The sequence below is a fragment of the Oryctolagus cuniculus genome, chromosome 5, assembly GCF_964237555.1.
Source record: "Oryctolagus cuniculus chromosome 5, mOryCun1.1, whole genome shotgun sequence".
Classification (NCBI taxonomy): Eukaryota; Metazoa; Chordata; class Mammalia; order Lagomorpha; family Leporidae; genus Oryctolagus; species Oryctolagus cuniculus.
In genome coordinates, this window is record NC_091436.1 from 23,534,397 (window position 1) to 23,678,575 (window position 144,179).

The 144,179-nt window shown below is 39.5% G+C and overlaps 1 long non-coding RNA gene and 1 pseudogene across 1 annotated transcript; one reads left to right on the forward strand and one right to left on the reverse strand.

The window, feature by feature from the left end:
• Window positions 1-9,770: 9,770 nt before the first annotated feature.
• Window positions 9,771-69,091, forward strand: LOC103349902 (uncharacterized). Its single transcript, XR_007923178.2, has 3 exons — window positions 9,771-10,352; window positions 31,328-31,412; window positions 65,158-69,091. It is a non-coding gene; the product is annotated as an uncharacterized lncRNA (long non-coding RNA).
• Window positions 69,092-75,722: 6,631 nt separating this feature from the next.
• On the reverse strand, window positions 75,723-77,376 carry LOC138849784 (12S rRNA N4-methylcytidine methyltransferase-like; annotated as a pseudogene).
• Between the last annotated feature and the right edge of the window lie 66,803 nt (window positions 77,377-144,179).

The following is a 144,179-nucleotide window of genomic DNA, read 5'->3' on the forward strand; positions in this document are numbered from 1 at the left end:
CTCTAAGATATGTAATGAAGAACCAAGAGATGTAGTAAAGAATTAATCAGTAGTATTCAGGAGCTGATGATATGGCCATGGTTTAAAAATTGAGCCACATAAAGCAATCAGAGAAGCATTCATTAAACTGTGTGGTGGTATCTCTAGGTTCCAGGGGTATGTAAAGAAGGGAGCAATCCGTTTTTGTCAAAGCATGGGGGCTCAGAGTCAGCTTCAAAGACCAACTCTCCCCTCTTTCTTCTTGTCCTGTTTCTCTCCCCTTCATTGGCACGCTTAAGCATGTGAGTTGCCTGAGCTAAACACAGAGGAAGAAGTAGACTTCACCATTCCTTTCTAGTGTGACTCCAGCCACCATCACACTTCTGTGTTGTGACATTGTGTCGTTTCCCAAACTAACAAAGCTATACCTCCTATCAAATTTTTGTTTCTTGTATCTCAACTTAATATTCCAGAATCTTAGCAGTGTCCCCACCATCCTAACATATTCCCATAAGTCTTTCAAAAGGTGTGATTTGAGATTGGACTTAGCTGAGTGTGTTGTATAGGGGACATAGTGGAGAGCTTGGCCACAGGGAAAGAAAAGGTGCCCCATCCCCTTTCTCAACTGCGCCCTGCTAGAAAGAACAGCTGCCCCTGACTGCAAGAGTCCAGACCAGCCATGGGAAGGACACAAACCCTTTGTCTTGCTAACCCTAGGACAGAAGTATAAAAACTAGGAAGCTCTTCTAATTGATCACACTTGCTAGTATACTGAGTGTTTAAAAACCCTTTAATGTTTACCCTCTCTGTGTTGAGTAGTTTCTAGCAAATGAGAGATGGAAACACAAAAGGGTCAGTGGTTTGCCTGATTTCTGCATGGCTGATAATTAGGGTGACCAGATCCTGTACCATCTAACCCAGGACAAGTTTGAAGATAAAAGTGGCTTCTCCAGTGTATAACTACACTGGAGAGCAAATATAAAGTGGACAAGTAAAGGAAAACTGGAATGTATTGTCCCCAGTATGGAGGACAGAGTGAGCACTAGCTCTCCTGTTCACAAGTTTAATGTTCTTTCTTTTTTACTGGATCTGTATCTGGCCTTCCAGTCTAGTTGAAACTAGGAAATGCATGTGGAAAACTACTTAGTTCATCCAGGAGCATGATTAAAATGAGCCTTTAAGGATTGCAAATATGTTTGCAAAATTTAAACCAATGCCAGAAAAATGTTTAGTAAAACTCTCAGGTTTGATCCACACAAAGGAAGCAAAGTAGACTTTAATTGAAAGTAATTTAGTCTCACAGTTAAAACTAAAAAGAATACAGATTTAATCAATTCTGCTTTACACGTGATGGACGAAACTAGACACAGGACTCCAGCTGTGGCCAGTGATTTGTGTGAACAAAGAGAACCTGCTACCAAGGGTATATGTGCAGTAGAGAGCTTTTCCCTGGGCTTGTGAATAGAATGATCACATGACTTATCATCCAAACAGAAACACATCTGAGAATGAACAGAGGTTCTACCAATAATTAAGCCAAGAGAGTGCAGGGATAAATCCATACTGCCTAGGGCAAACTGGAATGTTTGCTGATCCCTTACAGGGGGCTGCTTTACCTGTAGTCCCATCATACAGGATTTACCATAAGTCCTAAGATCTTCTTCATCAAATCAGGACTGGAAGAAATACAGGGAAAAATCAAGATCTGTGTTTAGTTCCCTGACTCACCTTTCATTTCAATAGGAAGTTTCAATTAACAAGGTTTTCACCAAGGATGCAATGCTCCCTTTTCCTTAAACTAATATTTTGTCCAGAAACTTCTCCAATTGCTGTCATAGTAGGAAGAACTGTAGCTGGTAAAGCAATAAGTTCCAGGAACTGTTTTTGACTATAGATAATCCAAGTATTCCATTTATATATTATTAAATGTTTGCTTACTTGTATTATTAACAATATGTCTACACTAGGCTATAACAATGTTACTTAAATCAGTTATTTCCTACAATAACACTGCTGAATAATTCTTTAAAAATAAGTATAAAAATGTTGAGGGAAATGACCAATTGTTGGATTGAATAAGAACACCAGAAGGTTAATCTCAAAAACTTGCATGTAATCAAGCCCAAATTAGTATCTGCTTACTTATATAGTCTTTCAATTCTTAAAAAAAGTAAGATTGCTTCTTTTTATTTATTTTTTAAAAATTTTCTTGAAAGTCAGAGTTACACAGAGAGAGAAGGAGAGGTCTTCCATCCGCTGGTTCATTCCCCAATTGGCTGCAACAGCCGGAGCTGTACCAATCCGATGCCAGGAGCTAGGAGCCACGAGCTTCTCCCTTGTCTCCCACATAGGTGCAGGGGCTCAAGGACCCAGGGCCATCCTCCACTGCTTTCCCAGGCCATAGCAGAGAGCTGGATCAGAACTGGTACAGCCGGGATTCAAACCAATACCCACATGAGATGCCTGCACCGCAAGTGGCAGCTTTACCCACCGCACCACAGCACCAGCCCCAAGATTGCTTCTTAAAACAAGAAGCCATTCAATAAAATATCAACAGGCAATTGCATTTAGAAAAGGCAATTGATTTGGTTATTGATAATTGCAAAATATGGGCATGCTTTGCACATTTTTCTCAATACTTTTGTTAGATCATCTTGCAAGTCTGAACATAGAACACCTGTACCCCCAGAGCAATTCACATGAGCAGCTGCTCTGACACACTTGCCTGGGTCTGACTATCCCAGGCACAGGAACAAGGGTCTTTTGGGATTCACCAGTTACATTCCTAGTAGTCTCTGGTGAGTGGTGAGACTCCGCATTGATTTAGGTTGTGATTTGGCCATTGCCTGTGCTTCATTTTGCACTGGGCACACACAAATGCTCCTCTGAATGCTTGCTGTCATTATGCACTCCAAACACTCAAAGACTCAAATGCAAATAGAATACAATGATACAGGAAGATCCTACAAACATGGGAGTCAAGTGCACATAAAATAATAAGATCTCAAATCAGCACTACACTGAAATTGGTGCCTACCGTTATAATAGCAATCAGGACCGGTCTTGGGTCTTGGTTTTGCTGATATTTCTTCTATTAACTTCAACTCATAATGTTAGGCTGTTGCTGGTTTTCTTACAGGCTGACATGGAGACTCTTCCTCATGGTCCTCCACTTCTCCAGAAGCCAAGAACCCTTGTAGAGGGCAATGATGTGATGTGATTTTGCATACACCTTGTGCTTTGTTTATGTTTGCAGAGCTGCTTCTTTGGTATGTGTTCCTGTTATCTTTGTGCTGAAACAACCATCATTGATTTAGTTACATAAAACAATGACCGTTTTATTGTCCCCATGCATCTTGTGCATTAGAACTTAGGAAAGGGGAAAGTGGGGACAGCTTTTTCCTTCCCTACAATGGCAGGAGGCTGGCCCAGAATGATTTTGCACAGCTGAGAAGTAGAACATCTCAGGCAAGCAGAGTCTCTTCCCAGATAGCACCTGGAGTCTGGGCTGTGATGATTTGAAGACTAGCTCACCAAGGGATTTAAACAGGATACTCTCATACCATTTTCTCTTTGTGACAAGAGATTCTCACATTGTAGAGACTTCGTTCTGGATGGAAGGGTCTAAAAACACAGTCCATGCACATTCGAAGGAGTGGTACAGAATTTTTGGAGCCATGTTTTGAAATCGTCGTGTATGATAATTAGCAAGCATGTTCCTTTTCCATTCACCTTCTTTATCAGAATTTAGGGCTAGCTATTATTCCATAGAAATCATAGCTATCTTTTTTTAAAAGATTTACTTATTTATTTGAAAGACAGGGTTATAAAGGGAAAGGAAAAAGACACAAAGGGAGATTTTTCATTTGCAGGCTGACTCCCCAAATGGCCACTGCAACTAGGACTGAGCCAGGCTAAGGCAGGGCCCTGGAACTCCATCCAGGTCTCTAACACAGGTAACAGGGGCCCAAGCACTTGGGCCAGCTTCCACTGCTTTCACAGGACCAGTAACATGGAATTGGATTGAAGTGCAGCAGCCAAGACATGAACCAACCCTCCCTCATACGGGATGTCAGTGTCACAGAGGATGTCTTAACCCACTGTGCCACAATGCTGGCCCCTTTTATTTATATCTTTTTAAGATTTATTTGTTTGAAACACAGTGTTGCAGAGACAGAATGAGAGACAGAGAGAGCCAAAATGTCTTATTTTTAAACTATTACATGAGTTAAGGAATGATTTGTGAAATAAAAAGTATTTTATCACTAGTAGTCTTGCTACCTGAAATGTGCAAGACAGCATATCAGCAAAGAGAACCAAAAATACAGAATCCAAATCACTGAGCTTGCCATGGGTCATTGTTTGTCAGATGTCTTATCCCCTTTCTCTTAGGCACTCCTGCTGTTAGGGAAGCTCCAGCAGTGGCAGCTCAGCCTGCTGAGACATTACTCCCTATTGAGGGACAGGCACCCCACAGCTTCTTAATATAGTCCAATCTTCAGTCTTATGGTCAGTAGGCATGTGACTGTCTTCTGTTCTGACTAGTTTTGGGGTGAAAATAGGTTTTGCAGACAAATAGTTAAGTACTTCCCAGGCTTGAATTGAGAAAACTGTTATGACGGTGGTCAATCTTGGTGCCTGGGCCCTGGAGTTTGACAATCTTGTGCCATTCACGGGACTTTGTTATTTCTGGTGGTGGCTGTCTTCGTCAGTTCCCAATGCTGTAACAAGTGGCTGTAGACTGGGTGGCTTCAGCAACAGTGTTCATTGTTCACCTTTCTGGAGGTTTGGAAAATCAAGACCAAGGCACCAGAGTGTGTCTGCTTGGGCACACTCCCAGATTTGTTGACAAGCATCATTTCCTTGTAGCCTCACGTGGAGAGCAGCGAGAATCCCATGTCTTCTCTTCACAGAGGACCCCATCCTCACAATCAAGTTAAACTTTATTTCCCTCCCACAAGTCTTGTTTCCAATTGTCATCACATTAAATATATAATTTCAACTTCTGAATTCAAGGGAGACACAATCATATAAACCATAAGAGTGGTGATGTGGTGTTTGACCCAGAGTTTTTTTTTTATTTTATTTAATGAATATAAATTTCCAAAGTACAGAATATTGATTACAATGGCTTCCCCCCATAATGTCCCTCCAACCCGCAACCCTCCCCTTATCCACTCCCTCTCCCCTTCCATTCATATCAAGATTCATTTTCGATTCTCTTTATATACAGAAGATCAGTTTAGCATACATTAAGTAAAGATTTCAACAGTTTGCTCCCACACAGAAACATAAAGTGAAAAATACTGTTTGAGTACTAGTTATAGCATTAAATCTCAATGTACAGCACACTAAGGACAAAGATCCTACATGAGGAGTAAGTGCACAGTGACTCCTGTTGTTGACTTAACAAATTGACACTCTTGTTTATGGCCTCAGTAATCACCCTAGGCTCTTGTCATGAGCTACCAAGGCTATGGAAGCCCCCTGAGTTCACTGACTATGATCATTTTTAGACAAGGCCATGGTCAAAGTGGAAGTTCTCTCCTCCCTTCAGAGAAAGGTACCTCCTTCTTTGATGACCCGTTCTTTCCACTGGGATCTCACTCGTGGAGATCTTTCATTTAGGTTTTTTTTTCCCCCAGAGTGTCTTGGCTTTCCATGCCTGAAATACTCTCATGGGCTTTTCAGCCGGATCCGCATGCCTTAAGGGCTGATTATGAGGCCAGAGTGCTGTTAGGACATTTGCCATTCTATGGGTCTGCTGTGTATCTCACTTCCCATGTTGGATCGTTCTCTCCCTTTTTGATTCTATCAGCTAGTATTTGCAGACACTAGTCTTGTTTATATGACCCCTTTGGTTCTTAGTCCTATCATTATGATCAATTGTGAACATAAATTGATCACTGGGACTAGAGAGATGGCATTGGTACATGCCACCTCAATGGGATTGAATTCGAATCCCCTGGTATGTTTCTAACTCTACTGTTTGAGGTAAGTCAACTTGAGCATATCCCGAATTGCACATCTCTTCCCTCTCTTATTCCCACTCTTATATTTAACAGCGATCACTTTTCAGTTAAGTTTCAGCACTTAAGAAGAATTGTGTATTGATTACAGTATTCAACCAAAAGTATTAAGTAGAACAAACAAAAAAATACTAAGAGGGATAACATATTAAGCTGCTCATCAACAGTCAGGTTGAAGGCTGATCAAGTCACCGTTTCTCATAGTGTTCATTTCACTTTAACAGGTTTCCTTTTTGGTGCTCAGTTAGTTGTCACCTATCAAGGAGAACAAGTGGTATTTGTCCCTTTGGGATTGGCTTATTTCACTCAACATAATGTTTTCCAAATTCCTAAGAGGGATCATTTTTCAGTTAAAATTTAAACACCTAAGAATAATTGTGTGTTAATTACAGAGTTCAACCAATGGTACTAGAACAAAAAAAAATTACTAAAATGGATAAAGTATTACATTGTACATCAAATGTCAGGACAAGAGCTGATCAAGTCACTGTTTCTCATAGTGTCCATTTCATTTCAACAAGTTTCCCCTTTGGTGCTCAGTTAGTTGTCGCCGATCAGGGAGAACATATGATATTTGTCCCTTTGGGACTGGCTTAATTCACTCAGCATGATGTTTTCCATATTCCTCCATCTTGTTGCAAATGACCAGATTTCGTTGTTTTTGACTGCTGTATGGTATTCTATAGAGTACATGTCCCCTAATTTCTTTATCCATTCTACCGTTGATGGGCATTTGGGTTGGTTCCAGGTCTTAGCTATTGTGAATTGAGCTGAAATAAACATTAATGTGCAGACGGCTTTTTTGTTTGCCAATTTCATTTCCTTTGGGTAAATTCCAAGGAGTGGGATGGCTGGGTTGAATGGTAGGGTTATATTCAGGTTTCTGAGGAATCTCCAGACTGACTTCCATAGTGGCTTAACCAGTTTGTATTCCCACCAACAATGGGTTAGTTTCCCTTTTTCCCCACATCCTCTCCAGCATCTATTGTAGGTAGATTTCTGAATGTGAGCCATTCTAACTGGGGTGAGGTGGAACCTCCTTGTTTTGGTTTTGAATTGCATTTCCCTGATTGCTAGTGATCTTGAACATTTTTTCATGTGTCTGTTGGCCATTTGGATTTCCTCTTTTGAAAAATGTCTATTGAGGTCCTTGGCCCATCTCTTAAGTGGGTTGTTTGTTTTGATCTTGTGGACCCAGAGTTTTAATGGTGATAGAGAAGATTGGGATGGTCTTTTTTTCATGCTGGTTATAGACAAATATTCCACCCTTCCTTGACTTTCTGCCCTAACTCGCTAGTAAAACCCAACTCTCCTCTTCTTGATCCCAATCCATGGACAGCTGATGGAGAAAATTATGCAAGTTTGCAGGTTCATGATATCTGTGAATTCCAGCTCTGCCCTTTTCTATCTGTATTACCATGTGCAATAATCTCAACCAGTTTCCCTATCTGAAAAGCCATGAGAAATTCTCTATTTTATACAGTGCTTGTGAAGTCTAAGTGAAATTATGCACGTAAAGCGCTTAGCATATTATAAATATGTAGTAAATCAGTAAATGTTAACTGTTATGATTCTAGTCCCAGCTGGAGTTGATGATTTTAACTTTTCCCTCTCCCATTCTGCATAATCACAATTTTGAACTTCATTCTCCCCTAAAGCTTTATCACTTCCAGGCATACTGTCAACTGATTGCTTCAGAATTTACACAGAAAATCTTTCTCTGAGGAGTACGAGACAACACGAAGTTCCAGAATTGCCTTAAGTTTTTAGAGTTCTGTGTTGTAGGATGCAACCTCTCTCTATTCTTCTGTCCCAAATGCTCCTTCCACTCCTGCCCTCACCACACACACATATACATACGATGTGGAGTTGGGCTATGGTATATGGGAGTAGAACTTGGCCCAGTATTCAAAAACTCACCATCCTCATCAAGAGCTGCAGCTCCCAAGTCCCATTAAGTAGGCCTATGTGAGTTAAGGATACTTTATCAGTGATTCATACCCTGGATCAGGTGCTCTGCTGATCCAGTCTCTGATTTAACCTGCAGTACATCAAAATCCTCACTTACCAGGGACAAGTAATGAATGAGATGACACTTCGGAGTCATTCCAGCTCTAATTTCTCATTATTATAATGTTTTAACATTTATGAGCTGCAGCCAATGGTGTTCTGGAGCCTGCTTGCCCTCCTCACAGAGTTGATTAATTTTTCAGTAATTTTGTAAATCAGTTGTTAAATAAAGTCATTCTTAAAAATTAAATTATAATTTAATGAATCATTAAAAACAAAGATAATGCCCTGAACTCATCACAACCTAATTGTTTTACTCCATTTTCCTATTATCTACGCCTTTGAGATTATTTATGCCTGCTGTGTGAGTGTCATTGGAATAGCATATGATAATGTGAGTCTCTCTTCACAGCTCCGCAATCAGTGAAGTTACATTGATGCTTTGTGTCAGCCATAGTAGCTACCAATCAGAGCTTGATTTATTCTGTTTTTGATAGTCTAGAGTAAGCAATAGAGAACATATTAATATTGCAATGAAATTTAGGTGTCTGTTTCCATTTAAATGTGAAGAGTACAAAAAATGGACTATTTTCCCAGTGTTTGAAGCAAAGGTATTTTCACATCATTGGCACACTAACGAAGTTCTGACATACATATTTATTGTTTCATTTCACTTTGATCTTACTCATGAGTGTAGATACAATTATCAACCCATACTCAAATCAGAACTACACTGAGCCGGCGCCGTGGCTCAATAGGCTAATCCTCCACCTTGCGGCGCCGGCACACCGGGTTCTAGTCCCGGTTGGGGCGCCGGATTCTGTCCCGGTTGCCCCTCTTCCAGGCCAGCTCTCTGCTATGGCCAGGGAGTGCAGTGGAGGATGGCCCAGGTGCTTGGGCCCTGCACCCCATGGGAGACCAGGAAAAGCACCTGGCTCCTGGCTCCTGCCAGGATCAGCGCGGTGCGCCGGCTGCAGCGGCGGCCATTGGAGGGTGAACCAATGGCAAAGGAAGACCTTTCTCTCTCTGTCTCTCTCTCTCACTGTCCACTCTGCCTGTCAAAAAAAAAAAAAAAAAAAAAAAAAAAAAAAAAAAAAAAAAACTACACTGGTTCATCAACAACAACAGCAGATTGGCTATGTAAGGACAAAGAGTTCAACAAATCTGTGCTACCGCATTCTTTAAGAGACAATTGGCTATATGGGCTTTAAAACAAAAAATGCTGTATGTTTTATCATTTCCTGTCAGCTATGGATGTACATATGTTATATCAGGAAAATGAATAGTATGCTTACTGATATAAGTATAGATTAACATAATTTTTTTCCAGAGAGCCTTCTGTCAAACATTTGCTAGGACACTTTTGGTTCTAAGGTTGTTTCTATTATTTCCTAATGGAAGAGTCAGCCAGAGCTTAGAGAATTTGAATTTATTTTCAAATGCCAGATCTAAGGGGTTCGAGAGATCCCAAGATATTGATTTTTACTTCTTCAAATATTTGTATCTCAATCCATTTTCTATTGCTATAACTGAATACCCCAGTCTAGATAACTTGTAAAGAATAGAAGTTTATTTGGCTCCAGGTTCTGGAGGATGAGATGTTTATGAGCATCTAGTGAGGGTCTCTCTACTATGTCCCAACATAGTGAAAAGTATCATATGGCAAGTCAGAACACAAGGACTGGCCATCATGGGGCCCTATACTTTATGACCTCATTGACTTCTAATTGTCTCCAAAAGCGTTGCCTTCTCATACCATTTGGAGGACATATTCAATCTATAGCAACACATGACAATTATAGTGATCTGACAACTGACCAAAGCACTTGTCAAATCTTGGATATAGGATAGAACCTGTGCTACAGGAAGCACCAGCTATTCAGCATCTGCCATTCTGCTTAGTTGTTGAAGCATTAGGAGAAGGCAGCAAACACCCTGCAAGATGTTCCAGGGAGAGAAGGCACTCAGCCGGTGTTGTATTTGCCCTGTTCTCCCACTACCTCATCAAGCCAGACCCAGTGATACAAGGCTGCTCCTCCTCCCCCCCTGTGAGGAGACACAAAGCTTCATGGATCCCATCTGCTCTCAGACAGTGTCTCAGGTCTAAAAGGAGACATGACTACGAGTGATTGCACAATGGTTCACATATGCACGTCAGTTCCCCAACAACTTGGCCAGTGGGGATAATAGCAATCCCCTGGAGATGCAAAGGACAACTCAAAACATCTAACAATTGGATATGATGATATGTGAAGGGCCTAGGAAAGCTAAATTTATGTAACAGAAAAGAGAAGACTCAGAGGGACATGGTTATCAGCTATAAATTTTTTCAAGGTAAGAATAAAATATAGGAAGACAATTGTGAGTATCATGGTTTAATGGCAAGAAATTGGTACTATTTGGTGCAAAGGAAGAACAAACTTTGCCTTTGACTATAGAAAATATCTTAAGAAAAAGTTTGTGTTCTAAGGTAAAAAGTTAAAATTCCATTTCTAATGTATATTAAATAATGGATTAAATGGTTAGGTAAAAGTATGATGATTATAATAGAAACTTTCAAAATGAATGATATCTTTAAAGGAGAATGTTTATTACGGTTCTGTGCCAATAGATATATAAATATACAGGCTATATTAAAATACAACTTTATTTCATAGATTTACTATATCTGTGACCATATTTTTCTTAAGGATGTTACTTGTACAACAATAATAAAAACTTGTGTTTTTTTGTTTTGTATTTCTCATGCTGACAATCCTATTATGTATAGTTTCTTTGAGTCACCTAACTGGGAGTACAGGTTAGATTTCATTATGATTGGGTTGAACGCATTCTCTGCACAATCATCTGTAGAATTCTAATAGAGAATTTATTGAGTTTCTACCATGTCGAAGGCACAGTATCAGTGAAAGAGATGATTAAGCAAAATATAAGTGTTATAAACATCAACTTGGAGGACCTGTAAAGAAGTCATTACATAAAGAATATCTGACCTTTGTCTTATTGTTCTCAGAAATTTCCAGTTTGCAATTTAAGAGATGAAACTTTACCTTAGTGTTCTGATCATTTTAAATCAAGAGTTTTTGAATAAATTTAACACTGTTTTTTTATTTAAGATAAAATAGGAACTGGAAAGGAAATGTAGAAATGAGATCAACAAATAGATTCAATAATTTACCATCAGAAGTTTCTGCAGAACTGCCAGTAAATCCCTTGCAAAGTACACAATTAATATTTATGAGTGAGACATGTAGGTCCTACATCTGCCATTGCTTGGTGATTCACTTAATTTCTCTGCAGTTCCATTTTCTTAGTGCTATGGTAGAATAAATTGACCCTACTTCCTGGGGAGAAGTGAGCAAAATTTGATGTGGAAAAAGAATGGATTTAAAATTTTAGAAATGCAATCCAAGTTGGCCAATTCTTCCAAGATCACAAAGAAAAACTCATTTACAAAAAGCTAAGATTTTGTAACTTGATCCAATCCAGAAAAAAGTAAAGCCCCTTATAATACTACAGTTTATTGTTCCCAAGGAACAGAATGACTATTCTTTCTCTGCATAAGATATGACTGTATTAGTAAGAGAAAGTAGTTTTGGCTATGACACTCCAGAAAAACATGTGAGTAAATTTACTCATATTGCCTCTGCTGCGGAGACTGGAGTAGGCTGGCAACTCCTATGTCCATCTTCATTTGCAAGACTACAACCCATTATATCCCTTCAGTACAAAAAAATGACTCATCAGAGAAGAACCTCTTGAATTCATATTGGGATAAAGTTTAGTAAGGTAGAAAACATAGTGGAATCATCTTCACCATAGAAAGCAATAGATTCCCCAAAATAGGTGTGGGGAGCTGGAGAAAAATTATTGGTGGGGGAGCACCTGGAAATGGCGAGAGAGAAAGAGAACAAGACAGAGGGCTTCTCGGTTGCAGCTTAAATAGAAGGAACCTTACTAGGTACTACTGAGCATGACTACCTCAGTAAAATTTGGATTAAAATTCTGCCTCTTGAGTCTTCATAGATGAACTCAAAAGACACACCTGATTATTCCTGTAAGCCAATTGAGGTCTTGGATACCTCTTCAAAAAGCAAAAAGATAAGTAAAGTTTTTGCTTTCATTACATTAAGACTGTTGCACCTTAAGGCAAACATGCTGTACCTGCCTTATCTTTTGAGTCTCTCTGGGAGCTGTTATTGACAAAAACTGCTTAAAATGGTCTTATAATCTGCATAAAGGTAGTCTATCGCCTTCCACTATCTGGGAGACTACAAAATATGTTCTTCCCCTCTTAAGGGGCACTCCACTTACAACTGATTTTGTTCAAATTTTGCTTATACTAATTGATAAATTGTATTTCAGACCTTAATGACTTCTAAGAATAACTGACCATGCAGGGGACACAACGATTGGTGTTGACTGAAAATTCTCTAGCCCATAAAACAAATTGGTTAGATGAGATAGAGACTTCCAGACTCAGGACAGGCAGGGCCTGTGATTTGTCCCTAATAATCAAGAAGCAGCTATAGAAGATATAATGATTCTACACCCATCATCTTCCCTTGAGATTAAGGTCTGGAATCTCTGAGGGGGAAATGATACAAGCAGGCAGATAGGATCAAATTGATTGGACTTGTGAACTGGATACCAGGCCCTCTGTGTGATCTCTTGCCCCTACCTGACCCCACCTGTATGCCCACCTGCCCATCAGACTATATAACCACTCCCCTTTAGAAGTGGATAAAATGCCTGGAAGATGGTGGGCCCTTCTCTTACTGTCCCACACCTTGAGGCAGGCAGCCTTCTGGCTGCCAGCTCTCTGCTTTCCTGTCTGCATGCTTGCTCCATGTGGCTCCCAGCCTGCTCTCTGCCCAATATGGACCCCACTTAGTTTCTAGACATCTTTCTCCCCTGAATAAAGCCCTCACTTTCCTGCATATTTCTCTCAGTGAATAAATGCTAAACACACACACACACACACACACACACACAGGGTGGGCGGGGTGGGGGTGGGGGGTTTGCATGTGTCCCCTTCTTCCAGAAGCTCAAGTCCTTATATGTAAAGATACAATCTCTTGTGAAGTTTAGGATATTGCAAAATTCTTTTCTAACCTTCATTCTAGTTAAGTGTGTGATAGGTTAGGGAAAACAGGCAGGATGAGGAAAAAATGGCAACAGCACCAAGTGGAAAGACTTGATCTCCTCTATAGAGGCTTAATCACAAATGAACCAAGATGGAACTCTTTCATCCTCACCCTTACCCCAACCCAATCCTGAGTATCTCTAGGCAAAGCCCTCTAGGACCCACCAAGTGGAGAGAAACACAAGCCTTCAATAGCAAAAACAACCACACTAACCACATTGCTGTCCACCATAATTTAGTAAAAAATAGGTGTTCCAGATCAATAGAAATACATCTTCCAAGGCACACTGTGAGTACAGCATAAGACATTTTAATGGATACTTTTCACTTTTTAAAGTACTATGCAAATAAAAGTAATTAACTTAATTATATACATCTTGACCCAAAGTTATTGTTCTGGTCATCTGTCTTTAATACCAAAGTAATTTTTTAAATGCCTTCATTTCAACATCCTGAGTTGAAAGCCCCTTTGCATTAAGTATAATCTCTTTATTCATCAATTTGCTTTTTCCCAAGACAGGCTAGGACAGAGTGTGAATAGACAACCGTAGCTCAGAGCATAAATAAGAAGGCACTACATCCATTCAATGAACTGTTTTGGAGCATTGACTTTGTTCCAGATGGTGTGAAAGGTAACAGAGACAAAAAATAAAGAACAATTTGTGCTCTCAGGAGACCTCATTCCAGGAGAGGAGACACACAATTCAGTTGAATTTAGGACAGGACATTCTGTGACAGGAGTGTCACTCTTCTTAGGTACAAAACAAAGCAATGAACATATTCCAAGTAGTTGGCCTGCTCTGTGGTTGGCAGGGTTATCCTAATACCTCTGATGATATGCCTACACAGGGGGAGTTTAAACTGATTGCCTAGTGATTGAGTCTGGCAGATATGTTGTTGTGAATTAGATTTGTTAAGAACCCTAGATTGTGAGAAACACAAACTCATTCTAGAATCTGATGTGGATATGGGAGGCAGTGAACAGTAAATAATAATAAACATGGAAATACAAAGAACAAATCTCAACCATGCCAAGGTGGTCTCCTATGGTTGATTAGAGTTTGGGCACTAAATCATAATACCTACAGCTGAATTCAAAGTTCTGTTCCCCATTTAACATTTCTTGCCCCTATTTTCTTCTGTGTAAAATGGATTAATAACAGTATAACAGTACTCACTTCAAAGAATTGTTTTGAGGTTAGAAAGAATATCTTTGAAAAATTATAAATGATTCTGGAAAGAAATAAGAGCTCAACAAATGTTATCTATTGTCAGTGTTATGTTTCCAGTTTCCACCAAAACCTAAGTGGTAAGAGTTCTTTGTGAAAAAAAAAATCAATTGTAATTGGCCAAGCCTCATGAATTGTGGAGCATCCTGAACTGATAAGTTATCAAGAACCTGAGTACTGCAAATGTACTCAGGTACTCCCCTCACTTCCAACTCTTCCTCACTTGTGGAGCTTTTGGATTCCCTTGGCCTTCACCACCATGACCCAGTGTTTCTCCCTCATTCTATATCTATGGCTGCTTTCCTTGACCTCTCTGCTTCTGATTACTCATGATATCCCCACTCTTGGCTTTCTCTCTGTATGGTATTAACCACTGCCCTCATTCCCTACTCCCAGTGCTCTGTATTCTACAACCAAACTTCCAAAGAGGAATTCAGTAATTAGAACTGCTGATATCTTTGTGAGGCAAATAATCTTAATCAAGATTTAATAGTCATTTATCATGTCATGTTAGATCCCTTGACTTGGGTATCTGCTCTTGGTACAATCAATAACGGCTCCCATGGTGGCTTCGGATGGAAAAGAATGGTCACCTGTTGCCCACTTTGTCCATATTTGTGAATCTAATTTTTACATCATTTGTGCACTAATTCACAAATTTGCCTGCTTTTATATGGACTTTTAGAATTGATCACTTGAGTGTCTATAGTGTGTTTGTCAGGACTCTGTTATAGGTGCTATAAATACCAGGAAGATTACAAAATCGTCATTACTTCAATGACAGCAAACAGCTAATTCTAGTGTACAGTGGAATAATGACATGAATATGTGCAGACAAACACACACACACACACACACACACACACACACCACTGTGTGTGCTTCACATCGAAGGGCTGGGCTAGAACCTCCTAGAAAGTAGCAGTGACTGAAGGCGAGTAAGGCTTGTGTGGTTCATGGGTTTACTTCCATCCACCACTTGTCAGGGAAAGTTAATCAAATCATTTTTTAAGCATATGAAACACATAAGAAAATGCCAATATCATCTGATAAATTTCAAATGCAGTAATTCACTTGGTGGAAGCCATGCTTAATCATTCTATCTCCTGAATTAATAGCACCTATGTCTTCTTTCATCAAAGAATCTATCAAGCTATACATATTGCCAACACCTAAAGGATCCATATATTTTGTTCTGTAAAATGAGGTTATTTCATGACATTGACCTTGAAGGTTGTTGGCTCTGACAGTATGTAAAAAATGACTCTTTGTAACATGTTCTGTGCTGCAGACTGCCTCCAACAGCTGTAGGGTCTGGAACAATAGTGCAAATGGAAATTTACCTACCATAACTGCCATGGTTTAGATATAATTTAAGTGTGTCCCCCAAGTTTGCAAGCTTGGTCCTCAGTATGGTGATGTGAGAAGTTCTAAGCCAAGTAAGAGATGGAATCTAGTGGGAGATTGCTCTCCAAAGAGGTTAAGGTAGTACTCATGGGGCTTCTGGTTACCTCCTTTGAGAGTCAACTGTTACAAAAGAATAAGCCTGACCCTTCCCCACTCTCTGGCTTCCTGCCTCACCTTGTTATCTCTCCCTGTCTTATGTGCTCCTGCCATGAAGCCACCTTCCATGAGGTGAAGAAACCAGAGAATCGCTATGAGAGCCAATGCAATGCTATTTGAACAATCAGATCCCAAAACTGTGAACTTAACAAATCAATTTTCTTTATAATTTCTCCACCTTGGATATTTTGTTATAGCAGTGGAAAAACAACTAATAAAGTAATGTAACACGAAAGTTATATAAATGAAGAAACAAACAGCTAAATTAAATATATTTGCTCCTCTGCTAGACACCATGGCTCACATATGCAGTTACATTCACACTCCTGATTTAGTTCCCCACTCTCAAAACTATTGCTCCTTGGCTAAGTCTTGGGCCTGTGGATATAAACACTGTCCGTGGTCTGCTTAAGGAAGACAAACTTTGGAGGTTGATTTGAAGTCATTTGGGTTGGGAATTTCGGGGTCTTGGGTGCTGACTGTATGACCTAGAAAGGGGGGACAAGAGCTCTAGGTGGGTGTGTCCTCCTGGCCCCACAAACTCCTCATGTGACAAAGAAGCACTTGGCCAAAGGAGGTGGGCCAAAGTTGGGCCTCTCTTTCCTGTTCTAAGAAGGGCTCTGATCCCTGTTAAATATAAGAGTGGGAATAAGAGAGGGAGGAGATGTACAATTTGGGACATGCTCAATCGGACTTGCCCCAAATGGTGGAGTTAGAAATGTGCCAGGGGATTCCAATACAATCCCATCAAGCTGGCATGTACCAATGCCATCTCACTAGTCCAAGTGATCAATTTCAGTTCACAATTGATCACACTGACAGGTCTAGGAGTCAAAGGGATCACACAAACAAGACTAGTGTCTGCTAATACTAGCTGATAGAATCAAAAAGGGAGAGAACGATCCATCATGGGAAGCGGGATACACAGCAGACTCATAGAATGGCAGATGTCCTAAATAGCACTCTGGCCTCAGAATCAGCCCTTAAGGCATTCGGATATGGCTGAAGAGCCCATCAGAGTATTTTAGGCATGGAAAGCCAAAACACTCTGGGAAAAAAAAAAAAAGAAGACCTAAATGAAAGATCTCTGCGAGTGAGATCCCAGTGGAAAGAACAGGGCCATCAAAGAAGGAGGTACCTTTCTCTGGAGGGAGGAGAGAACTTCCACTTTGACTATGACCCTGTCGGAATAAGATCGAAGTTGGAGAACTCAAAAGGCTTCCATAGCCTTGGCAACTCATGACTAGAGCCTAGGGAGATTACTGATGCCATAAACAAGAGTGTCAAATTGTTAAGTCAACAACAGGAGTCACTGTGTACTTACTTCTCATGTGGGATCTGTCCTTAATGTGTTGTCCAAGGTGAAGTAATGCTATAACTAGTACTGAAACAGTATTTTACACTTTGTGTTTCTGTGTGGGTGCAAACTGATGAAATCTTTACTTAATATATACTAAATCGATCTTCTGTATATAAAGATAACTGAAAATGAATCTTGATGTGAATGGAATGGGAAAGGGAGCGGGAGATGGAAGGGGTGTGAGTGGGAGGGAAATTATAGGGTGGGGGAAGCCATTGCAATCCATAAACTGTACTTTGGAAGTTTATATATACTAAATAAAAAAAGAGGAAAAAAAAAAAAAAAGAAGGGCTCTGGGCTGCCCACAACTACCTGGCATACAGCTACCAAATGCCAGAAAATGAGTTACCAAAGAGCTGGTTTGATCTTAAATTCTGTACACCTGGTCTAATAAAGGAACAAACAAAAATATTCAGAAGTAATAGATTTATTTCTAATCTCTGTTTGTATTATACTGTGTTCAAAGCTGCCAGAAATGAATGTTTTTGTCTTTACAATGCAAAGGAGTCTTCAGTTTTCCAATTCAATTCCTGTACAGTCTAGCCTTCTAGATTTCTTGAGAGAGGGAGAAAAGGAGCCTAAGTAAGAGTACTTTTAAAAGGTTTAGATGTTAGTGCGTCATTGTGTTTTTAAAGAAATTTTTCTGCCAGTGTGAAAACTTAGAGAAACAGGGAAGAGACTATCCAAGTCAAGCTATGAGATAATGAGTATTTTTAAAAGTGTTAATATTTGCACAAATTTACAGTGTGACAAGCATTGGTCTCAAAGCTTTATATGCATTATCTCATCTAACCTTACAAGCATTAGATGAGGTAAATGTTTTTATCCTCATTTATGGAATTTTGAATTATGGGTTTCAGAAATACAGAAGAAATACATAAAGAGATTGTAGAATTTGACTACTGTCATTGAGAAATGATGACATGGGATTCCAACCGCTCTGGTCAATTTCAAAAAGATCCATAACTATTCTCAATTCCCATATGAAATATGTTCATACCATTTCAGGCCACATTTCACCTTATTGGCAAAAGTCAAGTCATCTGAAAATATTTCAATTTTCTTATTTGTTTAAAGTAATATGTTTGGTGCACAATTGAATTCCTGGGTTATGCACAGATGCAAAATGAAAGGAAGTGAATTTTTAAATTCAAATCAGTGGAGCCTGCCTCAGGACAACAAATCCATTTACTACAGAGTGAAATGGAAATTAAAAGAGCCAGGAGGGCAAATAAAACATACTCTTTCCCTGCTAAATATTCTAGTACAACCTTAAAATCCAACTGTGCATGCACACACACAGAGTTCCTCTCCACTGCAATGCAATAATTATTGAAAAATCTCTTTTCTTCTATTTTTAATTTTTTGTATTTGTTTTCCTTTACTTGAAAGGCAAGGAGGCAGAGAGATGATAGAGATAGATATAGAGATAGACATGGATATATAGAGATATATATAGAGATAGAGATAAAGATAGAGATGAAAGAGATGGGGTGAGAGAGAGAGAGGAAGAGAGAGAACAAGGAAGGAAAGAAGGAAGGAAGGTAGGAGGGAGGGAAGGAAGGAAGGAAAGTAAAATGAATGAATGAAAAAGAGAAAAGAAAGAAGAAGGAAGGGAGGAAGGGAGGGAGGGAGGGAGGGAGGAAGGAAGGAAGGAAAGAAGGAAGGAAGGAAGGAAAGAAGGAAGGAAGGAAGGAAGGAAGGAAAGAAGGAAGGAAGGAAGGAAGGAAGGAAGGAAGGAAGGAAGGAAGGAAGGAAGGAAGGAAGGAAAGAAAATAAAGTGCTTCTATGTGCTGGTTCACTCCCCAAATGGCTGCAACAGCTAAAACTGGGCCAGGCAGAAGCCAGGAGCTAAGAATTCAATCCAGGTCTCCTATGTGAATGGCAAAAACTCAGGTACTTGAGTCTTCACCTGCCACCTCCAATAGTGTGCATTAGCAGGAAGCTGGATTGAAGTGGAGGCACACCAATAGGGAATGTAGGCATCTCACACAGTTCATTAACTCCTATGCCAGACATCAACCTTGAAACTCTATTTTCCAAACTAAATAATGGAATTTCTACTTTAGTTATTTAAAAACAGAAGAAGAAACTACTCTTTTTAACAACAACAACAAAATAAACCTATATATCTACTAATTACCACCACAGATAAAGGAAATGATTGTGGTCTAATTGCCAGGATTACTGACTGTAATTTTGAAATCCCAGAGAAGTTCTGTTCAGTGGCAAGTTAGCTGTTCTTTCTGGGTGAGGTTACAGGTGAGCCCTGTAATTGCCTGCCTATGAAACCTCACAGCTATTCGTGTCTCCTTACCAATGGGCTTCGATCCCTTTGTACAGAACGCCAGTCACCTCCCAAACAACCAGTAACTTAAATACTTAACATTGCGATCCCCAAAAGACATTTGCTAAGACGTACATGATAAATTTTTACTGAGTGCCTGCTTTGTGACAAGCACTATGTGGGTGCTGAGAATAAAGCAGTGAGGTAAATAGGCAAGAATCTCTTCCCTTGTGGAGCTAGTGATGAGACAGAGAATAAGATGAATATAATGGATGGAAGTTAAAAGGAGTGAATGCTATGAAAGAAAGAAATCAGGGAAGAGTGATAGGGTGTTGGGAGGGGGAAGATGTAATTCTACATGAGGTGGCCAGGAAAATACATTTGTGTAAATACCTACTTGTAGTTAGTAAGAAAATGAGATATGAGTATTTGTGGAAAGAGTATGCTGAACAAATACAAAAGGTGCAAAGGTCCTGGGGTGACTGTATTCATTTGCTAAGGCTGCCACAGCAAAACACCACTGACTGAGTGGCTTAAAAAACTGAACTTTATTCCCCCTCCCAGTTCTGGAAGCTGGAAGTCCAAGATGAAGGTTCATTTCCCCTGAAGTCTCTCTCCTTGGCTCACAGAAGGCACCTCTTGCTGTGTCTCCACATGGTTGTAACACAGTACGGGTATACACTGATGCCTCTCTGTATGTCCTAACCTCTGCTTCTATGAACACTGGTCGTATTGAATTTGGCCACACCATAACAGCTTCCTGTTAACTTAATTACCTCTTTGAAAGCCCCCTTACCAAATACATTCATATTCTGAAGTATGGGAGTTAGAGCTTAATATATGAACATGGAGAACATAATTCGATACATAGTGCATATACCCAGTATTGGTGAAGAACAATACTGGCCAGTATGACAAGACTGAGGTGAGCTGGGGGCAGAGAAATAGACTTGATCAGAAAGAAAAATGGGAGTGAAGAGAAATTAAATAGGCACTGAAGGTCATTGTAAAGATATTTCCTTTTACTCTGCATGGTATAGGAGGTCACTGAGCAGAGCAGTAGAATGTTCTTATATTCTAACCTTGCACTGAGGGAGCCAGGCAAGTCCCTCGAGAAAGGTAGAAAGCCTAAACAAAGTATGATGCCCAGTGGTGCTGGGGAAGTTCTGGGGACCAACCTTTGTAAAGATTTTTAGCTGGTCTGCTTGACAACAAGACAAGACCTGGAAATTTTGATTTTCAGATGCCCTGCTGTTAGATTCCTCTGTTCTTCTGGTTTTGTGACGTTTGGATCTATTTACTTTGGGCTATGTTATTAGATTATTTTGAGTTTAGAATTGTTAAAACTTTGTGTGAATTGAAAGGTTTTCTCATTGTTAAGGGAACATCTTCATCACTATTAATGCTTTTCTCTCAAAATCTGTTCCATTTGATGGCAATGTGGTTACAGCAGCTTTCCTTTGTTTTCTGCCTGGTATGAAAATGTTTCCTTCTGTTTGCCAAATGGTTTTATTTTCTTCCTTTCTGGCACTTTATTTTGGTGGTTTGGTGGGCTGAGGAACAACTCCCACTAAATGATCTGTAAGTGGAAACAGATGAATCTGAAACTGCCCTTTGAGGCCCTCCTCCTCTCCTGATTGCTGGCCCTATTCAGTTGAAAGGATGCTTTGACATCCTGAATTTTGAAGGCTGGGGATGTGGAACAGAGCTCCAGGTGACCCATGATGGACATGAATAAGAAATACATGATTTTTACTTGTAATAAGACACTGGGATTTTTGAGTTATATGATACTACAAAAGATATTTAGGAAAATATATACAGATCATCTTTTAAAATTCTTCTACTTTTAATCACTATCTCAGAGAACTATCTTCCAGAATCTTTGGCCCCCACTCACTAAATTCCAACAGCACTCCTCATTCCCTAGACATCAAAAATGCCTCCACACTTTGCTAAACTCTCCCTGGTTGCTTCAACCTTCTGACTTAAAGATGTCTTTTATAAAAGACATATTGTTGCCTTTGCTTTGTCATTCAGTACAACAAAAAACATTGGAACATTTTTAGGAAAAACATTGGAAAGTCTACTCTCTTTCAATTTCTCATGAATATGGGTAAATTTTGATTTTTTCCCTCTAGTTAATTTTATGCTTTCTATGTGTTTCACTTTGTCTCTTTTTCCCATTTTCTCTTTCCTTCATTCGAATCCCATTTTTCTTCATTTCCTCGCTTATATTTTTCATTTTCCACTATTTCATAAATTGTATATTCTGTACAACTAGCTATTGTAATGAGAAAATTCACTAATTTTTTCTCATTTTCTGAATAAAGCATTCTTTGAACACTTTGACTCAAATCGTACTCTAATTTCCATGTTGTTTTTGTCAAGTATTTTAGTTTCATCTTGCTCTAGAACCATAAGCATCAGAAGGTATTTCTGCTTTATGTTTGTAAGAATCCCCCTATATTTACCACTTTCTTTGCTTCTCATTCATTTGTAGGCCTCATACCTTCATTCTGGGATAATTTTCCTAACCCAGTGTACACCTTTTAAACTCTCTTTTGTGAGGGTCTAATGTGATGAGCTTTCAGGCTTTTAATTTGACTGGAAGCATTTGTATTACTCTTTCATTACTGAAAGATAGTTTCTTTGAGTATTTCAGCAACTTCTTTCAGAATTCTTATATTTTAGTTTTTCTCTCCTGGGACATAGAAGATAATATTCTATTATGCAGTCATCCCTCAACAGGCACTGGGGATTGGCTCAAAGAATCCCTGAAGATATGAAATTATGTTGATACTCAAGTTTCTTATAGAAAATGGCATGGTATTTGCATATAACTTATATGTATCCTACCATATACTTTAAATCATCTGAAGTATATGGTCATCTCTACTTACATATATCATAATATATTTTACATAATCATCTCTACTTACAATGCCTAATACAAGGTAATTAGATATGTACATAAATACATATATATTATAGTTGCATTGTATTATTTAGGGAATAATGACAATGAACAAAAACAAGGTTGTACATGTTCAGGACAGATGCAACTGTTTTTTCTTGATATTTTGACCCATAGTTGGTTGAATTGTAGATGTGGAATCCATGGATAAAGAGGGCTGACTGTATTTTCTCAGTGTGTTGTTGTTGGGAAGATAATCCTCCTATTACTTTTCCTTTGAACTGATCACATTTTTATTCCACAAACTTCTACTCCTGGTCATTGATTTTTTTACCATGATAACACCTTTATTTGTTGTGCTATCAACTATGGATTTGAAACTCAACAGCTTTTAATAATTCTTAAAATTCTTAGCCATCATCTCTTCAAATATTATTTCTCCCCATTCTCTACATTATCTTCTGCAATTAGACAAATGGGGGGAATTCAAAAGTTTCATGGAGGTCTGGAATTAGTATTTTGCCTGTGATGCCAGCACCCCATCGTAACCCAGCTGTTCTATTTCCAATGGAGCACTTTGTTAATGGCCTGGGAAACGCAGTGGAAGATGGCCCAAGCATGTGAGCCTGTACCATTCGAGTCTCTACGTGGGAGACCTGGATAAAGCTCCTGGATTTGGCCTGACCCAGCCTTGACCATTGTGGAGGGTTAAGTTTCTGATTATAAAGAAAACAAAGTTTGTTGTTGTAAAAATTAAAAGAAAATAAGAATAGGAGGAGGAGGAAGGGTAAGAGTGAGTGAAGGAGGGTACAGTGGGAAGTATCATTATGCACTGAAAACTGTATATATGAAATTTGTCCCCTTTATATAAATCTGAAAAGTAAGAAAAAAATTTAAAAATCAAGATGTACACATGCATATTTCTTTTCCATCCCACTTCTGAATATGCTAAAATAATCTAATTATTTTGGTATGACAGACAAATGAGCATAATATAAAGGACAAGTCTAAGAGTCAGAGAGACCAGGTTTGAATTCCCTACTGATGATGTGTGCTATGACATGCAGCCTGACATCTACGAAATGTGGATAATAACATTGATCTCACATCTCTACTATAAAGATTGAATGAAGTGTGTGTGTGTGTGTAATATCAGATATATATTAGACCCTCCATGTTAGCACCCTTACTTGTGAAATGCTCATGTTTTGTATTATGTCACCAATTTTTACCTATATTACCCACAAATAAATCTTCCTTTGCCAGTTAAGAAATAGTGGAAATGATCCTGGTTCCCTTCTCAGTTTCCATCTTTATTCATGTAGCTTCGTTCCTTCTTGCCAAGTTCTGGTAACCAGCTACAATATAGACCGGTTTTATCTTCCTAGAAATACAATTTCTACATCAGAGTAGGCAGCCAATAAAAATAAATTATTGATAAGATAAAAATTATTCTTCCACAGGGAGTTGTTTGGGATGAGAAAATCACATGTGCGGGAAAAAAATCTATTGACAAACCTACTTCTCAAACTCTATAAAAAGTCTTCTTAGACATCAAAGATAAAGTGAATTCCCCCTACTTATGTTTAGACCAAAGAAAATTCAACTTAGTAGAATGTAGTAGGAGACACAATTATATCTCTTAAATTTATGAGAAAACTTCCAAAACAATGATAAGTTAGATAACTTAGTTGCAGTTTTCTGGCTTTTAATTTTAGAGAGAAGAAAGAAGTTAGGAGAAAATAAACTCATATCAGTAATTAAGGAGGCAAAAATTGAAACTTTCAGAGTATACCTTTGGGTCTTTTTTATTCCAATCTTTTATAGTTTCTGCATTTGCAATGGTAATTCTAGAAAATAAAAGCTAGTACTCAATGTGGAGTCATGGGAAAATCTCCAATATTCAAGGAAAATTCTCTTTGTAGCATTGAATTTCCTAAACAAGGATCATACACATGTTCATTTTATAAAGAACTCTATCTAATGTTAATATGTTAATAAATACTTTCCTAGTATCTTGTATATTTATAACATAAAAATACATAATCCACACTACATGTCTTTTATTCAAACACAATTCTCAGAAGAGCTACAACAAATATTGTTGACTATCTTAGCCAGTTTTGGTTGTCATAATGATCACAGTATACTGGGTGGTTTAAAAAACAGAAATTTATTCCTCACATTTCTAGAAGCTGAACCCCAAGATCAGGTTGCCAGCATTGTTGGGTTCTGGCAAATACCCTTTTCCTGACTTGCAGATAACCAACTATCTTCTTGTATCCTCACCTGATGGACAGAAGGAGCATCTCCCCCCACCTTTCCTTATAAAGGCATTGATCCCCTCATAGCATAATTCCCTCCCAAAGGTTCCACCTCGTAATACCATAACATTGTGGATTATGATTTCAACGTATGACTTTTGTATGATTTTTGGTGAACACAAACATTTTGTCCATAGCGCCAAGGTTCTGAATTCTCAGAAGACAAAGGAACCCTCTCCATCCTCACAAAGAGAAGCCTTGGGTCTTCAAGTGGTAGAAGAGGAAGCATCTCTGAGACCCTCCCCTTTCACCCATGAAAGAGAAAAGAAAGTCTTCTCCTGAGAATTTTAAGTGGCTTCCTAGCCAAAGAACTGGGATATAAGCCCAAATGACTTTGCCTGTACTTTGAAAACATAGTACATTTTGTATATTTGCCTTCTCGCTGATGGAGTCTCAGAGTATCACATGGCAAGAAACAAAGACCCTGCACTTAATCAATCAGGCTGGCTTTTTTTTTCTTTTTTTTACAGGCAGAATTAGACAGTGAGAGAGAGAGAGAGACAGAGAGGAAGGTCTTCCTTTTTCCGTTGGGTCACCCCCAATGTGGCTGCCACAGCTGGTGCATTGCGGCCGGCGCGCTGCACTGATCTGAAGCCAGGAGCCAGGTGCTTCCTCCTGGTCTCCCATGTGGGTGCAGGTCCCAAGCACTTGGGCCATCCTCCACTGTACTCCCAGGCCACAGTTGAGTGAAGCTGCCTTTTATAGCAGACTCTTATGGTAACTCTTTAATCCAGTAATCTATTAACTGCTTTAACCATTTCCTAACAGTAGAGCCCTAATTACCTCTTAAAGGCCCCATCTAGTTCAACCTTCAATATCTCATAATGAGGATTAAATTTCAACATGACTTTCAGAAGCACAAACCATATGCAAAATATAATACTGAGAAATGCAGCAGTCCACTTACAAGACCATTCAGAAAAAGTGAAATCATAAATATGTCTTCTGATTAAAATCCACTGACAGATGACACAAGTGGGAAACATCTTTCAACTTGCATTGAAACCGCAATTGGTTTACTCTCTGACGGATAAGAACTGAATTCTCACAATTCTATTTCTTTTACAGTCCTGCTATTGCCTGTTTACATGAAAAGAAAAATGCAAGACCCATTTGTGATTCTTAAAATATTTGGGGGCTGGCATTGTGGAATAACTGGTTAAGTCACTGCCTGCTTTTCCAGTATCCTATATGGGTGCAGGTTCTTGTTCTGGCTGCTCCATTTCCAATCCAGCTCCCTGGCAGTGGCCTTGGAAAGCAGCATAAGATGACCCAAGTCCTTGGGCCCATGCCACCCATGTGGGAGGCCCAAATGAAGCTCCTGACTCCTGCCTTCGGTTTGGCCCAGCTGTGACTATTGTGGCCATTTGGGAAATGAACCAGCAGAAGGAATATTTTTCTCTTCCTGTCTCTGTCTCTCTCTTTCTGTCTGTAACTTTGCCTTTCAGATAAATAAATGTCTTTTTAAAAATGCTTTCCTTAAAACAACCTTCTAGCTATGCAGTTTCAATACACCATCCCAACATGAAATGAAATGGCAAAGTTCATTGTCAAATCTTTGCATCCCAAAAAGTATTTATTTTTTTAAATATTCATTTTATTTATTTATTTGAAAAAGAGAGAGATAGAGAGAAAGAGGTCATCCATCTATGGATCACTCACTGAATATTCATAACAGCTGGGCTGGGCCAAGCAGAAACCAGGATCCAGGAACACAGTTTGGGTCTCCCATATGGGTGGCAGGAATTCAAGTACTTGAGCCAATACCTGTTACCTCCCAGGTGCATTAGCAGGGAGCTGGATCCGAAGTGGAGCATCCAGGACTCAAACTAGCATCCAATATAGGATGCAGGTGCCCCTAGTTGCAGCTTAACCTGGTGCACCACAGTGCCTGTCCCCACAGGAAGTATTTGATCAACTGCCTTGTGCCCGATCCTGTGCTAGGAACTGAAACCATGGTAGAAGCTGTATTATAAACAGCTCAGAACACCAGAGTCTGCACCTAATTATAGAAGGAAACAACTGGAAAATGACAACTATGATGATGGTTATAAAAATGTACAAGGTGCAATACTAGTGAAACCTCAGGCACCATGGCTTCAAGAATGCCAGGCAAAAAGGTTCCCTCCAAGTATCTTTCAATTTGATATCTTAAGTAGGAGTAGAAATTGGTTGTATGAGTCTGGGAGGAGGGACAAGCTAGGGGGAAAAGGTTCCACACAGAGGGATGGACAACATGTACAATTCCAGCAATAAAAGGAAGCCCTTTGTGATTGGTGTACTGTGAACAAAGAGTAGCAGAAAACAAGGCTGGTGAGATGGGCAGGATACAGACCCTTGTGATCTTAGAGACTTGTTAAAAGTTTTTTACATTACTGTAAGAGCCATGAGAGACTTTGAAATATTTCAAGCAGGAGAATTAAATGACTAGATTTTAATATTTTATACGATTGCTCTGTACTCAACCTGAGGTCTGTCTTCAGTGCTTAGAAATAAAAGAAAGAAAGAAAGAAAGAAAGAAAGAAAGAAAGAAAGAAAGAAAGAAAGAAAGAACGAACAACATAAAATGCAAGCTCATGGCAACCTGCACTGGGTAGCCTGAGCAGGTGTGGATGATCTTCCCAGGGCAGCCCAACCTCACAGATAAGCCAAGAACTTGTAGACATGCATTCTTCTGCCTGCCCAGAGTCATGTCTGGCACAGCTCAGTCTCTCACAAAAATGGAAATGTTACTTGTCCTTCATTGACATTGACTTGCACAGTGGATATCATAAAATTCCCCTCAGAGGCTTTAATGGTCTGTTTAATGGTCAGGTCATAGCGCATCTTGCAAATAATTTTCTGTCAAAAATCAGGTGTTAATAAATCATCAGAGAGACTGTTTTCCTTTGCTTCAATATTTGAGCCAAGAAATGCAACTGATCTTTGATTTATATCAAAGTCTAGGTGTACTGATTTCTTCCAACCCCAGAGATGGGTAAATATTTGTTTCTAGAATGAAGTAGTGAGTATGTTAAGGAAGATCATGCTCTGGTTAACATATGTACTGTTTGAAAAAAGAGATAATATTGTTTTCCATACATTAGCCCCCACAGCCCTCTCTCACCCTTATTCCTATATTTGGCAGGATATCAACAGGTCTTGGACCATTCTAAATTCACTAACTATCCCCAAGTTCAGCCGGCTGTCCCAAGTGTTTGGCTTAATCTTCATGAAAGTGTTTGGATCCATCAAGAGCTAACCAACTTACCCCTGAGAACTAAGGTCTATGTTATGTCTTCAGAATAGGGATCAGCACACTTGATTTCCACCTGTTCTCTTGGGGCTTAAGAACAGAGTGACAAGGAAAGTGCTTAAAGAGCCCTTTCTTGGTGGAGCCTGCTTCTGCATTATTAAGGCTCATAATTAAGGCTCTTTTCAGGTGAAACAGGGTTCTGTTTCACTTCCACTTTAGACATTTTTATGTCATTTTATCAGATAAAAGAACAGTGAGTGGGGAAAGCATTGTTTGAGACATCAAGGCTTTCAAACTGGTCTTGGGAGCCCACTATGCCATAAAAATGAGAAACCAACTCTGGGATAGTCTTCTCCTCAGCAGAGAACCATGGCCATTTAATGAGTGACAGTTGCAATAGAATGAAGCATTGAAGTCATCTTTTTTTTAAAGAAAGATTATTTATTTATTTGAAAGTCAGTTACACAGAGAGAGGAGAGGCAGAGGCAGAGAGACAGAGGTCTTCTATCTGATGGTTCACTCCCCAGATGGCCACAATGGCTGGAGCTGTGCCAATCTGAAGCCAGGAGCCAAGAGATTCCTCCAGGTCTCCCATACGGGTGCAGGGACCCAAGCACTTGGGCCATTTTCTACTGCTTTCCCAGGCCGTAGCAGAGAGCTGGATCGGAAGAGGAGCAGCTGGGACTAGAACTGGAACCCATATGGGATGCCGGAGCTTCAGGCCATGGCGTTAACCCGCTGCACCACAGCGCCAGCTCTTAAATTCTTAAATTCACATTCCTATCCCACATTTCCCTTCAATTTCTCTATCCATGACCTTACATTCGAAGAACTACTGCCTTTGTGACTATATCTAGTTATTTTAAAATAGTTTATTTTTAGGGCAACTTTAGATTTACAGAAAAGTTGGACAGAAACAAAGAAGGTTCCCATATGATCCCGGGGGTACCCATCTCCACAAATCCCCTAATTTTGTTAGCGTCTTGAGTTAGCGTGGTACTTTTGTTACTGTTGATGGGCCATTCATGTTATTATTATTTAGTCAATAGATTACAGTAGGATTCACTCCACGTGTTGTATATTTCAGTGGGGTTTGGAAAATCTATACTGTCATATATCCACCACTCCACTAAACCCCCTGTATTCTGCCTATTCATCCCTCTGACACCTTAGCAACGACTGATCTCTTTACTGTCTCCATTGTTTTGACTTTTCTATAATATCATAGCTGAATTGAAATCATCCAGTGGTTTTGTTCACTTTGTAATATGTTTCTAAGCTTCTTCCAAGTCTTTGATAGCTCATTTACTTTTACTGTTGAGTAATATTCCATTGTCTGGTTGTACCACAATTTGCATGTCCCTTAACCAACTAAAGAATCTCTGTTTGCTTCCATGTTTGACAATTATGAATAAAACTGGTATACACATGTGTGTGAAGGTTTCTCTATGGATTAAGTTTTCAATTTATTTAGATAAATACTTAGAATCACAAATGCTGAGTGGTGTGGTAACGTTGGCTGCAACACTCCCAGAAAGGCTTATTGCATGGTCATCCATCTATGAGTGAACTAATTCAAAGCGGGAACATAAAGATATACAAAAAATCAGGATTTATTTGGAGTAAAACAAAAGTGTAAGCTCAAGAGCTAGGTTGTGCATTAACAAAACAGCCAAAAGCACAAAACTCCAGGAATAAAGAAAATCTCTCTCCAAGGAAAAACATCCAACAAAAAGCCCCCACAAAGAAAAAGTCCTGTTGACAAGTTTAGGCCTTTCCTTCATACCCTCCAGAGTCAAGGGAGTTATGTCCAGGGATTGAATTTGGAACATAGCTCAAGCATCACCTATTTCCGTATCCCCTAGAATGTCATGGCACCAAATGCATCATGGGAGTGGGCATTTTATTGTAATGACGTTATAATGACCGAACTGTCTTTGTGGGGACACATCTTACAGTCATGTTGAACACTTCTGGCTTGTTCTGGTTGCAACTTCACAACATTATAGCATTCAAGATTTCTGCTACTCTGAAGGGAGAGAGCGGAGCTTGCTGGTTCACGGGAGGTAGGCTTGCACAGTGCACTGAACGGGAGGCTTGGGTTGTGCAGAGAAAGGGAAAGGTGTTTGGATAGTGCACAGAAGAGGATTTCTTATGTGGGCCAGACCAGGCAGTCTGTGTGGCCATATGAGCGGCCACAGCAGTCAAAATGTGAATTACCTGGAGCTGTCAATCACCTACCCACGTTGTCAAGTAGATTAGCAAGGAGCTACCCAGCTGCTATTCAGCCTCAGTTGTAAGCAGTCAGACCTCAGCTCAGCTGGAGCTGTCAATCATCAATCCACACTGTTGTGCTGGTCAGCAAGGAACTGTGAGACCTTAGCTTCTCCCCTAGCTACCTACTTTCCCACAACAGTAGGAGTATATTTAACTTTGTAAAAACTGCCAAGCTGATGTCCAAAGTGGCATTACCTTTTCAAACTGTCACCAGCAATGAATGAGAACACCTGTTGTTCCACATCTTTGCCAGAATTTGGTGTTGCCAGTGTTTCAGATTTTAGCCTGTCTAGTAGATGTGTATTAACATATCATTATTCTTTTCTATTATTTTTTATTTATTTTCCAGAGAGCTCCTAGCTGCTGGCTTATTTCCCAAATACCCGCAAAATCTAGAGCAGAGCCAGGAAACTAATCTAGGTCATCCATGTGAGTGACAAGGACCCAACCACTTGAGCCACCATCTTCTGCCTCCCAGGGTCCACTTTAGCTGGCAGCTGGAATCAAGAGTGGAGCCATAACTCAGACCTAAGTACTCCAAAATAGATTGTGGGCATCTTAATTAGCATCTTTTTAGATATGCTGAACACCTGACCCCATGGTTGTTTTAATTTAAAATTCCATAATGACATATGACACTGAGCAATTTTTCTTATACCTTTTTTGCCATCTGTACAAGGGAATCTTCAAAAAGATCATAGAAAATGAGCATTATTAAAAAACTATGAATGAATTTCAAATTTTGTTTCACCGATATAAACTCATCTTTTAATCTTTTCATGAACTTTTTGAAGTAACCTCATATCTTCTTTAGTGATCTGTTCATATCTTTTGCCTATTTCTTATGAATTTTTACTCTTCTTATTGTTGAGTTTAAAGAGTTCACATATTTTAGATACCAATCTTTTATCACAATGTGTTTTGCAAATGTTTCTGCCAACTTGTCACTTATCTTTTTAAACTTTTTACAGAGTCTTTCACAAAACAGAAACAGAAGCTCACCGGGCATTCATGAAATAATGTGTTGAGTTTAAACCTACCTACTGGAATTTGAAGGTAAGTCCAGTCAGAACTCTCAACACACTCTGCAGCAGAAGTTAACTGAACAGATATGAGTAATAGTTTTTCGCATGCAAGTCCTTGTTCTTCAAACCACAAATAGAGTCCATGTATAGCAATATTCCAAGGGCTCCATAATCTCAAGAATTTTATTTCTATGTAAGTGTTGAAAGGAGAGTTCAGTGGCCTATAACAGCTATGGTAACATTCCCAGGAACATGTAAAGAAGGAAAACAAGTGTACTTGAGTCAGAAGAGCATAAACAAAGCACTCATCAATTCACCAAACTCTTAGGGGATGCCAAATTACATTCTAATCTTTGGTGATACTGTAACGAAAAAGCCCTCCCCTTCATGGAACTTAATTTATAATGGGTGAAACAGACAACAAGAGGTGAATGAGAAAGAATATGACTGTGAAAAATAGTAGAGGAAAAGCAGAGAAGGAAGACACACTGGGAATAGGGTGAAATTTTGAATTGAATGACAGGAAGTCATTTGTTAGAAAGGTGATTATTTTAAAATGAGAAACCTGGATTTTATTTAATTGACAGTAATACTCAAAAAAAGATCATAAAAATAAGATGCAAGAGTATTCAAAGTATGTAGAATTTAAAGATATTTTCATCAGATTATGTAAACTTTTTAAAGATAATTTTTTAAAAGATGTATTTATTTGAGATGCAGAGTTACAGAGGGTGAGACAGAGAGAGCGGTCTTCCACCTGCTGGTTCACTCCCTAAATGGCCACAATGGCCAGAGGTGGGCCAATCCAAAACCAGGAGCCAGGAGCCCCTTCTGGGTCTCCCATGTGGGTGCAGTGGTGTAAGAACTTGGGCTATCCTCCAACACTTTCCCAGGGCATCAGCAGGGAGCTGGATCAGAAGAGGAGCAACCAGGACTCAAATTGGTGATGCCAGCACCACAGGCAGGGGCTTAATCTATTACTCCACAGAGCTGGCCCCATTGTCCTTACCTCTTTTTTTGATAGAATATGGATTCTAATTTATTTTATTTTTAAAATTTTATTTCTTATACAGTTATCATGTGTTTCATATATACAGATTCAGAAACATAGGTATACCTCCCCCTACACTCCTTCCCACCCAAGCTCCAACCCTTCTTCCTCCTCCCTCTCACATTCCCACTCTTAAATTTTATAAAGATCTATTTTCAGTTTACTTAATAATTATATAGTTAACCCTAAACGAAGTAAAAGAGCTCAACAAATAGTATGAAGGGAATAAAATAAACACTGTTCCTCAACAGAAGAGAAAAGGGCTATAAGCAATCATCAAATCCCAAAATGTCAATTTCACTCCTAAAGATTACATTTTAGTACTCTTAGTTACCTTAGATCAGGGAAAACATAGGATATCTTTTTGTGACTAGTTTATTTCCCTAATTATAATGGTATCCGGTTGCATCCATATTGTTGCAAAAAGCCTGATTTCATTTTTTTTAATGCTGAGTAGTACTCCATAGTGTATATATATACCATAAGATCTTTATCCGGTCTTCAGTTGATGGACATCTGGGTTGATTCCATATCTTACTTGTTGTGAATTGTGCTGCAGTAGGATACAGATAACTATTTCATGTGCTGATTGCTTTTGGTTTGGGTAAATTTCCAGGAGTGGAAAAGCTGGGTCACATGGTAGATCTGTAGTCAGTTTGTAAGTTATCTCCATACTGTCTTCAACACTGGCTGCAACATACATTCCCACCAACAGTGGATTAGGGTACCTTTTTCCCCACATCCTCACAAGCATTTGTTGTTTTTTGATTGTTGTGTGAGAACCATTCTAACTGGAGTGAGGTGAAACTTCACTGTGGTTTTGATTTGCATTTCCCTGATGACTGGTGATTGAGAGCATTTTTCAAGTGTCTGTTGGCCATTTGAATTTCCTCTCTTGAAAAATACCTGTTCAAGTCCTTTGCCCACTTCTTACCTGGACTATTTGTTGTGTTGTTATTGAATTTCTTGAGCTCTTTATAGATTCTGATGTTAACCCTTTATCAATTGGGTAGTTTGCAAATATTTTCTCCCATTCTCTCAGTTGCCTCATCACTTTGATGAGTGTTTCTTTTATAGTACAGAAAGTTCTTAGCTTGATGTAATCCCATTTGTCAGTTTTTGCTTTGATTGCCTGTGCTTCTGGAGTCTTTTCCAAGAAATCTTTGCCTATGCCAATATCTTTCTGAGTTTCCCCAATGTTCTCTAGAAATTTGATGATATCAGGTCATGGATTTAGGTGTTGGATCCATTTTGAATGGATATTTGTGTAAAGGTGTAAGGTATGGGTGTAGATTCATACTTCTGAATGAAGGGATCTAGTTTTCACAGCACAAATTGTTGAAGAGACTGTCCTTGCTCCTGGAGATTGATTTTAGTTCCTTTGTTGACATTAAGTTGGTTGTAGATGTGTGGATTAATTTCTGGAGTTTCTATTCTGGTGCATTGGTTTACATGTCTGTTTATGTGCCAGTACAGGATGATTTGATTATAATTGCCCTGTAGTATGTCCCAAAATACAGTATTGTGGTGCCTCCAGCTTTCATTTTGTTGTTTCAGATTGATTTAGCTATTTAGGGTCTCTTGTGTTTCCATATGAATTTTAGCAGCATTTTTTCTAGATCTGCAAAGAATCTTTGGTATTTTGATTGGGATTGCATTGAATCTGTAAATTGCTTTGGCAATATGGACATTTTGATGATCTTCATTCTTCCAATCCATGAACATGGAAGATTTTTTCATTTTTTAATGTTTTCTTCTATCTCTTTTTTTAGTGTTTTGCAATTTTTATCATAAAGATCTTTGACATCATTAGTCAAATCTGTTCCAAAGTTATTAATCATTTTTGGAGCTATTCTGAATGGGACTGATCTTAAAAGCCTCTCTGTGGAGTCTGTTGGATCCCGAAATACAGAATCATGTCATCTGCAAATAGGGATAATTTGATTTCCTACTTTAAAATTTGTATCCTTTAACTTTTTTTGTCTGAATTCTCTGGCTAAGTTTCCCAGAATAATATTAAAGAGCAATGTTAATAGTGAACACTCTTGTCTGATTTTGGATCTTAGAGTGAATTTTTCCAGATTTTCCTCACTTAATAGGATGCTGGCCATGGGATTATCATAAATTGCATTGATTGTGTTAAGAATGTTCCTTCTCTACCCAATTTTTAAGGTTTTCTTCATGAAATGATGCTATACTTTATCAAATGCTTTCTCTGCATCTATTTAGATAATCATATTTTTTTTGTTCTTCAGTTTGTTAACGTGATGTATCACACATTTTTGATTTGCAAATGTTGAGCCATCTGTTCATACCAGGGATAAATCCTAGTTGGTCCAGGTGAGTTATTTTCTGATGTATTGTTGGATTAGATTAGCTAATATTTTGTTGAGGATTTTTGCATCTGTATTCATCAGGGATATTGATCTATAGTGCTGTTTTTCTGTTGTATCTTTTTATGGTTTAGGAATTAGGTGATGCTGAAGGAATTTGGGGGGATTCCCTCTTTTTCAATTGTTTTGAATAGCTTGAGAAGAATTGGAATTAATTCTTTAAATGTCTGGTAGAACTCAGCAGTGAAGCCATCTGGTCCTGGGCTTTTCTTTGTTAGGAGGGTCATTATTACTGATTCAATTTCCATTTTGGTTATTGGTCTGTTTATGTTTTCTATGTTTTCATGACTCAATTTTGGTAGATTGAATTGCATTGATGGCTCATGTATTTGATACCTTTCTACTTTCTTAATGTAGGCACCAATTGCTATAAACTTCCATCTTAACACTGCTTTTGCTATATCCCATAAGCTTTGATATGATATATTCTAATATTCATTTGTTTCCAGAAATTTTTTGATTTCTTCTATGGCACAAGGTTCATTCAGGAATATGTTTTTCAGTCACCATGAATGTGCATATGATCTGCAGCTTCTTGAATTGTTAATTTACAGCTTCATTCTTTTGTGATCAGAGAAGATGTATGGTATGGTTTTGATTTTTTTTTTAGTTTGCTGAGACTTGCTTTCTGGCCTAGCATATGCTCTAGTCTAAGAAAGTTCCATGCACTGATGAGAAGAATGTGTATTCTGCAACTGTGGGGTGAAGATTTCTGTAGATATCGGCTAGGTTAATTTGGTCCATATTGTTGATTAACTATCTTATTTCTTTGTTTATTTTTTTTTTATTTGGCAGGCAGAGTTAGACAATGAGAGAGAGAGAGACAGAGAGGAAGGTCTTCCTTCCATTGGTTCACCCACCAAATGGCCACCACGGCCGATGCACTGCACAAATTCAAAGCCAGGAGCCAGGTGCTTCCTCCTGGTCTCCCATGCGGGTGCAGGGGCCCAAGCACTTGGGGCATCCTCCACTGTCCTCTGGGCCACAGCAGAGCACTGGACTGGAAGAGGAGCAACCGGGACTAGAACCCGGTACCAATATGGGATGCCGGAGGATTAACCAAGTGAGCCATGGCACTGGCCCCTCTTTGTTGATTTTCTATCTAGTTGATCTGTCCATTGATGAAAGTGAGGTGCTGAAGTCTCCCATTATTATTGTATTGGAGTCTATGTCTCCCTTTAGATCCATTTATATTTCTTTTAAATAGCTAGGCACCCACTCTGTGCTTGAGTGCATGTACATTTATTATAGCACATCTTCCTGTTGAACTGGTCCTTTAATCACTACATAGTGCCCTTCTTCATCTCCTTTAACAGTTTTTGTGTGAAAGTCAATTTTATCTGACAGTAGGATGGCAACAAATGCCCTTTATTGCTTTCAGTTAGCATGGAATATCTTTTTCTGTCCTTTCACTTTCAGTCTGCTTGTATCTTTGTTGGTGAGATGTGTTTCTTGTAGACAGCAAATAGATGCATTTTGTTTTTTTTAATCCATTTGTCCAATCTGTTAACCGGAGAGTTGAGGTGATTTACATTTGAGGTGACTATTGATTATTAACACCTTGGCCCTGCCATTTTTTCATAAATATTTCTATTGTTTACTTTAGATTTCCTTTGTACTTTTACTGGGGGAATTCCGACCTTCACATTCTTTCATAATGATGGCTATCTTTCAGGGTTCTGTGGGAAGGACAACCTTAAGCATCTTTTCTAAGGCTAAATGAGTGGTGACAAAAACTTTCAATTCCTGTTTTCTCTGAAAGGTCTTTATTCACCTTCATTCATAAATGACAGCTTTGCCGGGTACAATATTCTTGGTTGACATGTTTTTTTTTCCCTTAAGACTTAGACTATATCTCACCATTTTGTTCTAGCCTGTAGGGTTTCTGATGAGAAGTCAGCTGTGCATCTAATTGGAGAACCTCTGAAAATAATCTAGCTTTTCTCTTCTGCACATTTTAGAATCTTTTCTTTATGTTTTACTGTGGAAAGTTTGACTATAATACGTCATGTTGAAGATCTTTTCTGGTCATGTATGTTGGGAGTTCTATGTTCTTACTGTACTTGTATGTCCCTTTCTTTCTCCAAATTGGGGAAGTTTTTGGTAATTATTTCACTAAATAAACTTTCTAGTCAATTCTTTCTTTCCCTATTTTCAGGAACTCGTAAGATCCAAATGTCAGGTAGTTTGATAGTATCCCTTAAATCTCCAGCACTGTTTTTAAGTTTTCTAAATTTCAGGCCAGCACCATGGCTCACTTGGTTAATCCTCTGCCTGTGGCACCGGCATCCCATAGAGCTGCCAGGTTCTAGTCCCAGTTGCTCTTCTTCCAGTCCAGCTCTCTGCTATGGCCAGGAAAGGCAGTGGAGGATGGCCCAAGTGCTTGGGCCTCTCCACCTACTTGGGAAACCAGGAGGAAGCACCTGGCTCCTGGCTTCAGATCGGCATAGCTCTGGCCATAGCAGCCATTTGAGGGGTGAACCAATGGAAGTAAGACCTTTCTCTCTCTATCTCTCTCTCACTAATTCTATCTGTCAGATAAATAAAAAAAAGTATTCTAAATTTCTTTTCTTTTTTTTGTTCTGATTGAAAGATTTCCAATGATCTTTCTTCTAGCTTCTTCTAGCTTGGATATTCTTTCTACCTCACTAAGCCTGCTATTCAGTCAATCTACTGCATTTTTTATTTGATCTATTGAATTCTTTGTTTATAACATTTCGTTTTGATTTCTCTTTAAAATCTTAATTTCATAGGAAAAATTTTCATTCATGTCATGTATGGTTTTCTTTAGTTCATGGATTTGATTTGATTGATTTTATTAATCCTATGATTAATTTTTTTGAATTCTGTTGCTGGCATTTCATCAATCTCTTCTTCACAGTCTAATATGAAATATTGTTGCGTTCCTTTGTGGCAAGTCATGTTTCCTTTCTCTTTCTTGTATCTTGAATTTCTGCATTTATTTTTAGGCATTTTTGGAGTTAATTTTTTTTTTTCCTCTGATGGCTTTCATCTTTGAGCTTTGCTTCTGTGGCTTAGTAGAATGTCTGCACTTTCAGAGAATGCCAAGAGGTTTGTGGTGGGTGTGGCCTAGTAGCTCTAGGCAGTGCTGCAGGGTTGGGTGAGTACCCAGGGTAACACTGAAGTTTGAAATGGTATGTCTCCTCTTGTTTACTGAAGTAGAGGAATGGTCACCTCTATTGGTGTGATCACCCCCTTACCTCCTCACCTCCAAGCTGAGCATTGCCCAGTTGTTATCCTCAGTGTGTTCAACACTCACCCACACCACTATATGAACTGCACAAATGATCTGTACAGTCCTGACTGTGATTACAGTTCCTGCTACAATGACCTACCCCAAGCAACCAAAGAGCTCCAAGTGTGTGGAGCCCAGAGACCAGCTACGCCCTCCACCTTCTCATGTAACGTTCAAGTCCCCATCATCTCAGTGCACAAGGCTCCCTCAGTTGCTGAATGCAGAGGTTTTTCTCTGCCCTGCCAGTCTGTCAGATCAACAGAGAGACAGATGTTCCCCAAGCCAAGTCTACTTAGGTACCTTCCACTCCTACGTGGGTGCCCAGCCACTTCCCTACCAGTCTCAAAGTCAGTGGGGACTACAGATTTTTCCCTCCACTACAATCTCTGGATCACACATACACACAAGAGCCACTATCAGAATGTTGAGCCACCAGTACTGCTGAGAATCCGTCGTGTCTGAGCCAGTTGCTGTGTGCACACACAAAGGCTTCCACAGCTGCCACCCATACCCAAAACGGCTCCTGCCCTTTCTCAGCCAGGTGGTGGACACTGTTGTGGGGAAGTTGGGGTGAGATCAACATGCCCACTCTACTTCTATTTGATCTAACAGCAACCATTAGCAACTGCTAGGGCCCACAGACTCCAGTTCAGACTCACACCATGCTCTCCCTCTGCCTATATCACCACAGTTTGTTGCAGTCCCATTTCACCTCTGCTTGTAAGCCAGCACCAAGCCACCTCCTGCTCAGGCCATTGGCTGCTGCAATAGTGTGTTGTGTTTGCATTTGTGTTCTACATCCACACCTGTGATGCAGGTCCACAGGAGGTCCAGAGCATTCCTCCAGCTCTCCCCTGAGAGTGCACTTCCAACACTTTTTTTTAACTATTCATCACTAGCCTAGTGCAGTATATTGTTCCCTAGTTTGTCACCTTAGAATCTCCTTGAAAGATAAGTTTTGAGAGAAGGAAATGAATTTATCAGCTTTGCGGTTCCCAGGAAGGGGCATTCAAGGCAAACACAGAGGCTCCATATGCTTGGACAACAGCATGGACAAACTGGAGTAACCGGAGGAGAGCCATAGGAGATAAAAGAGAACGTTAGTGAAGAGTCAGATAGTTCAGGCCCTGGAGGTCATCGTGTGGACTTTGGCTCTCACTCAAAATTAAACAGGATCCATTGCAGGCCTCTGAACAGAGGAGTAACTCAATCACATCAATGTTTTCACAAAAGCTGCCACTTGTGCAGAATAGACTGGAAGGGGACAAAGGGCAGAGACAAGAAACAATTTGAGCCAATTGAAATAATCTAGATGAGACTCAAAAGTGATTTGGACCAGACTGATAGCTCTAAAGGTAGTCAGAAGTCGTTAAATATATCTCACTCTGTGTACTCATCTGCTGTATATATTACTTGAAAGTAACAAATAAAATGTGGAAATGTGGAGCTAGTATTGTGGCATAACAGGTTAAGCTGTCCCATTTGCAATACCAGAAGCCCATATCTGGGTGCCAGTATGAATCCTGGCTTCTCCACTTCCAGCTCCCTGATAATGCACCTGCGAAAACAACAAAAGATGCCCCAAGTGCTTGTGTCCCTGCTACACATGATGAAGACCCAGATAGTATACCTGGATCCTGGCCTCAGGCTGGCCTGGGCCCGGCCACTGTAGCTATTTGGGAAGTGAACCAGCACATGAAAGATCTCTTTCTCTTTCCATGTCACTCTTCCTTTCAAATAAATAAAACAAATCTTTTTAAAAATACTAAAATTGTTAACAAATAAATGGATTAAAAGTTTTTTCCGGGCCGGCACTGTGGCTCACTTGGTTAATCCCCCACCTATGGTGCCGCCATCCCATATAGGTGCCGGGTTCTAGTCCTGGTTACTTCTCTTCCAATCCAGCTCTCTGTTGTGGCCCAAGAGGGCAGTAGAGGATGGCCCAGGTTCTTGGGCCCCTGCACACGCATGGGAGACCAGGAGGAAGCACCTGGCTCCTGGCTTCGGATCGGCACAGTGCGTTAGCTGTGGCAGTCATTTGGGGTGGTGAACCAACTGAAAGAAGACCTTTTCTCTGTCTCTCTCTCTCACTGTCTAACTCTGCCTGCCAAATTTAAAAAAAAGTTTTTCCCAGTGCATCCCACAATGCACAACTCCCAGACATAATCACAGGCTCACCCCAAGGAGTATCTGAGGTTCCTAAACTCATTGGTATGGTTACTTGCTACACCCTATGACCTCTGTCTTGGGGAGGCAAGGATTTGGGAAGTTTGAGTTTGGACACCAAGACAGAAGGAGAGGCAGACAGGCAGAGACTGTGGAAGTTGTGAGGCAGCCCTGCAGATGTCTGTGAGCATGTCCTTCCAGTCACAGTGATGCCCGTGTTCTACACGCCTTTCACAGACGGGTTGAAAGATAGAGATGCAGGGCAGATACTGTCACTTTGTGCTTGGCACTCCCCCCACTTGGGGCCTGGCACCGTAGGAGAAAATGCAGGCCATGGAAAACACGGTACCTCATTTGGCTCCCTTGAACAGTGCATTCTCTGCCTCCCTGGGAGAGTCAAGCACATCGTTTTTCATTTCCCTCCCCTTAATATGACAAAGGCCTTTGCTCTCTCAGAGTCAATTTCCTTTATGTCTCTTTCTCCTAGAAAACACATTACCTCAATCATTCCCACTTTAAAAAGTCTCTTCTAAAAGTCAAAAGGGTGTTTTCAGCTAGCTCAGAGAGTTTATGCTCACTGCAGCTCTAAAAAGACAAGAGTACTTTCTCCCATATGCAGGGTCACTGAACACTATCTGGTGGATTTAATCTAATCGAATCCACCGAGGTTCCTAAACTGGCTAGTCGTTGTCATCACTAATTAAAGAGAACATTTTAAAGTCATCTCATGAATGATTAACAATCATATCCATGTCCTTGTATTTCTGATGGCCTTGGATCACAGAAGTGAATGCATTTGAAAAGTGTCCCCCAGCTAACCAGTGACTGCTTAAATCAATATTCGCTTTTTCACTTGCCCTTGTTCCTATGTGGGACCTCGAATTCTGGAAAATTTTTCTTCCACGCCACACAATTTACATATAAGTTGATCATGCTCTCACTGCTTCTTTCCAAAATCCCGTGATCTCTGCTTTACTATTTCTTTTTTAAAGATTTATTTATTTATTTATTTATTTATTTATTTGAAAGTCAGGGTTAGAGAGAGAGAGAGAGAGAGAGAGAGAGAAAATCTTCCATGCCAGCTAAGTCTGGGCACAGCTCAAGCCAGGAGCCAGGAACTCTATGTCTCCACATAGGTTTCAGGGACCCAAAAATTTTATCTATCCTCTGCTACCTTCAGATACACATTAACAGGAAGCTGTGTCACAAACAAAGCAGGACTCCAACAACACCCCAGTATCAGATGATGATGTCACAAGCAGTGGCTTAACTCAGTGCACCACAAAGGTAGGCTCCAGCCTGATTTCTAATACTAGAAAACAGTAGCAGAAATAATCTTTCTCGGCTTGCTTTGAATTCTATACTTTCCAACCAGTAGCTCTGCAGTATAGGGGAAAGCGCCATCAGCTGCCATTTGTAATACTTCCTCTTAACCCTGCCTGAGGTAACAGAAACGCCAGTGCTCTGAGTAAGCCCTTCTCACTTTCCTGGTTTTCCCTGATACCATGAGGAAATAGTGTGGGGCTTCAGTACACCCTAATTGAACCTGAGATTCAGGTAAACATTTGCTTCCTGAACTGATTATTTTTTATTTGGCTCTTGGCTTTTGGATTAGGTGCCATGCCAGATATAGAACCATGTGAGAGAAACACAGATTTTTGCTAAGCAGCATTTCATCAGCATTATTTGTGTAGTGGTTATAGAATGTGTGTTCTCAGTTTTCAAAGGCATAGTGGGATAAGCAAGAAAGGAATTAAAAAATGAGAAGGAAGGAGTTGGATTAATATGGATTTGAAGACAGAAACCATCATGAATTGTCAATACTAGAACAGAGTGTCTGTTATGCTTAGGTCAAATCTACAGAGCAAGTGACATGGAACAAAATACAAATGACTTTTTTCCCTGAGTCAGCCAGGGATTTTCTGTCCCAGAATTAGATCTCTAGAATTTTGAAGCTTTGGGTTATAGCTTTATCAACAAGACCAATGAGCTTTCCAGGTTCTGTAGGAGTTGGTAGGAGATAAGCCTTCCTGACAGGTTAATGGTTTGAGAAAAGTAAGCAGCACACTAAAAGTTTGAGTTACAGGAGAGAGGACACCACAGAAAGAGAAAGAAAGGAAAACAGGTGAAGATAGAGAGATTTAATTAGAAGGCAATTCATTCTACCATTGCTGAGCCAAGAAGACCTTTAAAGTATGTTAACAAGAAAAAACACAATGACTTCTTCATCAAAAGTTTCACATGTCCTGGGTCCCCCTGAGCTTTCATGGTGAGGTCTCGCCCACTGCGTGAGAAGTCCCTGCCTCTGCCCTCACACAGTGCCTATTGTGGAACAGCAATACGGAAAATGTTTGTGCTGTGATTTGCTGGTCTGTGATCTGTTATGCATATGTGTCCTGTTAAAGCACAACTCTTGAGGGTCAAAGACAATCATGTCTTTCTACACTCCTTCCAAATGCACTCTATTGATGAGAAACTGAAATGCAAGTTATTGGTCCAAAATCATATAGCCCTTACATGGGAAGGTGAGATGTGAGGAGTTATAGACCTCAAATGGAGCATTGTGTCTTTTTGTCACATTTATTTGAAAAGCAGAGTTACACGGAAAGAGAGAGAGAAACAGAGAGAGAAAGGGAGAGAAAGAGAGGGAGGGAGGAAGAGAGAGAGAAAGAGAGAAAGAGAGAGAGAGAGAGAGAGAGAGAGAGAGAGAGAAAGAGTCTTCCATCCACTGCTTCACGCCTCAAACAGCGGCAACAGCCAGGGCGGGCCAGGCTGAAGCCAGGAGCCAGGAGCTTCATCTGGGTCTCTCACATGGGTGCCATGAATTCAAACACTTGGGCCAAACTTCACTGCCTTTTCAGGAGCATTAGCAGGGAGCTGAATTGGAAGTGGAGCATCTGGATCGCATATCAGTGACGATATGATATGCCAGTGTCAAAGGAGACAGCTTAACTCACTACCCCACATCATGGGCTCTGCGTCTTCTAAAAGAGTTTGTCAGTCAAACTCATCTGCTGGATTGGATGATGAGGAAATAAATAAAGAAAATAGTACAAATTCTAAAATACTAGCAAGTTCAGAAGAACATTTCCAATTTAATTTTCTAGTTTCCTTAAAACAGGTGTGGGATGGGGTCCAGGAATGGATAGAAGAAGTGTAGCTTTTCTTTTTTATTCACTGATAACTCAGAAATATCCTTTGGCAAGTTGTTTATCCTCATGTGCTTTTGGTTTTCAAAAAAAAAAAAAAAAAATGAAGAGACAACACTGGAAGTTAGGTTTGTTCCCCAATTAGTTGAAAAGCCTCAGATCATCTGCTTGATGACTAGATAAGAGGAGCATGTGTGTAAAAATTCCTGATATTTATTTATTTGTTTGAGAGGCAGAGTTACAGACAGAGAGAGGAAGAAAGAGAGAGAGAGAGGTCTTCCATCCAGTGTTTCACTCCCCAGTTGGCCACAATGGCCAGAGCCGGACCAATCCGAAGCCAGGAGCCAGGACCTTCTTCCAGGTCTCCTGTCGCTCCCCCTCTTCATGGAGGAACGACACAGGACCCTGCGCTGTTCTTTTGTCTGCTCGGCCCTCCCCGGGTTTGCTGCTGGTTCTTCCCGGGTTGGCTACTGTCCCTTCCACCTCCGTGGAAGGGCAGTTCCCCCTGGCCACATTCCCCACTTCCGCAGGGGAGTGGCACACCGCCGGCCGGCTCTCTCGGGGGCTGCACAGGTGTTCCCCTTAGATGTTCCCGTTAGATGTTCCTGGTGCATGCCGTCTCTCTCCTCCCTTATAGTCCTCCTCCGCCAATCCTAACTCGGCTGCCCACACGCCGAGTACGCTGCTCTCCTCCAATCAGGAGCAAGTCCTACAGTTTATTGGCTGAACTGGAGGCAGCTGTGTAGAAGCTGTTTTCTCCTCTCCCAGCGCCATATTGTGGGAGAGCAGATGCATAGAATAAGTCTTAATTCCAGTAACTTAGTCTAGTCTGAGTTGCTCCCAGTTGCTCCCCACAGTCTCCCATGTGGGTGCACTTGGGACATCTTCTACTGCCTTCCCAGGCCATAGTAGACAGCTGGATCAGAAATGGAACAGCCAGGATATGAACTGGCACCCATATGGAATGCCAGCGCTGCAGGCAGAGGCCTCGCCCACTATGCTAGCCCCAATTATTTTTAATATACCTAAGTAAATAGGAAAAATAATCACTAGGTCTGACTCCCTCACCCTCTGCTCCAAATTGACATCTTGATACTCACTGCAGGGTCTTAGCACAGAGAGTCAAGGAAATATCCAGAAGTTCATTGTAGCCTCTTTCCTTTCCCAGTTTCCCAAACTGAAACTCAGGAACTATTTAGATATGGGTTGTAGGTTCTGACTTCCCAAAAAATCTAAGGAAATAAGGCCAACAAAGGGGGAAGGACATTTGCTACCTAGGCACCAAAAAATGCATTACTATTAATTCAATTATACTGAAGAAATATGATTCTATGACTACTCTGTAACAGGTACTATACTCTGGGTTGTGCCTATGGGAATGAGCAAAATGAAGTTCTGCTCCTAGAACCTGCCAGAAAGCCCAAGTAAATCCCAAGTTGACACAGTGCTATCAATTGAACAGAGTAACAGCAGAAAGAGGAAGAATCAACCCTACTAGAAGAGCACCCTAGACTTGACAGGTTAAAAAAAAGGAAGAAGGGAAATGGAGAAAAGACATAGAAACAGCTCGAACAGCATGCAACAAGTAGATTTGTAGAACAGAAAATAATTCAGGTCAGATATAAAGAGCAGAGTGGTAATAAGGCGAAGGGGAGTCAGGGAATGTCTAAAGGGAAAATGTTGGAGAGGTAGAGAAAGACTGGATCATGGGAAGCATTACAAGTTTGGAAAAAAAATAAGCTTTGACTTGAAAGTCATAGGGATTACAGAGCTTTAATAGCATAACTGCACTTTAAAGCATTTGGCCCTGCAGTATTCTGGAAACAGAGTATAGCAATAGTCCATTGAAGTTTTGAGTGTCAAAGCAGACTATAACAGAAGTTTAAAAGTATAGGCTGGATATTAAGGTGTTAAAATCCACATGATTTGAAAAACAACTGAATCTGAGTAGATAGAGAAAAAATAATGAAGTAGGTAATACTTCATTTCAGGTATCTGACTTGGATAGCAAAATAAGAGCTGATGCTGTTCACCAGGGTAGACAAGACATTTGTCTATTTATATGCATGTGTGTTAGGATGAGATTGAGTTCATGGTGCATGTTGAATGGGCAACCACATGCAAATATCCAAACGTGAGAATAGAGAAATTCTTATCTAAAAACTTGGGATTTGATAGCATCATTTAGGGAGAAAATACAGAGTAAAACAATAAGAATATAAGAACGTTTCAAACATAGAGATGGATAAAGTACCAGAAAGGAAGGAAGATGCACAGGGGGTGTTCTAGAAGCCCAGGGATAGGGTATATAAAAGGATTCACAGTATCAAACCTCACAGAGTAGATATGAAAGCAGCATTGTGTCTGACAATTATAAGGTGTAAGAATCATTTCTAAGGGATAAAGGGGTGAATAGGCTCTGAAAAAACTGAAGGCAAAATGAGACTACTTTGCCAATATGCTTGGATGTAAGGGCTGTCCTGATATAGGACTCTAATGGAATGCAGAGGGCTGACAGAGGGGTTCATTTAAAGTAAGAGCAGCTTTAACATGTTCAAAGGTGTTAATAACCCAGTGAAGAGGAAAATTTATAAAACAGAGAAGAGTAGTAAAAATAGAAGAGATGTGAGACGATGAATCCAGATCACCTGTAAATAGAAGCTTCTTCTTCAGGTTGGAAAAGAAGAAGTGAAGCTGTGAGTGGGCACCAAGTCTCTCCCACTTCAACTTCAATTATCTTTGTGATGTAGGTGGCAGCTTCTTCCACTGAGAGAGGAAAGAGCAGGTGTGGAATGAGGAACTTGAGCAGAGTAGTTGAAATCTGCGATCATCATGCAGTGAATGACGGAGATATGTGGGAACCTAAGGCACAACTCCTTTTATAGATGCCCATCCTTCCTGTGTGATACATTTTCAGTGCACTTGCTTATTCTTCACCATTGTTGAGATTCTAGTCCCTCAATCCTTATGTTTTTTCTCCATGGTCATTCCTCCCTATTCAGAGCAGATCTACCGTTGACTTTTTCAACCAAATTCTTCTCCTGCCTGGGGTTACTCTTAACCCCTCTGGCTTTTCTCTGGTAGCAAGAAGTTCTACAGATTTCCTAATTTCATACACAAATCAGTAATCAAAATATCTACCTCCATGCTGATGCATCATTTGATCTGCATTGAAAGATAAGCCATGTCACCTCTGCACCAGGACCCAGGCTTGGTTTCCTCGTATCTAACTGGAATTTCAAAGTTTGCAGAAGGAAAGCAGAGGGTGGAGGGAGACTCCTGTTTAACGTTGGCTTCATGTACTCTCAATCCAGCAAATATTTATTTTTTAATCATTTGCTCTTAAAAATTTTTATTAATCTAAAGGGAACAGATTTCATGTATTTCATAGATACATTTCTAAGAAGATAACTATACTTTTCTCCCTCCCTCCCCTAAGCCTCTCTCCTTTCTTCCTTTTTTTTTTTCCTAGCAAATATTTAAAGTTGATTCTTTCTCCCAAGGGCACATTTGTACCTTCTTTGTGGATTCCTTCCGCTTCTGTGCGTCTCTGACTACAATTATCTTGATGCACAGAATCCTCCAGTCCGTGGCACTTGAGTCACCCAGAGTTTCTGCCTCTGCTTTTCAAGACTTGGCCGCCTCAGCTGGCAGCCATTGTTTTTAAAGAAAAGAGGGAGAAACAAATACATCCATAGATTTGTATCTTCTTTCATCCTGAAGGAGATTATTTTCAAGCAAGGCAAGTCTGCCAGCAACAAATTCCCTGAGTTTTTGTTTCTTTGAGAATGTTTTTATTTCATTTTCATTTTTGAAAGATTTCAGTGAGTACAGGATTCTTGATGGACAGTTTTTCTTTCAGCATGCTAATACACCCTTCCACTGTCTTCTCAATCCCATTGTTTTGGTTGAGAAGCTAATCCTTCACTGTATTCGCCACTCCACCAACATATTTCTTCACTCTTTGCTTGCTGCTTTCAATACTATCTCCTGGGTTTGATCTTAATCAGTTTCAGTATAATGGTGTAGAAGCAGATCTTTTGTGTTTATCTTTGTATTTGCTGAGATTCTTGGATTTGCAAATAAAATGCTTTCATCCCATTTAGAATGCTTCCAACTATTTTTTGTCCCCTTTCTCTTTCTGCTTTCCTTCCATGAGTCTCATTGCATGTATATTGACATGCTCGACACTGACTTGTAGGACTCTAAGAATGTTGACTTTTCTTCCATCTTATTACTATTGTTATTATTTGGTGTTCAGATTTAACAAAATTTAAGTTCACTGAGTATTTTGCCACATCAAACCTGCTCTAAAGCCTGTCCAGTGAAATTCTCATTTCAGTTACTGGTCCCTTTTGTTTATAAGATTTATTTATTTATTTATTTAAAGTCAGGGTTACAGAGAAGGAGAGGCAGAGGGAAAGAGAGAGAGACAGAGAGACACAGAGAGAGAGAGAGAGAGAGAGAAAGAAAGATCTTCCATCCTCTCGCTCACTCCTCAAATGGCTGCAATGGCCAGGGCTGGGCCAGGCTGAATACTGGAGACAGAAGCTTCTTCCAAGTCTCCAAAATTGGTGAAGGGGCCCAAACACTTGGACCTTCCTCTGCTGCTTTCCCAGACACATTAACAGGGAGTTGGATTAGAAGTGGAGCAGCTGATAATTGAACTGGTGCCCATATGGGGATGGCAGCACTGCAGGTGGCAGCATTACCTACTAGGCCACAATGCCAGCCCTGGGTTTTTTAATTCTATAACTTTTTTAAAGATTTTCTAGTTCTCTCTCTCTGGGTTCCCTGTTCATTGAATCACTGTCATAATGTTTTTCTTTAATTATTCAATATTTATAAACACTGCAGTGAAGTCTTGGTTCACTAATTTTATACTTGGACCTAATCTGTGTCAGTTTCTGTATTAGTATGGGTATTTTTTTCTTGATGGTTCAGAATGTCTTGCTTCTGAGCATGTCGCATAACGTTGGGTTGAAAATAAACTCTTGAGATAAACTTTTGTAGCAACTACGGATGTGTGTTCAAATACTTCATGTGTTCAAATACTTCAAGGCTTCTACCCTGCACATGTTGATCTGTATATAACTTGGGACAAAATAAAATATGTTTATATTGTTGTCAATTTTTTTTGAAATCTATACGTAAATGGGATCTTGAAAGAGTTCAAGGGAAATATATGTTATGAATAAATCACACTTGGATTTTTAAATATTTTGCACCTAGTAAACTTTAAATTTCATTTATCCATGAACTTTTTGAAGTACCCTCATAAATTCCAAGTTATGTTAAGTGAAATAATCCAGACCCAGAAAGGTAAATATCATATGTTTTCTCTTATTTGTGATAGTTATTAAATATATAGAAAGAGTATAAGAAGTATGTAGCTGTCATATCATTTGTATATAGTTATAAATAGTGGTTCATGGAGTGACTGTAAATGATGTGCAAATTATAATATGTAAATGTAAATGACAATATACTCTTATTTCACACATTGAAAAAAAAGAAATGGAGAGGGAATAGTGAGGACTTTTGGGGTACTAGTAATGCTTTGTTCTTATTTTGAGTGTTGCTTATCAGTGTGGTAAGATGACAAAACATTTCATGTATCAGTACATTTATCGTTCATTTCTTGGTAAGCATTCTGTGTTTTTATATGACTTTACAAAAATGAATAATTCCAAGGTGCAGCAGGTTCTGAGGTATCCCTCAGTGTGTACATTATATTGTGATAGCCATGGAACTGTGTAGTATCCCAGTAGGCTTGGGATTTATGGAGGGCTTACCTCAGCTGTTCTACAAAGCTTTCCTTGCCAGAGCCTTGTTGCTGCATTTTGCTCATCCACGGCTCACCCTTAGAACACAAACTCAGGCAAGCAGAGCTATAGGTCTTCCCCATCTGCTTTTCACCATGTTCTTTACTTGAAGCTGACACAGCGCTCAGGTTTTGCCTCATTCCCCAAACTGGTTCTGCTCCCCTGACAATAAAGCTGTGAGGCATTGTGGCCAGAGTCACGATGGTGAAACTGCTTTGTACCCAGTGTGATGGGGAAAGGGAGCATGGGAGCAGCTCAAGCAAAAAGGTCAGAGACGCCTGTTCCCACTCCAAGCATCCTGGTTTTTTGTCAAGAAGATCTGCTTCTTAAATGGTGATCTACATACTTAGGACATTGTGATGTAGAACCCTGAATTTTTTTTTTAACTTTTTTTTTTCAGTTTGGCTGAGTAGATTTACCAATTTATTCTCAGTACTGTAATGCAGAATCCCTCCAGGACAGACTTTCTAAAACTTTCTTTAGGCCAACATGGCTAATGAGGAGCCCATGTGTGCCCCCTGGGATTCACACCCTCTGATCCACAGTTGAACAGAAGGCAGTACTTTCACAGATACAGCCTATCTTGTCTCCACAAGCTACTCCAGGTTTCTCAAGCATGAATCAAATTCCACTCCTCTGTGCCCACCACCTGCAGAAGCTCCATACGGAACTCTCAATGTGATCCCAGTGGAGTTCTCCCAAGATTTGAGATTAGTAGGAAATTGCCTTTTCTACACACACTCTTTTTTGGTAGATTGAACTCTACAAGAGAATTGTCTCCCAAAAAATCCTCTCAAAATTCTTGTTTTTAGGCCCCAATACTGGACAAATTTTGGAATGTCAATGTGTTTTAGGTTCAATGCAACCATAGTAGCTGGAGTTACCATTCATCTTAGAAAGTGGTAGCTACTGTCTTTGGTCTCAGTAGAAACTGAGCTAGGATGAGACCTGTTTTAACATTCTGTCTCAGGAGTAATCTAATGAAAGATTGGTAAATTCATAGATTAAGTTTAGATGATAGTAAAACACTGTACTTGTAGATTGAAGGTTTACTTAACACAAATGGAAAGTGAGTCTTCTAATTTGGGCACCTTCAATTTAGTACATCCCTAGAAATAAAAGGACATTGTCCTCTCTTTGTGGAGGGAAACAACGACTTTCATGTGCTGCTCTTGCAGACGGCTAATTACATGAAGCAGGAGTTACCACAAACACAGAAAGTTTCATTAAGAGGCCTCTGTGGATAATTCAAGTCACAATGCTAATCAAGGGAGGATATTGTAGAAAGAGTGTGATGCTTGGGGACCATAGAGTGTTCTTAGTGTTACATTTTGGCAACCTAAGACATGATAGCCTCTCTTAAGGTATCACTGGCCCTAACAAAATCAAAAGGAAAAGAAACCTCTCCGCCTGCCTTTTTCAAAAGCTAAAAGAAATTTAAGAATGGAAGAACCTGGGTGCAATACCCTAAGTAAATTATAGATTATAGGAATCTAGTACTATCATTCTGGTTTTTAACTCTATTTCATTGACTTAAAAATTAGGCAAGATAAAAAAGTTTTATTTCTCGGGAAGTGGTGTTTCAACATTGCCAGTGTTGGTCAACAAAGATGTGCTGATGTCTACAGCTTCCTCAGGGATGTCTACAATCAGAAAAAAAAATAAAAAGGCTTTACATGAATATTCATGTGCTGTATGCATACATGTGTGCTGAGGGGTGGGTGTTGGCAAGATAGCCTGCACACTCATTACAAGTACATTTGTTTTACAAATAAAATATGTGCTGCCTGCTTAGATGCTTTGGGCATCCACAGAAAATATTAAGCATACTGTTAGACAAATTGCTTTTCAGGGTCTCCATTTCTCATCTGTAAAATGAGAGGATTTAACTAAATCAAAGATGGGTAAGGCAATGTTCTCATAAAAACTGAATGATTGTGGTTAAATGACTACCATAAAAGAAAGGATGTTGAAGCTATAAACCCATATGGGTTTAGTAAAAAAGTGTGTTTTGATAGATAAACAATGTCTTTCCTTGGTCAAGTGGATTGGTTTTAAAGATTTATTTTTATTTATTTGACAGAGAGAGAGAGAGAGTTTCCATCTGCTGGTTTATTCCCCAGATAGCAGTAAGGGCCAGAACCGGGCCAATCCAAAGCCAGGCCAATCCAAAGCCAGAAGCTTTCTCTGGGTCTCCCATGTGGGTGGAGGGGCTCAACGTCTTGAGCCATCCTCCACTGCTTTCCAAGGCACATTAGCAGGGAGCTGGATTGAAAGTGGAGCAGCTGGGACTCCAGCAGGTGCCCATATGAGATGCCAGCACTGCAGATATCAGCTTTACCCATTATGCCACAGCACTGATACCAAGAGAGCAATGATTTAAGCTGCAATTTTGCTATCCCTGGACAACATATAAAAGCATTCTTTAACATCCTATGAGTCTCTAACTCTGTATTATAGTTTGTATTATGTCCTCTAGAAGAAAGTAATCAAATTTGTAAGCAGAAATAGACCACTCCCTAGAGAATCTCTTAACTTATTTATGTGAAGAGATTTCAGGAAGAAAAGTGGAAAGAGGTTTTATTGCATTATTTATAATAGACATATTTTTCACAGATCAATTATTTTTTTCTTTTCAACTTTTATTTAATAAATACAAATTTCCAAAGTACAACTTTTGCATTATGGCAGCTTTTCCCCCCATAACCTCCCTCCCACCCACAACCATCCCATCTCCCACTCCCTCTCCCATCCCATTCTTCATCATGATTCATTTTCAATTATCTTTATATACAGAAGATCAACTTAGTATATACTAAGTAAAGATTTCAACAGACTGCACCCACAAAGACACACAAAGTATAGAGCACTGTTTGAGTAGTAGTTTTACCATTAATTCTCAAAGTACAACACATTAAGGGCAGAGGTCCTACATGGGGAGCAGGTGCACAGTGACCCCTGTTGTTGATTTAACAATTGATTCTCTTCTTTATGACATCAGTAATGACCTGAGGCTCTTGTCATGAGCTACCAAGGCTATGGAAGCCTTTTGAGTTCACCAGCTCCAATCTTATTTAGACAAGGCCATAGTCAAAGTGGAAGTTCTCTCCTCCCTTCAGAGAAAGGTACTGCCTTCTTTGATGGCCCGTTCTTTCCACTGAGATCTCACTCACAGAGATATTTCATTTAGGTTGTTGTTGTGTTTTTTTTGTTTTTGTTTTTGTTTTTTGCCACAGTGTCTTGGCTCTCCATGCTTGCGAAACTCTCATGGGCTTTTTAGCCAGGTCCACATGCCCTAAGGGTTGACTCTGAGGCCAGAGTGCTGTTTAGGGCATTTGCCATTCTATGAGTCTGCTGTGTATCCCGCTTCCCATGTTGGATTGTTCTCTCCTCTTTAATTCTATCAATTATTTGTAGACACTGGTCTTATTTATGTAATCCCTTTGCACCTAATCCTATCTTTTTGATCAATTATGAACTTAAACTGATCACTTTAACAAGTAAGATGGCATTGGTACAGGCCACCTTGATTGGATTGTATTGGAATCCCCTGGTACGTTTCTAGCTCTACCATTAGGGGTAAGTCTGAGTGAGCATGTGCCAAACTGTACATCTCATACCTCTCTTATTCCCACTTATATTTAACAGGGATCACTTTTCAGTTACATTTAAATGACTTAGAATAATTGTGTGTTAATTAAAGAGTTCAACCAATGGTATTAAGTAGAACAAAAAAGTACTGGTGACATTTTGGGAGGAACACTCACACCTGGGAGGCCAGATAACATAGAGCTACCAGGAGACACTTGAGTTCCAGATAAGCAATGAACCAATTCCAGTAAACATGGCCAATAATTCATGAGAGTTATTGCTTATCCGAAATTCAAACTTAACTGGAAATTCTGCATTTCGATTTGCCAAATCTGGCAATCCTATTTCACTCTTTTATTAAGAGGCACATGTAAGAAATATATGCAGACACCTGAATGCATGGTCTCGTATATTAAGGATGATTACAGTTTTTGGTCACCTTTTAAGAAATCTAAGATCATATAACATAATGCTTTCTCATTTAGATACCATGAAAGTATATCCCTGACAAACATATGCCAAATCAATGAAGTGATGGATACATGAGTAAATAAAACTCATTAATGAAATCAGTGCAATGTGGAAATAATATAAAACAGAGGAGAACAAGAAATATCTATTTATCCCAAATTTGCTGTAACAGAGGAGTCAGCCTTTGTCATCTGTGTTTTGGCAGCAAACAGAAGGGTGGGAAAGCCTAAAAGGAGAAAAAAGAAAATGCTTTGAGTGTGCTTTGATTGCAGATTGTTGGTATGGAGAAGGTAACTGGTAGTGGAGCAGGTTATGCAATGTGGCAAAAGATGTGATTGATCCTAAACTAGCAGTGGTGACAAAAATTAGAGAATTAGCTTCATTGAGTCCTTCTAAAATAGATATACATCGTTCGAAACACCACATCATTCCCCGTAACTATGCATAATTATGGTTTACCAATTAAAAGTACATTTTAAAATAATTTTAGTTTTAAGATTTTACTTATTTATTTGAGAGGCAGAGTTATAGACAGAGAGAGGGAGAGAGAATGAAAGGTCTTCCATCTGCTGGTTCACTCCCCAAATGGCCACAACGGCCAGAGCCTAGCCCATCTGAAGCCAGGAGCTTCTTTCAGGTCCCTCATGCGGGTGCAGGGATCCAAGCTCTTTGGCCATCTTTTGCTGCTTTCCCAGGCCATAGCAAACCTGTTAAAGTGAAATGAACACTATGAGAAACGGTGACTTGATCAGCCCTCACCCTGACTGTTGATGAACAGCTTAATATGTTATCACTCTTAGTATTTTTGTTTGTTTGTTCTACTTAATACTTTTGGTTGAATACTGTAATCAATACACAATTCTTCTTAAGTGCTGAAACTTAACTGAAAAGTGATCACTGTTAAATATAAGAGTGGGAATAAGAGAGGGAAGAGATGTGCAATTCGGGACATGCTCAAGCTGACTTACCTCAAACGGTAGAGTTAGAAACATACCAGGGGATTCCAATTCAATCCCATCGAGGTGGCATGTACCAATGCCATCTCACTAGTCCAAGTGATCAATTTCTGTTCACAATTGATCATAATGATAGGACTAAGAGTCAAAGGGATCACATAAACAAGAATAGTGTCTGCAAATACTAGCTGATAGAATCAAAAAGGGAGAGAACGATCCAACATGGGAAGTGAGATACACAGCAGACCCATAGAATGGCAGATGTCCTAAACAGCACTCTGGCCTCATAATCAGCCCTTAAGGCATGTGGATCTGGCTGAAATGCCCATGAGAGTATATCAGGCATGGAAAGCCAAGACACTCTGGGGGGAAAAAAAAAAAAACCTAAATGAAAGATCTCCACGAGTGAGATCCCAGTGGAAAGAATGGGTCATCAAAGAAGGAGGTACCTTTCTCTGAAGGGAGGAGAGAACTTCCACTTTGACCATGGCCTTGTCTAAATATGATCAGAGTCAGTGAACTCAGGGGGCTTCCATCACCTTGGAAACTCATGACTGGTGCATAGGGAGATTACTGATGCCATAAACTAGAGTGTCAATTTGTTAAGTCAACAACAGGAGTCACTGTGCACTTACTCCTCATGTAGGATCTTTGTCCTTAATGTGCTGTACATTGAGATTTAATGCTATAACTAGTACTCAAACAGTATTTTTCACTTTATGTTTCTGTGTGGGAGCAAACTGTTGAAATCTTTACTTAATGTATGCTAAACAGATCTTCTGTATATAAAGAGAATCAAAAATGAATCTTGATGTGAATGGAAGGGGAGAGGGAGTGAGAAAGGGGAGGGTTGCGGGTGGGAGGGACGTTATGGGGGGGAAGCCATTGTAATCCATAAGCTGTACTTTGGAAATTTACATTCATTAAATAAAAGTTAAAAAAAAAAAAAAAAGAACTGGATGGAAGGTGAGACCCTGGAACATGAACCGGCACCTATATGTGATGCTGGTGCCGCAGGTGGAGGCTTAGTCTGCTACACCACAGTGCAAGCCCCTAAAATAATTTTTTTAAAAAGAAAAATATTAAGGAAGCCATCAGTTATTATCAAAGTCTTTGTTTGGGGCCAAATGCTGCAGGGGTGGGTGGCTCTTTGGCATCTTGGGCTGTTACCAGAGATGTGCTCTGGCTGCTGACACGTCTGACTTCAGCAGGCTGCTTCCTGGGCTTCCTTTTCTGGGAAGTATGCATCAGGTAATGGATCAGAGCCGATTGTCATATATCATGATTCTTCCAAAAGTTCATGGAAAATGCAATTCAAAGATGTTAGTTTTGGAGACAAAAGATTTTGACACCCATGCATTTGAGAAATCTTCAAAAATTAAATGAAAATGCATAGTAAGAGAGGCGGAGCCAAGATGGCGGAATAGTGAGGGCGCGCACCGATAGTCCGGGAAAATTTAGTTTAATAAAAGAGGAGTTACGGTAGCCGCAGAAAAAAGAACCAGGAAAAAATTGCACGGGAATCGTGAATCGGAGGACCTACTGGGAGAACAAGGTCGCCCACCGTGCGGAAGCCAAGTCGCAGGACCGAGCCGCAGAAGCCCCAGTGCTCCAAGGGGAGTGCATGCCACACAGACAACAGCGGGGAGACTTGGGACGCTCAGGGCTCCGAGTCCACACGTCGGCGCTGGAAGGGGAGGTGAGCTCAATAACCCGAGACATTGGTGGGAAAACGGGGGTCAGAATCTAGAGGGGGGCCAGAAAGTGCAGCAAACTCACTACCAGAAAGAAGGAAAAAAAAGCTTCGGGGTTTCTCTTCCCCCTAACCTTGCAAAGGTTACAAGACTGGGAGGCTAGAAGAATTCCCAAGAGACAAAGAGCAGGCCTGCTCTCTGGATTTACATATCAATGGGGGAGAGCTAAGGAACTGAGTCACTACAATTCAGTAGCCTAGGCAACCCAGTGGGAGTCCAGAGGAGCCAAAGACTGGAAGCTAAATACCATCAATTCTGCACAGCTGTGCCCTGCGGTGTTACTTACCCCCTGAATAAATAAAATAAATAAATAAATAAAAAGAGAGAGATTTACCACGCATAACCTGAGGGTGTCACCTTTGCACACCCTTAACCTGGAAGAACCAGGCAGAGCTCTCAGGCCGCACCCATCTCAAGCCTCCAAGGCTCCTCCAACAGCAGGCAGTCCACTTAACATGGACACAGTATAAAAAAAAAAAAAAAAAAAAAAAAAAAAACGCACAGTGACGCAAGAAGAATTAACTATGCCGAGTAACAAACACAGAAATAGAGGGAGCAAGATCAACGATGACACTATGATGCCTCCAAATAAGCAAAACACCCCAAGCCAAGAGTATGAAGATGATGAGATAGAAGAAATGCAAGATACGGATTTCAAAAAATTTATGATAAGAACATTTAGAAGTTTTCAAAAGCAAATCCTTGAACTACAGAAATCCTTAATGGACAAGATTGAAAATCTCTCTCGTGAAAACGAAATTTTAAGGAAGAGTCAAAATGAAACTCAGAAACTAGTAGAACAGGAAAGTGTTATAGTGAAGAGAAATCAAAATGAAATGAAGAGCTCAATAGATCAAATGACAAACACATTAGAAAGCCTTAAAAACAGAATGGGTGAAGCAGAAGAGAGAATATCAGACTTAGAAGATAGAGCACAGGAAAACATACAGTCAAACCAAAGAAAACAAGAGGAAATTAGAAACCTAAAAAATATTGTTGGGAATCTACAGGATACTATTAAAAAAACCAACATTCGAGTTCTAGGAGTTCCTGAAGGCATGGAGAGAGAGAAAGGATTGGAAGGCCTTTTTAGTGAGATACTAGCAGAGAACTTTCCAGGTTTGGAGAAGGACAGAGATATCCTAGTACAGGAAGCTCATAGAACCCCCAATAAACATGACCAAAAGAGATCCTCACCACGACACGTGGTAATTAAACTTACCACAGTGAAACATAAAGAAAAGATCCTAAAATGTGCAAGACAGAAACGTCAGATTACTCTCAGAGGATCTCCAATCAGACTCACAGCTGACTTCTCATCAGAAACCCTACAAGCTAGGAGGGAATGGCGAGACATAGCACAGGTGCTAAGAGAGAAAAATTGCCAGCCCAGAATATTATATCCTGCCAAGCTCTCATTTGTGAATGAAGGTGAAATAAAGACCTTTCATAGCAAACAGAAATTGAAAGACTTTGTGGCCACTCGTCCGGCCCTGCAAAATATACTTAAAGATGTGCTACACTCAGAAACACAGAAACACGGCCATCAATATGAAAGAAGGGAAAGAAAGAACACCTACCAGTAAAAGAGCATGGGAAGCTCAAAGCATATACTAGAAAATATTTCCGGGAAAATGGCAGGGCAAAGTCACTACGTATCAATAGTCACATTGAACATTAATGGTCTGAATTCTTCAGTTAAAAGACACCGTTTAGCTGACTGGCTCACAGAACACAACCCAACTATTTGTTGCCTACAAGAAACACATCTCTCTAACAAAGAGGCATGCAGACTGAAAGTGAAAGGTTGGAAAAAGATATTCCATGCCAACAGAAACCAAAAAAAAGCAGGTGTAGCCATATTAATATCAGACAAAATAAACTTTAATACAAAAACTGTTAAGAGAGACAAAGAGGGACACTATATAATGATTAAGGGTTCAATTCAACAGGAAGATGTAACTATTATAAATGTATATGCACCTAATTACAGGGCACCGGTCTATTTAAAAGATATGTTAAGGGACTTAAAGGGAGATTTAGATTCCAATACAATAGTACTGGGGGACTTCAATACTCCACTCTCAGAAATAGACAGATCATCCGGACAGAAGATCAACAAGGAAACAGTAGATTTAATTGACACTATTGCCCAAATGGATCTAACAGATATCTACAGAACTTTCAACCCTACATCTACAGACTTCACATTCTTCTCAGCAGCGCATGGAACCTTCTCTAGGATTGATCACATACTAGGCCATAAAGCAAGTCTCAGCAAATTTAAAAGAATTAGAATCATACCATGCAGCTTCTCAGACCACAGCGGGATGAAGCTGGAAATTAGCAACTCAGGAAACCCCAGAAAGTATGCAAACACATGGAGACTGAACAACATGCTCCTGAATGAACACTGGGTCATTCAAGAAATCAAAAGAGAAATCAAAAACTTTCTGGAAGTAAATGAAGACAACAACACAACATATCAAAACTTATGGGATACAGCAAAAGCAGTATTGAGAGGCAAATTTATAGCAATAGGTGCCTATACCAAGAAATTGGAAAGGTACCAAATAAATGAGCTTTCAGCGCACCTCAAGGACCTAGAAAAACTGCAGCAAACCAAACCCAAATCTAGTAGGAGAAGAGAAATAATTAAAACCAGCCGGCGCCGTGGCTCAATAGGCTAATCCTCCACCTTGCGGCGCCGGCACACCGGGTTCTAGTCCCGGTTGGGGCGCCGGATTCTGTCCCGGTTGCCCCTCTTCCAGGCCAGCTCTCTGCTATGGCCAGGGAGTGCAGTGGAGGATGGCCCAGGTGCTTGGGCCCTGCACCCCATGGGAGACCAGGAAAAGCACCTGGCTCCTGGCTCCTGCCAGGATCAGCGCGGTGCGCCGGCTGCAGCGGCGGCCATTGGAGGGTGAACCAGCGGCAAAGGAAGACCTTTCTCTCTCTGTCTCTCTCTCTGTCCACTCTGCCTGTCAAAAAAAAAAAAAAAAAAAAAAAAAAGAAATAATTAAAACCAGAGAAGAAATTAACAGGATTGAATCCAAAAAAACATTACAAAAAATCAGCCAAGCGAGAAGCTGGTTTTTTGAAAAAATAAACAAAATTGACACCCCATTGGCCCAACTAACTAAAAAAAGAAGAGAAAAGACCCAAATCAATAAAATCAGAGATGAAAAAGGAAACGTAACAACAGACACCACAGAAATAAAAAGAATCATCAGAAATTACTACAAGGACCTGTATGCCAGCAAACAGGAAAACCTATCAGAAATGGATAGATTCCTGGACACATGCAATCTACCAAAATTGAACCATGAAGACATCGAAAACCTAAATAGACCCATAACTGAAACAGAAATTGAAACAGTAATAAAGGCCCTCCCAACAAAGAAAAGCCCAGGACCAGATGGATTCACTGCTGAATTCTACCAGACATTTAAAGAAGAACTAATCCCATTTCTTCTCAAACTATTCAGAACAATCGAAGAAGAGGGAGTCCTCCCAAATTCTTTCTATGAAGCCAGCATCACCTTAATCCCTAAGCCAGAGAAAGATGCAGCACTGAAAGAAAATTACAGACCAATATCCCTGATGAACATAGACGCAAAAATCCTCAATAAAATTCTGGCCAATAGAATACAACAACACATCAGGAAAATCATCCACCCAGACCAAGTGGGATTCATCCCTGGTATGCAGGGATGGTTCAACATTCGCAAATCAATCAATGTGATTCACCACATTAACAGACTGCAGAAGAAAAACCATATGGTTATCTCAATTGATGCAGAGAAAGCATTTGATAAAATTCAACACCCTTTCATGATGAAAACTCTAAGCAAATTGGGTATAGAAGGAACATTCCTCAATATAATCAAAGCAATTTATAAAAAACCCACAGCCAGCATCCTATTGAATGGGGAAAAGTTGGAAGCATTTCCACTGAAATCTGGCACCAGGCAGGGATGCCCACTCTCACCACTGCTATTTAACATAGTTCTGGAAGTTTTAGCCAGAGCCATCAGACAAGAAAAAGAAATCAAAGGAATACAAATCAAGAAGGAAGAAGTCAAACTATCCCTCTTTGCAGACGATATGATTCTGTACTTAGAGGATCCAAAGAACTCTACTAAGAGACTATTGGAACTCATAGAGGAGTTTGGCAAAGTGGCAGGATATAAAATCAATGCACAAAAATCAACAGCCTTTGTATACACAAGCAATGCCATGGCTGAGGAAGAGCTGCTAAGATCAATCCCATTCACAATAGCTACAAAAACAATCAAATACCTTGGAATAAACTTAACCAAGGACGTTAAAGATCTCTACGATGAAAATTACAAAACCTTAAAGAAAGAAATAGAAGAGGATACCAAAAAATGGAAAAATCTTCCATGCTCATGGATTGGAAGAATCAACATCATCAAAATGTCCATTCTCCCAAAAGCAATTTATAGATTCAATGCAATCCCAATCAAGATACCAAAGACATTCTTCGCAGATCTAGAAAAAATGATGCTGAAATTCATATGGAGGCACAAGAGACCTCGAATAGCTAAAGCAATCTTGTACAACAAAAACAAAGCCGGAGGCATCACAATACCAGACTTCAGGACATACTACAGGGCAGTTGTAATCAAAACAGCATGGTACTGGTACAGAAACAGATGGATAGACCAATGGAACAGAATTGAAACACCAGAAATCAACCCAAACATCTACAGCCAACTTATATTTGATCAAGGATCTAAAACTAATTCCTGGAGCAAGGACAGTCTATTCAATAAATGGTGCTGGGAAAACTGGATTTCCACGTGCAGAAGCATGAAGCAAGACCCCTACCTTACACCTTACACAAAAATCCACTCAACGTGGATTAAAGACCTAAATCTACGTCCTGACACCATTAAGTTATTAGAGAACATTGGAGAAACCCTTCAAGATATTGGCACAGGCAAAGAATTTCTGGAAAAGACCCGGGAGGCACAGACAGTCAAAGCCAAAATCAACTATTGGGATTGCATCAAATTGAGAAGTTTCTGTACTGCAAAAGAAACAGTCAGGAGAGTGAAGAGACAACCGACAGAATGGGAAAAAATATTTGCAAACTATGCAACAGATAAAGGGTTAATAACCAGAATCTACAAAGAGATCCAGAAACTCCACAAAAACAAAACCAACAACCCACTTAAGAGATGGGCCAAGGACCTCAATAGACATTTTTCAAAAGAGGAAATCCAAATGGCCAACAGGCACATGAAAAAATGTTCAAGGTCACTAGCAATCAGGGAAATGCAAATCAAAACCACAATGAGGTTTCACCTCACCCCGGTTAGAATGGCTCACATACAGAAATCTACCAACAACAGATGCTGGCGAGGATGTGGGGAAAAAGGGACACTAACCCACTGTTGGTGGGAATGCAAACTGGTCAAGCCACTATGGAAATCAGTCTGGAGATTCCTCAGAAACCTGAAGATAACCCTACCGTTCGACCCAGCCATCCCACTCCTTGGAATTTACCCAAAGGAGTTTAAATTGATAAACAAAAAAGCGGTCTGCACCCTAATGTTTATTGCAGCTCAATTCACAATAGCCAAGACCTGGAACCAACCTAAATGCCCATCAACGGTAGACTGGATAAAGAAATTATGGGATATGTATTCTTTAGAGTACTATACCGCAGTAAGAAACAACGAAATCCAGTCATTTGCAACAAAATGGAGGAATCTGGAACACATCATGCTGAGTGAAGTAAGCCAGTCCCAAAGGGACAAATACCATATGTTCGCCCTGATCGGTGACAACTGACTGAACACCAAAAAGGAAACCTCCTGAAGTGAAATGGACACTATGAGAAATGGTGACTTGATCAGCATAGCCCTGACTGCTAATGGACAACTTAATACATTATCCCTCATAGTATTTTTTTTTTGTCTGTTCTACTTAATATGACTGGTTTAATTCTGTAATTATCACACAGTTATTCTTAAGTGTTGAAAATTAACTGAAATGTGATCCCTGTTAAACATAAGAGTGGGAATAAGAGAGGGAAGAGATGTATAATTTGGGGCATGCTCGGGCTGACTTGCCCCAATTGGTAGATTTGGAAACATACCAGGGGATTCCAATTCAATCCCATCAAGGTGGCATGTGCCAATGCCATCTCACTACTGCAAGTGATCAATTTCAGTTCACAATTGATCATAAAGAAAGGACTAAGAGTCAAAGGGAGCACATAAACAAGTCTAGTATCTGCTAACACCAACCGATAGAATAAATAAAGGGGAGAGTGATCCAACATGGGAAGTGAGATACTCAGCAGACTCATAGAATGGCGGATGTCCTAAATAGCACTCTGGCCTCAGAATCAGCCCTAAAGGCACTCGGATCTGGCTGAAAAGCCCATGAGAGTATTTCAGGCATGGAAAGCCAAGACACTCTGGCAAAAAGATCTCTGTGAGTGAGATCCCAGTGGAAAGAACAGGTCTTCAAAGAGGGAGGTGCCTTTCTCTGAAGGGAGGAGAGAACCTCCACTTTGACTATGACCGTGTCTAAACAAGATAAGAGTCGGAGAACTCAAGGGGCTTCCATAGCCTTGGAAACTCATAACTGGTGCATAGGGAGATTACTGATGCCATAAACAGGAGTGTCAATTGGTAAAGTCAACAACAGGAGTCACTGTGCACTTACTCCTCATGTAGGATCTCTGTCCTTAACGTGCTGTACACTGAGGCTTAATGCTATAACGAGTACTCAAACAGTATATTTCACTTTGTGTTTCTATGGGGGTGCAAACGACTGAAATCTTTACTTAATGTACACTAAACTGATCTTCTGTAAAAAAAAAAAAAAAAAGAAAGAAAGAAATTATCAATTCCCAACTTGACTCTCACTGGAATTAAACATGACAATAGGTCTGATCTGATTTCATCATCATTTAAAAAAAATCATCTATTATTTTTCACTTTATGTTTCTGTGTGGGAGCAAACTGTTGAAATACTTACTTAAGGTATACTAAGCTGATCTTCTGTATATTAAGATAATCGAAAATGAATCTTGATGTGAATGGAAGGGGAGAGGGAGTGGGAAAGGGGAGGGTTGTGGGTGGGAGGGACGGTATGGGGGGGAAGCCATTGTAACACATGAGTCGTACTTTGGAAATTTATATTCATTAAATAAAAGATTAAAAAAAAATTAAAAAAAAAAAAAAAGAAAATGCATAGTAATGAAAATGACATAATAATAATATAATAATGAAAACTATACATGGATTTCAAAAACATTTATACAGCAAAATAAACTTCTTTCAAAAAGATTTATTTATTCTTGAAAGGCAAAGTGACAGAGAGAATGAGAAACAATGTGAGAAAGAGATTTTCCATCTGCAATTTCAATCCCCAAATATCCACAAAAGCTGGGGCCAGGCCAGGCTGAAGCCAGTAGCCAGAAACTCCATCTGGGTCTCCCACAAGCGTGGGAAGGATCCAGGCATGTGTGCCATCCCCTTCTGCTTCTCCTCGTATATTAGCAGGAGGCTGGATTAGAAGCAGAACAGCTGGGGCTGGAACTAGCACTCTGACTTGATATGACAGCATTGCAGGTAGTGGCTTAATCTCTACACCCAATTCTACCGCCTAAATGTACTTTTTATTTCCAGTTTTTTCTACATACCTTGAAGTAAATCTGTATATTGTCACCACTGACTGTATATTCAGTGACTCAGATATAAGACTGTACTCTCTAATATGACAACCCCTAGCCATATCTGACTATTTAAATTAAATAAAATTAAAAGCTCAATTGCTCTGTCATATTAGCCGCATCTTAAGAATCTAGCATCCAAATGTGGCTAGTGGCTACCAAATCAGATAATGCAGATATGGAAATTTTATGACTCTCCAAAAAGCATATTGAACAGTAGATGGGATATGACAAAATGTTTTTGAAACTTTGTTCATTAGACTTCCAAACAACTCTAGGAAAATGCAAGAACCATTATCACCCCACTGGAAAATTTCCACCTTCTTCATTTTCCCTCTGAGTCTCATTTATTCTTTTCTCCCACAAGTTTACCCTCTTCATTCTCTTTCTTAATTGCCTGGCTGTGCCTTTGTCCTGTTTTATGCTTTCCTAGTTCGCTGGGTTGATGGTCTTCTTTTCTCACAAGTAGTTTTTAATAGTTACTCCAGTGAACACTTATCAAATTATCTCATTCTCCTTTTCTAGAAATTACCTCCTCTCCTCTGTCCACAAGGTTTTCCAGAAGCTGAAATGGTCTCACAGAGGTTGCTCCAGCCCAAATCCCATGGTTTTGTTGGCTGAGTCCTTGATATAGTTGGAAAGTCACTTCCTTTACTAGAACTTGGGAAAGCAATTCTTTATCCTGAAAGAGCAAGACATTCGCTTATTATAGGGTCATAGTCTGCAATCAGTAACTGTTCCTTTGACATGCGGAGGAATCGGCCACATTATATGAGAACGTACAGCTAATTTGGAAGCAGTAAGAAAGAGTTGTACAGAGAAACAGAAATGAGAGATGGTGTGAGGGCTCCATGTATTCTCCACAGTACTGCAATTTTAAGTTTGGTTGCTAAGATCTAACTGCTTCACTGCCCTCAAATTCAATGATGTATCCTTCCAATAATTTTTCCTTTTTACCCTTCCAATAAATTTTCCTTCTTACTTAGAATAGTTTGAATTGATTTTCTGTTATTTGAAAGCACAAGAGTTCTAATCAATATAAACTGCAATCAGGGGAATTTGGAAGTCCCCTATTTACACCTTTATTTCTCAAAGGATCATACACAGTCCTCAAGCACTCTTTTACTGCTAGTTGTATAAGGAATATTATAGCTAAAGGCTAATCTTTTGAAATAAAATGAAGAAAACAGTACATAAAGTGCAAAGTGGAATACACTCATTTTTAGAATAAAGCTACCAAAGTAATAATGCTTACTTTCTATGTCCTACCAATGAATCATGGAAAAAAGGAGAGTATAGCATCTTCTTTAATATTATTTAAATCACTAAAGTTCCATAATCCTTTTTTTAAAACAGAAAAAATAATGATTACCTTTTCATTCATTTTCACCATATTAATTTAGTCAATAAATATTGACCATCTTTTTATTAATTTATTTTTATTTTACAGGCAGAGTGACAGAAAGAGATCTTCCATGCACTCCATACTAAAGCTAGGAGCGCACAACTCCATTTGGATCTCTGTTATGAATAGCAGGGACTCAATTACCTGAGCCATCACAGGATGCACATTCGCTGGAAGTTGTATCAGAAGCAGAGCAGGGACTCGAACTGAGGTACACCCACGTGAAATGCAGGCATTTTAACTGCTGAGTCAAATGCCTACCCAAAACATTTTTTATGTACTAGGTACTCTAAAATACATTGGAATTTCTAAATACAACTTTAAAAAGCTAAAATTCTGACTTTTGTACAATTATAAAATGAATACCTGTCAAAAACCTTACTCAATTCACTCAGTAAACTGTTGAAAGGCTATTCTTATCACTCAGCATTACTACACAGTATGGGCCTCCTAGTATTGGAATTTATATGCTATAGTGATAGGGAGTGTCTCCTCCACATTCTATCATTTGCTCTCCACATGAGTTGCTTGTCTCATTTATGTTGGAGGCACCTGCTCCCTTTCAAAGATGAATGAAACTTTTCTTACACCTCCAAGTCAAATGTTCATTTCTCAAAGTAGAGACACCCCCTCTGCCTCAAGAAAAATATCTGTTTACATTATGTGTAATCAAGTAAAAAATAACCTCTCTCTCTTTAGGGTAGAGAAAGAGATAGATGTTCCATCAGTCATCTAAACTCCAAGAGTAATAATTTTGGAATTTCTCTCCTGTGGTGAAAACCCCTGTATTCAGAGGTATAACCATGTGGCGCTCATTGCATCACCTGGTATAGAGTGGGTCATAAAGAACTAGCGCTACAATAACTACTGGTATTGCTGTAAATAACAAAGGTGTGATGTCCTATTTGGAGTCTTGTGTATCTACAGAAAAGTAGTGTCTCAGATTTTTCACAGGTTTTGGCCTTACTGGAAATTATATAGTGTTAAAAACTGATTCAGAAGACAATTTGTAGAACAGTTATACACTCTCCAAATGCCTCCAACAGTTGTGGGTGGGCTAGACTGAAGCCAGGAGCCAGGAATTCAATCCTGCTCTCCTGTCAGGGACCCAGTTATTGAGCCATCAACTGCTACCTCCCAGTATGCACATTAGCATCAGACTGGAATCAGAAGTGGAGCTGGAACAGGAACTCAGGATCTCCACGATGCGATGTGAGTGCCCCAAGTGGCATCTTAACTGCTGGGCTAAACACCCTCCCCTAGAATGCCTTATTCTTATGACTACAAAACTATCCATTGAAAGGACATGACATAATTCATTTAATAATCCGGATAATTTTTATGGAAGAAAAATACTTGTGAGCTAAATAACTTTAACAAAACCGTATGTTCATTTCATATGTGAGATTCATTTTGCCCAGCTTATAATTACCCATCACTTTGATGAAAAGGGTACCAAATGCCTTTGATGGAATGTTGACTCCAGTCTTGGCCCTGTACTTAGGATTCTGTACTTTGCTCTGTACATGAAAAACCTTGGCAAACTGCTTAAAATACAGTTGCCTGAATATTTTCAAAATAACTGCCCAATCTGTTTTGAAGGTTTGTAGTAATAATAAATGTCAGTAATTTTGAAATTGGATCATGCACCTCTAGCAGACAGAGTCCTCAAGGCCCTAAGACCAATTTCCTTCCCATCCTCTACCACATATATTGGTTAACCTGAAAATCTCAGCCACTTAATGTATTTTAAACTTCCATGAAGATCTTTATTTGAAGATAGATAAATTTTTCATGTTTCAAAAAAGTCTGGAAAGTTATATAAAATAATATGTCAATGCAATATATTGCTGTTAATATCTTAAACAGGAAAAAATAATCATAATGAAAAAGAGGTAGTGCATTTAGGGTGCCAGCAAAGCTACAGGTGCTGCAGGGAGAGCAAGTAGTGTAGCAAGACTGAAGTAGTTCCTTGCAGTGCCCTTCCTGCGATTCAGTCATCTTATAACATAACACAAGCATCTATCAGAAGTCATTGGAAGAGATCTTCTAAGGAAAAAAAAACTGGAGTAAGAAACTCAGTCCTGGAGTGACTATGTCAGAACAAAAGCTTCAGGGGAGAAGGCTCCAAATGAATGACTCCACATGCATTTCATAATCAAAGTTGTAAAGGACTACATGGAATCCTTAAGTGAAATATATTTAGGAGTCTTTATGTCTGGTGTTAGTGTTTTCAAGTATCATTTTGATCAGCTTCTTCTTGGTAAAGGTAAATTTCATCATAAATAGAAGCCTAATGCCCTTGGCTTCAACATTTTGCAGAGAAGCTCTTTTAAGATTGAGTTATCTGGGACCTGCACTGTTGGGTAGCAGGTAAATCCACCGCCTGCAGTGCCAGAATCCCATATGGGCGCCAGTTCGAGTGCTGGCTGCTCAACTTCTAATCCAGCTCTCTGCTATGACCTGGGAAAGCAGTAGAAGATGGTCCAAGTCCTTGGACTCCTGCTTCTGAGTGGGCGACCCAGAAGAAGCTCCTGGCCACTGGCTTTGGATCTGCGCAATTTCAGCCACTGTGGCCGTTTGGGGAGTGAACCAATGGATGGAAGATCAGTGTCTCTCTCTCTCTCTATCTCTCTGCCTCTGTAACTTTCAAATAAACAAATAAAACTTTAAAAAGATTGTCATCTTTTTAAAATTTTATTTCTTATACAAGTTTCATGTATTTCTATATACAGATTTAGAAATTTAGTGACACTTCCACCATACTATCCCTCTCACCCATGCTCCATTTTTAAGACACAATATCATTGTGTAATATGTAAGCTATAATGTCAGCCACCCACATGTGTACAGAACTATTCAAAACACTTGCAATATATTGTATTAGGTAGCCATGTAAAAAAAGACACATAAAAAATACCTACACTCCTGCGCTAAAAACAAGGCATTCAACAGAGAAAGATACATTGTGCCCTCTCCTAAGTGCCCAACACTGGGTTGCACACTGAAAGCAGAGATGAGTGAGACAGAGTGAGACTTCCAAGCAGCTTTGTCGGAAACAAACAAGCAGAGTCTAGGAAGAACTTTCTGGTAGCAAGAATATGCAGATGAGAATTATTAAAATTAACATGACTAAACTCTTCCTTCAAAAGCAGAAGTCTAAACACAAAACAATAGCAGAATAAGAAATGGAAAACACTGTAGTGTTTAACTTAGTTATCTTCCAGTTCCACTGCTCCCCTTGCACTGAAGGTAATCTTTTCAAACCCTTAGCTCAGCCATATTTTAGACTAGCTCTAGAAAGGACTTTCACATTTTTATAGTGTTCTTTCTTCCATTGTATTTCTTATTATTAATGCTCTAAAGAAACATTATTGAAGTCTGTAATTGTTTAACTCTTTTAGGCCAAAATTTGCCCATTTGCTTTCTTAGCTTATTTCTTAACTGATAATATCTTCAAGCAATGACAGATTTCTCTTTGTTTCCAATCCTCATACCTTCATTTAATTTCTTGTTCTTATTAGAAAGACCAAGGCTTACATTTTAAAGGTAATCAACATTAAGAATATCAAACATCTTGTCTTATTCTTGAATTTAATGGAAATGCAGTCTAATATCACCATTAAATGTGACGTTTCCTTTAAATTCTTGATATTAAGAAATTTCTTATGGCCAGCATTATGGCGTAGTGAGTTAAGCCGCTGCTTGCAGCACCGGCATCCCAAATGGGTACCAGTGTGAGTCCCAGATGCTCCACTTCTGATCCAGCTTCCTGCTAATGTGCCTGAGAAAGCCCCAGAATATGTCTATTCTCTGGGCTCTTGCACCCACATGGTAAACCCAGAAGCAGCTTCTGGCTGTTGGCTTCAGCCTGGCCCAGACATGGCCGTTGTGGCCATTTGGGAAGTGAGCCAATGGATGGAAGATGTCTCTCTCTTTGTGTCTCCATCTCTTTCACTGTAGCCCTGTCTTTCAAATAAATAAAATAAATCTTTAAGAAAAAAGAAATTTCTGAGTGAAGTAAGTTCCATTTTACTATTAGTTTGTTAAAATTTTTATTGCTAACAGATTTATCATAAGTTGATTAGAATTTGTCAGATTTTTATTCATATAATTTTTATTAATTTTGATGTAATGTAGACCACTATAGTAACAGATATTCTAAAAGTGAATGATCTATTCATTTTGTAATAGGTCAACTTGGTTTTGATGACTATTTGTAATTATGCTGGGAGATTTTAATTTTTGGCCCACAAAGTTATTTACTTGCCTTTTACCAGTTTCTGTAACTGGTCAAAAAAAAAAGCAATAAAATGAGTCAAATTTTTTCAGCTTGTTTTGTAAGTTTAGGTATATATGTTTTTAATCAATTTATTTCTTTGAAAGAATTACAGAGGGAGATGGGGGAGGGTGGGATATGGATTTTCCATCTGCTGGTAAACTCTCCAAATGGCCACAATTGCTAGGGCTGAACCACGCTGAAGCCAGGAGTCAAAAGCTTAAGCAGGGTCTCCTACGTGGGTTCAGGGGCCTAAGGACTTGGGAAATCTGCTGCTTTCCCAGGCACATTATCAGGGATCTGGATCAGAAGTGGACCATTGGGACTCAAACTGGCACCCATATGGGATGCCAGCTTTGCAGGCAGAACCTTAATCCATTTCTTCACAGCACCAACTCCAGTTTAGATATACTTTTTATGAGATATGGTTTGAATGTGCTTCAAAAATTTACAAAAAATATACAAACTTTGCTGTGTTTTTAGGTTATTCAGCTGGCAGAGGAATTTTGATTAGAATTTGATTTTTATGATTGTTATTACTCTACGCAATCTGTCAATCTATTCTTTTCTAGTCCATTGTGCTAGAACATCATTTTCCCTTAAACAAGTGCATATCATCTAAGCTTTAATTTTTTCCATAAAAATTTTATTTTTCTTGCTAGTCCTTGTCTTAAAGTTTTGCCTCAAATGTCTAATAGATGTTGAACTCTGACAAGTAACCAGCTCATTTCTTTTCTTGCATTGGCCCAATATGTATCAGCCCATGGTCACTGCCTCTGAAGGGTGGTAGAACACACTAACTCTGTCCAAGCCTGTCAATGAATATTGTATAACCCAACTGTTACGTTGTAATTGTTTTTTAATCTTCAGAGATACAAAGACAGAAGGAGTGGCAGAGAGAAAGACAGATCTTCCATCTGCTATTTTACTCCCCAGATGGTCACAACAACCAGCACTCTGCCCGGCTGAAACCAGGAGCCAAGAAATCCAATTGGGTCTCCCATGTGGGTGATAGGGGACCAAACAGTTGAGACATCTGCTGCTGCTTTTCCCAGGTCACCAGCAGGGAGCTAGATCAGAAGTAGAGCAGCTAGCACACAAACCAATGCCCATGTAGGATGTCAGCATCCCAAGTGGTGGCTTTACTAAGCTACAATGCCAGGTCTTTGCTTTGAATTATAATGGTAATAAAAAAAAACTTCTTTAGGGAATCTTTAAACCTTCAACCTCCAAAAGAAGCAGTGTGGCTTCAGCACAAAGAGAAGATTTTTTCTTATCTCTTCTGTGTGTTGCATTTGCCATGACATGGATTCTTATCAGGAAGGCTGAAAATCACACATTTTACCAAAAAATGCAGATATTGAACTAAGCTAAACTTTATGTGTTTTTTTAACTTTTATTTAATGAATATAAATTTCCAAAGTACAGTTTATGGATTACAATGGCTTTCCCCCCATAACTTCCCTCCCACCCGCAACCCTCTCCTTTCCTTCTCCCTCCCCCCTTCCATTCACATCGAGATTCATTTTTGATTCTCTTTATATACAGAAGATCAGCTTAGCATATATTAAGTAAAGATTTAAACAGTTTGCACCCACATAGAAACACAAAGTGAAAAATACTGTTTGAGTACTAGTTATAGCATTAAATCACAATGTACAGCACATTAAGGACAAAGATCCTACATGAGGAGTAAGTGCACAGTGACTCCTGTTGTTGACTTAACAAATTGACACTCTAGTTTATGGCATCAGTAATCACCCTAGGCTCTTGTCATGAGCTGCCAAGGCTATGGAAGCCTTTTGAGTTCACTGACTCTGATCATATTTAGACAAGGCCATGGTCAAAGTGGAAGTTCTCTCCTCCCTTCAGAGAAAGGTACCTCCTTCTTTGATGACCTGTTCTTTTCACTGGGATCTCACTCGCAGAGATCTTTCATGTAGGGTTGTGTTTTTTTTTTTTTTGGTTTTTTGTTTGTTTGTTTTTGGTTTTTTTTGCCAGAGTATTTTAGCTTTCCATGCCTGAAATACTCTCATGGGCTTTTCAGCCAGATCTGCGTGCCTTAAGGGCTGATTCTGAGGCCAGAGTGCTGTTTAGGACATCTGCCATTCTATGGGTCTGCTGTGTATCTCACTTCCCATGTTGGATCATTCTCTCCCTTTTTGATTCTATCAGCTAGTATTTGCAGACACTAGTCTTGTTTATGTGCTCCCTTTGGCTCTTAGTCCTATCATTATGATCAATTGTGAACAGAAATTGATCACCGGGACTAGTGAGATGGCATTGGTACATGCCACCTTGATGGGATTGAATTCGAATCCCCTGGTATGTTTCTAACTCTACCATTTGAGGTAAGTCAGCTTGAGTATGTCCCGAATTGCACATCTCTTCCCTCTCTTATTCCCACTCTTATATTTAACAGTGGTCACTTTTCAAGCCCATGAGAGTATTTCAGGCATGGAAAGCCAAGACACTCTGGCAAAAAGATCTCTGTGAGTGAGATCCCAGTGGAAAGAACAGGTCTTCAAAGAGGGAGGTGCCTTTCTCTGAAGGGAGGAGAGAACCTCCACTTTGACTATGACCGTGTCTAAACAAGATAAGAGTCGGAGAACTCAAGGGGCTTCCATAGCCTTGGAAACTCATAACTGGTGCATAGGGAGATTACTGATGCCATAAACAGGAGTGTCAATTGGTAAAGTCAACAACAGGAGTCACTGTGCACTTACTCCTCATGTAGGATCTCTGTCCTTAACGTGCTGTACACTGAGGCTTAATGCTATAACGAGTACTCAAACAGTATATTTCACTTTGTGTTTCTATGGGGGTGCAAACGATTGAAATCTTTACTTAATGTACACTAAACTGATCTTCTGTAAAAAAAAAAAAAAAAAAAAAAAAAAAAAAAGAAATTATCAATTCCCAACTTGACTCTCACTGGGATTAAACATGACAATAGGTCTGATCTGATTTCATCATCATTTTAAAAAAATCATCTATTATTTTTCACTTTATGTTTCTGTGTGGGAGCAAACTGTTGAAATACTTACTTAAGGTATACTAAGCTGATCTTCTGTATATTAAGATAATCGAAAATGAATCTTGACGTGAATGGAAGGGGAGAGGGAGTGGGAAAGGGGAGGGTTGTAGGTGGGAGGGACGGTATGGGGGGGGAAGCCATTGTAACACATGAGTCGTACTTTGGAAATCTATATTCATTAAATAAAAGATAAAAAAAAAATAAAAAATAAAGTAGTTAGCTTTGAATCTTAAAAAAAAAAAAAACAGTGGTCACTTTTCAGTTAAGTTTCAACACTTGAGAATAACTGTATTGATTACAGTATTCAACCAAAAGTATTAAGTAGAACAAACAAACAAAAAATACTAAGAGGGATAATGTATTAAGTTGTTCATCAACAGTCAGAGTCAGGGCAAGGGATGATCAAGTCACCGTTTCTCATAGTGTTCATTTCACTTTTTTTTTAAATCAATTTTATTTATTGCATATTATTGAAGAATTTTTTCTGTTAGAGTATTAGTTTTCTAGGGTTGCCACAAATGAATGATCACAATCAGTGGGTTAAAACAGTAGATATGTGTGGGGTCACTGGTCTAGAGGCAAGCAGTCAAAAATCAAGGTGTCCAACAGTACTGGTTCCTACTGGAGACGCTGATGGAAAATCTCTTCCAGCTTTTCTCCCACATTTTGGTGGATGGTTGCCTGCAATCTGTGGAGTCCCTGGGTTTGTAAGATTTATAATTCCAACTTCTGCCTCCCTCTTCTCATGACAGTCTCCCTATTTCTGTCTCTCTTCTTTTCTCATAGGATTATAGTCACATTGGATTAAGGGCCTGCCTGTTCCAGTGTGGCCACATTTTAACAATGACAGTATTTCTAAATTCAGATTACAATTAGAAGTTTCTGAGAAGGACATGACTTTTGGGGGAACTCTGTCCAATCCAGTGTACTCCACTTTCATGTAACATTAAAACGATGAAATAATTGAATTGTTGTTGAATTTGAGTGTGTTTTTTTTTTTTTATTTTCCAACCAGATATTTGCACTGGCACTTAATTTTGGGAATCTATCTCATTCTTAAATATCTTTTACAAGTGAAGAAAAACTTAGAAAATTCTTTAGGTACGATTCAGGGGATTAACTTAGTTCTAGTCTCTTATTTTCATTTTGAGACTACTTCCCTCAGTTATTAATTCTGATTTTATTATAGGCTTCTTCAAATTTAAAAGTACACATACAGTCAAGCATTTGGCCCTAGAGGTTAAGATACCTGTTAAGATGTCCGTGTCCCAAATCAAGAGTGTTTGGGTTCAATTTCTACCTCTGGCTCCTCAGAATTGATGGTCTAAGTAATTGGGTTTGTGCCATCCATGTGGGACCTGAGTTTCTGGCTTCTAGCTCCTGAATTATTTTGGCCTAGTCCTGGCTGTTTCAGGAATTTGGGGCAATGAAACAGCAGAAATGAGCGCATGTGCTCTCTCTCTAATAAAATTTAAAATAATTAAATAAATCAATCCCATAAATTAAAGTGTCAAACAATCATGGGCACCAAAGTTAAACATAGATGTAGATAAAAATAAGTATGAGGTAAATTCGTCCACTTAACTTTTATATATTTTGCCCATATGTTGAATTTCATTCACTTTGATTTACCAATTTAGAATACATAATATGATTTTAAGGATAACTAATAGAATACTTATTTACATGTACTTTAATCAGCATGACTTCCTCCCCACCTCATGTATTCTTTGACTTATTATCTGCTACTCATCTTTCATCATGTTCTCATACCTGATCTCCTTCAGTAGAGCAACTTCCTACTTTTCCAGAACTGTGAACCATTTCTTTGTAGCATCTACCACTCTGTCCCTTTGATATAGATTTTTATGATTTCTTAACTTTCATTCTTCTCCACTAGCCTATTAGCTCCATAGGACAGGTACTGTTGGTCATGTGTACCTAACTTAACTTTGTTTCTTGAATGACAATTTCAGTACTTGCTGAAAAGTGAATAAATTAGAAGCGTATATTTACACATAAAAAGGTGACATGTGAATTATGAATCAATCTCATCAATTTGCTAAAATTCTCTACCAAGGACATCTCTCCTGAATAAACATTTTATACTTATTACTTGTTATGTCTAAATAAGAAGCATTAAGAGAGCATTGCATTTTAATATACGGAATAAATCAGCTTTCTATTTCAATAGACTGCTGAATTAGATCGAACAGGATTAAAATAAGAAAATTTATTATTTACAGAAGGCATTCTGACATATTTTTGAGAACATTAGAAATGTTATTTTATTTATTTGAGAGGCAGAGAGAGCCACAGTGAGCAAGCTCTCTCATTTGCTAGTTCATATTCCAAATGTCCACAATGGCCAGGGCTGAGCCAGGCTGATGCCATAAGCTAGGAACTCAAATCAGGTCTCACCTATGGGTGACGGAACCCAGTAACTTGAGAGATCACCACTGCCTTCCAGAGTCCACAATAGCAAGAAGTTTGAACAAGGAGTTGGAGCCAAGAACTGAACCAAGGCACTCTCATGTGAGACACAGCTGGCTTAAGTGGACTCTTAAATGTTGTATCAAAAGACTGCTCTTGGGTCCGGCACCGCGGCTCTAGGCTAATCCTCCACCTAGCGGCGCCAGCACACCCGGTTCTTCTAGTCCCGGTCGGGATTCCGGATTCTTTTCCGATTGCCCCTCTTCCAGGCCAGTTCTCTGCTGTGGCCCGGGAAGGCAGTGGAGGATGGCCCAAGTGCTTGCGCCCTGCACCCCATGGGAGACCAGGAGAACCACCTGGCTCCTGCCATTGGATCAGCGTGGTGCGCCGGCCGCATTGTGCCAGCCATGGCGGCCATTGGAGGGTGAACCAACAGCAAAAGGAAGACCTTTCTCTCTGTCTCTCTCACTATCCACTCCGTCTGTCAAAAAAAAAAAAAAAAAAAAAAAAAAAAAGACTGCTCTTGGGCTATTTTTAAAATGGGCACAATTAAAATTAAAATTAAATAGACTTCAGTGAAACAATTTTCTGCACTTGGGCAATCTTCTGTTGCTTTTCCCAGGCCATTAGCAGGCAGCTGGATCAGAAGTGGAGTAGCTTGGAGTTGAACTGGCATAGGTATGGAATGCTGGCATTGCAGTGCGACTTTATAAACTACGTCAAAATACCAGTCCAAATATTTGAAATTTTCAAACTTGTATAAAGCCTACAGCTAAAAAAACTATAGTGATTAATTATTCAGAAGTAGGGAAATTGAAATTAATTCATTGATCATCACTATTTTAGCTATAAAAAGTCTATTGCAAATCTGACCATTTAAATTCAGAATTTAGGGCATGCAAATATGATTATAATATTTTCTCACTTGATAATTTCAGTTTATGTTTTCAGATAAACACAACAGTAGTAGTTGCTTTTTCTAACTTCCCATTCATAGAAAAAAAATCATATATAATATAAACACATTTTCCAGCCTTGAGATATGTTGTGTTGAATTTCCTGTGTCATGCTCCTATTTCTTAAATTCATTTCTGATAAAAATAATAATGCTAAATGCCATCGATTTCAAAACTATCTCACACTTTAAGCTATCACAAGCTGTTCTGGAATATCACATAAAGAAATGAAGAGAAACTAAAATTTGAAGATCAGGTGATGGTCACTTTCTCATAATTTGATAGCTGCTCTAAGCTTGGCTGAGCGTCCTCTGGGGTTTTCTTGTACATCTTGATCTTCTGGAGTAAGTACCTTCTTGTTTATCAATTCCCACATTAAAGGAGCTCTTCCTGCAGAGACTTCTTCCTTGTTCTCAGGACCGGAACTCAATTGTGAGGCCTGTACCACCTTCTAACACTTAAGTTAAACCTTTCCGTCATGCTTATCCCAAGCAAAAATCGTTTGACTATGTGATCTTCTAGTGAATGGAAAGAGAGGGCAACAAGTCATCCACCAGGTCTCAGCAACTTCTGTGCTGTCTTTAGTCCTGTATAGAGTTCATTGAGCTCATTGTTCACAAATATGCGAAGAGCCTGGAAAGTCTTGGTAGCAATATGGGTAGATCGCTGTAGCATGTCTTTTCGTGCATAAATAGCAGAGGGAGGAAATGCACCTGCAACGATGCTGGCAAGCTGCTGGGTTCTGGTGATGGGGTAGATGCTACGTGCCTGAACGATTGCTGAAGCAATTTTCTTGGCGTGCTTCTCCTCCCCGTATGTCCTGAGGATGGATGCAAGTGCCTGTTGATCTAAAGCATTCACAACATCAGCAGCGGTGGGCATGTCAGGGTACCTGCCACCATCCATCCTCATGTCTAATGGACCATCCTTCTGAATGGAAAAACCTCTTTCAGGAGCATCAAGTCGCATGGAGGAACAACCAAGATCCAGAAGAACTCCATCAAAAGTTCCTGGCTGTACTCCAGCTTTCATTAATAAGGCTTCTGCTTGGCTGAATTGGCCTAACATGGCTCAGATTTGTTTAGGATATAAGTCTGAAAGCTGTTCAGCTATTGCGTAAGCTGTTGGGTCTCTGTCTAAGGCATATAGAGTAATATCTGACTCTTTCTGTAGTATGGCTCTTGAGTGTCCTCCTGAACCAAATGTCATATATAGATAAACCTGCTCTTTCTGTGGTGCCAAACAACGGACAACTTCATCCACCATTACTGGAATCTGTAATTCAGTCATAGCTTTAGAATCTCTATTTTGAGATTTGTGCAACTCCTGAGCTTGATCTGATTGTCCCTGGGCTTCATAGTCATTATGTACTTCTGCTGTATTGTGTATTTTTTTGGACAGAAAACTAAATTAAGCATGCCAAATTCCAACCAGCATGAAGGAAATTCTTTACATATTCTACAAAAATATGAGTACCGAAGCATTCTGTATGTAGGTCAACGAATCTGGGACACGGAGAGTTCTCAGTCGCCCTTTACCTAGGAGCAGAGACCCCCACTGTGACGACCAGTGTTCATTTCACTTTAACAGGTTTCCTTTTTGGTGCTCAGTTAGTTGTCACCTATCAAGGAGAACAAGTGGTATTTGTCCCTTTGGGATTAGCTTATTTCACTCAGCATAATGCTTTCCAAATTCCTAACAGGGATCACTTTTCAGTTAAAATTTAAACACCTAAGAATAATTGTGTGTTAATTACAGAGTTCAACCAATGGTACTAGAACAAAAAAAATACTAAAATGGATAAAGTATTACATTGTACATCAAATGTCAGGACAAGAGCTGATGAAGTCACTGTTTCTCATAGTGTCCATTTCACTTCAACAAGTTTCCCCTTTGGTGCTCAGTTAGTTGTCACCGATCAGGGAGAACATATGATATTTGTCCCTTTGGGACTGGCTTAATTCACTCAGCATGATGTTTTCCAAATTCCTCCATCTTGTTGCAAATGACCGGGTTTCATTGTTTTTGACTGCTGTATAGTATTCTATAGAGTATATGTCCCATAATTTCTTTATCCAGTCTACTGTTGATGGGCATTTGGGTTGGTTCCAGGTCTTAGCTATTGTGAATTGAGCTGAAATAAACATTAAGGTGCAGACAGCTTTTTTGTTTGCCAATTTCATTTCCTTTGGGTAAATTCCAAGCAGTGGTATGTCTGGGTTGAATGGTAGGGTTATATTCAGGTTTCTGAGGAATCTCCAGGCTGACTTCCATAGTGGCTTTACCAGTTTGCATTCCCACCAACAGTGGGTTAGTGTCCCTTTTTCCCCACATCCTCTCCAGCATCTATTGTTGGCAGATTTCTGAATGTGAGCCATTCTAACCAGGGTGAGGCGAAACCTCATTGTAGTTTTGATTTGCATTTCCCTGATTGCTAGTGATCTTGAACATTTTTTCATGTGTCTGTTGGCCATTTGGATTTCCTCTTTTGAAAAATGTCTATTGAGGTCCTTGGCCCATCTCTTAAGTGGGTTGTTTGTTTTGATGTTGTGGAGTTTCTTGATTTCTTTGTAGATTCTGGTTATCAACCCTTTATCTGTTGCATAGTTTGCAAACATTTTTTCCCATATTGTCGGTTGCCTCTTCACTTTCCTGACTGTTTCTTTTGCAGTACAGAAACTTCTCAATTTGATGTAATCCCAAATGTTAATTTTGGGTTTGACTGCCTGTGCTTCTAGGGTAGTTTCCAAGAAGTCTTTGCCGGTACCTATATCTTGCAGGGTTTTTCCAGTGCTCTCTAATAATGTGATGGTGTCAGGTCGTAGATTTAAGTCTTTAATCCATGTTGAGTGAATTTTCGTGTAAGGTTAAAGGTAGGGGTCTTGCACAAAAATCAATAGCCTTTGTATACACAGGCAATACCACGGCTGAGAAAGAACTTCTAAGATCAATCCCATTCACAATAGCTACAAAAACAATCAAAAACCTTGGAATAAACTTAACCAAGGATGTTAAAGATCTCTACAATGAGAATTACAAAATCTTAAAGAAAGAAATAGAAGAGGATACCAAAAAATGGAAAAATCTTCCATGCTCATGGATTGGAAGAATCAACATCATCAAAATGTCCATTCTCCCAAAAGCAATTTACAGATTCAATGCGATACCAATCAAGATACCAAAGACCTTCTTCTCAGATCTGGAAAAAATGATGCTGAAATTCATATGGAGACACAGGAGACCTCAAATAGCTAAAGCAATCTTGTACAACAAAAACAAAGCTGGAGGCATCACAATACCAGATTTCAGGACATACTACAGGGCAGTTGTCATCAAAACAGCATGGTACTGGTACAGAAACAGATGGATAGACCAATGGAACAGAATTGAAACACCAGAAAGCAATCCAAACATCTACAGCCAACTCATATTTGATCAAGGAGCCAAAACCAATCCCTGGAGTAAGGACAGTCTATTCAATAAATGGTGCTGGGAAAATTGGATTTCCACGTGCAGAATCATGAAGCAAGACCCCTACCTTCATGTGTTTTATTTTGAATTTTATGATGCATAGAGAGGCCTTGACTAACTTTTAGCTTTCAGAAGCTTTTGTGGGGTACAAGAAGAGTATTCTTTTGTATGACATGGTTAAAAGTATTTTAACCCAAAGAAATATAATCAATGGGAAGATAGTGTAATGGTTATAACCAGGATAAGAGCAAATTACTGCATTCAAAATATTTCATTCAGGAAGCATTCACCAGAAGAAACAGTTAATACTTGCCTAGATGTTGTCAGGCAAGAGGTCCTTCTTTTTCCTTCTCAGAAACAAACAAGCAAAAAAAAAAAAAAATTCCATCTGCTGCCTTGCACTGTATCTCAGCCAGCTTCAAAGTCCCAGGTCATTCCTACTTGCTTGTACACGGTCTTCTGATCTTTCCTCCTGCTTCAGCAACTTCTTCACTACCTAACTCACCATTGTTCATCCTGGCATAGTTTATCTATTCTCGACACTTCTCAGATTACTGATGATTTTTGCTCAAACTATTCTCCTTTCTGCCCTTCCTCAACCAGGCAAATCGTGATCATACCCTTTCATAACGACAGATTGTTTATCGTTGCCTCCTGCCCCACCTTAACTGCAAGGGATATTTCCAGAGACCTCCAATGGATTCCTGAAACCAAGGAGCATACCAAATCCTATTTATAGTATATCTTTCATATACATACCTATGGTAAAGTCAAAAACTTTCACCATTTTATGTAAAGGAATAAGTTTATGGCTTCTCTCTGGCATATCTGAATTTTCAACATCACTAGTCTTGTGCTTTGTGACCATTATTAAGTAAGACGAGGTTACTTATGCACAAGCCCTATGATAATACGTTAATCCCAAGTGGAATGCCTACTGAATAACCAAAAAGCAGATGCCAAAATAGGACAAAGGGAATAGTCATTTCCTGGGCTGGCAGGATGGAGCAAGATTTCATCACTGTCCTCAGAAGAATACCATTTAAAACTTAAATTATTTCTGAGATTTTTCATTAATTTTTAAAACATCATTGACTGCAGCTAAATGAAACCACAGAAAGCAAAATGGTAGATGATGAAAGATCTACTGCTGTATTTCTAAAGCATACTTTTACTTTTACTTCCCTCATTCTCATTCTCCATTTCTGTATTTCCCTGTACTCTAGAATTTCCATTGCAATAATGTCCTGACCTCATGAGATCTCAACAATACTAACTTTCCACTGAATTATATGCCTTTAGTGTCCTCATTTCTCTCAGTAGTTATTTAAGATTAACGTAGGGCAAACATTCTTTTTATATTTTATTTTTTTAAGATTTATTTTTAGTTATTTGAAAGGCAGTGTGTGTGTGTGTGTGAGAGAGAGAGAGAGAGAGAGAGAGGGAGAAAGAGAGAGAGAGAGACTTTCCATCTGCAGGTTCACTTCCCAAATGGTTGCAATGGCTAAGGCTGGGCCAAGCCAAAGCCAGGAGCCAGGAGTTTCATCCAGGTCTCAACCATAGGTGCAGGGACCCAATGATGCGGGCTATCCTCTGCTGCTTTCTCAGGCACATCAGCAGGGAGCTGTATGGGAAGGGGAGCAACCAGGACTCAGTCACCCATATTTGGCCAACTCATTATGCCACAATGCTGGCCCCAGGACAAAAACTCTTAATTCCATTGCCCATCCCTTTCTCCTCTTAATTCCCTGAGCAATATTCATTTTTGCTAGCACTTAAGTAAATACTTATGACTTACAGCCTCCAAAACCTGAATCTACTTGCCCAATGCACGAGAAGTCAGTCAATGACATGTGAGTAGTAGAACAAAGTAGATATTTATTGCAAAGCACATAGCAAAAAGCATGGCAATTATTGCTGAACTGCAGGGATCTTCAATTAAAGATAAAGGTTCTTATAGACTGAATTTGGGGTTGAGAGCTGAGTGTTCAGCTTGTGTGGGGGTTCCTGGTGGAGCTTCAGTGTTCTTGGCATTCTTTTGCTTGGTTTGTGATATCATGTCCTTTAGGGAATTTTGATAATGGCAAAGAACCTTTATTCAGTGAGGTGGTACTTACTTCTTGCTTGGGCCTTGTGGTTCCTGAGGAAAAAACCTCAGGACAAAAGCAATAATCAAGAGTGGGGAGATAAATGACCTCGTGAGTCATGTGATCAAGGACCCTGTGGGACCAACTCTACTACTCTCTCCAAGACAAAATTACTCAAGAGTGTTTCTGGCCTCACTGCTTCCATTTCCTCCTTTTCTTTTCTCACTCTAATAAAGCCTTTCATCTTCACTGCTTCCCTAGAGCACCATTTAGTGTCCACAGTGACACAAGTCTTGCTAAAGTAAAAGCAAGGCCTCCCTTTTGTTCCTATTGAAGTGCTATGCAAATCTATGCACCAATACATTTTTCTTTTGCATTTAATTTCTGTCTGTAGCAAAATGCAGTTGTGGCCCAACAACAATGTTGCTAATACTCAAATATTTATAATTGAATAATAAAATATAAATAAGGAAAATATATTTAAAATTCTTTATTAAGGATAGCAATATGTATATTGTAAAATTTCTTAGTATTGGTAGCTATGGTGGAGAACATCTTCAGAAGACATATACAAAAGTACTTAAAATTGTGTCAGTGACTACAGGTTGCTTTGAAGTGGTTCAGTAAAATTTACTCTGTGTGTGTGCATATGCATGTGCAAGAAGACACAGGAGTCAAATATGGCAAAATGTTAACAAATCCAGACAAATGGCATATGTTTGCTCATGAAACTATTTACTTTTCCATAATTTTCAAATATTCCAAAGTAAAAAGTTAAGAGGATATTTGCATCACAACTAATCTGAGTTCATCCCAGAAATGAAAATACAGTTCAGCTTTTAGCGTAACTGTTTATGTTTTGATAGTATAGAAAGGCTTTCCACTTTAGAAAATATATAAATTAATGGAGAAAAAATGATTTTATCATACTCAGTAAAAATCTAATGAATTCAAAGCTATTTATGATTTTTAAATTACTTAAGAAGTTGAGGATTTTTTTCTTTGATTAAAGAAACCTATAGCTGACATAATTCTGAGAGATGATACCCAAAATCTATAGCTGTATAGTTAATATAACACAAAACAAGAAAAAATGAAGGTGAAGTAAAAACTTTGGATCTGAAAGAATTTAATTTAATATGCCTCACTTAAGGGTATACTCCAGGGGAGGAAAAAAGTAAACCCAAAGCAGAGAACCACAAAAAAAAAAAAAAAAATCTTAGCTATATCTTCATTCTGAAATGTAAAGGATTAAAGGAAACAAATATAATAAATGTCAATCATTGTGAATACTGGACAGCAATTGCTAAATATATAGATATTTATAGTATTTGTTCTACTGTCTAGATTTTCAAACTGTCACAAACACACACTGATACACATATGAGGGGATCTTCAAAAAAGTTCATGGAAAATGCATATTAGGAAAAATATGTGTGGATTAAAAAATTTACACCAAAATAAACAATTTTTTGAAGTATTGTCTTTTATGTATGTGTATATACACATATATTTTGTATACAGATAGATATTCACATATATATGAATATTCTACAAACTCATGGCTCACAATGAAGCTAACAATGTATCTTTGTGCAAAGTTTAGGAAGTGAAATATTTTGAACTTTAATTTATTTAAGATACATGTTATATATGTCTACTATTTATCATTTATGCAAAAGGAATCTAAAATATGGTAGGGAGATGAAAATAGTATGCAGATAACTATATTTTTTAATTACAATATTAATGCCTGGGAACAGCATTGTGGTGCAGCAGGTTAACGCCCTGGCCTGAAGCACTAGCATCCCATATGGATGTTGGTTCAAGACCCGGATGCTCCACTTCCAATCCTGCTCTTTGCTATGGCCTGGGAAAGCAGTAGAAGATGGCCCAAGTCTTTGGGCCCTTGCCACCAGCGTTGGAGACTCAGAAGAAGCTCCTGACTTCTGGTTTCAGATTGGCATATCTCTGGCCTTTGCAGCTAATTGGGGAGTGAACCATTGGATGGAATAACTCTCTTTCTCTCTCTGCCTCTCCTCTCTTTGTGTAACTCGGACTTTCAAATAAATAAATTAATTAAAAAATTAATGTCTGATAAAACAAAATTTGATGAACAAAAGAACACTCAAAATATCATTATTGTGTTTGTTGCTTACCTTTATTGTTAGAACCATTAAGATTTATGAATTTTAGTTTTAATTTTTTTTTGTCCTTGGACAAATTGTAACTTGTTGATCCCATAAAATACCCAGTAAATTATGAAGGTGAAGCAATCTCACCATTCAGAGACTGCAAGTAATATCTCACTGTGCCTTGTGTTATAGGAAGGGAACTAACATCTCTTTGCTTTCACATATGTCTCTAAGGTAAATGGAGAAGGAACATTAACAAAAGCAAGGAGCTAATATTGTCAGTTGGAAAGTAGCAAGAAAAAAATGGATGGCTTGAATAGGAGCCCCAATCTCATATGCAAATGATTTACAGACGGACTCAATACATTTTCTGTCCTGTGATACTTTCTTTCTATGCCAGACTATTGAAAATGTTTTAAAACTACACCTTATTGTTCTCACATCACATTCTAAATAATAGGCAACAGGAAATAAGAAGATATTATTAACCCTCAGAATAGGTACATGGATGTTGGTTTACAAAGGATTTAATTTTCACATTAACAAAAGGCTTATTATTTTTATGTTAGGTATAATTTTAGTGGGTATCCTTTTTGGCATAAAAATTTTAAAATTTAAGTGTATCCAGATGATTAATATATCTGCTACCTACAGCAGGGTAGGATCCCCATTTTTTTTGCACAACAAATCTCTGTATTGATCCTGGCAAGTCATGGCTAAGAGGACGGCATGAGAACTGAGGCCTCAAAGGAGTATTGGGACCTCAGAAGGCATAAATGAAACTTTGCAAAGACGTGAGAATTGTTGTGTGTAAGGATCATATTAGCCATTAGCATTAGATTCAAGTAGTAGTATCTGCAATGGGCAACTGGTGCTGAGAGAAGAGTGATAATTCTTCCACCAAGTAGAATTTAGGAGTTATGCAAGAGCCTATGGTTCTGCTCCTTTTTCAGAATTCAGTGATATCAATGAGACATGGTAGAAAAACATTTCTGAGTACATCTGAATTGGATTAAAATTCTTGTTCTGCTATCACTAACCCTGGGAAGTCAGTAGTGCTTCCTCTCACTGATCCTGCAGTGATAAAATGGGAAGTACATTCTCTCCATTTTTGTATAGTTATGGAGATTTGAAATACTACATATATAGTATCTACCACATAGCAGACACAAAATGTATGGTAGTTGTAATAACTTATGTTGATAATTTCCTTTACAGTTATAATCCTTACATCATACCCCATGCTATGTGTCAAGATTACTTACATTGCTACTCAGACATATAAATACATGGCATATGAGTAATAACAATTAAGACAGCAGCTATCAAAGATTACTTATTAGCAATGGTAGTGTCTTTTAGAGTAGTTGAGGACAATATCATCTTAAAAATAGGTGGCATAGAGGTCAATGTATTGCCAGTAGGACCGACTTGAGTGGGTGGTAAGTGATTCTCTCCTACATTTTAAAGTCTCAGATCCTAAGATAGATCAATGGATTTTGGCATTTGTTCATTGTAGTTATTTAATTTGCAAATTCCCTCTACCTCCTACCTGAAATTTCCAAAGTCATCGTGATAGAACTGTTGATTAATCATTCAGTTTTGGAGTTAAGTAACCATTTAGAGACCTCTATAAGAACTATATAAAGAGCTGAAGCCAAACTATCAATCTGGCAAAAAATGTAGAAAAGGAGCATGAAAAGAACATGTATTTCTGGTCACGATGGAGAAAAAAATACCAAATCTTCCCACCCTCCTAAACAGCTTCAAAACCAGATAAAATATCTGAAGTAATTCATCAAACAACAGATAAAAAGCATTTAAGACCACATTCCCTGATACAGGAAATCCAACACAACGAGAATTATTACTGCTCTGGATTTCTACTTGAGAGTCTTTCTGGATTACAAGAAGCATAGAGAGAGAGAAAGCAAAGAACACAGCAGTCTTGCTGCTTTGCAAATATTAAAAGTTTTTAAAAATACAAAAAGGCTCAGTGACTTGAATACAATAATAGAAAATATACCTTGTAAAGTACATACAGAAAAAAGACCTAAAGTAATTTTTTTTTAAATAACAGCTACTTAGTGACTTTTGGGGAAAGAGCATGGTATAATACACATACAGTTTAAGTCCCAGAGGAGTGTAATGGGTGTATAAAAGTAGTTGCATAAATGATAGGCAAACAGTTTCCTAGCAGGATAGAAACTATAAATCTGGGAGACTTCAAGATGGCTGAGTAGGGTATAGCCACACTAACTTCAGCTGCCCTGGAATATGAAAAGAACAAAGGAAGGACCAAGTTTCCAGAGGTCTGACTGATTGAAATTTTTAGCAAAGAAGTGGGAAAAAAAATTAAAACTCTGGGACAGCGGAAAGAAGACAAATATGCCACTGCAACCAGCTGCATGGTATAGCCTGTTGCTGGCTGTGGTCTGCCATCTTACCATGTTAAGGTAGGAGGAAACAGCTGCACACCCTACCATTGCAGTTTTAGCTGAGAAGGAACTCCACAGTCACCCACTGACTTTTACTTCAGCCTGGGGAGCTTACAGGGGTCTGAAGAACTGCCAGGCTTGTAGCAAGGAAGCCACCTTGCTTCCTTCTCCTCCCTCACTCCTTCAGGGTGCTATACCAGGCAGTAAAACTTCAGACAAGGAGCTTCTGTTCCACTCCTACCAGCATCAGAATCAGCATTAGGAGAAGATATTATCCTTAGAGAGAACTGAGATGAGCCTGTCACAACGCCTGTCACTGCTGATACTGCTGAGGGAGAACTTCCAGAACACATTGAATTTAAGTCCAGTCTGGATGGCTAGCTAGGGTGCAGAGTGACCACATTACCCTAAGAAGTGAGAGAACATTGCCTGCCTCCCATCCTCTTCTCCCCCATCTCCAAACAAGGGCTCCTGACAACTAGTAGGGAGGAGAAGCCATCTTGATGAGGCAAGTGCAGGCTAGCAGGGCTCATGATATGCAAGTAGGGAATTTTACCTAAGGGATAAACCCAAGGTCCACACTAACTTTGAGTCTGGCCTGGAGGTTGACAGGAGGCAACCCAGCAATATCCACTAAAGGAGCAGACACTCCATTAGCCACAGAGGAATACTTCAAAGATAAAATCCACCATAGGAGAAAACCAGCAAGTTGTTCCACAAGTGCCTAAAAATAAATATAGAAATATGAGAAACAAGAACAAGGAAGATAATATGACTCTACCAAAGACACAAGAACACTTCAATACTAGAATGTGAAGACTAAGCAATTGGTGAAATATCTGAAAAGGAATTCAGGAGAATTATCACAAGATTATTCATAAACAATGAGAAGACAAAACATGAGTTAAGTCTATACATGATATGGATGAAAAAATTGTAACAAATAAAGATAGAGAAATCAAGCTGAAATATTAGAAATGACACATCCTTGGAAATATTTCAGTCAGACAGAAGAAAAAGAAAAAAAATAAGAAAACTGAAAACAATGCTTGAGATTTATGAGATATTATCAAACATCCCAACATACAGAGCATAGGAATTCCTGAAGGTATAAGAAGAGAGTATGGGTTAGAAGACCTATTCAGTGTAATAGCAGAAAACTTCCCCAATTTTGAAAAATGAAGGGATATCCAAGTACAGGGAGCACAAAGAAAGCTAGTAACTATGACCAGAAAAGATCTGCTCCATGGCATATTTTAGTCAAGCTTTCTATAGTAAATCATAAAGAAAAGATTCTACAATGTACATGAGACAAATGCCAAATTACCTTCAAAGGATCTCCAGTTAAACTAACAGCTGATTTTTCATCAAAAACCATAAAGGCTAGGAGAGAATGGAAAGACAGACTAAATAATAAAAGAAAAAAAGCTGTCAACCTAGAATGTTATTCCATACAAAGCTCTCATTTATAAATGAAGGTGAAAGAAAGACCTTCCAAAACAAACAGATGTTGAAAACATTTGTCACCACTTGTCCAGCCTTACAACCTATATTAAGGATGTGCTACACAGAGAAACAGAAAAAGATAATCATCATTATGAAAGAATGTGAAGGCAGAAAATCAAGTAAAAGTATAGAGGATATCCAAAGCAAACAATGTGGGGAGCAATCCGGACTAGACTAAGTTACTCGAATTAAGACTTATTCTATGCATCTGCTCTCCCACAATATGGCGCTGGGAGAGAAGTAAACAGCTTCCGCACAGCTGCCTCCAGTTCAACCAATTAACTGTAGGACTTGCTCCTGATTGGAGAGCAGCGTACTCGGCGTGTGGGCAGCCGAGTTGGGATTGGCAGAGAAGGACTATAAAGGAGGAGAGAAACAGCATGCACCGGGAACATCTATGGGGAACATCTAAGGGAACCCGTGCAGCCCCCGAGAGAACCACCCGGCGGTGTGCCGCTCCCCTGCGGAAGTGGGGAATGCGGCCAGGGGGAACTGCCCTTCCACGGAGGTGGAAGGGATAGTAGCCAACCCGGGAAGAACCAGCAGCAAACCCGGGGAGGGCCGAGCAGACGAAAGAACAGCGCAGGGTCCTGTGTTGCTCCTCCACGAAGAGGGGGAGCGACATAGTGGTGCCGTGACTCGGATATGAAGCCTAGGCAGGGCTTAGTGTCGTTCCTCCACGAAGAGGGGGAGCGACAAACAATAGGAATATTCACAGAAAAATGGCAGGGTCAAGTCAATATAATTAAAAAGTAGTCTTTAATATAAATGGCCTAAATTCTCCAATTAAAAGACACAAACTGGCTGAATGGATTAAAAAAGAAGACTCATCTATTTACTGCCTGCATGTAACACACCACATCAACAAAGATACACAAAGAATTGAAAATGAACAGAAGGAAAAAGTTGTTCCATGCTAGTGAAAAGTGAAAAAGAGCAGGAGTAGCCATCCTAATATCAGACAAGGCAGACTTTTACACAAAAACTGTTAAAGGAGAAAATGAAGGGCATTATGTAATGATTAATAGATCAATTCAACAGGAAGATGTGAATATAATTAATGTATATGTCCCCAATGCCAGGGAACCTCCTATTAAAAACAAATGTTAACTGATGACTGGGTAAAGAAAATGTGAAATATATATATATATATACACACACACTATGGAATATTGCTCATCAGTAAAAATGAGTAAAATCCTGTCTTTTGCAACAATGTGGATACAAATGCAAATCATTATGCTTAATGAAATAAGTCAGTTTCCAAAAGACAAATATCAGATATTTTCCATGCTTTGCAGTAATATACAGAAATCAAAAAAATTTCTATGAGAAAAATTGACATTTTAAGATTTGATTATTTTTACAGTCTTTGTCTACTTATTAATGTATGAAGAGAATGTGGTAAATATGCTCAATGGAATACTACTTGGCCATCAAAAATGATGAAATCTTGTTATTCACATTCACATGGATTGAACCAGAGGTAACATTGTGTTAATTGAAATAAGCCAAGCACAAAAAGGAAAACATCATGTGATCTCACTCACATATGGATTCTAAGTAGGAGGTGATCTCATAGAAATTAAAAGTGAAGAGAGTAGGATAGGAAAAGTTTGATTAACAAATAGTATATTACAACTCAAGGGGGGTAAGAAGTTCTGGGGTTCCATTGGTCAGTAGGGTGGCTATAATGTTAATGTAATATTTATTTCTTTATTTTAAAAACTAGAATATAGGCTTTTGAGTTTTTTTATCATAAGGAAATAGTAAGTGTTTAGTATGGCAGATATATTCACTCTGAATGGGCATTGCACAATGAACACATAACTGAAATATAACATGGCACCCAAAAAATATGTACAATTTTTATGTTTCTGTTAAAATACTTCTTAAATAGAAAAAGTTACAGCAAGCAAAAAAAGTTTCCAAAATATAGTAACCCTATTTTTTTATTAACATGTTAGTAGAGAGATAAACAGTGGTATATCCATAAACATAACATTATTAAGGGATAACATGGAATAAAATTCTATTATTCACACCAGACACAAACTTTAGAATGCTAAGTGAAAAATCCAGACAACAAAATGAATACTCTTTCATTCCATTTATATGAAATTCTAAACAGACAAAACTACAATTATAGAACACAGATTCATTCTTTCCTACGACTGATGTTCAGTGTGGGCATTAATTGTAGGGAACAAGAAGAATTTGAGGGGATCATGGTAAGGCTTTCTATCTTGAATGCTGTGATGGCTACACAGGTGTACACCCTTATCAAAATGTATTAAACTTTTTCCTTAAAAATTTTGCATTTTATCTTATGTAAAGTATGACTCCTTAAAACTGCTTTTAAAAAATAAAAGCAGGTGCACATACATATTTAATGCTATTTATATGTTCCATTTTCAAGAATATGTGAGTATTTAACAAATATGTAGGGGGAACTTTTGTTTCCATGCTGAACCTGCCATTTCATGAAACCAGAGGCACATTTCTTCCTGGCAGACAAACAAGAGCAGAAAGGAAGGGAGGGTTTTCTTGTCATAAAAGCTTTACATCATCTGATTGCCCATTAACTCATCAATTAGAAGGAATCTCAAGAAATCCCCAAGAGCTTCGAACAATGTCAGTTCCAAGAGCAACTCAGAAAGGAAGAAAGAAAACCGCACAAAATTCATTTTTGGCTGAGACAAGAAGTCATACACAGGTCCTGAAATGTGGTTTTAAAACTCAGAGATTGTAGGAATATCTTTTTTGAAGATCACAAATCAAAGACAAGGCTATGACAAGTCAAGCAGAAAATCTCTGAATCACCTGTGAAAATAAGAGCTACTGACCACAAAGGACTTACACCTCACCAAACCTCAGAAACTTCAATGTCTGATCCTCAGGAGCTTAAAATCCACCCTTTATCCACTGGAATCATCACTAGATGAGATTGAAAATATAAAAGAAGCCCTTCTCTGGAGTTTTTTCTAAAGGAAGTAAGGAAATTTTTTTCTCCAAAGAAGCAACTATTCTATCTCCAGTTGAGAAATGACTTGACTTAATCGATTTAAGACTGATGAGATTACTTCTTTCAAATGTTTTGGAAAGGTGTGATGTGAGCCTTGAGGATTCTAAGCAGAGATGTTATCGATTCCAGATGATTCTAGTCATTGACTGAGGACTACATGGGATAAAGAAAGGAGGACATGGATTTGTGACCAAGGTCAGGATTATCTCATCCTCACTCACTAGAGAGTGACCTTGGGAAAGTTACTTGACATCTTTGGTTTCATATTTCTCACCTGCATAGCAACTATTACTAGATGGGGCTCTGGAAAAAGAGCTGGATCCCTGAGATACAGCAGTAGTAGGGTGGATTTTGGGTCATGGGTGGAAGACCAGGTTGCAGTATTAGCAGGGAGAAGTAAGAGTTTCAGTTTATAAATGAGGCCCCCTGCCAGGAAATGTCCTTAGGCAAACCCTTGAATGCTCTGTGATTGGGCTGGGGTGTCCTAAACTGCTGGATCAAGTAAGAGGTCAATATTACAACTCATGGTCATGATGAGGATTAAGAGTGAAAATAACTGTTGCAGTGTCTGAAACGAAAGGATATTCAAGGGAGAAAAAGCTTATGTGGTTTTTATGGGATGAATTGTGTCTCAAACTTCATTTGTTGAAGCACTTACACCAGTACCCAGGAAATTAAGTCAACATTAAGCCACGAAGGTGACTCCAGATCCAATCTAAGCAGTGTCTTCTAAGAAGCAGAAACCTGGACAAGGACACCAGGGATCCATACTCACAGAGTAAAAGACCAGTGAGGACCAATGGGAAGGCAGCCATCTGCAGACCAAGGAGTCTTCAGAAGAAACTGACCTTGATCTCAGACTTCCAACTTTTAGAAATGTGAGTAGTAAATTTCTGTCATTTCAGACACCCATAGTTATTTTATTGTGACAGCCCTAGGAAAACTAATACCCTTTCCAGTCTCAATAGAGTGTGCAATTGACAAACTCAAATTGAGCCAAATATTCAAACTATGGATATCTGTAAGAAATGTGAAGCAACAGAAAAGAAACTTAATTGATGGCATTGTGGATTCTGTAACAGCAAACAACAGAAAATAAAAGGAACATTTGCTGATGTTCCTATCAATAATACACTAAAAATGTATCAAATACCATATTCCTTAGAGTGTCCGAAAGAATTTGGAATTTGCACTTGGGGAATAGTGTAAAGCACAACAGAAGAGCAGAGAATAAATTTCAGATACTTTTTCCTGGTATGGTCACAATCTCCTAGAACTATCTGGAAGGGCTCAGGGGGCTCCTAAGTACCCCCAACTCCCAGAGCTGTAACCAACTTTGCTGTGACCCAGAGACAGATGCAGTTGGATGGCTTTAAGCAGTTACACAGCAGCAGGGAGCTTAAGTGTTCTTTCCATCCTAATCAAGGAACAGTGAACACAGTTCTGCTTGAGGAGTCAGGAAAAAAACAGGGAGCTATCAGAAGAACGGAAACCAACAAATGCCCTGCTTTTATTTAGAAAAGAAATAAAGCGTATTGTGGAACTCAAAAGCAGGTGGATTTCATGTTGTTCCCTGGCAACATCCTAAAACAGCTTGAATGCCAAGCTTAAAAAAAAAAAGAAGGGAAATGGGACAATAAGGCACAGAAAGACCCCACTGAGAAAAGAAAGGATAAAAGGCTGGCAGCCTGGATGCACCAAGGTTGCAGCTCTGTCAGGCTTCTCTCGAGGGAGAGTGGGGAGTGGAAATGGCCCAAGGTGATGGCTGTGCTGGGCCGCTTGAGACTGCTCCCATGGGGGAGACATGTCTGCTTCATGTGTTCCCGCTCCGAGTGTGCCCCTGGCTCTCTAATCATGCACACCAGCACACTGGAGGAATAATGAAAGCATCTGGTATTTCTGAAACTGAGTTGGGCCAGTGAAAGAGCCACCTATCCATCATCTGTCCAGCCTGAGGGATAACTAATTTCTGGGAACCTTAGGGATGTTCCTTCAGAGTATTGCAGGTGACAGAAGAATACAAATGACCTGTTTACAGATATCAGTACTTGAGCAAGCCAGCCGGCTAGGTGGGCAGCATGAAAGTGTTGACAGATTTTAGTAACGTGTTGTCCAGGCATGGGAATGTGGACACAGGCTCACAGTCATGCATGACCTTGCAGAAGTGTTTCCTTTGCTCCTCAATCTTCCAGCAAAATAAACTTTAGCTATGTAGAACAGTCTTTATCTGTCATTGTTTTTTCCATTCTTCCCATCAACTGATATTTGTAGGGAGCCAACTGCATGCCAAGCCCTGAGCCAAGTGCAAAGGAATCAAGCAGGAAAGATTTCAGCTACTACCTGTGAAAGCCTAAGAAACAGCCAAGATGCTTGATAACCATAAGATCTTAGAGACAAAGCAGGAGCCTAATCCCTTGTTGTAAGAGGAATGATGCAGGTTTATGAAACCTGAAACACCCAATTTAAAATCAGAGAGAGAAATCCTACAATCTTGAAGAATACTGTAGAAGCCCAAGCATCTGGCAGAAGTAATGCACTTCCTTTTGTTCTTTCTGCAGTATGCCCATCTTCATATTCAAACTCATTGTTACATGTACCTTATAACAGATGTCCCATTGCCATGATCAGCAAGCCAGGTCATCTCTCTGTTTATGGGGATATGTCATTAAGAAAGAGAGAAGCCTGCAAAATGGTATAGACAAGAAACAAGCAGAGTGGAAGGGTAGAAGTACAGCAATGGAATGAATTCAATGTTGCTGCTCCAGGTTTGGGCCAAAAAAAAAAAAAAAAAAATAGAAGGTGGTACAGACAGCTTGAGAAGAAGGATAAGAGCAATGGACTTGAGAATCAAAAAAGATCATCATGAAGTTGCCCTCATTTCTATGGTAGGAGCAAAAGTTGTTGCTGTCCTTAAGTGTTCTGGGAAAACAGCTCCAATGGGCATCAATGGGTCTGTATTGGTAGGGGAAAGGGAAAAAAACCAAAGAATGTGCCAGAGACTGGAAAGAATCTATAGTTTTATCAGGCACTGAGAGGAGACCAATTAAACCAAGGGTTTCTGGCCAAGGCAAGGAAGGTAGAATGATGAATTCTATGAGTCCCCAACTTGAATTATGAATCCATTAGAAATGAAGAGTAAGGAGGGCTATGGGGGTATACAGGAACCATACCTCCAGTTTCTGCACTCTCCTGACAGCCTCTTCGCTGTGATGTCAGGTAGGGAGAACCTGAGAAAGATCAAGCATTTAACTAGGACTGCTCAAATTATTCAATCAGTGAAAGGATGATCAGCAGCAAGTTCATTGTGGTAACCTAAGTCTGGTAAAAGTTTAAATGAGTATTATTTTCTTCTTTAGTTTTATATATCCTTTGAATTTTATACTGTGAGCTTGAATTATTTATATAGGATGAAAAATATGTTTATCCCACTAAGAATACTAGATTGAATTAAATCAAGTTCAATCAATTCTCCCCTGGTCACACACCCTTTCCCTCTTGCTGCACTGTGGGTGAGAGGCTCTAAACATGATTAGGAACACAGTGACAATAAATGTTAGATTTTCCCTGAAGTCCTATCTTGGGGTGAAAAATTTGAACCCCCTTCTACATTCCAACACCACATTCAGCCATACCTGGAATTCTAGATGTTTCTTCACTGACTCACAGTATATTCTTTCACAGAGACAAACTGTCCTATATGTCCTAATTTCTTGTCAGTCTGGCATGCTCTTACCCTGTGCTCCTTATTTATTTTTCCCACCATTTACTGGTTCTTCTTATTGAGAAAAGGATTCATAATGTCTACAGACAGTGGGAGAGAGGAAGATTTAACAACTGCGCCCTTTGTTTCTTTTGTAACCATTGTGTATATTCAGTCAGACAGATTTCTACTCAACATCCCTAGTAACTTTTAACTAAATTGCCCATGGCACTCAACAACCAAGGCAGAACTCCAAACAAAGAGTCTGAGCAAATTAAACAAAAAGACTGAATTTAACAGCCAGTGTATAGACTTAACAGGAATTAAGTCAGCCCCTCAAGGTGAGCCAAATGATCAGAAGAAAGGAAAAAATTCAAAATAGGCCAATGTGAATGCTCAAAGTACAAATAACAGCAACAATAGTTAAGTGGAAGAAAAAGAAGAATTTTGGAAGCTGGCATTTGGCCTAGAAATTGAGATACCAGTTAAGACACCCACATCTCATATTGTCATTCCTGGCATCAAGTCTCTGGTCTAGCTCCCAGTTCCAGCTTCCCCATAATGTGCATCCCTGGACATAAGGCAGTAATGGCGCAAATGATTGGGTCTCACTCACCCACATAGGGAGAACTGGATTGAGTTTAGCTCCAGATTCAGCCTGACCCAGCCCCAGATGTTGTGGGCATTTGGAAAAAGGACTAGCAGATTGAGAGCTTTCTCTCTGTGTGTCTGTCTGCTTATCTCTCCCTCTCCCTCCATTCATCTCTCACTATCTCTTTGCTTCCCAAGTAATAAAAAGAAAGAAAGACTTTCCTCCTGTGAAGAAAGGGTGGGAGTAGGAGATATCAGAAATCCTGGCAACAGATGGTCTTTATCTTCTCTGGGCTGATTTCAGTCCTCAAGCAGTGGCTGGCAGTCCCAGCTGTTTCTTCTATGACTGAGAATCCCTGCCACTCAGCTCCTCCCTGACCATCCTTCCATCACTTTTCCCACCTTCTAGGGCTAGGGTGGCAGAAGCCCATTAAGCACAAGCTCATGAACCTGGTGCAGAAAGTTGAGACCCGAGAACAATGCTGGCCTTCCAGATTTTCATCAAAAATTGCTTCTTCTACTCCCCAAATCCCTACTTTCACCCTTGCCACTGTTTTTTGCTGGGTGTGTTCTCCCCTGACATCCAAATGATCTTGGCCTGTCTCTCATACTCGATAATGTTTTCCCCACTCTAAGATAATACACTTGGGTTTTCCTAGTTGCCCTGTCCTCTACTGGACCATATTGTATACAAGACTGTTTGCCTCTGACCACTCCACCTATTCCCATGAGATCCTCTGTGATCCAAAGATGCCAGTACCACCTGACTCCTTACCTCCCTGAAAGCCTTCCCAAGGTGAGCAGTCTACTTCATCACAGAGTGTCTGGGAGTTCTTAACTAGGGGTGATTTTGCCCTCTCCCTTCAACAGCATATTTGGCTTTGTTTGGAGATATTTTGGTTGTTAGAATGGGAGAGGTGTTAGTTTCAAGTAGGTAGAGAGCATTGGTGTTACCAAATAGCTACAAAGCCTATGTAGCCCCCACAACAAAGAACAATCCAACCCAATGAGTCATCGTGATAAGCAAGAGGGACCCTGCTCTGGAAGAAGATTCAGTCTTTAGGGGCCCTGGTAGGTCTCTCTGAGAAGTGGCATTATAAGTCCATCCTTCCATCTCACAAGCCAGACATACACCTACCCCAGCTAACAACACAAAGTCATGAAACTGCAGGTCACAAGTGTTGAAATGGCCTCATTTCAAAGCTGAGGACCCATGGGAAGGTGCAACTTCACCAAGTGCAGAGAGGCTTGGCTGTCTGGAACTTAATGTTCTATTATAGTAAAAAATGTAATAATCATTCATCTATCTGGCAGGCATTAGATCCAAGACCAGAAGTTAGGTCAGCCTGACAAGACCCACTGTTGACAATTCTACCTCATGTTCTTCTGTCATTTCCAAAGGACAATACAATGTCATTCCTCAGGCAAATATCCGAATCTTTTTTAAATTGTGTTCTACTGTGTAATACAAAATACTGGTGTCATCCCCTGTGTATCCTCAGTGTACTCAGTTTAATGACTGTGTATTACCTTCCAAGGCCACATTTTCTCTGGGACATATTCTTGCATGATAATATATTCAGTAAGACAGTATAATGCACTTAAGTTCAGGAATGACCACAGATTTGGATTCAACATTTTATAAGTCTTATTTGCAACTGTGGTGATAGAAACTCAGCTGAGGCTTTCTTAAGCCTAAAAAGGAAATTTTGGTGCTCTTTTGTTTATGAAGTCCAAGGTTATAGACTTCCTGAATGGCTGAATCTGGGGATTCAAACAATACCCTTAGATCTGTTCTCGTTTTCCACTGTATTTTGAACTTACAGCCTCCAGAACTGTGACAGAATCCATTTCCATTGTTGCAAGCTCATAACTTTGTGTTCACCTGCTGCAGAAGTCATACAAGTCTAATACAGAAGATTTTTTAAAGATTTATTTCTTTATTTGAAAGACAGACTTACAGAGAGGCAGAGGCAGAGAGAAACAGAGAGAGGTCTTCCATCTGCTGGTTCACTCCCCAGATTGCTGCAATGGCCAGAGCTGTGCTGATCTAAAGCCAGGACCCAGGAGCTTCCTCCGACTTTCCCATGTGGGTTCAGAGGCCCAAGGATTTGGGCCATCTTTTACTGCTTTCTCAGACCATAGCAGAGAGCTGGAATGGAAGTGGAGCAGCCGGGTCTTGAACCAGTGCCCATATGGGATGCCAGCTCTGCAGGCCAGAGCTTTAACCCACTGCACCACAGGACCAGCCCCAACCTTTCTTTCTTTTATTGTTCCTTTATTTTTTTCAATATCATACTTTCAATTTGCTTTATAATCATCACTAACTATAATGTTAACAAGTAAAATGTAGAAAGACCACTGTTCCAAAGGAATATAGACAAGGGCTATAAACAATAATCAAATCATAAAATTTTTTTCCAAAAGAAACATTTTATTTAAGGAATACACACTTCATGCATTTCATAAGTACAACTTTAGGAATATAGTGGTTCTTTCTACCGTACCCACCCTCCCACCCTTGCTCCTATCACTCCTCCTCTTCCTTCTCCCATTCCCAGTCCCATTCTGCACTAAGATCCATTTTTTATTAACTTTATACACAGAAGACCAACTCTATACTAAGAAAAGAGTTAAAAAATTTGCACTGAAAGGAAAAAAAAAAGCTGTCGCTCAACAGTCGAGACAAGGGCTGTTCGAAGTCACTGCATCTTGAAGTTACTTTCACTTCTTTTTTTTGTTTTTGAAACTTAATTAACTTCAAAGAAGCACCCAAGAATGACACATTCTTTGGAAGCACTTAGGCATAATTATAATACAACTCTTTGAGGACAGAGGTCTTGCATGGGAAGTTAATTATGGTGAAATCTATTGTTAATTTAACAATTAACATACTTATGTATGACATCAGGGATCACCTGAGGCTCTTGACATGAGCTGCCTAGGCTATGGAAGCCTTTTGAATCCAAAAACTCCATCAGTATTTAGACAAGGCCATAAGCAAAATGAAAGTTCTCTCCTCCCTTCAGAGAAAAGTACCTCTTTGTTGACCATTTCTTTCCACTAGGGTCTCACTCACAGAGATCCTTCATACAGAACATTTTTTGCCACAGTGTATTGTCTTTCTATACCTTAAAGGCTCTCATGGGTTTTTCAGCCAGACAAGAAAGCCTTAAGGGCTGATTCTGAGGTCAGAGTGCTACTTAAAGTGATTGTGATTCTTCAAGTCTGCTCTGTAGACTGCTTCCCATGTTGGAGCATTCACTCTTTTTTAATTCTATCTATTGTTATTACCAGACACTTAATCCTGCCAATATAATCATTTTAGCACTTAAGATGGTATTTTTACCATGCAGTTTAAGGGAATTTGAGGTCCCATGGCAAGTTTTAAACTGTACTCTTAGAAGTAAGTCCATAGAAGTACACATGCAGAAGTATACAGCTTTACAGTTAAAACTTCATATACTTCATAATTAAATGTTAGGAACATGGTGATTATTCCCACCATGCCCACCCTCCCACCCATACTTCCACCCCTCTCCTCTTCCTCCTCCCTCTATTATTCCCACTTTTATTTTTTACTGAGATCTATTTTCAATTGACTTTATACATATATGTTTAACTCTATGTTAAGAGTTCAAAAATAGTATGGGGAAAAAACTGTCCTTAACAGTCAAGACAAGAGTTTTTCAAGTCATTGCTTCTCAAAGTGTCAATTTCACTACAGATTGCCTAATTTTAGGTGCTCTATTAGTTATCACAGGTCAGGGAGAACATATGTTATTTGTCCCTTTGGGACTGGCTTGTTTCACTAAGTATGATGTTTTCCAGATTCATTCATTTTGTTGCAAATGACTGGATTTCATTTTTTTAACATTGTGTAATATTCCATGGTGTGCATATTCCATAATTTCTTTATCCAGTCTTCAGTTGATGGGCATTTGGGTTGATTCCATGTCTTAGGTATTGTGAATTGACCTGCAATAAACAAAGGGATACAGATAACTCTTTCATATGCTGAATTAATTTCCCTTGGGTAAATTCCCAGGAGTGGGATGGCTAGATCATATGGTAGGTCTATATTCAGTTTTCTGAGGTATCTTCCTACTGTCTTCCATAGTGGCTTTACCAGTTTATATTCCCACCAACAGGGGATTAGGATATGTTTTTTTTTTTTTTTTCCCACATCCTCACGAGCATTTGTTGTTTGTTGATTTCTGTATGAAAGTCATTCTAACTGGGGTGAGGTGAAACTTCATTGCAGTTTTGATATTCATTTCCCTGACAACTAGTGATTCTGAGCATTTTTTCATGTGGCTGTTGGCCATTTGGATTTCCTCTTTTCATAAATGTCTGTATCAATCCTTTGCCTATTTCTTAACTGGGCTATTTGTTTTGTTGTTATTGAGGGTTTTTTAATCTCTTTATATATTCTGGTTATTAATTTTTTATCAGTTGCACAGTTTGAAAATAATTTTTCTCACTCTGTTGGTTGCCTCTTCACTTTCCTGAGTGCTTCTTTACAGTACAGAAACTTCTCAATTTGATGCAATCCCATTTTTTAAAGATTTATTTTATTTTTTTGAAATACAGAGTTACAGAGAGAGAGCTAGAGACAGAGAGAGAGGTCTTCCATCTACTGGTTCACACCCCAGATGGCCGCAATGGCCAGAGCTGCGCTGTTCTGAAGTCAAGAGCCAGGAGCCCCCTCAGGGTCTCCCATGCGGACGCAGGGCCCCAAGGACCTGGGTCATCCTCCACTGCCCTCCCAGGCCACAGCAGAGAGCTGGATCAAAAGAGAAGCAGCTGGGACCAGAACCAGTGCCCATATTGGACGCCAGCACTTCATGCTAGGGCTTTAACCTGCTGTGCCACAGCGCCAGCACCAATGTAATCCCACTTGTTAATTTTGACTTTGATTGCTTGTGCCTCTGTTGTCTTTTCCAAGAACTCTGCCTGTACCAATGTCTTGTAGGGTTCCCTCAATGTTCTCCAGTAATTTGATGGTGTAAGATTGTAGGTTTAGATCTTTAAACCATTTTGAATGGATTTTTGTGTAAGGTGCAAGATAAGGTTCCTGATTCATACTTCTGCATGTGGAAATCCAGTTTTCCCAGCACCATTTGTTGAAAAGACTGTCCTTGCTCCAGAGATTGGTTTTAGTTCGTTGATCAAACAGAAGTTAGTTGTAGATTCTTGGATTGATTTCTGGCATTTCTGTCCTATTCTATGGTCTATCCATTTGTTTTGTACCAGTACCAGGATGTTTTAATTATAACTGCCGTGTAGTATGTCTTGAAATCTGGTATCTCCAGCTTTGTTTTTGTTGTATGATATTGCTTTAGCTATTAGGAGTTTCCTGTGTTTCCAAACAAATTTCAGCATCATTTTTTTCTAGATCTGAGAAGAATGTCCTTGATACTTTGATTGGTATCACATTGAATCTGTAAATTACTTTCAGTAGTATGGACATTTTGATGATATTGATTCTCCCAATCCATGAACATGGAAGATTTTTCCATTTAGTGAATCTTCTTTTATTTCTTTTTTAATGTTTTTAATTCTCATCATAGAGATCTTTGACACCTTTGGTTAAAGTTATTCCAAGGTATTTGATTTTTTTTTGTAGCTATTGTGAATGGGATTCATCTTAGAAGTTCTTTATCAGCCACGGCATTGTTTGTGTATACAAAGGCTGTTGATTTTTGTGTATTGATTTTATAGCCTGTTACATTACATGAGAGGAAGATTTGTTCTGCAGCTATGTAATGGAAAGTTCTGTAGATATCTGTTATGGTCATTTTGTCTATAGTGTCAATTAATTCTGCTGTTTCCTTGCTGATTTTCTGTCAGTTGATCTGTCCATTGCTGAAAGTGGGGTATTGAAGTCTCCCAATATTATTGTATTTGAATCTATGTCTTCCTTTAGCTCTCTAAACATTTTCATTAATAGCCAGGTACCTTGAAATTAGATGTGTATACCTTTATAATAGTTACATCTTCCTGTTTAATTGATCCCTTTATTACTACAAAGTGCCCTTCTTTGTCTCTTTTAACAGTTTTTGTGTTAAAGTCTATTTTCTCTGATATAGAATGGCTACAACAGCTTTTTTGGGTTTCTGTTAGCATGGAATATCTTTTTTCATCCTTTCACTTTCAGTCTGTGGGCATCTTTGTTGGTGCAATGTGTTTCTTGTAGGCAGTAAATAGATGGGTTTTGGTTTTTAATCCATTCAGCCAATCTGTGTCTTCTAACTGGAAAGTTGAAGCCATTTACACTCAAGGTGACTACTGATAAGTAATGACTTTTGTTCTGACATTTTTCCATAATTATTTCTACATTTTACTTTGGCTTTCCTTTGTACTTTTACTGGGAGATTTTCTGCCTTTACTTTCTTCTGTAGTGATGAGCATTTTTCTGTGTTTCCATGTATAACACATCCTTAAGCATCTTTCGCAAGACTTGATGGGTGGTGACAAGTTCTTTCAATTTCTGTTTGTTATGGAAGTTCTTTATTTCACCTTCATTCATAAATAGGAGTTTTGCAGGATACAGTAATCTGGGTTGACACTTTTTTTCTCCTAAGACTTGGACTATAACTCACTATTATCTCCTAGACTGTAGGGTTTCTAATAAGAAGTCCACTGGAGATCCCCTGAAAGTAATCTGGTGTTTCTCTCACGCACATTTTAGAATCTTTTCTTTATGTTTTACTATGGAAACTTTGATTACAATGAGTCATGGTGAAGATCTTTTCTGGTCATTTCTATTAAAAGTTCTATGTGCTTCCTGTACTTGTTTATCCCTTTCTTTCTCCAAAGTAGAGAAATTTTCTCTAATTATTTCACTAAAAAGGCCTTCTAATTCTTTCTCTCTTTCTGCGCCTTCAGTAACTCCTAGAACCCATATGTTGGGTCATTTGATAGCATCCTGTGGATTCCCAACAGTGTTTTTTAGTTTTCTAACTTCTTCTTGTTTTTGGTCTGACTGCATAATTTGTCTTCTAAGTTGGATTTTCTTTCTTTGCTTCACTGATTCTGTTGTTAAGGCTCTCCACTGCATTTTTTATTTGTTCTATTAAATTCTTCATTTCCAAGATTTCATTTTGATTTCTCTTTAAGATCTCAATTTCGTGGGAGGAATTTTGTTTCATGTCATGTACAGATTTCATTAGTTCATGCATTTGCTTTTGATTACTTTTAAGTAATCCTACAATCAATTTTTTGAATTCCACTTCTGGCACTTTCAATCTCATCATCTTCACAATCCAGTATTGTAGTATTGTGTTCTTTTGAGGGCATCATGTTGTCTTCCTTATTTTTTTTATTGAATTGGTGGTTCATTTATTATTTGGCATTTGCGGAGATACTCATTGGTTTCTTTGTTTTTTCACTGTGGCAGTTTTTATCTTTGGATTATGCCTATGGATTAGTGGAATCTCTACTCTTTCAGTGAATACCTAGAGGCATGTATCAGGTATGGCCAGGGAGTTCTGTTCAGTGCTCCAGGGTGAAAGCCATGTCTAAGATGACATCTTGTTTCAACATGGTAAATCTCTTTTTTTTTTTTTTATCAGAGGGGAAGTTTGTTCTGCTCTGTTGGCATAGACTCAGCTCACCTCCTCAAGAGACCAGTACCTGACACTAACCCCAGTGGGTATAGTATTCACCTGCACTGCCACAAGGACAACACAAAGTATCTGTGCAGTCCTCAGTGTAAGCTCAGATTCCCCAGCAATGTCCCTCACCAGGGAACCAGTGAACCCTGTGTGTGGAGTGTCCTACAGTGACTGCCCAAAGTCCCAGCCATACCCTGAGCCCTTTCACACAGCCTCAGTATTTCTGAAGTCCCAGCACACTAGCTTCCCACAGTAACAAGCACCCAGCCCCCCGTCAAACTCAAGTGTCTCCCCACCAAACTCAAGTGTCTCCGCTTGGCTGGTTGCTGGTTGTGGACACAAGCTGATGCAGCTGTTACATATATCTAAAATGGCACCCACTGTCTATTGGCTTGTTACAGGATGCAGTTGTAGGGTGATCAGGGAGGGAGAAACATGCCCCACTTTTTTTTTCTCCTGAGTTTGGCAGGTACACTATCCACCACAGGGCTCCAAGCCTATTCCGTTCAAGCTCTTCTTGCAGCTCTATTGGCAGTGGCTTGGGCTACTGCAGATTGGTCTCACCTCACTCTCCTAAACTGGTGTAGAGGCTCTTGGCTGCTGGGATCCTGAGTTGTGTACATCACACCCTCCATGTTGGCCCACATTATCCCTCTGATTTGCATGGAGTTTCCTCTGCCATTTTCTCCTTCACTCTTCCCTAAGATTATACTATCTCTGCTTTTTTTAAACTCTTCTCTTAGACTAGAGCAGTAATCTCCCTCCCTACTCCACCATCTTAATGCCTTGATGTTTCATTCTTATAAATTTGTTTCTTTTTGTATTCTATATAACTACCACTTACCAGAGAAAACATCATATTTGTGTTTTGTGGACTGGCTTGTTTCCCTAAGCCACTAAGCATAATGGTCTCTGTCACTCTATTGGAAAACTTGGATTGACTTCCAGCTTATAGCATCTGTCTGTAACAGTCCCAGCAATTGTGGGCATTTGGGGGAATGAACATGCAGATAAGATTGTGTTCTCTCTCTTTCTCTCTCTCACTCTCTCTCTGATAAATAAGTAAAAATTAAAAACCATGATGGATGTTTAACTTAAGATGCTGCTTGAAATACCTGCATCACACATCAGAGTGCCTGGGTATGAGTCCTGGCTCCAGTCTTGGATTCCAGTTACCTACGAATATGTACCCTGGAAGCAAGTGTTGGCTCAACTACTTGATTTCCAGCCACTCACAAGGGAGGCAGCATTTGCATTCTCAAATTCTTGCTTTGGCTGGGCCCAGCCCCATCTCTTGGAAGCATTTGGAGAGTCTACATATCTCTCTGCCTTTCAAATAAATGAATGAAATAATTATATTATTTTGTACTACCCTAGCACAAAAGTAGTATGAGAGTCTCGGTTGCTCCATATCCCCAGTAACATCTTGTATACTTACTCATTCTTTTTAATTTTAGCCATTTGAATAGATTTGCTTTCATTGATATGTCATTGTCATTTCATTTGTGTTGCTCTACTTACCAATGTTATTGAGTATCTTCCCATAGCTTTTTTTTTTTAAGCCATTATCTATTTGGTAATGTACTCTTTCAAATTTTTTTCCCATTTTTATTAGGATTTCTTTTAAATATTTTATTTGTTTACTTGAAAGTCAGAGTTACATGGAGGCAGAGAGAGAGAGAGAGAGAGAGAGAGAATCAATCTTTCATCTGCTGGTTCACTCCCCAGATGGCCACAATGGCCGGAGCTACACTGATCGGAAGCCAAGAGCCAGGAGATTCTTCTCCCATATGGGTGCAGGGGCCCAAGGATTTGGGCTATCTTCCACTGCTTTCCCAGGTGATAGCAGAGAGCTGGATTGGAAGTGGAGCAGCCGGGACTCAAATGAACGCCCATATGGGATGCCAGTACTGCAGGTGGCCACTTTACCCACTATGCCACAACACCAGCCCCTGGGATTTTCGTATTATTTTATTCTTAGGTTTTTCTATATATTCTAGATTGTTATTCATCAACTATGTGATTTATAAATATTTCATTACATTTAGTCAATTGTATTCCTTTTAATAATGTGTTTATAAGAGTAGAGGTCTTAATTTTGATAAAGATTGAAGTATCAACATTTTCCTATATGGATTTTGTTATTGATGTCATGTTTAAAGATATAATTACCCAGGGCCAGTACTGTGGCTTAGAAGATTAAGCCTCTGCCTGGCATCACATATGGGTGCCAGTTCAAGTCCTGGCTGCTCCACTTCTGATCAAGATCCCTGATAATGTGCCTGGAAAAGCAGCAGAAGATGGCTCAAGTGCTTGGGCCCCTGCACCCACATGGAAGACCTAGAAGCTCCTGGATCCTGCCTCCTGGCTTCAGCCTGACCCAGCCTTGGCTGTTGTGGTCATCTGGGAAGTGAACCAGCAGATATAATCATGGAATCTCTTATCATCTCTCTCTCTCTGTCTCTGTCTCTCTCTCTCTTCTCTCTCCTTCTCTCTGTGTCTGCCTTTCAAATAAATAAATAAATATTTATCTATATATATAAAAATCACCTAAAATAAGGTTGTAAATATTTATTTTATGACTTTTATTGGTTTTCTAACTTAATTTCACATTCAAAACTGTTAGCTAGCATTAATTTTTGATCGAGTATGGAATTCAAATTTGACATGCTTAAATCCAATTTATCCAGCATCAGTTGTAGAAAATCCTACCCTTTCTCCATTGAATTGTCTTTACAACTTTGTTATGATCACATACACATGCTTGAGTCAATTTCATTACTTACAAATTGCATTATAACCGCAAGAGTCACATCCTGTAATCTTTGCTACAGTCAAGTAGTTAGAAACAAGTCACAGGTCCTGACACCTTCCAGGGCAGGGGATTATACACGGGTATGGATTTAGTAATGTGATCACTGGAATCTTAGTGTCTAGCTACCACCTGTTATGGCATAAGGTAATAGTATCCAGGCTTCCAAGTATACTGTGCTTAGAATAATTGCAGATGTGAGTATGTGTGCATGCACATGTGTGTGTGTGTGTGTGTGTGTGTTGTTTATTTCTTAAGGGGAGAATGATCAGTCTTTCCTGGGCTGTAATCACTTCCATTTACTATTTTCAGCTTCCTCCTTCATTAGTCACACTATCTATGAAGATTAGTTTTAGGTGTCAACTTGGCTAGACTAGTGCCCAATTATTTAATCAAATATGACTCTAGGTGTGGCTGTGAGGGTTTTTAATAGATGTGGTTGACATCTAAAATCAATTAGTTCTAAATGGAGGAAATCACTCTTGATAATGTGGGTCAACTTCATTCAATCAATTGAAGGTCTTAAGAGCAAAACCTGAGCTTCCCCAAAGAAAAAGAAATATTATGTCAAGGGTGCAACTGCTATCTGAGTTTCCAGTTTGCTGGGCTGCCCAGAGGATTTCAGACTTGTCAGCCTCCACAACTGCATGAGCCAATTCCTTAAAATAAATTTCATAATATATACATGTATATCCCATTTGCTGTGTTTCCCTGGAGAACACTAAAATACTAGACACTTTGTAAAGTAATTCATCTACACTACAATCCTATCCAATTTTTCTTACTTTTAAGGTTTTATAATTCCATAAGAAAATTGAAAGTATGTCATTATAAAAATTGAAAAACAAAAGACGAGGAGGGATGATAAGAGTGAGGGAAGGAGGGAAGGTATGGTGGGAAGTATCAATATGCTCTTAAAACTGTATATGTTAAGACCAAAAAAAATATGTTATTGCAAAAATTAAAGGAAAAAAGGAAACAAGGAGGGGGATTTGAGGGAGGGAGGAAGGGAAGCAAGTATGGTTATCTTCTGAGAATTGTGTCTATGAAATACAAGACAGCTGTTATCTTTATAGAAATAAAATTTTAAAAAGAAAAATAATGCATAGATATTTGATAAATATATCAAAAAAACTTCTTTACTATTATTTCAATGAGACTTTCAAAGGAAAATATACAGTTCTGTGTTCCATTTAAAGTAAATGTCAAGACATAGATGATTTGGCTAGTAAGATTCTTTAAAATTTATTTTATTATTTATTAGAGAGGGAGAGAGAGAAACCGTTATCTGTTTGTTTGCTTCCCAAATGGCAGCAACAGCCCAGGCTGAGCCAGACTGAAGTCAGGAGCCTTTAGCTCCATTTCAGTCTCCCACGTGGGTGGCAGGAATCAGAGTACCTGGACCACCTTCTGCAGCTTTCCCACTTCTCTTCTTTCCCACATCATTAACCAGGAGCCAGATCAAAAGATGAACATTCAGGACTCGAACAAGCACGCAGATGTGGAAGGCCAGTATTGGAGATAGCAGCTTAATTCACCATGCCACAATGCCAGCCCCCAAGATTTGCACCTCCAACTACAAATGTGTTAACTCTCATGCATTTAAAATATTTTATAAGACTCTAAAACAGTATTATTTATAAGGGAAATGTTCAGGAGAAAAATTCATGACACCATCCAATTTTCAAATAAACTAATTATATATATATACTTTGGAAAAAATTAAGAGAGACAGGTGGTTTGCAGGTATCACGATTCATTCAGTGTGGCCACTGAATTAGGGAGAAGCAGATGGTAGCTTTAATTGGCTAGAAAATAGTGGCCTAGGGAAATGACTTTTTGGTGATTCTCTATACAGAAACCCAAGAATTGTTCACCAGTATTTGTGCATATATAAAGCATTAACAAGTGAGAATGAAAGTGCTAAAAAGAAAGGCATTAGCTGATCTTGGTAATTACCTTAGTGACTCCTGCTAGTGAACATGCAGGATCAGGACAGCATTTGATGGTCAAACTAGCAAAGCAGACATTGCTGGATCAGGCCAACAAGACATTACTATCTCTGGCAAATGTGGTTTTATCCATTTATGGAAAAAAAAGGAAATTAATATTTAATCCTTTTAACTGCATTATCCCAAAGAAAAGAAATTTTTTCATTAATCAAGACTATGTTGGCCACCCACAATAATTTTGAGAGGCTTGTTCGTAGCCTGGAAGAAAGTCAAATACATGCCTATTCCAATATGGCATATATCTGTGCAGTAATCAATAGGAGAAGAATAAATACATGTGTATGTCTCTAAAATTACAGGTCTAAAAGCTAGCAATTACTGAGATACTGAGAGTTTAGTGCAATGCTGATAATAACATTATTAGATTCTCGGTCTACACAAACTGCAAGTGATTTTCATGTTACTGTCTCCTTATCTCTAATCTCATTTCTTGCTTCAGAATTTTCCTAGCAAAAAAGGTTTCAATAGAGTATGCTTATCAACCATTCCAGCTCCAACATTATTGATCTTGTTTCATTTGTGTTACATCTACAAGAGACATGATACTGTGACCGTCATTGGTCCATTGAGCTTTCCTTCATGGTAAACTTCCATTAGCTTTGTCCACTGTGCTCACACACACACATAGGCACTTTTGACTCTCTTCCACCCATTTAGCTTCAATCTCTCCTTCATTAAATTCCCTTTTTGACTGATCCCTTAACATCAAATTAAGCCTTAGCTTAATGCTACAACAATCACTCTTAATGATTTTTATTTGTCTTATAATTACAGCAGTCATCCCTGTAACTTGGTTCATTGTGGTTCATACCCACTCCTTTGTTGGCTAACTCGACAAGGATGGATTCCTTGATTTTTTATTATGTGTTCAAAAAATATTATTCATTGTAGTGAAGAAATACATATAAAACCTGCCTTTGCTTAGAATGCAAGCAGTGGAAGGAGAGAGATGAAATAATCCTGGAAAGATAAAACAATAAAATGTACAGAGTTTCATAGAATTTTTCTCTTTGAAGATCTCCCACTGCTACCTCCACTCACACCTGCTCTGAATTGCTACAGAGGATTTTTCTCCATCTATTCCATCCTCATATATGCAGATTTCTCTGCTAGCACTTTCCTCATCATTTATTTAATCTGTCCATTTAGGAAACACATAAAATCTTGTCAAGGTGGATAACTCAGCACAGTCACAAACTCTCAGTAAATGTCTCGGGAACAACTAGTTGTATGTTGTATAAATAATGACGGAGCTATAACTTTAGTTTTCATTCCTCTTGGGGTTTCACAAAAAAGTAGGTAGAGAGAGAGAAAGAGAGGAAAAATCCACAATCTTGGCACAGTGTGAATGCATCTGAGTATTTCTGCAGGTACAGTGTATAGATTCGGGTTTTTAACATCCCTGCATCATTGTTTCCTTCTGTATTTTAGGATGACATTTAAAAGAACAGCATTTAAATACAAAGAGCTTAGGGACGTAAATATTCCAACGCTATTCAGCTTTGCAGTATCTGAAAGTTTAATGAAAGTCTAATAAGTAAAATATAAACATAAATAATTATAATCCTTGCTCTCTCATGTTCTCCCTTCTTACATGCTGAAAGGAACATGCTGCATTACTTAAGATAATAACATAAAAAAAGATAATGACATCAAGACCATAGGATATTTTTCTGTATTAGCATTACCACTTTTAAGAGAGTTTCCATACAGAATTGTTCTTGGTACAAGAGAGAAAGATAATGATCACACTGAATATGCCAATATTCTTGCACTGTCCCCTGGTCCTTGCTGAAGAGGAAAGGCAAACTCTAAGAGGGCTGGAGGTAGACCCCTGAACTAAGGGTAACCCACCTTGCAAGATCACTATAATATGAAGAGAAAAAAATGTTGCCCGTGCAGGTCTTGCAGATTGGCTCCGCATGGATCTAGCACAGGGAAGTAAGAGAATTAGATGCTGGGTGGGTAATAAGAGGAATAAAAATAAAACACACAAAGATAGGCAGACATCAAAGAGTAGCACCGTCACTGAGCTGGAATAGGTCAGATTCTCTGAATCAGGAATCTGCCTTTGGTCTTCAAGTTCAGATTCTGTGTTCCTCTGATGGTCCAATTTCTCCTCATGTCACTGGTCCTTTTGTAACCCATTGATGGAGATAGGTGTGGGCTCCTGATCACTAATGGCTCTGACCTAATATTCTATCGCCCATTGCCATTCATCATTGTGCTTGATTTTCAACTATGGAAATTACTCATAAATAGATGCAGTAGATATCGTTAGTTACTCTCTGACATCCATTCCCACCTGCACCCTTATTTATTTATAGAAACTCAAAATGCAGGCAGAAATTCTCCAGGAAATTTGTCAGTTTCTAAGAAAAACCATAGGAAGACACACCCCTTCCTTTCCAACAGCTAACATGTCAGAATTCAACTGACACTGAAGAAGGCAAACAAAACAGAGAACAGCCTGAAGTCTCAAATCTTATCTCAATTCTTATCCTGGATTTTAAGTCTTTTATGTTGAAAACTGTTTGACGTGGAGAAGCTGTTACCTTATAAACCCGTAGTTAGAGTGTGGCATTTTCCATCCTTTGCAGTTGTAATTCCTTCATTCCTTGTAATGAAGATGACAGGGAAAGTTGAGGTCACTGGAGTTTTCCAATAGAAAAGATTCCAAATGGGGGTCCTTTTATTCCTAGTCTAGCCTTGGTACTTCATCCCAGCACATTGGGTAACAAGCATCAGTTTCCCAGTGCAAACTTTGATATTAGACCCAGGCTCCAATGCAAACCAGAGGCTGAGAACTGATATTCACGAACACTGAACTCTGAAGGCCAACTGAACGCCTACATCTCTGCTGGTGCCCTGCCATCCTCTTAAATCTTTGCTCCTGGGACCCATGGCAGGGATCAAGTTAAATTCAAGTGGGAGAATAGCCCAGGAAATGAGATGGTTTCCAGGTGTCTTTATCATCATATCTATAAATTTGATGTGTTTTGTTTAAGCTGAGTCTTCATATGAAAACGAACAAATGGGGGAGAATGAGCAGGCCTTAAAAGGAGAAAGATGAGCTGGCACCATGGCTCACTTAGCTAATCCTCCACCTGTGGAGCTGGCACCCCGGGTTCTAGTCCCGGTTGGGGCACCGGATTCTGTCCCGGTTGCTCCTCTTCCAGTCCAGCTCTCTGCTCTGACCCGGGAGGGCAGTGAAGGATGGCCCAGGTGTCTGGGCCCCTTCACCTGCATGGGAGACCAGGAGGAAGCACCTGGCTCCTGGCTTCCGATCAGCGCAGTGCCAGGGCCAGCTGTAGCGGCCATTTGGGGGGTGAACCAATGGAAGGAAGACCTTTCTCTCTGTCTCTGTCTCTCTCTCACTGTCTGATTCTGCCTGTCAAAAAAAAAAAAAAAAAAGGAGAAAGATGTTAGTGTACTTCAGCCTCCATAACCGAGTACCACAGACTGACAACTTCAATAAGAAGTATTTGTTTTCTCACAGTTCAGGAGGCTGGAAGTCCAAGGTCAAAGTGCCAAAAGGGTTGGAGTCCTCCAGGGCACTTGTCCTGCAGGAGACAGCAGTCTCATCACATGGCCTTTCCTCTGCACAAACACACCTAGTTTCTCTCCAGGTACACAACTCCCTCTGTTACAGACACCAGTCAGAATGGATGGGCTCCCCTAGTAGCAGCCTTATTTTAGCGTAATCATCTCTTTGAAGGCTCATGTTCCGAATGAAGTCATATTCCAGGCCAGTGGGAGTTAGGACAACAGTTTATGATTTTGGGAAGTGATCACAGTTCAATCCCTCAGCAAGAAAGAAGTTTGTGGTACCATTTGGGGGGAAAAAAACCCTTCCTGGGCACACACTGACAGCTGGGTCCCCTGCAGCATTTGGGAAATCTAGGCATGCTTAGCAGCTGAGAGCCCAGCTGGGCATTCCTGAGTCCTTCCCAGTCTTCCTAAAAATCACCCTGTGGCCTTCCCAGGGCACTCCCCAGCCCATGCAATCACACCCATTGCACAAGTCCTCCAACAGATGTCTGGAAAATGCCCCTGAGTGCTGCAGCCCAGCTCCCAGTGGAGGCTGGAGGACAGCCCTCCTTTTACTGCTCAGCCCTTCTTGGCAGCAGAGCCAGCCCATTTGCTCCAGAACCACTTGGGTTATTTTAAACTCCTACTTTTTTTAAAAAATAGCCAGCAGCAGACTTGCTACATTTCCACACATGCTTGACAACTGTGAATTTTTTCTCTGATTCGGACCAGACTGCTGAAATGTCAGACTCTGAGGACTCCCACCGTCCAAGTCATGCAAGCTTGAGTCCCACACAGTGGGCAATGCCGATTCCCTGAGCATCTATCAAAGCTGATGTGCAATGCCCAACTGAGTGTCTCCTTCTCATTTGAAAGATCCTGTCATTTGTGTCAGCTAACAAGCAGGGGTTTCTAACAAGGATTCTTCTAAGCACAGCAGGCTGACCTTGAACTCCATGAGTTTTAGGTAATCAGTAGGGTGTTTCTTGTTGGCAAACTACAGTAAACATTTCCAGAGACTGTCACCATCTATCACACCAGGGCCCCTGGTGCTGTCTTATACCATCTGCACCTGGGAAAACTTGTGATGACTGCTCATGGATGAAGCCAGTGAGGGAGGAGACCTGTGTCTGTGGATAATTCTCCTACTTCTGAACCCCCTGTAATTTCCTCCATAGCACGGGTGCTGTGTTGCGTTTTCTCTTGTATTTCGATAAAATGCTCACTTTACAGCATGACTGGGGCCTCAGAGACCTGGAAATCCCAGGTCCTGTCAGTCTCAGGCAGGAGAGGAGGAGATCTCCACAGAGCCTCAAGGGTCAATGACAGGCAGGTTGTTCGTCAACTGCCTCCAGGCCCTCTCTTCTCCAGACTCTGCCCCACCAAGCTGGTGCATTAGTACCTCTGAATGTGCGCCTCTCAACCACATTTGGCCCCAACTCTATTCTCCCTCTCATCTTTGCCTTCGTGAGATGTGTGAGAGCCTGGTGACAAATTTAACTATGAAACTAGACTTTGGAAATTGTCTCAACTTCAATCCAAAGGTGCTAGTTTCCAGAACACAGCTTTATGGCTGGTTCCACACTGATATCTTCAGGGGCTTCCGCAGATGTTGCCAGTGTGTGTGGTTGCAGGAGAGATAAATCTTGAACTTATTCAGTGGTCCCCTGTATAGCAATGCTCCCTATCCCTTCCATCTTTCTGTGAGCGGACAACATGACGAGGATGTATCAAGTGATGGCCCTGCAGGGGAGAACACACATCTTTATTCCCATAGTGGAAATTCCAGTGTCCACCTAAGTAAATGTAGTGAAAGGTGAAGATGAGACTGTAATACAATAAGAAGACTCCCTGGGCATGTCTTGTTGACAGACACAGAATCATGACATTTCTGCAGCAATGAACCTGAATTGCTTGATATCCATTTCTGTCACAACTAGCCTTGGGTTTCTGCCTCCATGGGGATGTGTTCATTACAGCTCAGAGCAGTGTGGACGGGAGGAAGTAAGGGGATGGCATTCTTACTCAATCCCAGACCTGGCTCCATCATGTTTTCATTTTTTTTCACATCTATCCTTTTTATTGGAAAATTGATAAGGGATATAATTACTGTTGTTAAAAAGATAGGTCAGAACAATTTTCTGCTTGCAGGGAGAGCTACAGGGACTAGAGGCAAAGTGGAGGTGTCAGAACGGAGACTCTGCTTGCCTCTCTGTTCTCCTGTTATGGATTAAAAGCTGTTCAGCGTCAAATACAAGGGACCCAACTACATGAGCCATCACCACTGTCTTCCAGGATCTACATTAACAGAAAACTGGAGTAAGGAACTGGAGCTGAGTGTAGAACCCAGGCACTCCTATGTGGGACTAGGTGTCTCTTACCTAGGCTAACTTCTCACCCCTCTCCTAATTCTTTATGGTTAGCTTGCCAGGGTGACTTCTATCCCATGTCTGTGTTCAGGTGAGCTACCTAACCCTACCAAGACACGAGCTTCACCTTTCTCCTGAGTTCGTAAGAGATGTACTCACACTATGTCTAGACACTGGTGATAGGAGGCATCTCAAGGCAGGGCACTGTCATCTCTCAGACTCCAGTGATTTTCTGCTTCTGTCTCCTTCCTATCCACTTGCTTTCCAGAATACTGGCCTTATTTTACTCTATGTCTCCTATAAACAGCTGTACTCCCCTCCCAGCAACCCATGTCACTTGTTGTTCCTAAGCCTTGTTAGGGTATTCTTCCAAACACAAAAATAATTCTCTTTTTCAGGAGAATTCTGGCATCTAATGTTTATTAAGATTGCTTCCATTTTATCAATTTTCTTGGTAATCCCAGAAATGATGATGTTTTAGTTACTAATGTTAAAAGAAGGATAAATTGATGACATGTCAAAGTGAAGGTTGGGAGTAGGGAGGAACTAGTTAACTTACTACCTGCTGCCCAGCCAAACCTTTCTTAACTTTTCCTACTCTGGGTATTAGGGGGAGCAACAAGTTGATGATGGTATTACTGTTTTGGGATACATCTTAGCAGGAATAACAGTTGAGCCACTACTCTTATGAGAGAGCCTCCCTCCTGGATTCATTGTCACTCTGCTATCACATGGAGCAGAATTGGCCACCTTGATTTGTGACTCCCTTCCAAAAGTGCCATCTAGCACACCTTAAGTTAAATAAAATGCAAATTCACATCATATTAAGAATATCTTATCATTCCCAGGTGCCAGGAACATCCCATGGTTGTGAATTATACCTTTAAATGTGCTCTTTGGAGGCACAAATCATGCATTGCTGAAGATTACCTGTGTTGCGGTCAGCTTAGGCTGCCATCACAAAATATCAGGGACTGGGTACCTTAAGTTATTTTCTCACAGTGATGGAGACTAGGTGTTAAAGGCCAGTGTGTTGTCAGTGTTGGTTTCTGGTGAGACTTCTCTTCCTGGCCAGTGGATAGCCACCACAATGGTTTCAACACCCCCTCCAAAGATCACATCACAGAGCAGGCAGCATAAACCCTATTTAGAGGGGAAGGAACACAGTAGCAGACAGTAGCTTTCTTTGGAAGTATCTTTGCCTCTTGAGGATCATGGATAGGACTGGAGATCACATTCCTGGCCTCACTGTGAGACCTCAACATCTTCACACTTGCACAGCAGGAGAAGGGCAGTAGACAATGGCAATAAAAGGGAAAAATCACATAGATAAAAATGGTCTACTACCGAGCTGGGCAACAGCATGGCAAAAACCAGGGTCTGATTAATTTAACCTTTCACATCTGTAAAATAGTAAGAACTGGCTCAATTCCAGAATGTCTGACACAAGAGTTGGGATTAGTGCTAGAAACACCCAACCTAGCTTATCTAAGCCATTATCTGATAACTACAAGCAAGAAAGAAAGTCTGGAGCTCTGTTAAAACTACTACATTCCCAAACCTTTTTTTTTTAACCTCATGATGTGCTTACCTCACTGGAGTTTTAACTTGATTGATATTTGTTAAATTATTTATATCTGTCTTGATCTTCTGAGAGGCTGTCTTTTAAGCTAAGGACACAGCATGGTACTGAGGCATGGCTGAGATCAAAGGCCTGCTGGGGAAGTAGTTGCTGGACAGAGTCTCTCCTCTGTAAAATGGGACCATTACCCAGAGCTCGTGAGACTCTATGAGGATTAGAGCAACACATGTAATGGGTCTAGCGCAAGTGTCTGACAACATGGAGAGTGTTTAGCAAAAGCATTTTAACTTTTAGGGAAGAACTAATTGAGGGACCTAGATGTGACTGAATGTATCTGCCAATATTTTGAGAGCCAGGAGAAAAACACCAAGTTCCCAGATTCAGGGATAGATTTTACCTAAAGTAAGTCATATTTAAATGTATAAAGGCATGACTTTCTGGGGTTACTAAAAATCTATCATAATTAAGTTTGTAAGAGAGAATTCAATAGTAATAGCATTTCTTTAATTTTTCAGAATTGCTGTTGTTAAAGAATTATCCCATGATTCCCTGAGGAAGATGTCTAGTTCTGGTCAATCACAGAGAAAACGGTGACCTTAGATCAAGGGATGGTCCGATAGTATAGTCCTGCAGTGTTTAGTGCAGTGTTTAGTGGTGTTTTACTAGCAATATCTAAACACGATCAGTGGGAAAGTTTTCTTTTTAAAGGATCAGATACTGTTCCTTGTTGGAAGCAGAAAAATTCCTTCCTATATTTAAAACAGAATTACTTTCTCAGCATTAAAATCATCATCTATTTCTCCTGGCTTAGTGGTAAATGGAGGCCAAGTTGGCATGACAGCAGGATTTTAAGCATTATAACTTTTATATAAGTTTTTTGTGTCTGTGTGAGTTAGGAAATTAGATCCAACTCTTCTCTGCATTTGAGTGTGTATGGGGAGAGAATGGCAGGGAAACAAAGAGAGGGACAGAGTGAAGTGACACAGACAGGCGATTATTAGAATGATAGATATGAGTCAACCGCTACAGAGAAGAGTTTTGAGTCCTCAAAGTGAAGTTTCAGAGATACTTGCCCTTGCAAAGCAAGCAAATATTGAATGCTACGGTGTAGACATGAAATGTTCTCCAAAAGCCCATGTGTTAAAGGTTTGAACCCCAACGTGGGGCTATGGGGAAATGGGTGGAAGCTTTAGGAGGTGGAGCCTAGTGAAATATTCATAAGTCTTTGAAGGTATATTCTTGGAAGGCAGTTCTTTTTCTTCTTTTTTTTCCCCTAGTACTTGGGCCAAAGCTGCTTTCTCAGGCACTGTAGGAGGGAGGTGAATCAGAAATGGAGCAGCTGGGACTTGAACTAGCATCCATATGGGATGCCAGCATGACAGGCAGCAGCTTTATCTGCTACATCACAGTGTCAGCCCCAACAAGTAGATCTTACTCATTATAAACATAGGCAAGGGACCTACAGCTAGAAGACCAAAGTTAACACATTAAATTTAGGTAACCACGCAAATTTCTTTCTTTATATGTTAATGGAAGTTCATCATCAACAAGTTTTTCAAATGTGTTGGGGTGGGTGTTTAACCTAACAGTTAAGATTCCACTTAAGAGGTAGGTATCTCACATTAGAGTACTTGGGTTCAATTCCTGGCTCTGGTTCATGATTCCAGCTTCCTTCTAATGCAAACCCTGAGAGGCAGCAGATGATGGTTTAAATACTTGAGTCCCTGCCACCAACATGGGAAAATCCAGATGGAGTTCTAGGCTCCTGGCATTTGGGGAATGAACCAGAAGATGGAGGATCTTTTTCAGTCTCTTTCTTTTTCTGCCTTTCAAATAAAGTAAAAATGAAGTTTTGATTTTTTATAAGAAAAGAATAACAAGAGGTGCATACTTGGTTTAGAAGTAAAGGCACCAGTTAAAATTCTTGTGTCTCACATCAGAGTGGGAAGGTAGTTCTTGAAAGCAAGTTGTTATAAAAGGCTGAGTTTGGCCCAACCATTTGTCTCACTGCTTTCTGGCTTGCCATGTGGTCTTTCTTCCTCACACACACTCCACCACTTATCATGGGACCCTTGACGCATGTCCATCTGTGTCTCTCCTTACAAAGTCACCATGATTGCATTATGAAGGCTCCACTCTAACAACCTGCTCCAATCTAGTTATTTCCCAAATGCCCGACATCTAAAACCCCATAATTGAATATTAAGTTTCTGTTCTCTTAGAATCATGACTTGAGGACCAAGCCTTTGACACACGGTCCTAATCTAAACTAAAGTCCAAACCATCATATTAATTCTACAATTAATTTTTTTTTTATTTTTTATTTTTTTTGACAGGCAGAGTGGACAGTGAGAGAGAGAGACAGAGAGAAAGGTCTTCCTTTGCCGTTGGTTCACCCTCCAATGGCCGCCGTGGCCGGCGCGCTGCGGCCAGCGCACCGCGCTGATCCGATGGCAGGAGCCAGGAGCCAGGTGCTTTTCCTGGTCTCCCATGGGGTGCAGGGCCCAAGCACCTGGGCCATCCTCCACTGCACTCCCTGGCCACAGCAGAGGGCTGGCCTGGAAGAGGGGCAACCGGGACAGAATCCAGCGCCCCGACCGGGACTAGAACCCGGTGTGCCGGCGCCGCTAGGCGGAGGATTAGCCTATTGAGCCGCGGCGCCGGCCAAATTCTACAATTAATTTAAGGAGTTAAGTAAAAAAAAAATTTTTTAGTATATTTGAAAGACAGTGAGAGAGAGAGAGACAGAGAGAAAGGTCTTCCTTCTGTTGGTTCACCCTGCAAATGACCGCCATGACCTGCGCTGCACCAATCCAAAGCCAGGAGACAGGTGCTTCTTCCTGGTCACCCATGCAGGTGAAGGGGCCCAAACACCTGGGCCATCCTCCGCTGCCTTCCCGGGCCACAGCAGAGAGCTGGACTGGAAGAGGAGCAACCGGGACTAGAACCTGGTATCCATCATCCATATGGGATGCCAGCACCACAAGCAGAGGATTAGCCAAGTGAGCCATAGTGCTGGCCCCAAGTAAAAAAAAATTTAAAATATATTCATTTTATATTTGTATATAGTGATGTTTTTACCTTTTTAAAAATACTGCCATAGGGTGGGCATCTGACCTTCCAATTAAGACTCTGGTTAAGATGCCTACACACCATATTATGGTGCCTGGGTTGAGTGGCAACTCTACTCCCACTCCAGTTTCCTGATATTGCACACCTTGAGAGTTAGCAGGTGATAGCTCAAATGGTTGACTCCCTGCCACTCATGTTGAAGACTTGGGTTGAGTTCCCAACTTTGAGCTCTTTCTGCCTCTCAAATAAATATATACAGTAAATCAGAGAATAAGTAATAAATAAAATGTTATCTTTTAGCAGTTTTCTGATTCTATAGGCCCTCAGAGATCTCTAAGAACACTTATTACTACAACTTGCTAAAATAACAGAAATGCTCCCAGTGTTATTTGGCTTTCTAATCAGTTTCCTCAATCCCTGTAATCTCTGGGGGCCCAAAATATTTAAAAGCAGCTTGGTGATCTGTGTTCCAGTGTAATTCAATGTAATTCAGTTTTCCCCTGAAAGTAGCTTCTTAACCTTAAGCCTGTCTCTGACTCGTCCATAGATCTTATTAAAGCAAGAGTGTAAGGCCTAATCTGAGTTTTTGAGTTAGTAGCTCTGAGTTTGGGCCAAAAATTTTATAATTCTAAGAAGTTCTCAGATGATATTGATGCTGATGGTCAACAATACCACTTTGAGAACCAATATCTGAAAGTGCGCCTAAATTTATTGGCCAAAGCACTGACAAGGAGCATCAGATCTTGTTCTTATTCCAGTTTATTGATCATAGCTCTTTTGTCTCACTGTATTAATGTGATTAATTGAACCAAGACCTTTCTACAATATATTAGACAAGTGTCCCAACCAATTCACCAAAATTCTTTATGGCCAAAAGAAAATCAAATTTGTGCATTATATTTTCAGTTTGAATTTCTAAAATAGCAACACCACTCCCTCATGAAAAATAAACTGTAATTTTTTTCCTTAACCCATGACAGGAGGCTTCCTTAGATTCAAAATATAAAACTCCCAGTATAATTTTCAATAAATATTTTTGGGATGTGTGACATGAATTATAGTGAAGATCAGCATTAGTTAAACCATACGTGTTCACTGGTGATTTTTATTATTAACATCTCTAAGTTAATAGTTAATTTTGTCAATGGTGTGACAACTGCATATGCAGTTAACTAAAGCAATTATACTTTCTATGTAGGCAATGCTCCAACTGAGATAAAGTATATAAATATATATTGAAAATATATGTGTGCACAGCTTAAAGTGTGTTTTAACATGATTGCACTAATACTACTTTAGCATTCAACTGTCTTTCTCGACATGATTTGATTATCCAGAAATCTCTTGGCAAGAAGATAAACATTGCAAATAACTTCATTGCTTATTCTAGGAACTTCCAAAAGCTGCATTTAAATGAATATCAGACTGCTTAACACTTTAGTCAATAGCATCACACATCTGTTCACTCTTCACAGTCTTGAGACTTTGTCTCAAAAATCCTTGTCTTTCTGTGTCCACAAATCCTAAACTATTATATCATGATCTTTATCCAATCCTAATAAAGCCTCTGTATTGAAAGGCTCACTTTAGACCAGACTCCAGACTTTCATATATATTCACTCTCTGCCCTCCTGATTAGACTCACAAGTAGTGTGCTTTCTTAGCAGCTCTGTCTTATCAATAGGCTTTTTGGTGTTTTTCTTTTTTTTTAAGATTTTGCTTTTAAAGTCAGAGTTACAGAGATAAAAGAAGAGAGAGAGAGGGAGAGAGAAAGAGAAAAAGGGAGAGAGAGAGAGAAATATATTCTATCCTCTGGTTCACTCCCCCCTGAAGTTCACAGCATGGCCAGGTCTGTGCCAGCCTAAGACCAGGGTCTACATCTGGGTCTCCCAACATGAGTGCAAGGGCCCAAGCACTTGGGCCATCTTCCACTGCTTTCCCAGGTGCATTCACAGGAAGCTGTATTGGAAGTGTAGCAGTTGGGACATGAACCACGTGATCCGGTGCCCGTATAGGATTTAGCACAGGGGCTGCAGCTTAACCCGCTGAGTCACAGCACCAGCACCAACTTGCCAGAAATTACAAGAACTTTCTTCCACCTTGATGGGTTTCTTCTCCAGAAGTATATTCTCTCCAAGCTATTTCATCTCCCATAATTAGTCAAGTTTGCAGTCAGAGATGATCTGGTTTTTAGGGTGAGAGGTTGAACCATGAAGTACACAAAACACGCTTCTAAGCAACTGTTCCCAGATTCCCATTGGCTTGTCTCAGTCACAGAGACTCTGTTGACACTGCCTCTGTAATAGATATCTGCTTCTCACATTTTTTTACTCTATGACTTCAAATAATCAGGTTAGCTTTCTAAATGGCAAAATTCACCAAGGATAATTTGGAATCACAGTGGTCACGTTGCAAAAAAAATTGACAGGATCATAATTATTCATTTGAGAGATACTTTAGAACCAAAAGAGAACAAAATTTAAAGCATTGTGCTATCTGTAGCTTGAATGGAATGGGGAAGTATTTAAATAAAATTCAAGAGGAGAAGCAGGATGATGGCTAAGATGCTCAAAGAACTCCCTGTACACAGACACCAACCTGAACAGCTGTTCATTCACAAGTTACCTTCACAAGGGCTACAGAAACCAAAAGAGAGATCACAATGCCTGGTTTTAATATAATTTTATAAAGCCAAATTGAGGAAAGCAGAAACAAAAGAGTTGCCAGTGTTACCCCTTCCCCTGCTCCAAGGAGCATAGCATGGAGAGATACCTCCCACTTGCATGTGGAAGAGGGAATTGAATCTCAACGCTGGCCTACCCCAACAAGACAGAGTTAGAGAGAGCCCCACAGCCACTGACCCCAGGCCTGTACCTGCAGACTGCGTACTTGGACTTTCCAGTCCTCCTCTTCCAACTGTTGGCAGAAGTCAGCCGTCTTGTTGCCCTGAGACCCAGTACCTTTTCCCCTCAAGTCATGCTGGTGGACTGATCTGCTAGACTTGTCCTGGCATAAGGCAGGGAGACTGTACTCCAGTGGGACACACTCTTTCAACTTGTATTGCCACTGGCCTCAGGTTAATCTAGTGTGTAGTCCCAAGACATTGTGAGGTCCTGTGACTGGCAGACCCAGGTGTAACCAAGTCTGGTGTCAGTCTGAGCAACCAAGAATCTGTCTTTATCAAGCCCCTCAGACAACAAGGAGATATGGTGCCTTGGTATTCAGGAACAGGCTAGTAAAGCCCACCAGTGGGAAGATTCTGACAGTTTCAGTCCTTAGCAAATGCTTGTGGACATAGCTTCCAGACCTGAGTTGGTTTAAGGTGGAGATCTTGCTCTAACATGATGGATTTATTTTTGGTGTATATCATCATCAACCTCATGTGGGCTTGGTGTGTGCCAACAAATTTCACACAGGGTCTGTTGACTTTGTGACCTATGTGTGACCAATCCAGTGCTTAAATTGGAAATTTGCTCCTCTTAGAATCTTGAGCATACAGCAAGAAATCACAGGACTGTTTTTAGATCCAATATCAGGCTGTTAAAGCCCAACAATGAGGCCGGCACCGCGGCTCAATAGGCTAATCCTCCACCTAGCGGCACCAGCACACTGGGTTCTAGTCCCGGTCAGGGTGCCGGATTCTTTCCCGGTTGCCCCTCTTCCTGTCCAGCTCTCTGCTGTGGCCAGAGAGTGCAGTGGAGGATGGCCCAAGTGCTTGGGCCCTGCACTCCATGGGAGACCAGGAGAAGCACCTGGCTCCTGCCATCGGATCAGTGCGGTGCGCCTTCCGCAGCGCGCCAGCTGCGGCGGCCATTGGAGGGTGAACCAACGGCAAAGGAAGACCTTTCTCTCTGTCTCTCTCTCACTGTCCACTCTGCCTGTCAAAAAAAAAAAAAAAAAAAAAAAGCCCAACAATGGGCAAATTCTAATGGTCTCTGTCCCTAGAACAGTGATAAGAGATGGGCCCTCTGGACTTATTTCAGTGGCAGTAGAGTTCTGTGGTTCCCATTGATTAATCCTATACCCCAGGCAACTTCATGTGTGGCTGGTAGAAGAAGCATTTGGCAGTGAATTCACTTCAGCAGCAGACAAATCGTAGACAGGTGGGCTTTGGTCCCACATCCAAGTTGTGCTATTGGTGGATTATGTGCTCTGGGTATGATCTAGCATCATAGCAACACTGGCCACAGCATTAGGAGTCTGAGCCTACTCCAGCCCTAGGAAGAGGCTTGTAGGGAAAGGCTATCACTGTTTAAGCATTCCACAATTAATTCTGAACAATACACCAATTGCAAATTTGGCACAAATTTGAGCTTGAATAATATTGTGCAACTGAAATAGCAAAAAAAAAAAAAAATCAACAGCACACTGAGGGCAAATCTCAACATAGAGTACTATCTAGCACTGAAATAACAAAAGTGCCTGCCCATAAGCTCAGAGAAAACAGACTCCTTAAAATTTCTGAAAGAACAGTCATGAAAAGCCAGATTATTGTAACTAACCCTTTGATATGCACATGACATTATAAACCAAAAAGCATAAGGAACCTTCAGGGAACCATGAAGAGTAAAATAAGGAGCTAGAATCAAATCAAATGCTCAGATAAAGATTCTCAAAAAGCCGTTGTATGGAAATGCAACAAACTCCAAAAGAAAACAGAGAAATGACTTACTATTCTAACCGAGAGAATCAAGATGAAGTAATTAAATAAGATCAAACAGGAATCCTTCAAATGAAAAGTATACCCAGTATAGTTAAAACTGTTGGAAAATATTAAAAGCAGATCAGATAAGACAGAAGAATCAGTGAGATCAAAGACAGGCTATTCGAAAATACACATGTCGGGTAGAAAAAAGAAAAACAAATCAAGAGGAAGAAAGAAAACTTGCAGAATTTGGGGGACAGCATAAAATGAGTAACTATCCTACTTGCTGGGATAAAAAAAGACATTGAGCATGCCAACGAATATGCAAAGAGATAACAAGAGAAGTCATTCCAAACCCAAAGAAAGACACAACTATCCAGGTACAGGAAGGTGAAAGGTCAGCAGTTAAGTTCAACCCAATGTAGTGCACTGCAAGACATATTATAATAAAGCTCTCCAAGGTTAAAGATAAAAGGATTCTTCAAAGATGCAATAAAAAGCAGCAAATAACAAATAAAGGAGTTTCAACTTGACTGCAAACTTCTCAGCAGAAACCTGATAGGCAAGGAGTGGGTGGGATGATATTTTCACAGAACGAAAGAGGAAAACCTGTCAGCCAAGAATACTGTGCCAACAAAGCTATATTTCATTTATGAAGGAGATATAACAACATTCCCATACAAACAAAAGCTGAGACTTATCTTACAAGAAATGCTAAAGAGATTTCTTCTAACCTAAAGAAGCCAATACTAATGACTAAGAAGAAATTTTCAAAGGTAGAGAAATCACTGGTAAAGGGTGACTATACAAATACACAATGCTCTAATATTGTGCACATGGTGTGTAAACCATTGATATCTTCATCGTGGAGGCTAAAAATAACAACTACATTAAAATGTAATGACATAGGCACAATACCAAGATGTAAAAGAAAAAAATCAAAAATTCAAATAAGGAGAAATGGAATACAGGTATAGAGTCCTTTATTAGTATTTATCTCCTTGTGATTTTGTTTGTTTCCCTATCTTTATAATCAACATTAAGTTGCTATTATTTCCAGAAGCTTATTATAACCAAAAGAAGTAATTTTCTAAGCGTTAAGGTAATCACAAAGCAGAAAGCTATTATAGACTTAGCAAAAATAAAATAATAAGCAAGGAATCAAAGAATGCTGCAGGAGAAAATCACTTAACAACAAAGGAAGAGGGCAAGAGCAGGAGAAAGCTGGGGCTGGTGTTGTGGTGCAGTGGATTAAGCTGCTGCCTGCTTCACTGGCATCCCATATGGGTAATGGTTGGAGTTCTGGCTGCTCCACATCTGATCCAGCTCACTAGTAGTGCAACTGGGAAAAGCAGCAGAACATGGCCCAAGTAGTTGGGCCTCTGCACCCACATGGAAAATGTGGGTGAAGTTCCAGGTTGCTGGCTTTAGCCTGGCCCACAACTAGCCGTTGTGACCACTTGAGGAGTGAACCAACAGATGGAAGATCTCTCTCTCCTCTCTCTCTCTTTTTTTCTCTCTCTCTCTCTTTCTCTGTCTTTTCCTCTTTTTCTGTAAGTCTGCATTTTAAATAAAAATAATAAATTTTAAAAAGGAGAAAGAAAATAGCTACAATAAAGCTAGAAAACAAGCATTTAAATGGCAGTACTATCACCTTAGCTATCAATAATTATCGTAAATCCTTTCTTTATCATTCAAATACAATAAATATTTTTTTAAAAATAGAAATCATCTTGCAGTTAAACTCTCCAATTAACCAAGAGTGGGGCCAGCACTGTGGCATAGTAGGTGAAGTTGCTGCTTGCCATGTCAGCATACCCTGTGAGTGCCAGTTCCAATCCTGGCTGCTTTCATTTCCAATCCATCTCCCTGCTAGTGCACCCAGGAAAGTGGTGGAGGATGGCCCAAGCACTTTGGCCCCTGCACCCATGTGGGAGACCCAGAAGAAGCTCTTGGCTCCTTCCTGGCTTCGGATCAGCTCAGCTCTGGCCATTACAGCCATTTGGAGAGTGAATCAGTGGGTGGAAGGTCTCTCTCTCTCTCTCTCTAATTCTGCCTTTCAAATAAAAATAAGCAAATCATTAAAAAAAAGACCTAGGGTAACCAAATTGATTTTTTAAAAGACTGAAGTATGTGCTACTTACAAGAAACTCATTTCATCTCTAAGGACACAAATAGACTGAAAGTGAAAGGGTAAGTAAGACATGCAAATGGAATTGAAAATAAAGAAGGAATAGTCATTGTTCTATCAGATAAAATAGATTTTAAATAAATAGAAGTAAAAACAGACAAGGAAAGTCATTGCATAATGATAAACAAGAGAAAATAGTAATTATAAAGACATTTTACTTTACCTGGCCCAGTCCCAGCCATTGTGGCCACTTGGGGAGTGAACCAGCAGATGCAAGAGTTCTCTCTAACTCTCCTTCTCTCTTTCTCTGTCGTTCTTCCTTTAAATACATAAATAAAGCTTTTTCTAAAAAATGAGGAATATATCTCAACAGACACTTCTCAAAAGAGGACACATCAGAAAGATCATCCACCCAGACCAAGTAGGATTTATCCCCGGTATGCAGGGATGGTTCAATGTTTGCAAAACAATCAACGTGATACACCACATTAACAGACTGCAGAAGAAAAACCATATGATTATCTCAATAGATGCAGAGAAAGCATTTGATAAAATACAACACCCTTTCATGATGAAAAGCCTAAGAAAACTGGGTATGGAAGGAACATTCCTCAATACAATCAAAGCAATTTATGAAAAACCAACGGCCAACATCCTATTCAATGGGGAAAAGTTAGAAGCATTTCCACTGAGATCTGGTACCAGACAGGGATGCCCACTCTCACCACTGCTATTCAATATAGTTCAGGAAGTTTTAGAGCTATTAGGCAAGAAAAAGAAATTAAAGGGATACAAATTGGGAAGGGAGAACTCAAACTATCCCTCTTTGCAGATGATATGATTCTTTATTTAGGGGATCCAAAGAACTCTACTAAGAGACTATTGGAACTCATAGAAGAGTTTGGCAAAGTAGCAGCATATAAAATCAGTGCTCAAAAATCAAAAGCCTTTGTATACACAGGCAATGCCACGGCTGAGAAAGAACTTCTAAGATCAATCGCATTCACAATAGCTACAATAGAAATCAAATACCTTGGAATAAACTTAACCAATCACATTAAGGATCTCTACGATGAAAATTACAAAACCTTAAAGAAAGAAATAGAAGAGGATACCAAGAAATGGAAAAATCTTCCATGCTCATGGATTGGAAGAATCAATATCATCAAAATGTCCATTCTCCCAAAAGCAATTTACAGATTCAATGCAATACCAATCAAGATACCAAAGACATTCTTCTTAGATCTGGAAAAAATGATGCTGAAATTCATATGGAGACACAGGAGACCTCGAATAGCTAAAGCAATCTTGTACAACAAAAACAAAGCAAGAGGCATCACAATACCAGATTTCAGGACATACTACAGGGCAGTGGTTATCAAAACAGCATGGTACTGGTACAGAAATAGATGGATAGACCAATGGAACAGAATAGAAACACCAGAAATCAACCCAAACATCCACAGCCAACTTATATTTGATCAAGGATTTAAACCAATTCCTGGAGTAAGGACAGTCTATTCAATAAATGGTGCTGGGAAAATTGGATTTCCACGTGCAGAATAATGAAGCAAGACCCCTACCTTTCACCTTACACAAAAATTCACTCAACATGGATTAAAGACTTAAATCTATGACCTGACACCATCACATTATTAGAGAGCATTGGAGAAACCCTGCAAGATATAGCTACCAGCAAAGACTTCCTAGAAAAGACCCTGGAGGCGCAGACAGTCAAAGCCAAAATTAACTATTGGGATTGCATCAAATTGAGAAGTTTCTGTACTGCAAAAGAAACAGGAGAGTGAAGAGGCAACCGACAGAATGGGAAAAAATATTTGCAAACTATGCAACAGACAAAGGGTTGATAACCAGAATCTACAAAGAAATCAAGAAACTCCACAACATCAAAACACACAACCCACTTAAGAGATGGGCCAAGGACCTCAATAGACATTTTTCAAAAGAGGAAATCCAAATGGCCAACAGACACATGAAAAAATGTTCAAGATCACTAGCAATCAGGGAAATGCAAATCAATAACACAATGAGGTTTCACCTCACCCCGGTTAGAATGGCTCACATTCAGAAATCTACCAACAAAAGATGCTGGAGAGGATGTGGGGAAAAAGGGACACTAACCCACTGTTGGTGGGAATGCAAACTGGTTAAGCCACTATGGAAGTCAGCCTGGAGATTCCTCAGAAACCTGAATATAACCCTACCATTCAACCCAGCCATCCCACTCCTTGGAATTTACCCAAAGGAAATGAAATTGGCAAACAAAAAAGCTGTCTGCACATTAATGTTTATTGCAGTTCAATTCACAATAACTAAGACCTGGAATCAACCTAAATGCTCATCAACAGTAGACTGCATAAAGAAATTATGGGACATGTACTTTATAGAATACTATACAGCAGTCAAAAACAATGCAACCCGGTTATTTGCAACAAGACAGAGGAATCTGGAAAACATTATGCTGAGTGAATTAAGCCAGTCCCAATGGGAAAAATATGTTCTTCCTGATCGAGAACAACTAACTGAGCACCAAAGGGGAAACCTGCTGAAGTGAAATGGACACTATGAGAAACAGTGACTTGATCAGCTCTTATGCTGACTGTTGATGTACAATGTAATACTTTATCCATTTCAGTATTTCTTTTGTTATGTTCTAGTACTATTGGTTGAACTCTGTTATTAACACACAATTATTCTTAGGTGTTTAAATTTTAACTGAAAAGTGATCCCTGTTAAATATAAGAGTGGGAATAAGAGAGGGAAAAGATGTACAATTTGGGACATGCTCAAGCTGACTTGCCCCAAATGGTGGAGTTAGAAACGTGCCAGGGGATTCCAATACAATCCCATCAAGGTGGCATGTACCAATGCCATCTCACTAGTCCAAGTGATCAATTTCAGTTCACAGTTGATCACACTGATAGGTCTAAGAGTCAAAGGGATCACACAAACAAGACTAGTGTCTGTTAATACTAACTGATAGAATCAAAAAGGGAGAGAACGATCCACCATGGGAAGCAGGATACACAGCAGACTCATAGAATGGCAGATGTCCTCAATAGCACTCTGGCCTCCGAATCAGCCCTTAAGGCATTCGGATATGGCTGAAGAGTCCATGAGAGTATTTTAGGCATGGAAAGCCAAGACACTCTGGAAAAAAAAAAAAAAAGACTTAAACGAAAGATCTCTGTGAGTGAGATCCCAGTGGAAAGAATGGGGCCTTCAAAGAATGAGGCACCTTTCTCTGAAGGGAGGAGAGAACTTCCACTTTGACTATGACCCTGGCGGAATAAGATCAAAGTCAGCGAACTCATAAGGCTTCCATAGCCTTGGCAACTCATGACTAGAGCCTAGGGAGATTTCTGACGCCATAAATAAGAGTGTCAAATTGTTAAGTCAACAACAGGAGTCACTGTGTACTTTTCATGTGGGAATTGTCCTCAATGTGTTGTCCAATGTGAAGTAATGCTATAACTAGTACTGAAACAGTATTTTACACTCTGTGTTTCTGTGTGGGTGCAAATTGATGAAATCTTTACTTAATATACACTGAATTGATCTTCTGTATATAAAGAGAATTGAAAATGAATCTTGATGTGAATGGAATGGGAGAAGGAGCGGGAGATGGGAGGTGTGTGAGTGGGTGGGGGGAATTATTGGGGGGGAGCCATTGTAATCCATAAATTTTATTTTGTAATTTACTAAATAAAAAAATAAAATTAAAAAAAGACTTGGACTGTAGTTTGAACAGCCCTTGTCTCAAATGTTGAAAAAAAAAAGAGGACAGAAGGCCAATAGGCACATGAAAAAACAATGTTCAACCTCATTAATCATTATGGACAAGAAAATCAAAACTACAAACTTTTTTCACCTCTCTCCGATTTGATTGGCTGTTATCCAAAAGACAAAACATAACAAGCATTGACAATAATGTGGAGAAAAGGGAACTCTTTATTTATGGAAATGTAAATTAGTACAGCCATTGTAAAAAAAACAGTATGGATGTCCTACAAAGGTTTATATTTTTTTTAAAGATTTATTATTCATTTTTTGCAAGTCAGAGTTAGAGAGAGAGCAAGTAAAAGAGAGAGGGGGAGAGAGCTATTCCATCTGCTGGTTCACTCCCCAGTTGGTTGCAACAGCCAGGCCAAAGCCAGGAGCCAGGAGTTTCATTCCCTGACTCCACAAGCTGCAGGTGCTCAAACACGTGGGCCATCTTCCACTGTTTTTCCCAGGCCATTAGCAGGAAGACAGATCAGAAGTGGAGCACCAGGGACACAAAACAGTATTCATATGGGATACAGGTGTCTGAAGCATTGGATTTACCTGCTTTGCTACAGCTTTGGGCCCTAGAATTTTTTTTTTTTTTTTTTTTTGACAGGCAGAGTGGACAGTGAGAGAGAGAGACAGAGAGAAAGGTCTTCCTTTGCCGTTGGTTCACTCTCCAATGGCCGCCGCGGCTGGCGCGCTGCGGCCGGCGCACCGCGCTGATCCGATGGCAGGAGCCAGGAGCCAGGTGCTTTTCCTGGTCTCCCATGGGGTGCAGGGCCCAAGCACCTGGGCCATCCTCCACTGCACTCCCGGGCCACAGCAGAGGGCTGGCCTGGAAGAGGGGCAACCGGGACAGAATTCGGCGCCCCAACCGGGACCAGAACCCGGTGTGCCGGCGCCGCTAGGCGGAGGATTAGCCTAGTGAGCCACGGCGCCGGCCAGGGCCCTAGAATTTTAAAACTAGAATATGGCCAGTGTTGTGGCTAAGTGAGTAAAACCATCACCTGCTGAATCTCATATGGGTGACAATTCTAGTCCCAGCTGCTCCACTTCCCATCAAGCTCCCTGCTAATATGCCTGGGAAAAACAGCAGGGGATGACCCAAGTACTTGGGTCCCTGCATCCATGTGAGAGACGCAGAAGAAGCTCCTGATTCCTGACTTGGGACTTGCCTAGCTGGAGCTGTTGCAGCCATATGGGGAGTCAGCCAGTGGATGGAAGATTTTCTCTTTCTCTGCCTTTCAAATAAATAAATAAATCTTTTTTTTTTTTTTTTTTTGACAGGCAGAGTGGACAGTGAGAGAGAGAGACAGAGAGAAAGGTCTTCCTTTGCCTTTGGTTCACCCTCCAATGGCCGCCGCGGCCGGTGCGCTGCGGCCGGCACACCGCGCTGATCCGATGGCAGGAGCCAGGAGCCAGGTGCTTTTCTTGGTCTCCCATGGGGTGCAGGGCCCAAGCACCTGGGCCATCCTCCACTGCACTCCCTGGCCACAGCAGAGGGCTGGCCTGGAAGAGGGGCAACCGGGACAGAATCCGGCGCCCCGACCGGGACTAGAACCCGGTATGCCGGCGCCGCTAGGTGGAGGATTAGCCTAGTGAGCCGCGGCGCCGGCCTCAAATAAATAAATAAATCTTTAAAAAATAGAATATGATCCAACAATTTCACTACTGGCTATACATCAAGGAAAATGAAATCAGTCTAGAAGGCTTCTATAATTTCACATTTATTGCAGCACTATTCACCATGGACAAGAAATAGAATCAACCTAAGTGTAAATCCACTAATGAATAGATAAAAAATATTTTATATATACACAATGGAAAATTACACAGCCATCAGAAAGGATGAAATCTTGTCATTTGTAGCACTGTGGATGGAATTGGAGGTCATCATGTTAAGCGAAAAAAGCTAAGCACAGAAAGGCAAATATCACATGATCTCACTCAATTTCGGGGTCTTTAGAAAAGGCTGTTTCATGGAAGTTAAAAGTGTAATGATGACTATCAGAGGCTGGGGAGGACAGGGAAATGGCCAGGTTAAGAAGAAGCTAGCTAATGGGTAAGAAGTTATAACTAGTTAGGAAGTAGTTCTGGGGTTTTGTTGCATAGTAGGATAAACAATGTTAATGAGTTGTATATTTCTCTATAAAAAACTAGAAGATAGAATTTTAATATTTCCAACATAAAGAAATGTTAAATGGTTGGAGAGATAGATAGGTTTATCCTAATTAGACATTACAAAATGTATACATATACCAAAAAAATCACATGGTATCCTATGAATATGTATAATTTTATATGACTGTAAAACATTTTTAAATAAAAATAAATTTGGAGCACAAAGTTGTTTCCTTAAGAAGATTCTTGGCCAACACAAAAGAAAATGTGAAAAGTGGAAAACTTCCTCTCCTTCTGATAATTTCAAATCACAGGAGGTATCCAGTAGCCTTTATGTTACTGTTCCTTTTCCACCATCTTCCATCAGAATATGCTACCAAAATATGCCTTTTGGCATAAAAGTCCATTTAAGTTGAGAAATAACAGACACAGGAAAAGCTCGGAAAACAGAGCATCAGTTACACTTTTGTAAGGGAAATTTACATTTTATAAATGAAATCTCCATTTGAAAGGAAGACCTGTCCTGGCCAGGAAGGGAAGGATGAAACTAAATCACTAGAGCCTCTCTCCAGTGGAAAAGGCATGAACTGAAATCTTCATGATAAAGCTTAATCTTGTTAGTCATACTGTCATTACTCACCTTCTCAAAATTCACCTCCCTCACACCCTTCCTCCTTTGTTTTACTTGAAGATATTTAAACCCAAGTTCTTGCCACCTTTAAAGTTATCCTTCCCTGAGTTTCTCTCATGCTTGTAGGTGTTGATAAATCTCACTTCATTTTCCTCTTGTTAACCTGCTTTCTGTCAGGCCTCACCTGAGAACTTGGAAATGTAAAAGGGCGGGCCGGAGCCGCGGCTCACCAGGCTAATCCTCCGCCTTGCGGCGCCGGCACACTGGGTTCTAGTCCCGGTCGGGGCGCTGGATTCCGTCCCGGTTGCCCCTCTTCCAGGCCAGCTCTCTGCTGTGGCCAGGGAGTGCAGTGGAGGATGGCCCAAGTACTTGGGCCCTGCACCCCATGGGAGACCAGGAGAAGTACCTGGCTCCTGCCATCGGATCAGCGCGGTGCGCCGGCTGCAGCGCACCGACCGCTGCGGCCATTGGAGGGTGAACCAACGGCAAAGGAAGACCTTTCTCTCTGTCTCTCTCACTGTCCACTCTGCCTGTCAAAAAAAAAAAAAAAAAAAAAGGAAATGTAAAAGGGAAGATTTTTCCTCTCCTATGCTCCACACCTTTTGTCAAAAATGTGAAGCTAAAAATATAGGGGTTCATATTTAAGCAAAATGTTACAAAGTGTTCATTGACACAGACACTGCAATATCAACCTGAACCCTGCCTCAATTATACAAATTCAGGTTTGGAGTGAACACACTACTCAGATCGTGGGTGTCTCTAAAATTAATCTTCAGACATTCTTCATGTTTCAGTCCATAACAATCATCCTTGGATCTTTATCCAAGACACATATTTCATCCTTAATGAATAAACACATACCAGCTAACTATGGGAAGTATCTTAGGGTGCAAACTAATTGTCAGATTAAATATCCTAATAGTTCCTTCCTTAAAATCCCTGAGAGCATCCTCTATTTATAATAATGGTATAGTTAATTTGCATATTGACATACCAACGTCTTTAAATCATTCAAATTTACACTGCTGACCGCATCAAGGTACTGAACTTCAGAGAACATTTTCTCCTGATGTAGGTAGACTCACTGTGATGTGGGAAAACTCAAGGTAGATAGCTAGCTCATGTGCTGGAGGCCACATCTCCCCTTCTGTGTGTAATCCCACTTGTATCAACCCACCCAAATATATGCTGCCTAGAAGAAATTCACTTCACAGGTATAAGTACATATAGACTGAATGACCAGTAGATCACTGAAGACATTTAAAAGAAAATAAAAATTTTTAATGGGAAAATAAAATACAAATAAAATGAATAAAATAGCACATGGATATTAAAATACAGCACATCAAAATATATGGGATAGGGGAAAAGTATCACTAAGAGGAATATTTATACTAATAAGGGCCCAAATTAAAAAAAAATAGAATGAATAAAAGAATCTAATGATGTATGTCAAGGACTTAGGAAACCAGAAACAAATCAATCCTCAAATTAGCAGAAGGAAACTAATAAACATCACAGTAGAAACAAATGAAATTAAAACTAAAAATAATGCGAAAGATGAAACAAAAGCAGGTATTTCAAAAGATAAACTAAAGAAACAAATTTGCTATATATGAGCGAAATGGTCATTTTTCCATTCAAATATTTTTTTATAGCCACTGCCTATAATCCCACTAAACTGGCTCTTTCTGCTTCTTATTTCTTCTGATTTGGTGAAGCATTAAGCCTTTTTACTGTAAGGAAAATTTGAAATATGTAATCTCAAAAATTAAAATAAGAAAGAAAGGGAAAGGGAGGGAGGGAAAGAAGGAGGAACGGAATATCTTCATGTTCTTAGAACTGTGTCTAAAAAAAATTGAATTTGTTAAAAACTAATGAGAAATGAAGATATATTAATTGAAAAAAATTTTTCTGCAAAAAAAAAGAATATCAGAGATGAAAAAGGAGACATTACAATTGATACCACAGAAATACAAAGGATAAAAAGTAATTATTATGTATGGCTATGTGTTAACAAATTGGAAAACCTTGAAGAAATGAATAAGTTCCTGGACACATATGACTTATGATGGAATTAAGAAGATACCGAAAATTGAAACACACCAGTAATAAGTAATGAGATTGAAGTGGTAAATAAAGATATCCTCTTAAAGTTCATGACGTGATGTCTTTACAGCTCAAACTACAAACCTTAAAGAAAAACTAATTCTAATAGTACTCAAATTATACCCCCAAACTGAAAAAGATAGAACTCTTCCATACTCTTTTTATGATGCTGTCATTATTCTGCTACCAAAACCAAAGGTTAAAAAAAAAAAAAAAAAACTGTAGACCAATATCCTTGATGAACATAGATGTAAAAATACTCAATGAAATATTAGATAACCAAATCCCAAAAAATATCACAAAGATTATAGACCATGATCAAGTGGGGTTTATTCCAGAGAGGCAAGGATGGTTCAACACTCACAAATCAACAAATATAAATCACATCATCAGAAAGAAGAACAAAAACTGCATCATCATCTCAATAGATGTGGATTAAGCAGCTGCTTATAATACTAGCATCTCATCCAGAGAGTTGCTTTGAGTTCCAGCTACTCTGCTCCCAATCCAGCATTTCTGCTAAAGCATCCTGGGAGATAGATAATGGCTCAATTGCTTGGGCTTCCACACCTATGCAGAGACTTGGATAGGGTTCTTAGCTTCTGGCTTCAGCCTGGCCCAACCTTGGATGCTACATCCATTTGGGGAGTGAATCAGCAGATTAAAAATTTTCTCTCTCTCTCTCTCTTCTTCTTCTTCTTCTTCTCACCCTCTCCCCCCACCTCCACCCCACCTTTCCCTATCCTTTTCTTCCTCCCTCCCTCCCTATCTCTGGTGCTCTTTCAAATGAACTCACAAATAAACCTTTTCAAAAGAAATCTGCATCATTTTAAGATAAAATTTCTCAGCAAATTAAGTAAAAAAGGAACATACTTCAACATAATAAAGACTATATATGACAAATCCACCATCAATATCATACTGAATAGGGAAAAGCATTTCCCCTAAAATCAGTATCAAGACAAGGAAGTATGTTTTTATCACCCTTATTCTATACATTAGTGGAAGTCTTAGTAAGAAAAATTAGGAAAGAGAAAGAAATAAAGGACATCCAATGTGACAGAAGGAAGTAAAAGTATTCATGTTTGCAGATGATATGATTTTACATATCAAAAAGTTGTTATACATGATAAAGGAATCTTTTAAATTTGCAGGGTACAAAACCAGCATATGAAATACAGCATTTTTTAAAATTTATTTGGCAGGTAGAGTTACAGACAATGAGAGAGACAGAAAGAAAGGTCTTCCTTCTGTTGGTTCACCTGCCAAATGGCCGCCACGATCTGCGCTGCGCCTATCTGAAGCCAGGAGCCAGGTGCTTCTCCTGGTCTCCCTTGTGGGTGCAGGGGCCCAAGCACTTGGGCCATCCTCCACTGCCCTCCCGGGCCACAGCAGAGAGCTGGACTGGAAAAGGAGCAGCCGGGACTAGAACCTGGCACCCATATGGGATGCCAGCACTGCAAGACAGATGATTAACCAAGTGAGCCACGGCACCGGCCCCAATATATAGCATTTTTGTGCACAAATAAGGAATTTCCTGAAAGAGACATCAAGAAAGTTCAAAACTGCCACAAAAATTAGGAACATACTTAACCAAAGTGAAAGATTTTTAAATTAAAGTGATAAAGCCCTTTCTACCATCTTCCCATTCCATCAAAATGGTGCTCATGAAAGTCCTAGCTAATGCTCTAAACACATGAACAATGGGAAAAAAGGAGATAAAGTTCAGGAACTTATTTGGCTGTGTCCCAAAGTAAATATCGGGTTTCTAACTGTGATGGTGAAGCATGGTTACACTGGCCGATTTGAAGTCACTCATGATCATGGAGCTGGGAAAATTGTTGTGAATCTCACAGGCAGATTAAACAGCTGTGGAGTGACCAATTCCTGATTTAATGTGAGAGTGCAAGAGCTACAAAAATGATAATCTGCTCCCATCTACTATGCTGCAGCACCAGCCTTGAGAAAAATCTTGTCATCTATTTTTCTGACAAAGGGTTGATATCAAAAATGTATATGGAACTTTTTCTCCCCAAAGAGATCTTTTATTTAATGAGTACAAATTTAATAAATACACCATTAGGAATATAGTGATTCTTCCCACCATACCAGCCCTCTCACCCCACTGCCCCTCCGTCTCCCATTCCCAGTCCCATTCTCCATTAAGGAAAAACAAAAACAAACACAAACACAAACAAACAAACAAACAAAAACTTCCTCAACAGTCAAGACAAGGGCTATTCAAATCATTGCTCCTCAAAGTGTCAATTTCACTTCTACAGTTTTCCTTTTAGGTGCTCCATCAGTTCTCACAGATCAGGGAGAACATATGGTATTTGTCCCTTTGAGACTGGCTTATTTCACTAAGCATGATGTTTTCCAGATTCATCTGTTTTGTTGCAAATGACTGGATTTCATTTTTTACCACTGTGTAGTATTCTATAGAGTATATATCCCATAATTTCTTTATCCTGTCTTCAGTTGATGGACATTTGGGTGATTGCCTGTCTTAGCTATTGTGAACAGCTGCAATAAACATGGGGGTGGAGGTGACCCTTCTTTGATAATCTCGTTTTCCTTGGGTAAATTTTGAAGAGTGGATGGCTGGGTCGTATGGTAGGACTATATGCAGATTTCTGAGGTATCTCCAAACTGTCTTCCATAGTGGTTTTACCAGTTTGTATTCCCACCAACAGTGGATTAATGGATTGTCCCCTCATCTTCACCAGCATTTGTTGTTTGTTGATTGCTATATGAAAACCATTCCAACCAGGGTGAGGTGAAACCTCATTTTGGTTTTGATTTGCATTTCCCTGACAGCTAGTGATCCTGAACATTTTTTCATGTGTCTGTTGACCATCTGGATTTCCTCTTTTGAAAAATATCTGATTAAGTCATTAGCCCATTTTTTTCACTGGTTTTTTGTTGTTGTTGTTGTTGTGGAGTTTTTTGACCTCTTTATATATTCTGGTTATTAATCCTTTATCAGTTGCATAGTTTGCAAATAATTTCTCCCATTTTGTTGTTTGCCACTTCACTTTACTGACTTGTCTTTTACATTACAGAAGTTTCTCAATTTGGTGTAAACCCATTTGTTAATTTTGCCTTTGATTGCCTGTGCCTCTGGAGTTTTTCAAGAACTCTTTGCCTGTGCCAAAGTCTTGAAGGGTTTTCTCAATCTTATCTAATAATTTGACGGTATCATGTCATAGATTTAGGTTTTTAATCCATATTTTAAATATTTAATTATCTATTAATTTGAAAGTCAGATTTATACAGAGAGAGAAGAGGCAGAGAGAGAGAAGAGAGAGAAGAGGCAGAGAGAGAAAGAGAGGTCTTCCATCCGCTGGTTCACTCCCCAGTTGGCCGCAATGGCCAGAACTGTGCCAATCTGAAGCCAGAGCCAGGAGCCAGGGTCTCCCACATGAGTGCAGGGGCCCAAGGACTTGGACCATCTTCCACTGCTTTCCCAGGCCATAACAGAGAGCTGGATTGGAAGTGGAGCAGCCAGCTACCAAATGGGATGCCGGCACTGCAGGTGGTAGCTTTACCTGCTACACCATAGCGCCGGCCCATTTAATCCATTTTGAATGGATTTTTTGTAAGGTGTAAGATAACGGTCCTGCTTCATACTTCTTCATGTGGAAATCCAGTTCTCCTAGCACCATTTGTTGAAGAGACTGCCCTTGCTCCGGGGTTTGAGTTTGGTTTGAGTTCCTTGGTCAAACAAAAGTTGGTTGTAGATTCTTGGATCGATTTCTGGCATATCTATTCTATTCCATGGGTCTATCCATCTGTTCTTGTACCAATACTAGGCTCTTTTGATTATAACTGCCTTGTAGTATGTCTTAAAATCTGGCATTGTGATGCCTCTGGCTTTGCTTTTCTTTGTTTTTCTTGGTAATTGCTTTAGCTATTCAGGGTCTCTATGTTTCAATATGAATTTCAGCATAATTTTATTTTCTATATCTGAGAAGAATGTTTGTGGTATTTTGACTGGTATTGTATTGAATATATAAATTGCTTTTGGAAGAATGGCCATTTTGATGATACTGATTCTTTCAATCAGTGAATAAGGGAGATTTTTTTCCATTTTTTGTATCTTCTTCTATTTCCTTCTTCAATGTTTTGTAATTCTCATCATAGAGATCTTTGACATTCTTGGTTAAATTTATTCCAAGGTAATTGTTTTTTTTTAGCTATTGTGTGAATGGGATTGATCTTAGAAGTTCTTTCTCAGTCATGGCATTGTCTGTGTATACAAAGGATATTTATCTTTGTGTATTGATTTTATATATTGCCACTTTACTTAACTCTTCTATGAGTTCCAATAGTCTCTTAGTGGAGTCTTTTGGATTCCCCCCCTGCATATAGAATCATGTCATCTGCATATAGGAATAGTTTGACTTCCTCTTTGCCAATATGATTCTCTTTGATTTTTTTTCTTACCTAATGTCTCTGGCTAAAACTTCCAAAACTATATTAAATAGCAAAAGTGAGAGTGGACATCTTTTTCTGGTTCCAGATCTCCATGGGGATGCCTCCAACGTTTCCCCATTCAATAGGACACTGGCCTTGGGTTTGTCATTAATTGCCTTGATTGTGTTGAGGAACGATCCTTCTATTCCCAATTCGCTTAGAGTTTATCATGAAATGGTGTTGTATTTTATCAAATGATTTCTCTGTATGTTTTGTGATAATCATATGGTTTTTGGTCTTCAATTTGTTAATGTAATGTATCACATTGATTGATTTGTGAATGTTGAACCATCCTTGCATACCAGGGATATATCCCACTTGTTCCATATGAATGAGCTTTCTCATGTGTTGCTGGATTTGATTGGCCAGAATTTTGTTGAGGATTTTTGCATCTATGTTCATCAGGGAAATTGGTCTGTAGTTCTCTTTCTCTGTTGCATCTTTTTCCGGCTTAGAAATTAAGGTGATACTAACTTCATAGAAAGAATTTGGGAGGATTCCCTCCCTTTCAATTGTTTTGAATAACTTGAGAAGAAGTAGAGTAAGTTATTCTTTTAATGTCTGGTAGAATTTAGCAGTAGGCCATCTGGTCCTGAGCTTTTCTTTTTTGGGATGGTCTTTATGACTGATTTAATTTCTGTCTTGGTAATGGGTTGTTTTAAGGTTTTCTATGTCTTAATGTCTCAATTTGGTAGGTTATATGTGTCTAGGATTCTATCCATTCCTTCCAGGTTTTCCAGTTTGTTGGCATACAGCTCTTTGTAGCAATTTCAGATGATTACTTTTATTTATGTGGTGTCTGTTACATTTCTTTTTTCATCTCTAATTTTATGGATTTGGGTCTTCTCTCTCCTTTTTGGTTAGTTTGGCCAATTGTGTGTCAATTTTGTTGATTTTTTCCAAAAACCAGCTCTTCCTTTTACTGATCTTTCATATTATATTTTGGCTTCAATATTGTCTACTTCTCTAATTTTAATTGTTTCTTTTCTCCTAGTTTTGGGTTTGGCTTGCTGTTTTTCTAGATCCTTGAGGTGCATCAACAGCTCATATATTTGGTGCCCTTCCAATTTCTTTATGTAGGCACCAATTGCTATAAACTTTCCTCTTAACACTGTTTTTGCTGTATCCCACAAGTTTGATATGTTGTATCTTCATCTTCATTTGCTTCCAGAAAGTTCTTGATTTCTCTTTTGATTTCATCAATGTTCATTCAGGAGCATGTTGTTCAGTATCCATGTGTTTCCATATATTCTAGAGATTCCTGAGTTGCTGATTTCTAGCTTCATTGCATTGTGGTACAAGAAGATGCATGGTATGATTTCAATTTTTTTGAATTTGCTGAGACTTGCTTTATGGACTAAAATGAGGTCATTCCTAGAGAAAGTTCCATGCACTGCTGAGAAGAATGTGAATTCTATAACTGTAGGATGAAAGGTTCAATAGATATCTGTTAGGTCCATTTGGTCTATAGTGTCAATTAATTCTGCTGGTTACACCAGCTCTCTTTTGGTTTATGTTAGCATGGATTATCTTTTTCCATCATTTCACTTTGTGTCTGCGTGCATTTTGTTGGTGAAATCTGGTTCTTGTAGGCAGCAAATAGATGAGTTTTGTGTTTAAATTCATTCAGCCAGTCTGTATCTTTTAACTGGAGCATTAAGACCATTTACATTCAATATGACTATTGATAAGTAATGACTTTTCCCTGCCATTTTTCATAAATATTCTTATTTTTTATTTTGGATTTCCTTTGTTCTTATCCTGGAAGATTTCCTTCATTTATCTTCTTCCATAGTGATGACATGTTTCTGTGTTTCTATGTGTAGCACATCCTTAAGCATCTTCCGCTGGACGTGTGGTGACAAAGTCTTTCATTTTCTCTTTGTCATGGAATTTCTCTATTTCATCTTCATTCATAAATGACAGCTTTACAGGCTGTAGTATTGTGAGTTGAGTTTTTTTCTCTTAAAACTTGAAATGTATCGCACCACTCTCTCCTAACCTGTAGGGTTTCTGATGAGAAGTTCACCATGAGTCTTATTGGAGATCCTCTGAAAGTATTCTGGTGTTTCTCTAGTATATATTTTAGAATCTTTTATGTATGCCTTGCTGCTCAAGATGTATAAGGAACTTAAAATACCCAACAACAAAAATCCAAGCAAAGCAGTTAAGAGATATGCAAATGATCTAAATGGATGTTTTTCTTAAGAATACATAAGCCAACAAAAATTGGGGGAAATGCTCAATATCACTAGAAATAAGGGAGATGCAATCAAGATGACAATAAGATATCACCTCTTCACAGTCACAGGGGTAATTATTAAAAAGATAAAAAAATAACAAATTTTGATTATCATTTGGGAATCTTGTAAAGTACTATTGAAAATTAGTATCGTCACAATGAAAAGCAGTGTGAATATTCCCTTAAAAACTAGAAATAGAGCTGCCATATGATCTAGCAATTCCATTACAATATGTCTAAAATAAATGAAATCAATGTATCAAGGAGATACATGCACCACCATGTTTATTACAACACAATTTATAATTGACAACAAACAGCATATTCAAGTAAGATGTCCACCAACAGATGAGTGGATAAAGAAAACATGGTGAATGTGCATGACCAATATTATTCAGTTATGAAAAGGAATGAAATTCTGTCATTTGCAGCAAAATGGATAGATTTGGAGGATATTATATAAATAGCCAGACACAGGAAGATGAATATCACACATCCTCCCTCATTTGTGTAAGCTCTAAAAAATATGAACAAAGAATAATTACTAGAAGTTGGTGGAGGGGTGGTAGAGAGAGGTTTGATAACAGGTACCAAATCACAGTTAGGTAGAAGGAAATATGTCCCTAGAGTTACACAGCAAAACAGAGTGACTTTATTTCACAATAACCTGTTATATATTTTCAGAGCTAATAGAAGACAGGAGTTCCAAGGTTTCAATCACATAGTAATGAGGAAGAGAAGCAAATTAATCTGATTTAAAGAGTACTTATTTTATTTACGTATATGGAGTGTCACACTATATCCCATTAACACATATACTGCTGTGAGTAAAAATTCTTTTCAGGGGCAGGAATTGTGGCATGACGGGTAAAGCTGCTACCTGTGATGCCCGTGTCCCCTATGGGCAGCAGTTCATGTCCTGGCTGCTACACCTCCAACCCAGCTCTCTGACAATGGACTGAGAAAAACAGTGAAGATGCTCCAAGTGTTTGGGTCCATATGGCAGGCCTGGATGAAGCTCCTCGTTTCAGTTTGGCTCAGCCCTAGGCATTGCAGCCATCTGGGGAGTGAACCAGTGGCTGGAACTTTTCTTTCTCTCTCTCTCTCTCTCTCTCTCTCTCTCTCTGTGTGTGTGTGTGTGCGTGTGTGTGTGTGTGTGTTGTCCTTCCATCTCTCCATCAGAAACTCTGGCTTAGTAATTAAATTTTTTAAAAAGTTCTTGTTATTGTTTTTTAAGAGTGGCAAATAAAAATAGTGAAAAATTTAAAAAGCCTAACAAAGAAAGCACTCCCAATACCTTGCACTATTCCTCCTTTTTTTTTTTTTTTTTTTTTTTTTTTTTTTGACAGGCAGAGTGGACAGTGAGAGAGAGAGACAGAGAGAAAGGTCTTCCTTTTTCCATTGGTTCACACCCCAATGGCTGCTACGGCTAGCGTGCTACAGCCGGCGTACTGCGCCAATCTGAAGCCAGGAGCCAGGTGCTTCTCCTGGTCTCCCATGCGGGTGCAGGGCCCAAGCACTTGGGCCATCCTCCACTGCCCTCCCGGGCCATAGCAGAGAGCTGGACTGGAAGAGGAACAACCGGGACAGAATCCAGCACCCCAACCGGGACTAGAACCCTGGGTGCCAGAACTGCAGGCAGAGGATTAGCCTAATAAGCCATAGCACCGGCCTGCACTATTCCTCTTAATACTTATTAAAAACCCAGAAGACAAGTTATATGTATTTTTTCAAGACATCAACATAGTTATTCCCTGATTCTCTGTAGTACCAAACTCAAATACTGTTTTCTTTTAGGTGCTCCCAGGACTCCAATTACATAGTAGCAAATCTAAGTTCTTCTTTTGTAAATGTCCTTTAGTTCAAAATATCAGTATTTGTTTCATTTCTCCTGGAAAAAAATCACCAGTGTATTCAAATGTTATGGCTCAGAAGCTCATTGATGTGTCCTCTTACTTATCACCAGTCTTCAGTTATGACCTCAAGGACCTTAAATTTCCTTGTGATTCTTTTCTAATAAAACGTGTGAATGACCTTTTCTTGTGTTCTTAGGACAAGGTGAACTCTAAAATTGAGTCCATTTATCCATTTAGCTTAGAGTATAAGGCTTCCAAAAAGAAGTTATTATTTTGTCAATGTGAAGTTCATTACCTAGAACTTGACTTATTCCAAAGAAATAAATTCCCCTCTTAACAGGAGTAGCTCTTAAAATCTTTCACAGGTTAGGAAGTAAAATAATTAAGAAGACTTCATAAATCAGGTCTGTCCTGCTTCTTTATCACATCATTCCCAGAAAAGTTGGTTTTGCCATCATTGAGAAAATTTTCAGGGACCTTTCATGGAAGCTAGTTTTTGAACTGAATTTTAGCAGAAATAAAACTTATGAAAAATAGTGGTAGGATTACAGGAATCTATGGTGATTACCTTTCTTTTTCTCTGCTGGGTTTGTGTCTCATATCAGTGAAGAATGAGGAGCATGGACAAGGAAGTGTATATAAAGGAGAAGTAATTTATTAAAAGAAAGCAGAGAAGTTAGAGCAAAAAATGAAAGAAAAATCTCCCAGCAACACCAAGAGGGGCACTCGAAGGAAAGAGCTGTTGAGGGCTGATTGTTTAGAAGTTTTTATGTGTTGTAAAAAAGGAGAGTTCTTTTAACTGGTCCAGGAGAGGGACAGCTTTAATTAGCTAACTGGGTGAAAGCTCCAACTGAGATCCAATAAAGACAACAGGAAACACATGAAACTTTCCCCAGCTACGCAGAATTCTCCTTACCTAGAACAGTTACAACAGAATGGAAAACAGCTGATTAAAAGGATGAACACATGACACCAACATCCTTCACAGTAGCCAGTTTTTTAAATTTCTCAAGTGCTTTGAAACTCATCTCCAGATGGTAGGAGAGGGATCCCCACTCTGTCTACCTTGTCAGGAGTGTGTCTCTCTATCCAGCCCACACTCCAAAGAGGTAACCTTGACTTCAGTAAGGAAGAAGGGCTACTTTGAGCTGGAGAGGAGTGTCATTGGAGACATAGTCAAGGTTCCTTAAGCAGATGTCTGTCCAAGGAACCACAGGAGAAATCTTGCATTAATGGTTCCATCTTCAGGACCATCTAGAGTTTGATAGCCTCTAGATAAACAGAGACAAGCAGGACAAGAAAGTAAGAGGAGGCTGTCAGCATGCCCCCTGAAACAAAGGGGGTGTTTGTAAGTCCTCACTTGTTACATACAGTCTACAGGGTTAAAGGCAAATAAATCTTAGCCATGGCACCATACCAGTAGTGAAGGCAAGCAGGTAAACAATCAGAGAAAAGAACTAGCATCCTGAGCAGCAAGAGCAAGGCTATTCCCAAAACCACTGCAGCTGGGTGATGGGACTGAGGAGTGAAGGCTGGGGAACAGCATGCACAACAGAGCTAACTTTCTTTAGAAGAGTTTGAGTCCTTCAGTGGCTTGGCAGGAGATTTCTTCTTCCTTGGAGGTGTTGAAGTCATCTTATGGGGTTGACTCTGAATTTGGTCCCAAAACCCAGGCTTTTACTCAGAAACCGTATATCCAGGAGTCTAATCTGTACACTTTTATTGCAGAAAGAGTAAAGAATCACAGCACAGAGTGCCTGCCAACTCTCTTCTAAATAGGGAGTGAGTTGGAAGGGCTTTGATTAACACTGAGTATCTTGGGGTATACCCAGGGCTTCCTGTTCCCTAGGTTTTGTCTCCGGTTCTTTAATGGCCAGTTGGAATTTGCTAAGTGTTGTGATGGATCTGATCATGATTGAGGTTTCATTGTCCATTAGGAGACCAGTAGTAATGGAATTTCTGAAATACACTAGGGCCAGAGAGAGGTCCAGGGAAGGCGAGAGTCCTGAGTTTCTTAAGTTGTCTCTTGAGGATGTCAGTAATCTTTTCTATCATTCCTGATGAATGGGACCTCCAGGCACAGTGGAGATTATACCTAGCACTTTAGAGACTTTCTGAGTGATGATTGCTTGGGAGGAGGGTTGTCACTTTGTAGGTTGTTAGGAAGTCCAAACCAAGGGACTATTTCAGAGATCAGCGCCTTTACTACTTCAGTAGCCTTCTCAATTCTACAAGGGAGGGCTTCCACAAAATTAGTGAAGGTGCCTACCCATCAGACAGGTACTAAATACTTACTGGTTTAGACAAGTAAATTAGCTCTAATTGCTCCTGCATGGCTTCTGTTTCTTTGTACTCTGGAGAGGGGCAGCCTTTGATTTAGGGCTTTTTCCTAAGACAAACTCATGGGCT